This window comes from Haematobia irritans, chromosome 5 (genome assembly GCF_050003625.1).
Source record: "Haematobia irritans isolate KBUSLIRL chromosome 5, ASM5000362v1, whole genome shotgun sequence".
NCBI classification, from domain to species: Eukaryota; Metazoa; Arthropoda; class Insecta; order Diptera; family Muscidae; genus Haematobia; species Haematobia irritans.
The window spans coordinates 114,575,789-114,719,967 of record NC_134401.1 but is presented as its reverse complement, the minus strand read 5'-3'; the positions used below and the strand labels follow the sequence as shown (position 1 = coordinate 114,719,967).

At 32.2% G+C, this 144,179-nt stretch overlaps 9 protein-coding genes and 2 long non-coding RNA genes across 11 annotated transcripts in view; 7 read left to right on the top strand and 4 right to left on the bottom strand.

Moving 5' to 3' along the window:
* Window positions 1-23,946: 23,946 nt before the first annotated feature.
* On the bottom strand, window positions 23,947-25,835 carry Pdrg1 (Pdrg1 prefoldin-like subunit). The gene is made up of 4 exons (XM_075312088.1): window positions 25,725-25,835; window positions 24,508-24,578; window positions 24,252-24,438; window positions 23,947-24,188 (listed from the first exon to the last, which is right to left on the bottom strand). Exons 2-4 carry the CDS (start codon window positions 24,562-24,564, stop codon window positions 24,022-24,024), a joined length of 411 nt encoding a protein of 136 aa, XP_075168203.1. The 5' UTR covers window positions 24,565-24,578; window positions 25,725-25,835; the 3' UTR covers window positions 23,947-24,021.
* LOC142240380 (G patch domain and ankyrin repeat-containing protein 1 homolog) lies at window positions 24,511-25,718 on the bottom strand. The gene has a single exon (XM_075312087.1). The coding sequence runs from the start codon at window positions 25,686-25,688 to the stop codon at window positions 24,651-24,653; it is 1,038 nt and encodes a 345-aa protein (XP_075168202.1). The 5' UTR covers window positions 25,689-25,718; the 3' UTR covers window positions 24,511-24,650.
* A 3,608-nt stretch (window positions 25,836-29,443) lies between the features above and the next one.
* LOC142240996 (uncharacterized) lies at window positions 29,444-31,893 on the top strand. The gene is made up of 6 exons (XR_012723453.1): window positions 29,444-29,771; window positions 29,837-30,168; window positions 30,233-30,564; window positions 30,629-30,949; window positions 31,014-31,334; window positions 31,399-31,893. It is a non-coding gene; the product is annotated as an uncharacterized LOC142240996 (long non-coding RNA).
* A 510-nt stretch (window positions 31,894-32,403) lies between these two features.
* Pal1 (Peptidyl-alpha-hydroxyglycine-alpha-amidating lyase 1) lies at window positions 32,404-45,291 on the top strand. The gene is made up of 6 exons (XM_075309849.1): window positions 32,404-32,764; window positions 38,343-38,559; window positions 38,662-38,902; window positions 39,696-40,198; window positions 40,259-40,762; window positions 44,429-45,291. The coding sequence occupies exons 1-6, from the start codon at window positions 32,675-32,677 to the stop codon at window positions 44,620-44,622; spliced, it is 1,749 nt and encodes a 582-aa protein (XP_075165964.1). The 5' UTR covers window positions 32,404-32,674; the 3' UTR covers window positions 44,623-45,291.
* Window positions 45,292-51,226: 5,935 nt separating this feature from the next.
* ACOX1 (acyl-CoA oxidase 1) lies at window positions 51,227-71,115 on the bottom strand. Its single transcript, XM_075309054.1, has 8 exons — window positions 70,415-71,115; window positions 58,294-58,453; window positions 58,125-58,222; window positions 57,865-58,059; window positions 52,199-53,111; window positions 52,034-52,139; window positions 51,822-51,974; window positions 51,227-51,752 (listed from the first exon to the last, which is right to left on the bottom strand). The coding sequence occupies exons 1-8, from the start codon at window positions 70,536-70,538 to the stop codon at window positions 51,492-51,494; spliced, it is 2,010 nt and encodes a 669-aa protein (XP_075165169.1). The 5' UTR covers window positions 70,539-71,115; the 3' UTR covers window positions 51,227-51,491.
* Window positions 71,116-72,728: 1,613 nt separating this feature from the next.
* On the top strand, window positions 72,729-73,240 carry LOC142241563 (uncharacterized). Its single transcript, XR_012723694.1, has 2 exons — window positions 72,729-72,969; window positions 73,027-73,240. It is a non-coding gene; the product is annotated as an uncharacterized LOC142241563 (long non-coding RNA).
* A 727-nt stretch (window positions 73,241-73,967) lies between these two features.
* LOC142240562 (methyltransferase-like protein 25B) lies at window positions 73,968-76,259 on the top strand. Its single transcript, XM_075312259.1, has 5 exons — window positions 73,968-74,143; window positions 74,199-74,393; window positions 74,454-75,268; window positions 75,652-75,842; window positions 75,903-76,259. Exons 1-5 carry the CDS (start codon window positions 74,054-74,056, stop codon window positions 75,983-75,985), a joined length of 1,374 nt encoding a protein of 457 aa, XP_075168374.1. The 5' UTR covers window positions 73,968-74,053; the 3' UTR covers window positions 75,986-76,259.
* A 1,882-nt stretch (window positions 76,260-78,141) lies between these two features.
* Window positions 78,142-79,881, bottom strand: LOC142238090 (zinc carboxypeptidase). The gene is made up of 2 exons (XM_075309640.1): window positions 79,397-79,881; window positions 78,142-79,340 (listed from the first exon to the last, which is right to left on the bottom strand). The coding sequence occupies exons 1-2, from the start codon at window positions 79,751-79,753 to the stop codon at window positions 78,348-78,350; spliced, it is 1,350 nt and encodes a 449-aa protein (XP_075165755.1). The 5' UTR covers window positions 79,754-79,881; the 3' UTR covers window positions 78,142-78,347.
* Window positions 79,882-83,183: 3,302 nt separating this feature from the next.
* On the top strand, window positions 83,184-96,870 carry LOC142238996 (acyl-coenzyme A oxidase 1-like). The gene is made up of 9 exons (XM_075310759.1): window positions 83,184-83,326; window positions 83,406-83,574; window positions 84,124-84,286; window positions 89,361-89,653; window positions 89,713-90,118; window positions 90,177-90,671; window positions 96,130-96,235; window positions 96,307-96,462; window positions 96,528-96,870. Exons 1-9 carry the CDS (start codon window positions 83,294-83,296, stop codon window positions 96,786-96,788), a joined length of 2,082 nt encoding a protein of 693 aa, XP_075166874.1. The 5' UTR covers window positions 83,184-83,293; the 3' UTR covers window positions 96,789-96,870.
* An 18,935-nt stretch (window positions 96,871-115,805) lies between these two features.
* On the top strand, window positions 115,806-123,357 carry LOC142239283 (acyl-coenzyme A oxidase 1-like). Its single transcript, XM_075311066.1, has 6 exons — window positions 115,806-116,088; window positions 119,112-119,517; window positions 119,585-120,079; window positions 122,585-122,690; window positions 122,761-122,916; window positions 122,977-123,357. The coding sequence occupies exons 1-6, from the start codon at window positions 115,818-115,820 to the stop codon at window positions 123,235-123,237; spliced, it is 1,695 nt and encodes a 564-aa protein (XP_075167181.1). The 5' UTR covers window positions 115,806-115,817; the 3' UTR covers window positions 123,238-123,357.
* Window positions 123,358-136,147: 12,790 nt separating this feature from the next.
* The window catches only part of LOC142238822 (acyl-coenzyme A oxidase 1-like), a 13,133-nt gene continuing 5,101 nt past the window's right edge, over window positions 136,148-144,179 (top strand). The window contains exons 1-3 of the mRNA XM_075310540.1: window positions 136,148-136,293; window positions 140,657-140,949; window positions 141,008-141,413. Coding sequence (XP_075166655.1) covers window positions 136,226-136,293; window positions 140,657-140,949; window positions 141,008-141,413 — 767 coding nt within the window. The 5' untranslated portion in view covers window positions 136,148-136,225. The remainder of the gene's footprint in view (window positions 136,294-140,656; window positions 140,950-141,007; window positions 141,414-144,179) is intronic.

The following is a 144,179-nucleotide window of genomic DNA, read 5'->3' as shown; positions in this document are numbered from 1 at the left end:
CCTATTCAAAGGTGTCATGCAACTATTGGTAGAATCTTTAATGCCCCCAAGCTGTACAACACACCTTCTGTCCATCCGTCTGTTAATCTACTACCACCTACACTTCAAGACCCGTCCGCTCTTTCTAAAACTAAAACTAACGTCATCCCTACTCACTCAGAGACAAGTCACGAACCCAGCAAATCATCCCGTGGCACCTAACCGTTCTCAAGTTCATGCACGAATCCAAGTACTATGACGCAAAGCATGTACAAAGATCCTAAAGGTTGAATTACACACCATGCGTCAATCCGTGCGTTGATGGAAGGGTTGATTTTTTCTGTTTGAGGCAGACTATTCGAGCTTTTGATTTCAAAGACAAATTTCAACTCTTCAATCATCGGACGCATTGTATGCATTGAACGCATGGTATGTAATTCTACCTTAACCCATTATAAGTCGGATAGCCAAACTCTCAACGTCTTCCACCAAAACACCGAATGCAAGTGACCAAGCCAGTCTAATACCTTATCCGTCATCTTACCTATTAGAATGTATTATGTGGTAACGAGATTTTTTTTCAGTATGGTAACCGAAATCATCCAGTGATAGTAAGCCTTTATTCCCAAGCATACGGAATTGTTGGGGGGTATGGTGAAAATGCTTTTGATAAACAGGTTTTCATCGCAACTTCTTATCAAGTTTTCGTTGGGCTGCTTTCTAAAATAGCATAAATAGAAAACCCCAATGGATTGGAATCTGACGAATTGGACAGTCACTGTGTAGATGAAATGATGACCATGATTTTTAGCTTTCTAGGTTTACAATATGTGTGAAGTATTGTAGGCAAGTCCATAGCCTACGAACTAAATGGTTTCTTTTTCCCGGTTCCTAAGCAAAATATTTTTCCGATGGTAAACCGCATTTACGACAAGATCGATCAAAACCATTGGAAAGTGATCATCAGCTGCCATAAGATGAAAGATGGGACATAATTTTGGGTGGCCGTTCGAGGCTAAAGTTTTAAACCATGCGCGCATTTAAGGAACGTACAATTGCTCAAACTGGAAATTTCCTCTTGAGGAAACACGTTACGAGTGTTGCCTTTTTTTTGACAGAATTGGGCAACCCTAGATTTGCAATCTGTCAACTGACAGCTCTATCGTAAAGCTTGACATTTTTAAGGTTATACGTGCTCAGAACGTTTTGATACCAGCAGTATTTGTGTTGTTTATATCAACCTTAAAGATTCATCTCGGCCAAGAAATGGAATTAAATCATGAACATTTTTGTGCGATTATTTTTTACCACTTTCGACGTGGATTAACTCAAAAACAAGGCATCGATGAACTTAATTCAATTTTTGACTATGAGGCTTCGTCAATGACCAGTATTTATCGATGGTATGGTGAATTCAACCGAGGTCGTAGTTCACTGCAAGACGAATATCGTAAAGATCGTCCAAAATCAGATTTTGTTCCGGAAACCATTGATGCTGATATTGTAAGATCATCATGTGACCTATAGTGAAATTGAGACAACCAGCATACATTCAATATTGCATGAAAAATTTCACGTCAAAAGGATTTATTCGCATTATATCCTATACAATTTTTCAATCAGTAAAAAAGTCGAAAAAAATGCTTAAAAATAGGATCGCAGTTCTTCGAAACACTCCTATAACATCATGGCAGTTGATAATTCGTAGATTTACGAGGATGAGCCCGAAAGTAAACAGCAGTCCACTATTCGACACCTGAAGAAGCGGTGGATGCATTCGAAATTCATGTTTTGAAGATACCTCAATCGAGGTGGCAAAAGTGTCTTGAATATTGGTTCAAACTCATCCAAAAATGTGTAGATCTTAATGGGGAATATTTTGAAAAACAACAAAACTATTTTCAAATATAAAGGACATCCCTCTTAATCGTATATTGATCAATTTCGCGAAGTCTCAGCAATTCTTTCAATTTTAATTTTTTCTTCGGAATAATTATTTATAATTATTTTCAGATCTCCAGCCATTTTATTGCCACAAGAGAGAGGATTTCGTTCGTTTCAGATTGTTATCCTGATTGCAAACCCTATGTACGACTCTATTAAATATTCCTTCGTATCCATCTCAGCCTAAACTCGGGATATTCCGTATGCAAGGTGGCTATTTCCAATCACTGGCCAACGGTGATTCCACTCGTTTTTAATTTTCTCATCAATAGTATAATTCCCACCAATTGTCCAAAGAATAGACTATCGTTGACAGGTATATAGTATGTTGGCAATAATTCAATGTCAATTACAATTCAATGGACTCTTCGTCTATTCAATCGTCACTTTTTATCGAAAGATCCCACTCTTTGTTAAGTAACGTTCACGGTAGTCAATTGAAATTTGCCTCAAGTGAAATGTGTGTCCATAATTGATAAATTATTTAAATTTATACTTCCTTCTGCCTCACCCTATACCATTGTGGGCAATCCATTCGCGTGATATGGTTGATCTGGCTGGCTGGCTTGGAACTATGTGCAGTGTTGCCATAAACATCGAGACTTTGTGGCAACTTTTCGAAAATCTCGGTTAAGGTCGAAGTATTTGTTGGGCCGTCTTCAATTAAGTTTGAGGATTTTTCCTAGTGGCATTTTGTCTGGTCAATTCCCCAATATTGGTTTCTCAGATATGGGCTATATATAGCACATATCTGTTGCCGCTATATCTCAAATACTGTACTCACTTTTGATTTTCTAATGTTTGAATTTTTGTCTCAGCCAGTATCTACCACTGGCATTTTGTCTGGTCTGCTCCAAGAATACTTTCCCAGATATGTGCGATCCAATTTCGGGACTATATATAGCCGATATCAGGTGACGCTATATCCCAAATACTGTACATGAGACAGTTGATTTTGTAGTTTCCATTTTTTGGTCCTGCCCAATATAAATTACTGGCATTTTCAGTGGTCAATCTCAATGGACGATCTAATATCGGGGCTATATATAGCCGATATCTGTTGCCGCTATACCTCAAATACTGTACATGACATTTTTGATTTTGTAGTTTCGATTTGTTTGTCTGGGTCAATATCAATTACTGGCGTTTTGTGTAGTCAATTCACCAAGAATGGTTTCTCAGATATGGGCGATCCAATTTCGAGGCTACAACAGGTTAGCTGTTAAGTCTCCGGTCTAACAAAGAAAAACACATTTTTTTGTCAAAATTCGTTTTTATTATTCAACATAGTTCCCTTCAAGAGCGATACAACGATTATAACGACCTTCCAATTTTTTGATACCATTTTGGTAGTACTCCTTCGGTTTTGCCTCAAAATAGGCCTCAGTTTCGGCGATCACCTTCATTGCAGCCAAATTTTTTCCCTGCGAGCATCTTTTTGATGTATGAGAACAAGAAAAAGTCGCTGGGGGCCAGATCTTGAGAATACGGTGGGTGGGGAAGCAATTCGAAGCCCAATTCATGAATTTTTGCCATCGTTCTCAATGACTTGTGGCACGGTGCGTTGTCTTGGTGGAATAACACTTTTTTCTTCTCCATATCGGGTCGTTTTGCCGCGATTTCGACCTTCAAACTATCCAATAACGCCATATAATAGTCACTATTGATGGTTTTTCCCTTCTCAAGATAATCGATAAAAATTATTCCATGCACATTCCAAAAAACAGAGACCATTACTTTGCCAGTGGACTTTTGAGACTGTCCACGCTTCGGAGACGGTTCACCGGTCGCTGTCCACTCAGCCGACTGTCGATTGGACTCAGGAGTGTAGTGATGGAGCCATGTTTCATCCATTGTCACATATCGACGGAAAAACTCGGGTGTATTACGAGTTAGCAGCTGCAAACACCGCTCAGAATCATCAACACGTTGTTGTTTTTGGTCAAATGTGGGCTCGCGCGACATCCATTTTGCACAGAGCTTTCGCATATCCCAATATTCATGAATGATATGACCAACACTTTCCTTTGATATCTTTAAGGCCTCTGCTATCTCGATCAACTTCATTTTACGGTCATTCAAAATAATTTTGTGGATTTTTCCTCCGTGCTCATTTCACCACGCTTGAATTTTGCATACCAATGAATTATTGTTGATCTCCCTGGGGCAGAGTCCGGAAACTCATTATCAAGCCAAGTTTTTGCTTCCACCGTATTTTTCCCTTCAGAAAACAGTATTTTATCAAAACACGAAATTCCTTTTTTTCCATTTTTTTCCATTAATTGACTTACAGACGTCAAATTTTGACACGAATCATTTGAAGGTTGGTACTATATAAAAATAATATGCATTTAATTCTAGCTACGCCATCTATGTGTCAAACCGGGGACTTATCAGCCAACCTGTTATATAGCCGATATCAGGTGACGTTATATCCCAAATACTGTACATGAGACTTTTGATTTTGAATTTTTATACCCTCCACCATAGGATGGGGGTATATTAACTTTGTCATTCCGTTTGTAACACATCGAAATATTGCTCTAAGACCCCATAAAGTATGTATATATTCTGGGTCGTGGTGAAATTCTGAGTCGATCTGAGCATGTCCGTCCTTCCGTCCGTCCGTCTGTTGAAATCACGCTTCCGAACTTCCGAACGAAACAAGCTATCGACTTGAAATTTGGCACAAGTAGTTGTTATTGATGTAGGTCGGATGGTATTGCAAATGGGCCATATCGGTCCACTTTTACGTATAGCCCCCATATAAACGGACCCCCAAATTTGGCTTGCGATTGCTCTAAGAGAAGCAAATTTCATCCGATCCGGCTGAAATTTGGTACATGGTGTTATTAAATGGTCTCTAACAACCATGCAAAAATTGGTCCATATCGGTCCACTTTTACGTATAGCCCCCATATAAACGGACCCCCAAATTTGGCTTGCGATTGCTCTAAGAGAAGCAAATTTCATCCGATCCGGCTGAAATTTGGTACATGGTGTTAATATATGGTCTCTTACTACCATGCAAAAATTGGTCCATATCGGTCCATAATTATATATAGCCCCCATATAAACCGATCCGAAGCCTCTTAGAGGAGCAAAATTCATCCGATCCGGTTGAAATTTGGTACGTGGTGTTAGTATATGGTCTCTAACAACCATGCAAAAATTGATCCATATTGGTCCAAATTATATATAGCCCCCATATAAACCGATCCGGAGCCTCTTAAGGGAGCAAAATTCATACGATCCGGTTGAAATTTGGTACGTGGTGTTAGTATATGGTCTCTAACAACCATGCAAAAATTGGTCCATATCGGTTCATAATTATATATAGCCCCCATATAACCGATCCCCAGATTTGGACTCCGGAGCCTCTTAGAGGAGCAAAATTCATCCGATCCGGTTGAAATTTGGTACGTGGTGTTAGTATATGGTCTCTAACAACCATGCAAAAATTGGTCCATATCGGTCCATAATTATATATAGCCCCCATATAAACCGATCCCCAGATTTGGACTCCGGAGCCTCTTAGAGGAGCAAAATTCATCCGATCCGGTTGAAATTTGGTACGTGGTGTTAGTATATAGTCTCTAAGAACCATTCAAAAATTGGTCCATATCAGTCCATAATTATATATAGCCCCTATATAAACCGATCCTCAGATTTGAACTCCGGAGCCACTTGGACGAGCAAAATTCATCCGATCCAGTTGAAATTTGCAACATGGTGTTAATATATGGCCGCTAATAACCATGCCAAACTTGGGCCGATCCCCAATCACACAAAAATTGGTCCATATCGGTTCACAATCATGCTTGCCATTCGAGCAAAAATAATTTAGCAAAATTTGTCGAAATTTTATTCCTATAGAAAATTTTGTCAAATTTTATTTCTATCGAAAATTTTGGCAAAATTTTATTTCTGTAGAAAATGTTGTCAAAATTTTAATTCTATAGAGAATGTTGTCAAAATTTTAAATCTTTTGAAAATTTAGTAAAAATTTTATTTCTATAGAAAATTTTGTCAAAATGTTATTTCTATAGAAAATTTTGTTAAAATCGTATTTCTATAGAAATTTTGTCCAAATTTTACTTCTATAGAAAATGTTGTCAAAATTTTATTTTGTCAAAATTTTATTTCTATAGAAAATTTTATTTCTATAGAAAATTTTGTCAAACTTAATAATATACGTATTTAATAGGCCATTTAAGTTTAATATATACCACGTATGGACTACGTGGTATATATTACGGTATTAGGAAGTTTTAAGATACCTTGTCATTGGCAAAAGTTACCGCAACCCAAGTAAATCGATTGTGGATGACAGTCTTCAATAGAAGTTTCTACGCAATCCATGGTGGAGGGTACATAAGCTTCGGCCTGGCCGAACTTACGGCCGTATATACTTGTTGATTTTTTGTTCTTGCCAAAGTCTATCACTGGCAAAAAAAAACCAAGAACGGTTTTTCTTATTGGGACGATCCAATACAGGGCCTTTATATTACCGATATCTGGTAATGCTATATCCCAAATATTGTACATGAGACTTTTTATTTTTTGGTCCTGGCCAATATCAATTACTGGCATTTTGTGTGGTCAATTCTCCTGGCATTTTTCGCGTCAATTCACCAAGAATGGTTTCTCAGATATTGTCGATGCAATATCAGGGCTATATACAGCCGATATCTGGTAACGCTAAATTCGTCCCACAAATTTGAATTTTGCTTAGCCAAGACTTTGTGTCGAATTTAACTCGCGAATTTATTTTCACACCCTTCGATTTTTGACCAAGACTTATTGATTGGGTGTTTCATCAAAAGTATTTGGCAACACTGACCACACAACGTCGTGCATATTCGTTACATGTTCTTACTTTTTTCTTCCTCTCTCTATGTCTTCCAAATCAATTATGCTTATTTTATTCTGCAATTTTGCGGGAAACTACTATTCATTCACATCAAGAAACAAACTTTGTGGCGTCGTCGATTACTTGGATCGTTTTCGTTTCGTTTGTTTTTAATTTTTTTTTTGCATTCAATTCTCAAAATTGAAAATTCAAGCTTTGTAAAATGCAAAATTAATTGACATTTGACAGAAGCATAGGAAATGACACGATGCATAATAATACATAAACCGCTGTCACTGCTACCCCTATGTTATGTATGCGAGAGTGGAAGGCTTAAATAAACGAGAATAACAAAATAAAAAGTGATAATACAATCAACGAGAATCTGCTGACTGTGAAATAAATAAATACATACTATGTGGTTATTGGATAAGCAATAAAGATTCCGAGGTAAAATGTACCATATAATAATGGACAGTTTTTTCTACATTTTATGAGGTTTCATTTAGTGATATCCCTTATTGCATGAGGGAATACTAAAAGTCGAGGAAGTTGCTTTCTTCAGCTCATCCATACTGGCCTAGGTTTTAGTTTTTATTCCTTTTCAGTAAAAACTCTCCCTACTAAATATTCTTGGAGGTATCCAGCAAACACTGGATACCTAGATGAGGTGAAAAACTGCTTACCAAGAGAATTTGTGCCAGTAACACCATATGCTTGGCAGTAATGAATTACCAGAACCGAAAGAATAACAGAGTGGATGGCCAAAACTTGCGTGTAAACCACCTCCGATACAAAAGGATCGGCTTCATTCTCTAGTCAGAATCTTATGTAGCAGACATTCGGCATTTGAAGAGGTCATCTATTTGTAATTAATCGGAATATTTCGCTGAGATGAAGGAGATAGGAAGTTTCTCTAAGTGGAAGCTTCTCTAAGTGGTTTCACGCCGTTCGGACTCGACCATAAAAAGGAGGACCTTTGTCATTGTGCTTAACATAGAATCGGGCAGCACTTAGTGATAAGTGAGAAGTTCACCACTGTGGTATCACAATGGACTGAATAGTCTAAATGAGCCTGAAATATCGAGCTGCCACTATGCCTAACCTAACCCACCCTATGGGTGGTTAAAGCTCGTAAGCAGTCGATTTGAAGTTATTCAGGAAATAAAACTCAAGGTGGGAAATAATTAACTGGTGTAGTAGCTAAGGAGGTTAGGAGAGAATGATCCTTTTTGTTCACATACAATTGGGTACTGGTTTTTGTCGAGTTTACCAGTAGGTGATGAGAATAGGAGCGTTAGTTGAGGTAATCGTGAGTTTAGTTCGTTGTCGCTTTTCCCTTCCAGCTTCGGATCTGCAATAGCGCCCGGTTGATTTTTGTATTACGGATGGCCGAAGATCTAAGTGGTAGTGCTGGTCACAAAGATCATAGTCATACCATGGTTGTCGTGCCCGCCTTGCATACCAAGCGTCGTGTGTTCAATCCCAGTTTCGACCAAACACCAAAATGTTTTTCAGCGGTAGATAATGCCCTCTCAGTAATGCTGTTGACATTTCTGTGTGTTTCAAATCTTCTCTAAGTGATTTCACTGCAATGTGGAACGCCGTTCGGACTCGGCTATAAAAAGAGGGTCTCTTGTCATTGAGTTTAACATAGAATTGGGCCGCACTCAGTGATAAGAAAGAAGTTCACCATGTGGTATCACAATGGACTGAATAGTGTAAGTGAGGCTGAAGTATCGGTCTGCCACTAAACCTAACCTAACCTAGTGGTGCCATTGTAGATCCGAATATTTAATTGTACACGAAGATCACAAAGGTTGATTTGTAGATCCAAAGATATGAATGAAGAACTCAGTAGTAGAACTGTAGGCCTGAAAATCTAACCGGTGCAACTGTATACCAATTGATAAAAGGATGGAACTGTAGACCAGAATACCTCAGTGGCGAAACTAGAGAAACCGAGATCTCATTTGGTAAACTGTACACCAAAAGACCTCCGAGAGGTCTTACATACGTCAATCTCAGTAAGGAAACGGTAGACCCGAAAATCTCAGTGGTGTAGCTGTAGACCCGATGACCTCAATGGGGGTACGGAAGTTTAAAATACCTCAGTGAGGTTACTCTAGACGCAATGATGCCAGTGGTGGTACTATAGACGCAGAGATCTCTGAGAGGGGACTGATAAACTATAAACTATATCATTGTTCCACGAACTTTTAAGTCTAACGTAAAGATGAGGCCTAATTTTGTATGTGGTGAATTTTCATGCTTCAGTTAGAGTTCATATTCATGGAGCTCTAAGCGTCGCCCAATGTTTGGGCCCTGTTTCATTTGGGTTTCGGGGTTCATATCGCATATTCACACTGAGTAAAATGGCCAGCTACTAAACTCTACAGATTGTTTTCAAGTCGAGGTTTAATTTGGTTAAAAGCTGAGTAGGATTTTCTAAGCATGGTGTTAACAGGCATGAGAGGGGACTGATAAACTGTATCTTCATTTTTCCACGATCTTTTAAGTCTAACGTAAAGATGAGGCCTAATTTTGTATGTGCTGAATTCTCATGCTTCAGTTAGAGCTCATATTCATGGAGCTCTAAGCGTCGCCCAATGTTTGGGCCCTGTTTCATTTTGGGTTTCGGGGTTCATATCGCATATTCACACTGAATAAAATGGCCAGCTACTAAACTCTACAGCTTGTTCTCAAGTCCAGGTTTAAGTTGGTTAAAAGCTGAGTAGGATTTTCTAAGCATGATGTTAACAGGCATGACCTAGCTCGCATTCGGCTTTTTGTGCTCTCTAATACTAACTTCACATAGAAAAATACATATTTCTAGTTTTTTAGCTCAACTATGTATGTATTCCAATTTTTGAGCTCTTTGGAATATTTTTGGCGTCATTGGTCTGCATTCTCAAGCCGTAGATGTAGATATCACACATGGCCTCGAGCTATTTAGCAACAGGATTGGAGTAATCTTAAAGAATACGACCAGTACTCGAGTACAGCTTTAGAATGCAGACCAATGACACCGAAAATACTCCAAAGTCTTCTTGGAATTTCCAAATACCATACATTACACATTATATTTAACTCCCGTTTTTGCCGTAGTTGTCTAGTTTTGGTACTCAGTCTTCTCGAGTTCGATATCTCCTCGATGTACATAGTTATTCAAATTCCATTTGCAATATTATATACTTTCCCAAACGAGTGTAGTGACAGATGCCCTACGTCGTTTGAAAGGCACATCCAATGAGTATCTTCTTAAGTCCACTGGTTAGCATGCCCGTCTTGCATACACAGGTTCATGGGTTCGAACCCAGTTTCGAAATGCGCAATTCTTCATTTCGAGATCGTACTAAAATGGACTCCCAGCTGCAAATCCGCACTATAATCCGACATGTGAAACATAGACCGCTATGTGCATTACGTACACTCAAAAGCCCGTCCACTGCCCCATACAACTGTGTAGCAATTGCTAACATTTCGATGCTGTTTTAGAGGTTGATTAATCCATAACTACCACTCTGTCATCATAAACTTTCATTGGAATCTTAGGATTTTCACTGTAAAATCCTCAGATAGGGCGCCTTGCTCCTATTCTCGATCCCAGCTCTCGTCGTTCTTAATTCAATCACCGCTATGGCCGCCTCACTACCGACTTATATCTCTTTTCGTCTGATATTTAATATTGTCTCCCAGGCCTTTGTAGACATTGTCCCCATTGTATCACTTAATCCGAGACCGATGAAGATTTTGTGAAATTCTGATTTTAAGCTTCTGCTCCATCAATGTCCTCCAGACTATCGACGCATATTGCAAAATCTGCCTAATAGGGATAGGTTAGGTATAGTGGCAGCCCCATATTTCAGACACACTTAGACTATACAGTCCATTGTGATACCACAGTGGTGAATTTCTCTATTATCACTGAGTGCTGCCCGATTCTATGTTAAACTCAATGGACCACCTGTTTATAGCCGAATCCGAACGGCGTTCCAAATTGCTGTGAGATCACTTAGAGAAGATTTGAAACACTCAGAAATGTCACCAGCTTACAGAGAGGGGATAATCCACCGCTGATATATGATATTGTCTTCAACGTGGACCCAATTGTCTCATATATTTCGAGACATAAAATCCGACGTAGCCATTATAATATTCTCATTTTCTGGAGGTTCTGCTCTATCGATGTCCTGCCGACTATCGACGCATATGTCGAAGCTGATTAATTATGGACAAGACATGGTCTATATTATACAACAGAATTTTATTTCATGTTATTTTCCATAACATTATTTTTTCCAAGCATGAAAAGAACTCAAATCAATTTCTTTGGGTTCATTCTGCTCTGATTTTCACACTATCTAAGCTCCTTCAAATGAAGACTTCTTATACTCTTTTATAAATGCACTCATATATATTTCATAGTATTAATGACTTACTCTTTACTGCTCCTTTCGAAAACAACACTTTTTCACTCATATTGCTATTAAATGACGCATTTCTAAGCACGAACAGGTATACGTCAGTATCCATAGAGGGCGCGCATTTCAACATGAAATGGGAACTTTGTTTGCCTTCCCATATGCGTGTCTGCCATGACTCAATTGCCTGAGTTAATGCAATATACATGGTGGCATGGTTGCTACTTAATGTTATAATATTTATAGTCAAACCGAAAACTAACAGCGAGGTGGTACCAATATGTCTGTTGGTTATCTAAGCGGAATATGGCATTAATGTTGCAAAAGGAAGTAAATTGGTAGAAGAAGAAAATAATAAGCGATGATGAAATTGGAATGAGCTCTGAATGTATATCCTGTGTCCTTTAAGGAAAAGAATATTGCAACAGGAAGAAAAAAAGGAATTCAATTTATCCTACTATAAGAAATAGTACTCAGGAAATTTTAAGAGGTTCTTATGTAAGGACAGAACTATTAAGGACCGACTAATTTATAGGATTTTTTAAGTTGTCCACTTCGCAAAAGGAAATCTGCCCACGAAAATCTCTGAATGGCAGAAGATATTCGCAACATTGGGAAAGAGGTACGAAGGCTTTACAATGGTACACGCTTTAAACAGGACAAGGTATACTGGGATGCTTATCACAGCAGGCTCATAGAATACAATAAAATTAAAAAAAGACGAAACGCAATTCCTAGAAGTTATTTCCATACTCAGACCAACACAATTGTAGGCGGGGTTGACTTAACATGGTGTCAAGCGAAATTTCGGTCGAAATGCCACGGTATAAGCAGCACGCATATATAAAAGGACGATCGGCGGAGATGACTCTATATACTGCTACTGGTAGAGAGCTCTTTCACTTTTAACACGTACACGATAGCTGTATGTATTGACATTGAGGGGGCTTCCAAATCCTTAGACCAGTTCGGTTGAGATCTCTAAAAGATTGGATATCCAATAAACTAAGAAATAGAAGGATAAGCTGTGGATCGAATGATGTGACCACAACGGCCAAGGTAGAGAGAGGAACTCCACAGGGAGGTATACTATCGCCTCTATTGTGGGTAACAACTATACACAACCTACTAAAGATTCCAGCTAATGGGGGATTTGAATCCGTCTGTTATGCACACCATTTTATAAGGGGCCCTAACAGACTCTTCCAGAGGGCAGAAAGTTTCCTGAGGGTGGCATATGACCGGGCAAAGACCCATAGGATTGAATGTTAACCAAGATAAGACAGAATTATGCCTATTCACTAGAAGGGCTAAAAATTACCCAGGATATCGAAACGAGTATTTTGGGTTAGACGATTCCAGTGTCTGATAGAATGAAGTACATAGGAGTAATCAAAGACGGGAACATGAATTGGAAGAGCAACATCATATAGAGAACTTAGACTTTACCAGATAGACTGATAAAATAAAGTAAAGGAGAGGAGAGGAAACTGAATTGGAAGAGAGGACTGAGAAAAACTCCAGATGTTTGGCTCGATGGGCTATAAATGGTGCTTGAATCCAAAGGTGGCGCTCTGGATATATGAGAGAGTAATAAGGCTAATCTTGACATACATATAGATAGTCTGCTAGACATTGATGGAGAGGAAGTGCAACATAGAAATTGTACAACGGGTCCAATGGAAGTGTTGTCTTGGCATAACTGAGGCAATGAAGACCACGTCAACCAGAGTCTTAAAGACGATACCAATAGGGGTTCAGATCGAAAGCGAGGCTGCCATGGCTGCTAATGTGGGGAGAATGGACGGCAACACGAAACATAATGAACCATAAAAGCATAATAAGGGAGACAGTGGGGTGAAATGACGGACGCCACAAAGATCTATGATCGCATACCTGAGGTGAACATAGCTGCTGAGAGTGACTTTCTAATGCCAGTAAAAAAGTCATGGTATAATGGGTGCCCAGAACAGATTCCAGAGGAAAATAACTTATACGCCGTTGAATCGAAGATGGGTTATAGGACGGGACTGGGGGTAGATGCTTAGGACTCAGACACCGACATTCTATTCCGATTACCAGACCACAGCGCAATCCTGCAGAAGTGGGAACCCTAACGGAAAGTATTAAAAGGATGGGAAAGAACGTGAGAACACAGAATGTGAATATTTTCACAGATTGCCAGAGGGCAATGAAGGCATTATCAGACATTATGGTTCTATCGGAAACAAAAAATGATCTAAGAATACTCGGAATGCAGTTTCTAAGATTTTCCAGAAATCAGTAGGCGGTGCGAATTGAGCATAAATGGACCAAATTTGTTTGGGATCTTTGCAATTTTTCCATCGGTCATTCAGCTTCATAACATGCACTACAAGCAACAAATTCTAGATTTCATGTAATGTATAAGATAGTTCCTACTTGTTCATATTCATCTGTGGCCAAGCACTTATATTAAAGAATTTAAATGTTGAACCCAAGTCCCAAGGCAAAATCAGACTTTCCATTTACGATACCAGACAAATTTGAAGATTATGATATTTTCGCATATGAATATTTAGTATCTCCCTCCCTCGCTTTTCGTGGAACCTGAGAAGATATATCCAAGACTGTTCAAAATAAACACGGCATGCCGTCTTTAACCACCCATCTCATCCAAAGGGCAAATCATGAAATCTGTAGTTGGAAGGTTGAATTCCTTTAGTCAGTTCATTTCGGGGTCCAGAGGGTTCAACTAACTCCATATCGGCTATTTCGCAATATTCGCACCTTAGCATTAAAGCAGCTTAAAAGTGGACTGCCAATGATATAAATCTGTCACCTGTCAGACGAGCAGTTTAGAAATGTCAGCAACCTGAAGTTGGTTGCAATACATAGCAGAATAATAGAAAATAAAATAAAAAGTTATATATTTGCAGAAGAGGTATGTGCGTGACGCACGAGGGAAAATATTTACTCGATCATTTTTAAAGACGATACCAGATAGATTGATAAAATAAAGTAAAGGAGCGGAAACTGGATTGGAAGAGAGGACTGAGAAAGCCTCCAGATGTTTGGCACTATGCAAACGAGCGATGGGCTTTAAATGGTGCTTGAATCCATTGGCTATATGAGAGAGTAATAAGGCTAATCTTGACATACATATAGATAGTCTGCTAGACATCGATGGAGAGGAAGTGCAACATAGAAATTTTACAACGCAAAAAAAACTAAGATGAGATCACCATTCTACTTAATGTACTAATAAGTTATTAAAAAATTGGACGTGATTAAAATTGTGAGCAAAAATTTTGAGCTTGAGCGTAAGTTTGTTCGTGAGCTTAACCGCCATTCTGGCTCGGCTATAAACAGCCGAGCTAAACATTGAATCGGACAACACTCAGAGAATTTCACCACTGTGATATCTCAATGGACCGATTAGTTTACGTGAGCCTGAATTATCGGGCTGCCTCTATACCTACCCTACCCATCAATCCCATTATTTCGCGCAGCTTCACGAGAGTTTTTTAAATTAATTTCACGACTCACGTAATGCACGCGTGTCACACCCACATCTCTACTTTGCGAGGTTTGATCCTAGATCTTTTTCTCCAGCAATTACTAATATATAGAATGGTCTTGGTAGAATGGGAGCATAAAGCAGATTCCAGAGGAAAATAACTTATACGCCAATGAATCGAAGATGGGTTATAGGACGGGACTGGGGGTAGATGCTTAGGACTCAGACACCGACATTCTATTCCGATTACCAGATCACAGCGCAATCCTGCAGAAGTGGGTACCCTAACGGAAAGTATTAATAGGCTGGGAAAGAACATGAGAACACAAAATGTGAATATTTTCACAGATTGCCAGAGGGCAATGAAGGCATTAGCAGACATTATGGTTCTATTGGGAACCCTATTGGAATGCAAAAGAAAGATCTAAGAATACTCGGAATGCAGTTTCTAAAATTTGCCAGAAGTCAGTAGGCGGTGCGAATTGAGCATAAATGGTGCCAAGTTTGGAAAAATTGGCAAAATCAGACGTTCCATTTACGATACCAGACAAATTTGAAGAATATGATATTTTCGCATATGAATCTCTGGTATCTCCCTCCCTCGCTTTTCGTGGAACCTAAGAATATATATCCAAGACTGCCGTCTTTAACCACCCATCTCATCCAAAGGGCAAACCATGAAATCTGTAGTTAGAAGGTTGAATTCCTTTAGTCAGCTCATTTCGGGGTCAAGAGGGTTCAACTAACTCCATATCGGCTATTTCGCAATCTTCGCACCTTAGCATTAAAACTGCTTAAAAGTGGACTGCTAATGATATAAATCTGTCACCTGTCAGACGAGCAGTTTGGAAATGTCAGCAAACAGAAGTTGGTTGCAATACATAGCAGAATATAAAATAAAATAAAAATTTATATATTTGCAGAGAGGTATGTGCGTGACGCACGAGGGAAAATATTTACTCGATAATTTTTAAAGACGATACCAGATAGACTGATAAAATATAGTAAAGGAGCGGAAACTGGATTGGAAGAGAGGACTGAGAAAGCCTCCAGATGTTTGGCACTATGCAAACGAGCGATGGGCTTTAAATGGTGCTTGAATCCATTGGCTATATGAGAGAGTAATAAGGCTAATCTTGACATACATATAGATAGTCTGCTAGACATCGATGGAGAGGAAGTGCAACATAGAAATTTTACAACGCAAAAAAAAACTAAGATGAGATCACCATCCTACTTAATGTACTAATAAGTAATTAAAAAATTGGACGTGATTAAAATTGTGAGCAAAAATTTTGAGCTTGAGCGTGAGTTTGTTCGTGAGCTTAACCGCCATTCTGGCTCGGCTATAAACAGCCGAGCTAAACATTGAATCGGACAACACTCAGAGAATTTCACCACTGTGATATCTCAATGGACCGATTAGTTTACGTGAGCCTGAATTATCGGGCTGCCTCTATACCTACCCTACCCATCAATCCCATTATTTCGCGCAGCTTCACGAGAGTTTTTTTTAAATTAATTTCACGACTCACGTGATGCACGCGTGTCACACCCACATCTCTACTTTGCGAGGTTTGATCCTAGATCTTTTTCTCCAGCAATTACTAATATATAGAAAATTAAGGGACGGTTTTAGAATGATCAAAACCGGTGGATAAAAACCGTTCGACTGGTCTATCTTCTTACACCGATTGTCGGTTTTGGTGAAAATCCCACTTTCGGTTGATCGGAAGAACCGGTGCTTTGGAGGCATCAACAACCGACTTTCGGTATTTATTTTTTTCATAATAAAATTGCCAATTTACTGCCAAATTTACGCAAATACATCTGGGTATTTTAATAACCTGCAATGAAAACTCTTCAAAATAGATACAAAGCACATTTGAATTAAAAAATTTGTGTCCAACTTTTAATTAATTATCAAATTATTTTTTAATTGATTTTTTATGACAATAAAACTAGAATTTCCTTTGAAAATTACGTGTTTTTATACCCTCCACCATAGGATGGGGGTATATTAACTTTGTCATTCCGTTTGTAACACATCGAAATATTGCTCTAAGACCCCATAAAGTATATATATTCTGGGTCGTGGTGAAATCTGAGTCGATCTGAGCATGTCCGTCCGTCCGTCCTTCCGTCCGTCCTTCCGTCCGTCCTTCCGTCCGTCCGTCCGTCTGTTGAAATCACGCTAACTTTCGAACGAAACAAGCTATCGACTTGAAACTTGGCACAAGTAGTAGTTATTGATGTAGGTCGGATGGTATTGCAAATGGGCCATATCGGTCCACTTTTATGTATAGCCCCCATATAAACGGACCCCCAAATTTGGCTTGAGATTGCTCTAAGAGAAGCAAATTTCATCTGATCCGGCTGAAATTTGGTACATCGTGTTGGTATATGGTCTCTAACAACCATGCAAAAATTGGTCCACATCGGTCCATAATTATATATAGCCCCCATATAAACCGATCCCCCGATTTGGCTTGCGGAGCCTCTAAGAGAAGCAAATTTCATCCGATCCGGCTGAAATTTGGTACATGGTATTGGTATATGTTCTGTAATGACCATGCAAAAATTGTTTCACATCGGTCCATAATTATATATAGCCCCCATATAACCGATCCCCCGATTTGGCTTGCGGAGCCTCTAAGAGAAGCAAATTTCATCCGCTCTGGCTGAAATTTGGTACATGGTATTGGTATATGTTCTCTAATGACCATGCAAAAATTGGTCCATATCGGTCCATAATTATATATAGCCCCCATATAAACCGATCCCCCGATTTGGCTTGCGGAGCCTCTAAGAAACGAAAATTTCATCCGATCCGGCTGAAATTTGGTACATGGTGTTGGTATATGTTCTCTAATGACCATGCAAAAATTGGTCCATATCGGTCCATAATTATATATAGCCCCCATATAAATCGATTCCCAGATTTGTCCTCCCGAGCCTCTTGGAGGAGAAAAATTCATCCGATCCGGTTGAAATTTGGAACATGGTGTTAGAATGTGGTCTCTAACAAACACGCAAGAATTTGTCCATATCGGTCCATAATTATATATAGCCCCCATATAAACCGTTCCCCAGATTTGATCTCCGAAGCCTCTTGGAGGAGCAAAATTCATCCGATCCGGTTGAAATTTGCAACGTGGTGTTAGTATAAGTCGGCTAATATACATGACAAAATTGGTCCATATCGGTCTATAGTTGTATATATAGCCGATCCCCAATCACACAAAAATTGGTCCATATCGGTGCATATTCATGGTTGCCACTCGAGCCAAAAATAATCTACCAAAATTTTATTTTTATAGAAAACATTGTCAAAATTTTATTTCTATAGAAAAATTTGTCAACATTTTATTTCTATAGAAAATTTTGTCAAAATTTTATTTCTAAAGAAAATTTTTTCAAAATTTTATTTCTATAGAAAATTTTGTCAACATTTTATTTCTATAGAAATTTTTTTCCAAATTTTATTTCTATAGAAAATTTTTTCCAAATTTTACTTTTATAGAAAATGTTGTCAAAATTTTATTTTGTCAAAATTTTATTTCTATAGAAACTTTAAACTTAATTATATACGTATTTAATCGGCCTTTTTTAGTTTAATATATACCACGTATGGACTATGTGGTATATATTACGGTCTTAGGAAGTTTTAAGATACCTTGCCATCGGCAAGTGTTACCGCAATCCAAGTAATTCGATTGTGGATGTCAATCTTCAGTAGAAGTTTCTACGCAATCCATGGTGGAGGGTACATAAGCTTCGGCCTGGCCGAACTTACGGCCGTTTTTTTTTTTTTTTTTTTTTTTTAACGGGTTATGCCGGTTAATTGTATCGAAAAAGGTCCTGATTTTTTAAAACCGAGAAAAAATACCCTGCTTTTTGATCACTCCTGTCGGTTTATCAATGTCTTGTTATTATTTATCGTGTCGACAAAACAGCTGATCCCATTTTTACTAACCGGTAATCTATCCTCCGGTTAAGTATTAATAGGAGAATTAGAATTCTTCTTGTGCAAACAGAAGTAAATTTTTCAAAGCTTAGAGATGCTAACACCCTTACAAATATTCTCAAGGAAGGACCTATTATAAATGTGCTCTCACACAGTAAAAAAATCGTCAACACCAAATACAACTCTGTTCTCTGATTTGAGGTTAGTTCAGTTACATATCACTCCGAAACAGCATGGCAACGTCAAACAAATGCCGCTAACGACAAATACAAACGACCGACCGGCAATATACAAAAAGAGCTTAAGGAAATTTCTCGATTTCAAGGTCGTTTGTTAAGAGACCACAAACCAAACAAGCAACCAACACAATGAACCTTTAAAAAAAGACCGTAGTAAAAAAACAAGACTAGAACGGTGAAGCAATAACAAGAAAACTAGAATTTTGTTACAAGACAAGGACAGTAACTACGTCAGCCCAACAAAAATCTACAAGAACAACAACATTGGAAAATAAACCAAGAAGTTTCCAAAAGAGAATTACACAAAACATATACAGTGGGGTAGGGTTTTATACATACCCACATTCGTAGATACTTTTATGATGGTGTAGAGTGTGTATGGTTGTGTCTTTAACAGGAAGATAAGGTAGATAGAAAGAAGAAAAAAAAAACGATGAACACTTACCTTGGTTGTAATGAAAATTGTTGAGTATATATAGAAAGCAGGATCTATTTCTTGGTATTTTGTGTTAATTTATAAAATCACATTTTTTTATTTTTTATTGTTGCTTAATTCATGTTATTTTTTTTTCTTTTGCATAAAACAAACTTGTTTTGATTATTTCAAGATTTAAGCTTTTCTATGATTTTTTTGTTAATAACACAATTTCATTGCAGTTGAACAATAACAACAAATTCTCTTTGAAAATACATATGCTTTTTTATAATATTTTATTTCTTTTTATTTTTTGATAGATTTTAACGAGGGGGGTTTTGGGGTATTTGGGTGATAAGCCTTCTTTATTCAACACACATTAATTGTAGAGAACACTGTTAACCTCTTTCGCTCACACAAGTCCCTCTCTTACTCTCTTTTTGTTTACTTTTTGCCTTAGTTATGTTGTTGTATTTCTTTGTTGATAAACTGCTTGAAGGGGGGTCTGGTGAGGGAGCAAATGTGCAAATTTCTGTTGTTGTGTTGAAAAGAGAGCTGTTTTATGGATGGTGGGTTTTTTCTAACAGAAGTTTAAGGAAACTTTTAACTATCTTAATATTTTTTGGAATTTTTATTTACATTTATTCTTATGTAATGATTTTTTTATATTGTATTTCGTTGGTATTTAATGACGGCCAATGTTTACAGTTTATTATGATCTTAATCACTTTTTTCGGTTTGCTGAAATTCACCTCTAGTGGGGGGGGGTTTACAAATTGATTGACTGGCTAGGTATTTCGTTAATATTTTTTAATGAACGACGTAAGCGCACGTTTTTCCTTTTGTTTGTATGAGTGTGTATTTTTTACATTTTTCTCTCAATTTACACCATTTTCATTTTGTTATTTTCTTGAACACTTTACACTCATATAAAACCTTAAACACTGTATGGTGAATGGTAGAATTTATTATACGTTGTAATCAATGACTTATAACTTGCTGCATACTTCTTGCAGGTGGTAAAAAAATCCATATATTACCCTACAAATAGGTTTGCACTTTTTGTTTTTGTAATAAATAATAAGCTTCTTTAGTGCCAGGGAATAACCATTACATCCCTACGTTAGGTTTCCACATTACCCAACATTCATTCCTTATACTTCCAAATGCTCTTAAATAAATTCACCTATAACACGTATGTTTAGCCACGCATTTCATATTGGTATTGTTTTTTTTTTTTTACGAGTAGATTGTGAACAACTACGAGGGCTTTGCTCTTTTTAATTCATAAATTTGTGGGCAACGGAATGGAGGGGGCTGGTATTTTGGAGTTTGGCGAAGAACCCAGAAACAATAGCCCCGAAAAAACGTGTTTCATTAGCAACCGAGGTGGAATAAAAACACAGAGCTTAGATTTAAACGTTATTTGGTTTGTTGTCACGACAATTCCAACGAGAAACCTATGAAGAAGGGGGGAATGGTGACTCTTAAAAACGCGCGCGCGATACAAAGACAACCACAACGGCTGTAGCACTTGTCTTTTGCAAAGTTTGACAAACGACTGAAATCCGTAAAATGTTTTCTTAATTTACGCTATGGCAAACAAGACCCCCAACACCCCAGCAACAACTACAAAAACATTGAGATAATGAAGGCAAAAATCACCAAGTCACCACAGTGAGAGAACCAACAAGCCCACATACACATTCATATACATACATATACTGCCTTTATACGAACAAAAACAAATATAGAGGAGACATAGCCAGTTATTTTACTCATACATTTGAGAGCTCAATTCAAGTTTTCTTGTTATTCATTCTTGTTGTTCTTCTACTTTTCTACTTTATAATCTTTATGTCTGTTATTTTGTTATTTCTACCCATGCATTCACAATGCCAGTGAATAAAACTCTGAAAATTGAAAAAAAGAGCACATGTTTCGTGGTCTATGATGGGTCTGCTTTCATAGACAGCTTCGTGTATGTTGCTAACATATCAACAAACAACTATTATTTTGCCCTATGCAAACAAAACGAAATTTGGAGAGTATTTTTGATGTGAACAGTTGTTCATGGTTGATTTAGCGATAGGTGGTTAGTTTTGTTTTTCAAACATATGATCTATATTCAACATAGCATGCTATGGTATTTTTGTTAAACAATCGTTTGTATGCTGATAAGACAGTTTTTCGGCCGGTACTGTTTTCGTGTTGAAAATCAGTTGATTTTTTGGGATTATTTTTTTTAATAATCAAAAATATGTAAGTGAAAAACATTCCTTTAGACAAAATCTATATCAAAAAAGATAGCACGCAACAATTGAGTAAAATTATTTGCATAAAAATTCGAAAATAATTATTTTAACTTCGAAAATGTCAATGCATAACGAAAGCATAATCCCGTCCTATACATACCTCCAATGGAGTTTGTTCTGCTTATTATAAATGGGTGGATAAATAGGTTGCCGTTGTCGATTTCTTGTATATTTTTCGAACAAGAATCACAGAAGGAAAATGCCTAATCAGGATGCAGGTAAAAATTTTGCTAGCGTTTCTAACGGTTAAATTTTTTTTTCGATATTGATTTTTGTTAAAAGTCCCATATGAAGCTCTGAAGTTATCGATTGTTTAAATTTTGCTTTCATTTTCATGCAGCTAATGGTATGCAAATTATATTTTTTATTCGGGATTGATTTATTAAAAATCTTGATATTTTATTACAAATCATTTTTCTTTAATTGGCATGTAAACGTATGGATCGCGCCCACATACACAGCCATAGTGAAAAATTCTTGCAGCCGGCCGATAAAGCAGGGGGCTAATCACGGCATTCGATATCGAGAACTTTTGATCGAAATCTAAATTTTTCGGATCACGGGAGTCGATATCGAGTTTTTTTGATCGACAATTTTTTCGATTGGTAAATTGCAATCGTAAAACATTTTCACTTGTTTTTTAAATTGTTTTCGCCATATAGGAATAGTAAATATATTAGTTTTAGTTCGAATTGTTGCTAATTTGTAGTAAATTTACATATAATGAATATATTTTGAATATTTAGGACTAATGCAACTCCAATAAATGTTAATCAAAAATTGGTCATAGTCGAGTTCGGGAGCGAGCATCCTAGCTTGGCAAAGAACCATATATAAAGTGCACATGCTAGATCGATATTCAAGAGATTGTGATCGACCAAATACCGTACCATTCCGTGACAACATAACGCTTCTGGACCACCTTGTAAGAATAGTGAATTATGAAGTCTCCCACTCGCAAAAAGTTTTAAGACGGCAGACAATTGTAAAGTGATAAAATTGACGTTGACATGCCACCAAAAATTATTTTCCATTTGAACGCCTCCTTCGTCAGCCGAAATCGTCCATTGAGCCTACAAAAGGTGACTTTCCAACAGGGCACACCATTTCAAACCCATGTACTTACACCAATAACAATGTGCACTTTTATTCCTTATTTGTCGCCGAATTATTTTATATTCATCTCATCCTCCAATTAGGAAGGAATTTGGAGGAATGTAAAAAGAGATATGGGTAAGATATAATGCAATACAATTTACTTTTTACTTTGAAACCTCCAAAAACATGTTTTTTTTCTACATTCTATTTTGTGACGCTAACTTAGTTTTGTCATTTCATTTTGCTCTGCTTCGTTTTTTGCTGTTGGCAACGCTTGAGAAATTGCATCAAATTTCGATCGAATGCCGTGATCCAAACTTTTAATCGTATCGACAATTTTTTCGATACGATTATGAATTCGATATCGAATGCCGTGATTAGCCCCCAGTTCGGTGATATTTCTTCTGGAAGAAAATATACACAAACGATAAAAAACCTAACACATTTCGCAAGCAAAAGTACCCAGCGAAAAGTGGATAAGTAGTTGCGGTGGAAAACTGCTTACCAAGAGCATTTGTGTCCCTCCCCTAGTATTACCGTTTGCTTGGAAATAATTACTTTACTTTTCGCATAGGATATCCCGTCGCAAAAGGAATGATGATTTCCATTTAACATAAATTGAACAACTGACCAATTTTGACCTAATTATGTTAATCTCCATGATTATTTGATAATGAGCGATTTGGTAGGGTAGCTATGGGTAAAAACCGGTGTGCAGATCTTGCAGAATTTGTTGTAAGGCGTTTTTGCCATGTATTTTGTTTTTTTTTCCTCTGTATGCCGATAATGCAATTTAAATAAGGATTTCTTATATGGGCAAAAGTAAACAATCAATAACAATACCTTACGGTTAGCAAATATATCAATGATTTCGTAAAGGTAACAGAAATTTTGTAAAGAAAATGTCGGCTTCGTTCTCTGGTACTAACGAAAATTTCGCTAACAAAAGTACCAGAACCATAACTAGTGTGAGGACGATGTTATCGATTGTTTAAATTTCCTACTATAAGAAATACATACATGGCAAAATCGCCTTATTGACTTATGTTAGACGTGTTTTAACAGGCATTAGAAAATTCCTCTCGCTTATTGCAAAGCAATAAGTTCGTTATTTTATCACAGTGAATGGGGTCCCAAAAACAGTGTTACTAACTTATTTGTACGAAATAATATACCGGCCTATATCTAGAAATTATCCATAAATTGCAACATCCTACTTTCAAATGAGCTTGTTTATTAATAAAAACTAATCTTATTGATAACATTTATATATACCAAAATCTACCAATTTACAACATAGGTAAGTTTGCTTTGAGAGCACTGAATTCTTTGTGATCTAAGGGCTTGATATGAGTTCCAGAGTACGGAGAGAAATGTTCTAAATCTCGATGTTTATTAACCAAAACTTTTTGGTCAGACTGTAGAATTTTAATTTCACGTTCAATTTGTTGTTGATCTAAAATAAAAGAAACATTACATTCGAAATTAATCACTACGACATTTCGAATAAAGAACTTGCCTTTCTTTAGTAGTTCAAGAGCTTTTTCTCTGTCCAATTTAACCAACATACTGCCTACGGTAGTCCAAACTTTCTTTTCCGATTTGTCATGAGATTTTTCCAATTCACGTATGGCCTCTCGATTTTGTTGGCGACGTTTGTCCAAAGCAACCAGTTCTTGTTTATTCATTAATACTTGATCGGCCACCTGTAAGTCAATAATAAAAAAAAACAATTAACTTTTTAAATTGAAGAAGAAAATGTATTACATCCTTACCTCTTCGGTAGATTGCAAAATTTCCATGCATTTTTGTTCCGTTGATTTATTGGCCATATTTCTTTTGTTTTCTAATAAAGTACTATGATTAAAACAAGAATATAATGAATAGCTATTGGGCCAACAATGACATCCCTTGGCTGTTAATTTAATGCGTTTCTTATGCGCCTATCCCTTTTCCATTCTCTTATCTTTTCTCTTCGAATATCATTGCGATTTCTGGGCTTCTTTTTGTAATAATCCGAATTGTCACGTTGCACAGCCTTTTTGTCGTATGCTTGGAAATGGGTAACTCTTGGAACTTCCTGTTCTATGCCCAAACCTGTGCGTTTCTTACGAATTACTGTTTTCACAGGATATAGGCGACCACTTTGTGAGGGTCCCAGACCACTTTCTTTGTCCCAGCCTTGTTTTACCATAAGCTGTAGACCTTTATTACGTTCTGGTATATTAAATTTGTCCAGGCGACTGCTTTTTGAGGATTTGACATTGAATTGATGAATAGTTGATGTTAAATGGTCTGCTCTGGTGGTCTCCGAAAATGTTCTTTTGCATGTATCACAAAAGAAAGGTTCTACTTCGTAATACTCGTCCTCTGATGAAGATGCATGCGAGTTGATATTTCGTTTAACTGTCTCCATCAATTTTTCGATATGGAAGTGGCCTTTTTTTCTAGCCAAATCCTTAGCTGTGTTCCCAGCTTTGTCTTTAATGTCACTATCAACACCCATATCCAGTAAATATGATACAGCCTCTGAATTTCCTTCACATGCTGCTATCATTAAGGCGGTCCAACCATAGTTATCGCATACATTAATATCTTGACCACGGAAATCCATTCCTTTTAATTTTTCTACATCATTGTCCATAGCATACCGTTGATATTTGACTACGCTAAACGTCTCCTTTTGTTTCTCACAATTTCGAATAGGCTTTGACAGGGTCGACGTAGGATTTTCTTCTGATTGTCTAAGCACCGTCTCTTCCTTGGTTAGTTCTTCGTAAAATTCTTTAATTTCACCACCATCAACTCCCTGTATTTCATATCTAGCTTGTTTAGAATTGTGGGTTCCATTATTTGTTTGTTCCGTTCCTTCTTTGATAAATCGTTTGAGGGGAATATGTACGGTAGCTAAGGCTCGCCAATTAGGATGAAATTGTTCGCCCAAGTCTTCATTCATATTTACTACAGCATTAAATTTTACTAATTAACTTACAATACTTTCCAATTTACGACGACTTTGCAAAACAAACGATTAAAGTGAACAGCTGGTTAAGGAATTAGTGGATTGTGGTCACGTAATGCAATGACTTGATGGAGCGTTTACATTATAATCTTCTGTGTGCAAGGCGTCTAATGCGTTTTGCAGACTATCAGTTATTCCGGACGACAGTGCTCGTGTTGAACATATTCCATATATTGTGCACATTATAAGTTAAGTCCGAAGGCATAATCGATACTGCTGCATGTTTATGGGATCGATAGCACATTTACCGATTATTAAGTCATCGCCGACAAGTCGTATCGATCCGATACACTATAAGATTCTTTACAAACACCGACATTCCGACCGGAATAACTGGTATTCTGTAAAGCGCATTATGCGCCGTCCAAAAAATATAAGTTATTCCGGTAAAAGAATCTTACAGTGTGGCCAATCGATACGAATTGTCGAATAGATTGTATCGACAAATGTGTTATCGATACCATAAACAAGCAGCATTATCGATTATGTCTTCTGCTGTTTTTTGTTGATTATGTAATGTTTGTTTTTTGTTGAGAACGCGATTTTCTCAAAATGAATTCCAATCTAATTCTTTGAAAAAATGTTTGAATGCGTATTGAATATAAGCATTTTTCCAATGCGTGTGTTTATTGGGTTGTCGTCCACGTAAACTTATAGTGTGGACGGCGCATTAAAAGGTATTTTGGCCGAAACCCACAAAGATTTCACCTACCCGTGGCCTGGAATGTGTGCACTTCCGGAATTTCTCCGTCTTATTATCGCTGCGGGAGTAAAGTCATACTGACTACATGGCAGCCCTGCCAGCATTTCAAAGTTCTATTTCATCATCATCGCTACCACAGACTCGTAAGTGACACTGCAACAATCGCCAACTGTGATAGTATTTTGCCATTACTATTCGCATGAAAGTATTTTGCCATCACTATTGTTACAAGAGTCATATTATATTTTGTGAAACACCAAGCACAACTAGCTTCTTATAATTTATTTAAATAAAACGATAATGAAGTGCTGAAAACATAGTTTTTTCGCTTTAAAGGTGTGTACTATGTTCGGTTTTCGAGTTGAAAATCACTTTATTTTCGCGATTACTTTTCCTGAAATAATCAAAATTATAAATGAAAACAGACATATTCCTGTAAAGTCTTGCCGAAATATAGAGGAACAAGAAATTGCACATCAATTGAGTTAATTTATCTGCTTCATATTGAACTATTTTAATAAAGTAACCGCGAAAATTTCAACGCGAAAAGCGAGCATAGTACTTACCTTAAATTGTGAAAGGTATATTGGTGAACAATTTTTGACTTTCCAAATGGAATAAAGTGATAGTTTTTCAAATATTTTTCCAGGCACGCTGCCTCCAATGGGAATAAAAGCACTGCCTGATAGACGCTACAACATGTAAAGGCCGGTACTCTGTTCGGTTTTCGCGTTGAAACTCCATACAAAACCAAAACATGCGAAAAACTAGCGAAATTTTTTCCATTTGTGGTACTTTGTTTTTTTTTTCGAGTTGAAAAACTGACGTAACTCGCGTAGTCAGTATTTTCATAACATGGCGCCATTTGCAATGTGAATTAAGAAATAATTTATTTATTAAACTGATTTTTGTGAATTTATAACACAAAAGTGGATCTGATTATTATTTAAAAATGTAATCTGATGATTGATAAAACAAAGTATAACATGGAGTTGTATTTCCATAATAAACTAGCAACAATATCTAGCCGCTCCCTACTATATGGTAGAATATAAATAATGTACATATATAACATGAAATTTAAACACAAATGTTAACAAAATAAAAGCATTATTTGGTGAATTATATTTTACAATCGTTTCAATTGTACTGGGCATCGGGATAATAAACACACAACATAATTTAAACAAAAGGAGGCACAGCAATTGATGTTCCAAAACAAGCATTAGCACTTCAACCAACATGTATAGTATCGAGGTAGCAATAAATGGAATCACAAGAATTAATTGCTATGTTCCAAAAAATAAAATGCAGCACTGTAAAATTAGTTTTTTAATTCCAAAGATATTTGTAAAATAACTTCGCCTGCTTCTTCTTTTTCAAATTATTTATTTTGTATGCGTGTGTGTGTAAATCGAGCCACTAGTTGCGTATGTATATGTAATCATTTCGTGACAGTCTGCGATGTTGTCAATACATTTCGACGAAATAAACGCAAAAAAGTCCCAAAATGGCTGTTTTTCCCCATTAAAATATATTGTCAACACTATCATTTTTCAACGCGAAACAATGATTGAGTGGAACTTTTTTCGCACCAACAAACAGAGTACCGGCCTTAACATGTAACTTGCAACTTGTACCTCAACATCAACATTTTATTAATGCATAAAAATATGTTAAATATGATGTGACAGTCGTATAAATGTTATATTTATGAGAATTTATAAATGTTTAATAAAATTAATAAACATCTAAACAATCGTGTTTTACTTGACCACAATGATTCTTTTACAACTATCTTAAAATGCACTTTGTCTGATTGTTTGAAGGGGCTCTTATTGGCGTCGTTCTAAATGTATCCAGAAGGGCACCTAATAATTGCACTCATGCGATATTTTTTGTAGTAACTTGGCGTGGTACAACTTCTCAATAGTGACGGTGCTTTTCCGAGGAGTTTTGGATATCGTATACGACTGTTTTCGACGTAGTGGGGATTCTCAGAAGCGCCCCCAAATTAAAAAAATGTTGGCAGTGAGGATACTGTACCAACGACAGCAGCAGTGGGTCATCAGACTATACAAAAGGCAACTGGGAGGGATTCGAAGAATACAGAGATTGTAGTTTCATTGATCTCAGGAGCCACCGTGGTGCAATGGTTAGCATGCCCGCATTGCATACAGAAAGTCGTGGGTTCGATTCCAGCTTCGACCGAACACCAAAAAGTTTTTCAGCGGTGGATTATCCCACCTCAGTAATGCTGGTGACATTTCTGAGGGTTTCAAAGCTTCTCTAAGTGGTTTCACTACAATGTGGAACGCCGTTCGGACTCGGCTATAAAAAGGAGGTCCCTTGTCATTGAGCTTGTCATTGAGACTATCAGTTATTCCAGACGGAATGTCGGTGTTTGTAAGGAATCTTACAGTGTGTCGGATCGATACGACTTGTCAGCGATGACTAAATAATCGATAAATGTGTTATTGATCCCATAAACATGCAGCAGTATCGATTGTGCCTTCGGACTTAACTTATAATGCGCTTTACAGAGTATCAGTTATTCCGGATGGAATGTCGGTGTTTGTAAAGAATCTTACAGTGTGTCGGGTCGATACGACTTGTCGGCGATGACTAAATAATCGGTAAATGTGTTATCGATCCCATAAACATGCAGCAGTATCGATTATGCCTTCGGACTTAACTTATAATGCGCACAATATATGGGATATGTTCGACACGAGCACTGTCGTCCGGAATAACTGATAGTCTGTAAAGCGCATAATGTGCACAATATATGGGATATGTTCGACACGAGCACTGTCGTCCGGAATAACTGATAGTCTGTAAAGCGCATACAGTGTGTCCAATCTATACGACAATTCGTTGATGACTAAATAATCGGTAAATGTGTTATTGAACCCATAAACATGCAGCAGTATCGATTATGCCTTCGGACTTAACTTATATTGTGACCAATGTGTGGAATCCCAATAAACACAGGATGAGCGTTTTTCAAATGCAACACCTCTTCAGTTTGAGGGTAAATATCATTTTCAACATAAATTCAACTTGACTTGAAAAAGCTCATCTTCAATTCATCTTCAAATTGTTTGCGAATTACAACCAATTTGGCAAAATGTTGACGAAAACTTTGAAAATGTGTTGAAGATAATTGGAGAAAACTTTGACAAAACACTACCCTGAAATGCAACGAAAAAACCACATGGTTTTCAATACTACTTTGGACAACAAAGTTCGTGGAAGAAATACAAAAATGTGGAAATTTTTTAATAATCAATTGAAATTGCTTATAATAATTGGTAAGTAAAACTAAAACACGAAATGAAAACTTGAAGGAAGTCACTAAACTCAAATCTCTTTGCAGACAACTAAAATATTTGGATGCTGATTCTTGGACACATTAAGAGGCTGGCCGATGAAAAATGGTAGTGGCTTATCGAGAAGAGAAAGTTTCCATAAATCAAAGTGCAACCAAAAAAACTTGGTATTTATGCTTTTCCATATCAACAACTACTGGATGATCGCATCATCGGTTTAATTTGTTATTTTGTGCATTGAAATTGCTGGAAATTTATTCCAATTATCTGGCCATCAAGTTCCTGAAAATTGCCAGTATTTTAATAACAACAATTTTGTAACACCAACGTTCTTGAGGAAATCACGAAGTACGTGGTCAGTTGGAAGAAATACAAATTGGTAAGTCAAAATAAAAAGTGAAATGAAAATATAATGGAAATCACAAAACTCGATTGTTTTGCAGAAAACTAAAATCATTGAATGGTATATTCTTGGAAGATGTTGGCCGATGAAAAACCGATGAAGGAAACAACAAAGAAAAGTTTTCAGAAAACTTACAAAGTGCAACCAACTAAAACAAAGTGCAACAATTCCTATATCAAGGACTTCTGGATGAAAATGTGCATCATCGGTTTAATTTGTTATTTTGTGAATTGAAATTGCTGGAAATTTATTCCAATTATCTGGCCATCAAGTTCCTGAAAATTGCCAGTATTTTAATAACAACAATTTTGTAATACCAACGTTCTTGAGGAAATCACGAAGTACCTGGTCAGTTGGAAGAAATACAAATTGGTAAGTCAAAATAAAAAGTGAAATGAAAACATAATGGAAATCACAAAACTCGATTGTTTTGCAGAAAACTAAAATCATTGAATGGTATATTCTTGGAAGATGTTGGCCGATGAAGGAAACAACAAAGAAAAGTTTTCAGAAAACTTACAAAGTGCAACCAACTAAAACAAAGTGCAACAATTCCTATATCAAGAACTTCTGGGTGAAAATGTGCATCATCGGTTTAATTTGTTATTTTGTGAATTGAAATTGCTGGAAATTTATTCCAATTATCTGGTCATCAAGTTCCTGAAAATTGCCAGTATTTTAATAACAACAATTTTGTAACACCAACATTCTTGAGGAAATCACGAAGTACGTGGTCAGTTGGAAGAAATACAAATTGGTAAGTCAAAATAAAAAGTGAAATGAAAACATAATGGAAATCACAAAACTCGATTGTTTTGCAGAAAACTAAAATCATTGAATGGTATATTCTTGGAAGATGTTGGCCGATGAAGGAAACAACAAAGAAAAGTTTTCAGAAAACTTACAAAGTGCAACCAACTAAAACAAAGTGCAACAATTCCTATATCAAGAACTTCTGGGTGAAAATGTGCATCATCGGTTTAATTTGTTATTTTGTGAATTGAAATTGCTGGAAATTTATTCCAATTATCTGGTCATCAAGTTCCTGAAAATTGCCAGTATTTTAATAACAACAATTTTGTAACACCAACATTCTTGAGGAAATCACGAAGTACGTGGTCAGTTGGAAGAAATACAAATTGGTAAGTCAAAATAAAAAGTGAAATGAAAACATAATGGAAATCACAAAACTCGATTGTTTTGCAGAAAACTAAAATCATTGAATGGTATATTCTTGGAAGATGTTGGCCGATGAAAAACCGATGAAGGAAACAACAAAGAAAAGTTTTCAGAAAACTTACAAAGTGCAACCAATTAAAACAAAGTGCAACAATTCCTATATCAAGAACTTCTGGATGAAAATGTGCATTACATCAATTTACCCGTCATCAGTTTGATATTTTGTGATTTCCTCTTGCTGGAATCTATTCTAACACACAAGCCAGCAAGATCCTCGATAGTAATTATTTCAAATTGCCAGCATATTAATGACACCAACATTATGGAGGAAATGGAATTATACATGTAAAAATGTTTAAGATATTTAAAGTTGTATTCATAGTTTTATTTATTAATACGTTTAATAAGATAATTACATTTTGATTGGTATAATATTATTATTTTCATATATTATTAATGTTATTTTTAAGATTATTATATTTGTTAACGAAAAAATAATAAAATTTACAAAATCCCTAGAAATTTAGTATTGACTTTCAGTTAGAACTAGGATTGACTTTCATACAAATTGTGGTTTGAAAGTATTCGCAACAATGCTAGTTTTTTATTTTTCTCACATTGAAAACTGTTTGAGAAATTATTGAGTAGCGATGCATTTAAATTTGAGGATTACAATTGAGAAATTATTGCTATTTTGTTGAATTTTACTGTTGAGGGTAATGTCTGTTTTTTGTTGAGAACGCGATTTTCTCAACAATTTCTCAACTTGAATATTACCCTAATTCTTTGAAAAAATGTTTGAAAAATTATTGAATTTTAGTATTTTTCAAACGTTTGTGTTTATTGGGATATGTTCGATACGACCACTGTCGTCCGGCGCATTACAACAGACATTTCGTCCGGATAAACTTATAGTCTGAACGACACATTAAGAAGATTTTGTACCAAGTGTGAACGTAGTATTATTTTTGATGGCATCACTAAATAGTTTTCTTTCCATACCCTGGATTTTCGAAGCTGTCACAAAAGACATTCATGTCACGACTACGATTGCATTGTGGCAAGATTGTGGCTGTATTTGCAAAAAATTAATATTAAAGTAAATAATGTTCATAAAATCTCTAAATGTGCTGTTGCTAGTGTTTATTAAAAGTTGTTAAAAAGAAAAATATTCCGAAGAGAAATATCTTCTTGGATCTGCAGAAACAAAAGAAGGCCTGGAGAAACAAAAGAAGTTTGGGGTCCATGTAAAATTTGAAGCTTAACATAACACACATCTGCACACTAAAAAAAATACCTGAAAATGTTAAGTGCGTCTCCAGCGTCTCGTTCATTTATTGGAACATTACTTTTTACATTATCCGTGTTAATAGTTTCAGCAGCAACAGATGAGGTAAGCTGTAACAAGTTATTACTGATGCATTCGCAAATATTGCTAAATGGTGCTTAGAAGTTATATTTAAAAAAAATTATTATTATTTTTTTAATTTCTGGAAGTGCCTAATTTGTTATCTGCTACATGAAACCAATCACATATTGTATTTCGAATCTTCCTTGTTTATTGTTGTTAACATATGTTTCCAACGTCTGTCCATTAGCTACTGCAAAATGTACACAGAATGTTTATTTTTTTTGTTTTTTTTTATTGATCTATTTTGTTGTTGTATTGTTTATCTTTTTCTGTGATGATGGCTCTTCAATAGTAATGAATTTTATATTTCCTCAACAGCAGCTACCGGCTGTGTTTTTTTATCAATGGAAATTTAATGGGATAGCTGTTGGCTTCCCTGGAATAATGTGACGATGATGACAATACATACATACATCAATATTTTGATACCATCAACTTTTTGTTTTATCAAATAGCCTATAGGGGTTAATTTAGGCTTTGTGATATATTTAAATTTTGACCCCAGAAAACTTGTTCGAATGTGGCTTAATTTAGATATTGCTATATTTAGCTTTATTATTATGCGTAGGTGTTATTCAGGTTATTGGGATTGTTTTGTATCGATGCGTTAACGTATATTACAATGAATGGGGAGTATTTTATTTTTAGAAATTGGTTGTCAGAATTTCCATTTCCTGTTTATTATGAGGATTACAAGAATGCCGAAAATTAACTGTAAGTTCTTGGAATTATTTGTTGACCTAACGATGAACAATAATAACCAGTTGATATCTCGACAACAAAAAATGTCGTAATAAATTAGGAAGATCAAAAAAAAAAAAAACAACGAAATGATTTATGGTTTGAAACAACATTAAGTTAAAGAACAAGAATAAGTTCTGAATAATGAGGATGGTCTTAACCCTGGAAAGTCATCCTTATTTTTTGTACACTAACGACATCCTTCGTCATTTTGACTACGCTCTATTTCAAGGCACTTTAAATTGCATTATGGGCAAAAAATGAGCACCAAAAATTTATTTAATTTTTGTTCAGTTTACTTTTAATTAATATTAAAATTAAACAAAAATTAATAAAATCTTTCAATTAGAAGAATTAGTTTGACAAAATTTTTTATAGAAATTAAATTTTGACAAAATTTTCTATAGGAATAAAATTATTAAAAAATTTTCTATAGAAATAACATTTTTTAAAAACTATCTATAGAAATAAAATTTTGAAAATATTTTCTATAGAAATAAAATTTTGACATAGAAATAAAATGTTGACAAAATTTTCTATAGAAATAAAATGTTGACAAAATTTTCTATAGAAATAAATTGTTGACTAAATTTTCTATAGACATAACATTTTGACAAAATTTTCTATAGACATAACATTTTGCAAAAATTTTCTATACAAATAAAATTTTTAAAAAAATTCTATAGAAATAAAATTTTGACAAAATTTTCCATAGACAAAAATTTTGACAAAATTTTCTATAGAAATAAAATTTTAAAAAAAAATTCTGTAGAAATAAAATTTGACAAAATTTTCCATAGAAATAAAATTTTGACAAAATTTTCTATAGAAATAAAATTTTGACAAAATTTTCTATAGAAATAAAATTTCGACAAAATTTTCTATAGAAATAAAATTTTCCCTTCGTTTTGTTTTGTTATTGTTGGTTTTGTTCTTTAAGCATTGTTGTTGTTTTTTTATTTCAGCTTAAAACTATACATTGACTAAACTACAAGTGTAGCTTAACCGACAGAGGAAAATAATGTTTGTCAAATTTATTTGGGCAAAGCCCTATAGACTGCAAGATGGTTGGATGGACGCACGTTTCGGAATTACCACATTCCTCATCAGCATCCTCTACTTGTAGCAAAACTATCAACCAATTATCAGAATAAATTCGGGCAGTTCATTAAACCCAACAATGAACCACACTTGAACCTTCCAAAAAAAGGTTTTGTATGATAGCCGGCTTATGCCGAAATAAATTCGAAACAAACATATATCTTTTCCTATGCCACTGTTAAATCATCGATTTGAGTGTAGTTGGCTGGGTTTATTATGAGCATGCTTCCTCTTCTTTTTCCATTCGTTTTGTTTTGTTATTATTGATTTTGTTCTTTAAGCATTGTTGTTGTTTTTTTATTTCAGCTTAAAAGCTGAAATAAAAAAACAAATAAAATTTTGACAAAATTTTCCATAGAAATAAAATTTTGACAAAATTTTCTATAGAAATAAAATTTTGACAAAATTTTCTATAGAAATAAAATTTTGACAAAATTTTCTATAGAAATAAAATTTTGACAAAATTTTCTACAGATATAAAATTTTGACAAAATTTTCAACAGAAATCAAATTTTGACAAAATTTTCGATGGAAATAAAATTTTGACAAATTTTCTCTATAGAAATAAAATTTTCACAAATTTTCTATAGAAATAAAATTTTGACAAAACTGTCTATTTGACAAAATTTTCTATAGAAGTAAAATTTTGACAAAATTTTCTATAGAAATAAAATTAAAAAAAAAAATATTCTATATAAATAAAATTTTGACAAAAGTTTCTATAGAAATAAAATTAAAAAAAAATATATATTCTATATAAATAAAATTTTGACAAAATTTTCTATAGAAATAAAATGTTGACAAAATTTTCTATAAAATAAAATTTTACAAAAATTTTCTATAGAAATAAAATCTTGGGAAAATATTCTATAAAAATAACATTTTGACAAAATTTTCTATAGAAATAAAATTTTACAAAAATTTTCTATAGAAGTAAAATGTTGACAAATTTTTCTATAGAAATAAAACTTTGACAAAATTTCCTATAGAAATAACATTTTGACAAAATTTTCTATAGAAAAAAAATTTTACAAAAATTTTCTATAGAAATAAAATGTTGACAAAAATTTCTATAAAAAAAATTTTCTATAGAAATAAAATGTCGACAAAATTTGCTGTAAAATAAAATTTTACAAAAATTTTCTATAGAAATAAAATTTTGCAAAAATTTTCTATAGAAATAAAAATTTTGACAATATTTTCTATAGAAATAAAATTTTGACAAAATTATCTATAGAAATAAAATTTTGACAAAATTTTCTATAGAAAAAAAAAAAATACAAAAATTTTGTATAGAAATAAAATGTTGACAAAATTTTCTATAAAAATAAAATTTAGACAAAATTTTCTATAGAATAATTTTGTACAAAAATTTTCTATAGAAATAAAATTTTGCAAAAATTTTCTATAGAAATAAAATTTAGACAAAATTTTCTATAGAAATAAAATTTAGACAAAATTTTCTATAGAAATAAAATTTAGACAAAATTTTCTAAAGAAATAAAATTTTGACAAAATTTTCTACAGAAATAAAATTGTGACAAAATTTTTTAATGAAATAAAATTTTGACAAAATTTTCTATAAAATAACTTTTTACAAAGATTTTCTGTAGAAATAAAATTTTGCAAAAATTTTCTATAGAAATAAAATGTTGACAAAATTTTCTGTAGAAATAAAATTTTGACAAAATTTTCTATAAAACTAAAATTTTGAAAAAATTTTCTATAGAAATAAAATGTTGACAAAATTTTCTATAGAAATAAAATGTTGACTAAATTTTCTATAAAATAAAATTTTGACAAAATTTTCTATAGAAATAAAATGTTGACAAAAATTTCTATAAAATAAAATTTTACAATAATTTTCTATAGAAATAAAATGTCGACAAAATTTGCTATAAAATAAAATTTTACAAAAATTTTCTATAGAAATAAAATTTTGCAAAAATTTTCTATAGAAATAAAATGTTGACAAAATTTTCTATAGAAATAAAATTTTCGATAGAAATAAAATTTTGACAAAATTTTCTATAAAATAAAATTTTCTATAAAATAAAATTTTACAAAAATTTTCTATAGAAATAAAATTTTGCAAATATTTTCTATAGAAATAAAATTTGGACAAAATTTTCGATAGAAATGAAATTTTGACAAAATGTCCTATAGAAATAAAAATTTGACAAAATTTTCTATAGAAATAAAATTTTTACAAAATTTTCTATAGAAATAAAATTTATAATGAAATGATTAGTCAAGCTCGAGGTCTTTATGTTTTTATTTATTTATTTATTTGTCGATATTTCGCCTTAATATGTAAGGCATTTTCAAGACAACATTAACAATAGTACAAAAAGCACAAACAAAACTTAAAGTTTATTAATCAACCTGTTCGGCCTCCGTTTGTTTTGTCACAATTTTACAAAAATTTTCTATAGAAATCAAATTTTACAAAAATTTTCTATAGAAATCAAATTTTACAAAAATTTTCTATAGAAATAAAATGTTGACAAAATTTTCTATAGAAATAAAATTTTGACAAAATGTTCTATAGAAATAAAATTTTGACAAAATTTTCTATAGAAATAAAATTTTAACAAAATTTTCTATAAAATAAAATTTTGACTAAATTTTCTATAGAAATAAAATTTTACAAAAATTTTCTATAGAAATAAAATTTTGAAAAAATTTTCTATAGAAATAAAATTTTCTATAGAAATAAAATTTTGACAAAATTTTCTATAAAATAAAATTTTACAAAAATTTTCTATAGAAATAAAATTTTGACAAAATTTTTTATAAAATAAAATTTTACAAACATTTTCTATAAAAATAAAATTTTGACAAAATTTTCTATAAAATAAAATTTTACAAAAATTTTCTATAAAAAAAAAATTTGCAAAAATTTTCTATAGAAATAAAATTTTGAAAAAAAAATCTTTAGAAATAAAATTTTCTATAGGAATGCAATTTTGACAAAATTTTCTATAAATTCCATATCGGGGCGTTTGAATTCAAGACATTTCAATTAAAAAATTAATTGAATCAGTGATTGAATCAGAATTTTTTTGTGTGAACTACATTGTTACATGTGCTGTCTTGTGGCATGTGGTAACGTCTTGTTGAAACCACATGACATGCAAGTCTAGATCTTTCGATTTGGGCAAAAAAGAAAAAACTCTCGATATCATCTGACGATAACTATCACCATTCACAGTTACGTTATGATTGGCCTCATCTTTTTTGAAGTATTACGGTCCTATGATGACACCTGCCCATAAACCGCACTTTTCTGGATGCATTAGTAGCTTTTGCAATACTTCAGGCTGGTCTTCAATCCAAACTCGACAAACCTGCTTATTTATGTACCCATTGAGCCAAAAATGGGCTTCGATGCTGAAAACAATTTTCGATAAGAAACGCACGAGGAACTTTCTTAATATAGCAGGTATTTTAATAAAAAAAATCAATCATTCAATTGTACGTTAATTCATTTGGTAAACCAGAAAGATAATAGCTAAAAAATCACCCTTTACAAACTCCTAATGTGTGAGAAGACTATTAGCATTACAAATCACCGCCTTAGAATATATAGCAATTTGTTTATACGATTGATTGGTAATTGGATGAAAATGTTAAATGTCAATTGTTTATTTGTTCAATAAGTTTTGTCTTATATTTCCATATTCTTTGATTTTTTTTTTTATTTTTATTATTTTAGAAAATCAATTTGCCTCGTTATTATCCCTTGGCTCCAGATGACCAGTTGCTAAATAATGACAAACGATTCATGCAAATTATGCAGGGTAGCGGAGGCAGCAGTGTGAATCTTAACAATGGAGCTGCGGTATCTGTTGGCGATGCAGTGCCATGGCCAGACAAACATAATAAAGTGGAAAAATTTGATATAGAAAAAGAGATAAATAAACTTAACATAAGTAAGTAATTGTAGCCATTAAGAGATTTTTTTCTTTTTTGCGATTAATGTTATGACAATTTTTAATTTTTATCAAATGTTTTTTTTTTTTTTTTTATTACAGCCTATGTTTATCAATCATCATGGCCCCAAATGGATGTTGAATTGGGCTCTGTCACTGCTGTTAGCTTTGATAAGGCCGGTAATGTTGTACTATTTCATCGATGCGATCGTATATGGGATCAAAATACATTCTCCCTTAAAAATGAATTTCTTGAACGTAGAAAAGGTCCAATACGTAATAATACGGTTTTGGCTTTGGAAAGAAATTCAGGAAAATTAGTCTATGGATGGGGTAAAAATTTGTAAGTATAATAGAGGACAATGTAAATATGCATTACGATAGCTGGAGTTTTGCTAAAATTTGCAAGGTGATAATAACTTTCATTATTAGAAGTTAGGATATAGGGTCCACATTGAGTCATCATTCCCTGTGTTTCATTTGCAATGATTTTTTTTTTGTCCATAAAGCTCGAATAATAATTAATTGTAAATACCCTACAGGAAAATGGGTGCGTAAATTGCCAATGCTCCAGTTTCTCGCAATTTTAAAAATGTCATATAAAAAAATTGATTTCAAAATGCATTTATCATAGTAATAAGCATTCGAAACTGTACGAAGTACACATAGCGTACTCTAGTACATATAATGATATTATGGCTTATTTATTAGCCTATCATTACCATTTTTTATGGTGTTTAGAAAGTTAAAAATATTGTCCAAATTGGTTGGGAAAGTAGCTGTTTCGGTTTTCCATATTCTCATCAGTTTCCTTTATTTATTCTACTACATTTCGTTTTTTGGACATGTTGGATTTTTAAAGCTCGTTCTCAGGCATTAGAAGAACGCTTTAGCAATATAGTCTAATAATTGAAATGAGTAAAACGTCCAATAAAGGAAACTGATGAGGATGTGAAAATCCGAAACAGATGTCTTCCCAACCATTTTGGACAACATTTTTAATTTTCCAAAAACTGCAATATGGTTGTATACTGCTCAGAATTGACCGGCAATCGTTTTCTTGGAAAGATTTCACTTTCGATCATTTTCTTGGAAAGATTTTGATTATAATTTTAACTTTCTTATTTTAATTTTAGATTCTATATGCCACACGGTCTTACGATTGATCACGATGACAATGTGTGGGTAACGGATGTAGCATTACATCAAGTCTTTAAATTTGGTCCACAAGGTTCAAATGATAAAGCCCTAATGACATTAGGTGTTGCATTTGCTCCCGGTTCTGGTGAATCGAAATTTTGCAAACCCACATCAGTGGCAGTTCTGCCAAATGGAGATTTCTTTATTGCTGATGGTTATTGCAATGCTCGCATATTAAAATACTCCAAAGATGGTACACGTATATTATCATGGGGACAAAATTCATTCTCAGGAAGATCTTTTAAAGAGGCTCCACAAAATTTTTTCGCCATTCCACATGCCCTGACATTGTTGCCTGAACATGAACTTATCTGTGCAGCAGATCGAGAAAATGGTCGTATACAATGTTTCTTTTGGTCCAATGGAACATTCCATAGTCAATATCATTCACAGCTTATTGGTGATCGTTTATTTAGTATGGATTATACCCCAGCTCAGGGTGAGTTGTGTTTATAATGTTATTTTGCATGGACTAATTTTTTTTCTTCTATATCCACAGGAGGTCAGTTTGTTGTAGTCAATGGTCCTACGGCTGAGATTGGATACAAACCTGATCCCTATAATGAAGTACGTGGCTATATTATGGATTTTAAAACCAAAAAAGTTACTGCAAAATTTGGTCCCAATGATTTGGAATTTTCAAATCCTCATGATGTTGCTGTTACCATCGATGGCAATGAAATCTACGTGGCCGAATTAGATCCCAAAAGGATACATAAATTTTTACACAAATCATTGGTAAAATCTATACCCATTTCGGCGGCTAAACCAAAAGCCAATATTGAAGGAGACTACAAAGTACAGCGTTCAAATACAACTCAGGTATCATCAGCTGCTGGCCTGGCTGCTGATGCCATCGTGGATGATGGTTCATTTTCGATTACTTCAAAACCACCACATCACAAGCCAAGTGCTACAGCCATATTAGTGGCATCACTTATGCTTCTATTTGCATTTCTCACATTTGGTTTGGCCCTCTTGATAGCCCGAAGGAGGCGAAGAGGTAATGCAGCTGGTTTAAGTGTAGGCCAACCTAGTGAATTGGTCTATCGTAAATTAGTTGCCTCTGCTCAAAATATTTCCGATGATTCTCCTTAGAGTAAATGTGTATTATGAGCCTCATAAGTGTATTTCTATACGGTTGCTATTTTGTATTTATTATAAATGTGTGCGTTCTTTTTTTCTTTGTGATTATTGTTTTTACGAAGGCTGCTACTTAAGCTAATTTGCTAAAAGAATTTTATTCCATGAATGCTATGGAACATTTTTGTGTATGTTTTCCATAAATTCCTCATATCCAAGTATTGTTTTAATTCCACATATGTATACAATTTTTATTATATTTTCAATGTTTTGTTTTTTGGTCATCACGAATTAAAATTATGTTTTTTGTCATTTTGTCCTTGCGATTTTGTTTTTTTTTTACCATTATGTTTGTTTGTCTTACAAAATTTTTGTTACCATTTAAGTACCTAACAATCACAATCTACAAAACACTCTAGTAGTCATTTAGTCACTCTTTTTCCGTTAATGTCCTCATAATTTGTGTGTGCTATTCTTTAGTTGATAACATTTACATACTTTTGTATTGATTTATACATCACTTAGCTGATACAATATTATTGTAATTAAGTTATACAATCAAATCTCATTTTTTATATATTTTACAATAAATTTACTTTTCCGATTATTTGTCAATGTTTTTTTTTTTAGAATTCATTAATTTGTGTTTTTTTGTTTGTTTATATTTGTCATCCTGCACTTGCATCATAATTTGGTCTAGCAATTTTATATCCCCTTATGTGGTTAGGTTAGATAGAGTGCAAAAATAATCAACCAAATTTTGAAGAACATTTTACCACAAATATTGTCAAAATGTTATTTCTATAGAAAATTTTTGCAAAATTTTATTTCTATAAAAAATTTTGTCAAAATTTTATTTCTATAGAAAATTTTATTAAAATTTTATTTCTATAGAAAATTTTGTCAATATTTTATTTCAATAGAAAAAATTGTCAAAATTTTATTTCTATAAAAAAATTGGTCAAAATTTTATTTCTATAGAAAATTTTGTCAAAATTTAATTTCTATAGAAAAATTTTTCAAAATTCTATTTCTTTAGAAAATTTTGACAAAATTTTATTTCTATAGAAAATTTTGTCAAAATTTTATTTTTATAGAAAATTTTGTTACATTTTATTTCTATAGACAATTTTGTCAAAATGTTATTTCTATAAAAAATTTTGTTAAAATTTTATTTCTATAGAAAATTTTGTCAAAATATTATTTCTATAGAAAATTGTGTCAAAAATGTATGTCTATAGAAAATAGCGTCAAAAATTTATGTCTATAGAAAATTGAGTCAACATTTTATATCTATAGAAAGTTTTATCAAAATTTTATTTCTATAGAAAATTTTTTCAATTTTTTATACCCTTCACCACTACTGTGGTACAGGGTATAATAAGTTTGTGCATTTGTATGTAACGCCAAGAAGGAAAAGTCTGAGACCCATCGTTTAGTATACCGATCGTCTTAGAATTAAATTCTGTATCGATTTAGCAGTTTTAGTCCGATTGTCCTAAAATTTGGTATGGGGTCCTGTTTCTGCTCAAAGACGATCCCTATTGATTTTGGAAAAAATCGGTTCAGATTTAGATATAGCTGCCATATATATTTTTCACCGATCTGGTCATAATTGGCGTGTATATCAACCGATCTTCCTCAAATTCCGTACATCCCAATATTTTATGAGTCTCGAAAAACTTGCAAAGTATCATCCAAATCGGTTCACATTTAGATATAGCTCCCATATATAGCTTTCGCCCGATTCACACTCATATGACCACAGAGGCCAATCTTTTACTCCGATTTAATTGAAATTTTGCACAGGGAGTAGAATGAGCATTGTAGCTATGCGTGCCAAATTTGATTGAAATCGGTTCAGATTTAGATATAGCTCCCATATATAGCTTTTGCCCGATTTACACTCATATGACCACAGAGGCTAATTTTTTGCTCCGATTTAGTTGAAATTTTGCACAGGGAGTAGAATTAGCATTGTTGCTATGCGTGCCAAATTTGGTTGAAATCGGTTCAGATTTAGATATAGCTTCCATATATATGTTTTTCTGATTTCGACAAAAATGGTCAAAATACCAACATTTTCCTTGTAAAATCGCCACTGCTTAGTCGAATAGTTGAAAAAATTACCCTAATTTTCTTAAACTTCTAATACATATATATCGAGCGATAAATCATAAATAAACTTTTGCGAAATTTCCTTAAAATTGCTTCAGATTTATGTTTCCCATATTTTTTTACTAACATTGTGTTCCACCCTAGTGCATTAGCCGACTTAAATTTTAAGTCTATAGATTTTGTAGAAGTCTATCAAATTCTGTCCAGATCGAGTGATATTTAAATGTATGTATTTGGGACAAACCTTTATATATAGTCCCCAACACATCTGACAGATGTGATATGGTATCGAAAATTTAGATCTTCAAACTGGTGCAGGGTATAATATAGTCGGCCCCGCCCGACTTTAGACTTTCCTTACTTGTTTTATAGTATATTTTGTCAAAATTTTATTTCTATAGAAAATTTTGTCAAACTTTTATTTCTATAGAAAATTTTGTCAAACTTTGATTTCTATAGAAAATGTTGTCAAATTTTATTTCTTTACAGAATTCTTTACAGAATTTTGTCAAAATTTTATTTCTATAGAAAATTTTGTCAAAATTTTATTTCTTTAGAAAAATTTGTCAAAATTTTATTTCTTTAGAAAATTTTGACAAAATTGTATTTCTATAGAAAATTTTGTCAACATTTTATTTTTATAGAATATTTTGTTAACATTTTATTTCTATAGAAATATTTGGCAAAATTTAAGTTTTATAGAAAATGTTGTCAAAATTTTATTTCTATAGAAAATTTTGTCAAAATTTTATTTCTATAGAAAATTTTGTCAAAATTTTATTTCTATAAAAAATTTTGTCAAAAAAATTTTTTTGATAGAAAATTTTGTCAACATTTTATTTCTTTACAGAATTTTGTCAAAATTTTATTTCTATAGAAAATTTTGTCAAAATTTTATTTCTATAGAAAATTTTGTCAAAATTTTATTTCTATAGAAAAATTTGTCAAAATTTTATTTCTTTAGAAAATTTTGACAAAATTGTATTTCTATAGAAAATGTTGTCAACATTTTATTTTTATAGAAAATTTTGTTAACATTTTATTTCTTTAGAAATTTTTGGCAAAATTTAAGTTTTATAGAAAATGTTGTCAAAATTTTATTTCTATAGAAAATTTTGTCAAAATTTTATTTCTATAGAAAATTTTGCAAAAAAAAATTTTTTTGATAGAAAATTTTGTCAACATTTTATTTCTATAGAAAATTTTGTCAACATTTTATTTCTATAGAAAATTTTGTCAAAATTTTATTTCTAAGGAAATTTTGTCAAAATAGTATTTCTATAGGAAATTCCAACGCTTGTCGTGTATACTATACTTTTAGCTTTTATTTCTTTCATTTTTTTTTTAATTAAAAATTTGTCGATTTAACACACTATGAAAATAAGGTATCGATTGATATGTCCTTATATATAAATATTCCATAAATTAAATTGTATCAAAAATCAATTTCCACTTTTCCCTAATACAGGTTGCATGCCATTCGGAAAAAACAATCGTCGACATGCCTGGGATTTTCCTGCAAAACATGATGGCTTCAAATTAGGTGGATTGCTGATGGAACGTAATAAACGTAGTGGATTCGAAAAACTTGATCAAACGGCTAGCGATGAAGATGAATCGGAGACAGCTACGAATACACTTAATAGTGCACAATTTGCCTAGAGCTTTGAAGAACGAAACGAACTAACCAATCGATGTACAGAATTTAATATAGATATAGGGGAAAAACAACAGGTTCTAGAACAAAAAATATGCAATTGTACCGAATAGATGACAGAATTTACAAAATTTATTTTTTTTCTATTTTAAGAGCTTGCTATTATAGTCTTTATATATTATTTGTATACATTTATTTATTATTATCTTTGTATATTATTGTAAGAAATGGGATTTAGTATAAAGACATAAGGGAAAAACAAACATATTTTTATTAGGAAGTATTTTTATGAAATATGGTAGTCTGGTTATGGACCAATTTGAAAAGATTAGACATCAGGCATCAGGGTTCTCATAAAAACTATGATTTTTCATTTCTTTCAGACCCGAAAACTTCCAATTTGCCAAATACAATGTCCAGTTTACTTTAAAAAAGAGTCGTTTTAAAACTAAATAACTATGCGAATATGTTAATAATTTAGTTTAAAAAAATACAATGTCTAGTGATCTCTAAATGTGTAAATAGCAATTAAATGATATACAATTAAATTGATTCGTTCCTATTTATTAAGTTCGTATTTCAATCAATTATTATCAATTATGTTTTTTTAATTTATTTTTTTAAATTATTGAGGAAAAAATAGAAAATAAAGTCACATATATATGTATACAATATTAGGCAATATTTAATTTATTATGGGGTTTTAAAGCAATTCATATTTTTCACAAGTCCATATGGAAGATGATGTTTTAATCCAATGGAACAGTTGAGGATTAATTTTTATACCAACTACCATAGAATGGTAATGGTAGTATGTTAAGTTTGCTATTCAGTTTGTAGCACATCGAAATATCGATTTCCGATTATATAAAGATTCATGTTTTTTGTCTGCAAGCAGGTAAACTTGGAAGATGAGTTATATCGGTTTTGATATAACCCCATATAAAGCGATCCCGGATTTGGCGTTCTAAAAATGTTCGCCTGTCGAAATCTCGCTGCAGACTTAATTGATGGAGCTATAGTTCTGAAATTTGAAACAAATTCATTTTTTGTCTACAACCAAGTAAAGTTCGGAGATGGGCTAACATTTTGGCGAGCTAATGATGTCCGTCTGGCAGTCTGTCTGTTGAAATCACGCTACAGTCTTCAATTATGGAACTATTGTTCTGAAATTTAGCACATATTCGTTGTTTGTGCGCAAGCAGGTAAAGTTCGGATATGGGCTATATTCGGTCCAGATTTTGATATAAATCGCTTTGCGTTTTGGCGATCTAATGATCTCCATCAGGCAGTCTGTCTGTTGAAATCACGCTAAGCCTTCAATTATGGAGCTCTTGTTCTAAAATTGGCACAGATTCGTTTTGTTTTTGTATGCAAGCAGGTCAAGTTCGAAGATGGGCTATATTGGTCGAGGTTTTAATTTAACCCCCATATAAACTGATCCCAGATTTGGCGATCTAAAAATGTCCGTTTGTGAAATTTGAAATAAAATCTTTAGTTTTATTTTGTCTGCAAGCAGATCAACTTCGAAAGTAGGCTATATCGGTCTAGGTTTTAATGGCGATCTTATGATGTCCATCTGATCTGATGTCTGCTGAAATCACGCCACATACTTCAATAATGGAGCTCTCATTTTGAAATTTGTAACAAGCAAGTCACAAGTCAAGTTCGAAGATGGCCTAACAAGTTGGCTGATAAGTTCCCGGTCTAACAAAGAAAAACACATTTTTTTGTCAAAATTCGTTTTTATTATTCAACATAGTTCCCTTCAAGAGCGATACAACGATCATAACGACCTTCCAATTTTTTGATACCATTTTGGTAGTACTCCTTCGGTTTTTCCTCAAAATAGGTCTCAGTTTCGGCGATCACCTCGTCATTGCAGCCAAATTTTTTCCCTGCGAGCATCCTTTGGAGGTCTGAGAACAAGAAAAAGTCGCAGGGGGCAGATCTGGAGAATACGGTGGGTGGGGAAGCAATTCGAAGCCCAATTCATGAATTTTTGCCATCGTTCTCAATGACTTGTGGCACGGTGCGTTGTCTTGGTGGAACAACACTTTTTTCTTCTTCATATGGGGCCGTTTTGACGCGATTTCGACATTCAAACGCTCCAATAACGCCATATAATAGTCACTGTTGATGGTTTTTCCCTTCTCAAGATAATCGATAAAAATTATTCCACGCACAGGGGCCATTACTTTGCCAGCGGACTTTTGAGTCTTTCCACGCTTCGGAGACGGTTCATCGGTCGCTATCCACTCAGCCGACTGTCGTTTGGACTCAGGAGTGTAGTGATGAAGCCATGTTTCATCCATTGTCACATATCGACAGAAAAACTCGGGTGTGTTACGAGTTAACAGCTGCAAACACCGCTCAGAATCATCAACACGTTGTTGTTTTTGGTAAAATGTGAGCTCGCGCGGCACCCATTTTGCACAGAGCTTCCGCATATATTGATGAATGATATGACCAACACGTTCCTTTGATATCTTTAAGGCCTCTGCTATCTCGATCAACTTCATTTTAAGGTCATTCAAAATAATTTTGTGGATTTTTTTGATGTTTTCGTCGGTAACCACCTCTTTCGGGCGTCCACTGCGTTCACCGTCCTCCGTGCTCATTTCACCACGCTTGAATTTTGCATACCAATCAATTATTGTTGATTTCCCTGGGGCAGAGTCCGGAAACTCATTATCAAGCCTAGTTTTTGCTTCCACCGTATTTTTCTCACAAACCAATTGACTTACAGACGTCAAATCTTGACACGAATCATTTGAAGGTTGATACTATATAAAAATAATATGCATTTAATACTAGCGACGCCATCTATGTGACAGACCGGGGACTTATCAGCCAACCTGTTATGTCGGTCTAGGTTTTGATGTAACCCCCATACAAACCGACTTCCGATTTGGTTTCTTGAGAATCTAGACATCGCGATTTATATGAAATGGTAAATCTACAAGTTTTCTAGGTCCGGAAATAGGTGTCCTGAATAAGGTGTGTATCGGTTCATGTTATAGTATAGCCCCCATCATATAGACCTATTTGACTTCTTGGTCTTCTAACAACATATTTTGGTATGGACCCATATAAACGGACATCCCTGTTTGGTTTCTTGAGCATTTGGATATCGAAATTTCATCCGATTTTGGGCTTCTAGACACCACAAGTTTTATTCGATTTGTCTTATATTGGAAATCTAGAGTTAATCTAGGTCCTTGGTTTTCTGGAACAGTTTTCTTTGTTGTAACAGTTTTTAATGCAATTTCATCCATTTTGTTCTATGCTTTGGTACTTCAATTGGTGTCCAGATCTAGGATTTCTGCTGTGGTGAGTCGGGTGGGTTTAGCTGGGCAAGTGAAAAGGTGACGCGTGTCATGTGGCCCTTGGTTACAGATGGGACACACGTCAGCTACGCTGCTATCAATTACTGATAAGTAGGAATTGAGGCGGCTGCACTTGTCTGATCTTAATTATGCTAAAACCACCGTGGGAGGTCTCTTTCCTCCGGTGCGATGGGCGGTGGTCGGACTCTGAGAACAGGATTAACCTTGTAGCTTCTCACCGCTTCAGCTATAGTATCCTCATGAATCCTGTTCAGACCTGTCTGCTATGGTGCCTGATCTAGAGGCTCACTTTTGTAACGCTGGATCTCGCGCTCTAGAAGGTGAAGATCAACCCTTACATTTCTGGGAGGAGGTTGCCTATCCACAAGATGGTGATTTGAATGACAACTTCGATAGCAGCCCAAGAGGTACTGCTTTGACAACATGTAATTGTGTCAACGCATCGGGATGATCTTGGTCTCCGCATAAAGGCGATCCAGGAGTGTACTGCGAAGACATCCTGTTGCAGTTCTAATGGCAGCGTCCTGACACGTTTGGATGTTATTTCACTGCGTGTCGCTTGTTTGAGGTGTCCACACTGGCACTGCATAGTTTACCACTGACCGGTCAAATGCCTTATAAGTAGTCAACAAGGTTTCTTTGAACGCACCCCAAGTGCTGCCGGCAAGCGACTTGAGGACCTTGTTGCTACCGCGGAGCTTGTTACAAATTGCAGTGTCATGGGCAGACGATTTAAACAGGCTGTCGAATGTTACCCCGAGTATCTTGGGGTAGTTAGCTGTCGGAATTATTTCGCCATCGACTCTAATACTCAAGTGCCTACGTACTTCCACCGTCCTTGTAGTGAACAATGTGGCTAAGGATTTGGTGGCGGATATCCTCAAATTCCTATCAGTGGTAAGATCAGCAATGCAGACGATTAAACGATCGCATATGTCATCAACAATGGGCACGGATGTCATGATTGTACAGTCGTCCGCATATGATACAATCTCGACGCCGTCATGAGGGTGTGGAATCGAGGACAGGTAGTGATTAAACAGTGCCGGAGATATCACCCCACCCTGGAGAACTCCCTGTTTAACTCTACGGGATTTCGACTTCTTATCCCTGAATTCCACGTACGACTGGCGTCCGCACATATAATTCAGCACCCAACGCTTCGTTCCTGCCAGTAGGGACGTATTCTCGAGGTCCTCCAATAATGTGGCATGGTTGACCGTATCGAATGATTTCGATAGGGCAAGCGCCACCAGGACCGTCCTATGACACAGCTTGGGCTGATTAAGTCCATTATTAATATGTGTCGAAATGGCACACAAGGCTGTCGTCGTACTGTGTACCTTACGGAATCCATGTTGATGGTGGGCAGCTGGAAAATTCTCCACAAAGCTGGGGAGGAGTAGTGTCTCAAGTGTCTTGGCTACTGGCGAGAGAAGGGATATCGGTCTGTACGATTCACCTTTACTCGAATCTTTGCCTGGCTTCAGTAGTGGAATCATCCTGCCCATCTTCCAGACATCGGGTATAATGAGTGATTCCAAGGACAAATTGAGGAGTTTGGTCAGGTACTCAACTCCCAGTATTCCCAGATGCTTCAGCATTAGCATTGAAATTCCGTCGGGGCCCAGCGCCTTGGATGGTTTCGCGCTGTTGATGACATAGATAACATCGGCTGTGGTAAATTGTGGTGTGTCATCAGCTCGGAGACCACGTATTCGACGAGTGGTTCTCCTTTTTGCTCTGTTACTTTCGGGATGCTCGACAAACTGTCGGTTGAAGTATTTAGCGCCTCTCTTCGGAGCAGTCACAGTCACGTCGCCAAAGGTGACTGAAGCGGGGTTCGAGAGGGCTCTCACTGTTGACCACAATTTACCTGTTCCTGTGCCTAGGTAACATTGTTTCAGGTGCTCTAATCATGTGTTCCGCTTGTGCTCGTCGACTTACTAATCTCTAGATTCAGTTCCCTGATTCTAGGATCACCAGGGTTAGCAGGACGGCGTTCATCACGCTCGTCTGCGAGTCCCGCCGCTTTGGCTGGGAAGTTGGGCCTCACTTGGGCAATTCGACCAACTGGAATGAAGCGAGCGGCTGCTACGTTGATGATGTCCCGGAACGCCCTCTGGGCAACATGAACACGAGAGGGGGACGGGAGCTTACTGAAGCGGCGATCTATGCATTCTCTGAAGCCTTCCAAGTTGACTTTCTTTTGGTTTATAAACATCCGCCTTTCAGAGGCTATGAAATCGGAGGGTCGGTTAATGGTGAGAATTATGGGGAGGTGGTCTGAACCCAATGAAATGACGGGTTGGCAGGAAACGTCATCTATCAGACCAATGTTTGTTTTGCCCTTTTTTACATCAGCTTGTATCCTATGACTAGGATGGGATGTGTCCAATTTTGATCCGATTTGTCTGTAATTGAAAATCTAGAGGTATTCCAGATTGAGCATTCATTGATAAGAGAAAAGTTCACCATTTTTGGTATCGCAATGGACTTAATAGGTGAACCTAAAATATCGAGCTGTCACAATACCTAACCTAACTATCAGCAGACCGCAGTGACATTTGATCTTTCGACCAATCGTGCTCAAGACCGATATTATTAATTGTCACGTAGTATTTGGTTTGTATTCTTAAATTGTTAATCCCCCTACAGCATTTGTGGCCGTTATTGTTAAAATTACATTCATAGGTTCCTGTTTCGCTTTCCCTAGGTTTTCAACTTTGGTCAAATTCGCCTGACTGGTACCTCCAAGCGTTTCAATTAACCCATGACCGATGATACATTGAGATGGCAATACATTTTTCTCTATCAAATTATTATCGCTGAATTTTCGTAAATTGCATCGAAGTGGTCTTTTTTACATGATTCACACTACCATCAAAATCGCTTATACTACAATACATTTTGACACCTTCACGTTCTGGAGATTCTTTAGCAATTCAGCCCAGAAATCTGCAACCGGCTTCTCCGGTCAAACGGCTTCTTCTCTGAATGCGTCTTTTTTTAAGAGTTGACACTTTTATACCACTTTCTTTTGTGCTATTAAATGCCATACGTTTTCCAACATTGTGTCATATAAGCCTGAAAATATTCAAAACAATTTCAAAACAACATAATAGGTTAACAGGCTTTTCCCCTGAATAGTTTATTTCAAGGTTTACTTCTCGATGAAATGAAGATAAAATCTTTGTTCATATTTGCACCTTTGAAATTAAATTATATTACGCCACTTTCCAAAAAATTTATCTGCCACTTTTTAAAATTAAAATCAATTTATTCACAACTTTTACAAAATATTTTAGTTATTGTTTATGTGTGTGTTTGTGTGCGCGTATAAAAATTACATGTATGTTGTAGTTTTATTCAATAAAAATTAGTATATATGTAATAACAACAACCATTAGAATAATTTACAAGTTACAAATACAATCAACGAATACATATTTACATTAATTACATACATACATACATAATACTTATGTATTACCATATAAATGGAATTGCAAAAAAACGGACATTTACAAATTTGCCCTCATAAAAGGTTTCAAATACTTATGGAATGACTGATTGACGGGTTCCTGATTCAATGGACTCTTTTTAGCCTCTTCGAATATTTTCTCATAGACATTACCGTCATAAACGCCCAGAGCTGAATCTAAAATACGATCATGAATACCAAAAGCATCGACCATAGCCACAGCATTAGGTCTTAGGCGTTTCAGACAACTTTGTAAGCGTAATTCCAATTGACTAACATCGTTATCGGTGAGGTTAATGAACTAAAAATAAAAAAAAATCATTGAAGAATTCATGGATATATCTAAGAAATATCGAGAGGCAAAACTTACTCTTAAGAAATCTCCCAGGCGATTCAAGCAAGCATCCACCAAGTACAGTTCCAACACCACCTTTAAAACATCACCCAAGGCTTTTGAAACTTGAGATGATAGATTGTTCAATTCATAGAGGGCAGAGGAGGCCAAGAAAGCACGACCATGGAGCTAAAAATAAATGACCACTATAATAAAATCTCGGATTAGAAATTAGCCATTGGACTTACATCAGCTGCTTGGGTCAATTCAATACCACACATATTAGCACAAACTTCAGGACCATGACCTTGCTTGCGGCGCTCTTCCATACGTTCATAGGCTATGCGTACTTTACTAAAAAATAATAGGGAAGTTAATTACACCAATTTGATTTCAGTTTAAGTTCAACTTACTTTGCAGCAACAAATTGGAAAGCCTTTACTATGGACTCTAAGGACCCATCAAAACTACGGAATTCCTTATTTTTGACCGCGTCATTAATATATGCAACTGTCGGTACTAATTTGGTACCTTGTAGAGCTTGTCCGTAAACCTTAACCAAATAACGAGCCGTCTGTAATAACATCACAGTATTTTCTCCCTCATAGGTACACACCGCAGTGGCCATACCATAGAGTGTGGGGAAATTGGAACAATCCATAAAACCATGACCACCACAAGACAATCGACATACTTCAATACCAGCTGCTGAATCAGAACTACATATGGCCTTCAAACAACATGATAAGGCATGCATTTCAGGTAATCGATCAAGAGCTCCCTTTTCAATTTCATCCGAAATATTATTGTACATATTCCAAATATTTTCACCATTTGCCTTAAACACGATGGCCTTGGCAATAATAGGGAATACCTTCAATTGTTGTGTGGTATGTTCCATGATTTGTGGTTCCGGCTCTTTGGGATCAATAGGACTTTGGCGACGTACAGCAGAATAACGGCAAGCGATTGTTGATGCTTTCGCAAGGGCCATGGCAGCATCGCGAATTAAGGCGACACGCACAAACATCATAGTGCCATAGGTGAGCACACTCGCTTTTGGTGGGACATAGGTTCCATCGGGCAAAACTTGTTGATTCTTCATTAACATATGATTCAAAGGTATGCGCACGTTTTTGAATCCCAAATAACCTTGATTGACAGATTTCATACTGAGTTTTGATCCAATTTCGCCGATATCAATACCGGGCATTGGCATGTGGGTTTCTTCATCACGTACTTGAACAATAAATGGAGCCAAACCGCGGAATTCTCCCTTGGTATAGAGTTGAGCAACGACGACAGCATAATTGGCAGTGTGACCCACTAAAAGAAAGTGGAAATATTTGAAAATTGGAAATAGGACTAAGGTCAAGCAATCCTATTCATAGACTATCACTTCTCATTCCCTAACTTTCCATTAATAAGACTAGCTCACTCCATCCGATACAAGCAATGAATCTTGCTGCTGTGTTTTGCACAGAAATGATAATGGCTACATGTGGATATTCCTTCATAGAAGTAGGATAAAAGTCTCCAATTTTGCACTGCCTCTGATAGACGCGGTCAGAGAGATGTAAATGGATGGCTTTACCTCGTTCAGAAAGTACCCTCCCTGCGCTGGCATTAGTTGCCAATGAGTTTTACCGGGCGCTAGTGGGAGAAAAGTTCACAGCATTTTGCAAATGCTATTTCGGTGAGTTGAGGTATAACCAGAGATAAGTAAGATAGTCGATGAGCACAAGCGGAACATATGGTTAGAAAACTGAACCTTGGGCAGGGAAATGCGATCTCAGTCACCTCCGGCGACGTGACGGTGACTGATCCGAAGAAATGTGCGAGATGTTTTAACCATCAGTTTGTCGAGCATCCCGAGAGATATAGAGCGAAAATTACTGCCAATCGTTGCATTCGGGGTCTCCGAGCCTGCGATACACCACAATTTACCACAGCCGAAGTTACCAATTCCAATACTAAAGCATGTGGGAATACTGGGATCTGAGTACTTGACTAAACTTCTCAATTTGTCCTTGGAAAATAGGTAGGACAGGGTTGAACCGTACAGAACGATTTCCCTTCTCTCGCCTGAAGCCAATAGCCTGTGAAGAATTTTCTATGCACAGGGATGATGCGATCGCAGACACCTTCGGCGACGTGATGGAGACTGATCCGAAGAGATGTGCGAAATTTTTCAACTGGCAGTTTGCCGGGCATCCCGAGAGTTATAGAGCGAAAAGTAGTCAATCGTCGCATTCGTGGTCTCCGCGCCTGCAAATGCTGAATCATCTGGGAATACTGGGAGGTGAGTACATTACCAGACTCCTCAATTTATCCTTGGAAAATAGGTAGTTGAACCGTACAGACCGATTTCCCTTCTCTGGCCAGAGTTTTCCGAGCCTAGGCACAGGGATGATGCGATCTCAGTCACATTCGGCGACGTGATGGAGACAGATCCGAAGAGATGTGCGAAATTTTTCAACTGGCAGTTTGTAGAGCATCCCGAGAGTTATAGACCGAAAGTGGTGACAAAGAAATGAAAGATTCCTGATATTGATCACCTGAAGTTCCTTGACAGTCGCCCGCATAAGTTATCATGTGATGACCAATTCCACGGCGGCGGGTTCTTTGCACCGGATTCACCCGATGGATAGAATTCACCGGCCAGCGGCTGCCACATCACTGTCCGTGTTGTTTCGTTCGTATTGTAGTGTTGGAGAAGGTGCATCCCGGGGAGCCTTCTCCTCTTGCTTTTGGTCCGATCCGGGATAGAGGAGAACCCCGGACCATGGTACTGTGCAGTTTGCCGAAACCAAATTCACCATCGGTGCTTGGAATGGGTGCACTTCCGGAACTGATCCGGCTTAACATCGCTACTGGTGTATAGTCATACTGACTACGTGGCAGGATGCTGTGCCAACGACAGCAGCAGTGGGTCATCAGTCTATGCGACCTCCCCGACATCTCCCGCACACCAATATTCTTCGCCGCAGCATCTGACACCTAATATTGTTGTACCAGTTCCGGAAAATGCATAATGTTTTCAATTTAATTGCAACGGGCTCCGTGATAAGATTAACGAGATCGTAGACTTTATTAATCGGAAAAGGATGAGGGTCGCGGCGATCCAGGAAACTAAGCCGAATACCACCTGCAGCCTACGTCATTGTGAAGGATACAATGTGCTACGCACAATAAATGGAGATGATGGGCTGGCTTTCATATTACACCGTTCCTTGCAGTACATACCAATCCCGCTTGTGCCAGACACTAGTGATCCGTATATGGAATGTATGGGGGTAGCAGTCAAGTCTGGGGCTGCCGAGATAGAGCTATGCAATGTGTATATACCGCCGGTTGCTCCAGGTTATAGCCCAAGCTTTGAGTGACTGTTGTGCGGGCATAACCGATTGGTTCTATGAGACTTTAATGACCACCATGAACTTTGGCATTCTCCCCTATGTAATGAGCAGAGAGGCATAGCTTTGGCAGAGCAGATAGATGGCTCCACATTTTGCTCGGTGAACGAAGAGGCCCCCACGAGAATTATGGGTGATTGCATCAGTTCGCCAGATATATCTTTAACGTCACCTGGCCTAACTTCCTAGCCGAAGCGGCGGGACTCGCAGACTGCTGATCCTAGGTCGACGAGCACAAGCGGAACACTTGGTTAGAGCACCTGAAGCAATGTAACCTAGATACAGGAACAGGTAAATTGTGGTCAACAGTGAGAGCCCTCTCGAATCCGGCTACTAGGGATGATGGTATCTCAGTCACCTTTGCTGACGTGACAGTGACTGATCCGAAGAGGTGCGCCTCATTAACCGACTGTTTGTCGAGAGTGATAGAGCAAAAAGGAAAGCCATTCGTCGCATCCATGGTCTCCGATGACACACCACAATTTATCATAGCCGATGTTACCGAAGTCATCAACAGCGCGAAACCATCCAAAGCGCTGGCCCCTGACGGAATCTCTATGCTAATGCTGAAGCATCTGGGAATACTGGAAGTTGAGTACTTGACCAGACTCTTCAATTTGTTCTTAGAATCGCTCATTATACCCGATGTCTGGAAAATGGGTAGGGTGATTCTACTACTGAAACCAGGCAAAGACTTGAGCAAGGGTCAATCGTACATACCGATTTCCTTTCTCTCGCCAGTAGCCAAGACAATTGAGGCACTACTCCTTCCCAGCCTTGTGGAGAATTTTCCAGCTGCCAATCATCAACATGGATTCCGCAAAGTACACAGTACGACAACGGCTTTGCAGGCCATTTCAGCATTTATATATAGGGGACTCAATCAGTCCAAGCCGTGTCACAGGACTGTCCTCGTGGCGCTTGACCTATCGAAGGCATTCGATACTGTCAACCTCGCCAGACTTTTTGAGGACATCGAGAACACGTCCCTACCGGCTGGAACCAAGCGTTGGGTTACTAATTATCTGTGTGGACGCCAGTCGTATGTGGAATTTAGGGATTGGAAATCAAGACCCCGTAGAGTGAAACAGGGAGTTCCCCAGGGTGGGGTGATATCTCCGGCACTGTTCAACCTCTACCTATCCCTCTTATTTCACACCCTGCAAACGGCGTCGAGATTGTATCATACGCAGACGATTGCACAATCTTGGCATCTGAGCCCAATCGCTAATCTTACCAGTTATTTCACTGCGAGAAACTTGAGGATATCCCCCACCAAATTCTCTGCCACACTATTCACTACATGGGCTGCAGAAGTACGCAGGCAGTTGAATATTAGTGTCGATGGCGAAATGATTCCGACCACAAATTATCCCAAGATTCTTGGGGTCGACAGCCTTTTCAGGTCGTCTGCCCATGCCACTGCAATTTGTAATAAGCTCCGTGGTAGAAACAAGGTCCTCAAGTCACTTGCTGGCAGTACTTGGGGTGCGGACAAAGAAACCGCAGACTAGTGATACGCAGTGGAATAACATACAAACCTGCCAGAACGCTGCCCTTAGAACTGCGACTGGGTGTCTCCGCAGCACACCCCTGGATCACCTTTATGTGGAGACAAAGATCACCCCTGTGCGAAGACACAACTACATGTTGTCAAAGCAGTATCTGCTGGATTGTTATCGCAGCAATCATCCAAATCACCATCTCATGGATACACAACCACCACCCAGGAACGTAAGGGTTGCTATACATCATCAACAGCGCGAGATCCAGCGTTAAAAAGAGAGCCTCTAGATGAAACAGTGTACCATGCAGGTATGAGCAGGATTCATGAGGATACTGTAGCTGAAGCGGTGAGAAGCTACAAGGTTAATCCTGTTCTCGGAGTCCGACCACCGCCCATAACATAAAAATGGATGAAATCACAATAAACTGTTACAGCAACAACAGCATCATGTGATGACAGAGAACGCTGAAAAATACCTAGGAATTCCCCTGGGTAAAAATTCCTAGGACTACGACAAAGCTGAAGTTCTCGAGGCAAATAGACTATGCTGCTAAGAAAGCAACGCAGATAACGTAAAAACTCAGCATACTGTTTTGCGGTAGCGAGATAGCACGCTGAGACACGCAAATAAGGCACAAACTCTTCGGACATATGGCCGCTCTACGAGTAACCTCCGCATATCGCATTGTATTTGCTACAGCGGTACCGATCGCAGTTAGCATTACCTCAATAGACGTTCAAGTTGAAGAAAGGACGAACATTTTTGATCCAAAGATGGATAAAAGACTTAACACAAACACGTTAGAGGAAATAAAACGTAAGACTATGCAATAGTGGCAAAATCAATGGAACTGCCATATATACGGCAGGTGGACAGCAAGGCTTATATCCGATATAGATAAGTGGACGAACGGATGTCACGAGGACATGAGCTTTTACATAACACAGATGCTATCTAGACACGGATACTTTCGAATATATTCGCATAAGATGGACAAATGTCATAGTCCATATTGCCTTTACGAAGAGGGGAATGTCATCGTTTTTACCCATCCTCTTCCCTCCCAAAGATCAAATTACTTTTATCAATACTGAATGACTAAAAATCTTGCTCACACAAGGGAAAGTAGTACCTTGTAAATTTGGTAATACTTACATCCACCAGGCCACCATTTATACGATGTGATTGTTGGAGAATTCAAAACGAACTCTTGTGTTTTAGCATCATAATCAGCTCTAGTCTCTAGGCCACGTAAAAATGTTCCATGACCCAATTCCGTTTGGGCATATGTACCAATAATCGAACAATCCCATGCTTTTGGTAACCATTCCACTTGTTGATCCACAGTACCTTAAATGAAAAAAAAAACCTACAATGAATTCACAATAATTTATATGATTTTTATAGTAAATTACCTTGACCCATAATTGTGGGAACAAACATTACAAAATGCAAAGACATGGGATTGCCTTCCTTAAGCAAGGCTGTACCCAAAGAACCACCTAAAAGAGCACTGAAATAGAGAATAAAAATATTAGTTCAAATAATTTACGAAAGGATTTGAGTCCAATGAAAAAGACGTACTTGTAAGTTTCTACATTGTCTTCACCACTATTACGAATTTCACGAATTTTTTCTGCTATCCGTACGGCCTTACGAACACTGTGCTCATAGAGCTCTTTGTGCGACATATATGAAATGGGTAAGTCATCTTTTAATTCAGGATCATTTAGAAAATTATTTTCTGAAAATAATACAAAAAATAAATTTATTCATTAAAATTAAATAACAAAGAAGACCTTAGAAAAGATTTCCATAGTCGATTATAGAGCATACTTAGGCCGACGAGGTTTCGCGAGGTTCCCGAGATAGCGAAGGTCATATATTGTACGAAATTGTGGCGCTATCTGCTTGTTGGGCACTGCGTTGAAAGTTCCAATTGGAGAAAAGACCTTCGGGCCTACAATGCCCATACTAAAACCCTTCTCTCATTGATAAAGGTCTTATAGTAAAAATGAGCCTAAAATTGCAGGCTGCCACTATTCTTAATCCTAATCTAACCGTAGTCCTTAGAACCTATAGTTCTCATACTAGGAACTTTATGGAATCTATATTCCATACCGAAACATTCGTTTGGGCCTACAGCACCCATACCAAGACCCTAAGGCCTACAGTTCCTATAGAGCCAACAGTTGCCATGCTAAGACCTTCGAGTATATACTACCCATACATAGACCTCCTTTTCATACTGAGTTTTGGGCCCACAGTACCCATACTTAGTGAGATTTACATGTCTGCAGGTCCCACTCGGAAACATTTTGTACTGTATGTACCCAAAAATAGATTTTTCCAAAATGGATCCTTTGGGCCCACAGTACACATTCTGAGACATTCATGTCTAAAGTTCAAAGACAAAGACATACAATTCCTTAGACCTACAGCTTTCAACCGTCGACCTACTGATCGACAGTTTTATTTATACAGACAATTTTCTCAAAATTTTATATCTATAGAAAATTTTCTCAATATTTTATTTTTATAGAAAATTTTCTCAAAATTTTATTTCTATAGAAGATTTTCTCAAAATTTAATTTCTATAGAAAATTTTCTCAAAATTTTATTTCTATAGAAAATTTTTTCAAATTGTTATTTCTATAGAAAATTTTCTCAAAATTTTATTTCTATAGAAAATTTTGTCAAAATTTTATTTTTATAGAAAATTTTCTCAAAATTTTATTTCTACAGAAAAATTTTCTCAAAATTTCATTTCTATAGAAAATTTTCTCAAAATTTTATTTCTGTAGAAAATCTACCTTCGTGTCTACAGTTCATGCCTACAGTAACTATATTTAGACATTCGGCTCTGCAGATCCCATAGGACCAAGGTTTCAGTTCGCATACACACAAAAAAAATTTTTTCTGATTCAATCACGAAATTAATGGATCCAATTTATTTTTTAATTGAAATGTCTTCAATCACAGAAATGATAGTATCAATTAAAAAATTAATTGACAGTCAATTAAAAAATTAATTGACCCAATTAAATATTTAATTGATACTATTAATTTGTGTGATTGATTTTTATTTCAATCCAAAAATCAATTAAATTTTTAATTGAATATTTTTTAAAACTCAATTAAGATTTTAATTGGAAAAATTTTTGTGAAATTTTTTTCTGTATACTGATATCTATAATTCTCACATCACGACTTTTGGGCTGCCACTACCAATACTGAGGTATTCGCATCTAAAGTTCAAAGTCTTAGAAATAGAATTTCCCAAACTGAGACCTTAGGCCCTACATGTTCCATATTGCGAGCTTCAGCCTATAGTTCCAATATTGAGATCTTCGGAACTACAGTTCAGACAAAGTTATATGAGTAGTAGCTCTGATACCTACCGGAAGCTATTACCAACCACCAAAGAAATCGAAGTTATTATCGAACCTGAGACTGTAATATCAACCAATTCTAGCTACACGAAGCCATTTAAAAACCAACCGACACCCGATCAACTGCCAACTGAAGAGTATATTAACTTCCGATACCCTATCTCCATCATTCACAATCCAAAGTTCTCATCAAATACCGCTCATCTGGAAACTAACCCTCACTTAATCAAAAGCGACCCTACGATTTCATCAATTCCCATTGTTTGGTCGCATCAAATGGAGTATACTCTATACCTCTAGTGGCAATTCAACATAAATGTGCCTAACATACATTATGACCACTTTAATTATAATTAGAGTACCCAAAAACATAATTAGACTCAACGTATTAACCTTGCTATTGAGAAAAATCCAGATTTTTTATTGTCCATTTTAGTTTATCTACTAAACTATTACCTAGCATGGCTAATTTAATAACGTGTAAGTGTTTACTTTAATAGGGCTAGACTTTATCTATACAAAGGGCAATATAAACATGAAAGAAAACGTTTTAGTTTTATTGTTTAAAGGCCGCTTGATTTTACTCGATGGGAATTTATGCTGACTCATGAACAACCTGAATACCTAGTTAATCAGAATGAAAATGCAATTTGAAAAAAATATATTTACATTAATATGTACTACAAGTAAATATGTATATTAATAATATTCATATATTTGCCTGTATAGAAGTTTAAACAAGTAATTGATATAAAACATATACAAGTTATAATGGAACTTAAACTTTGTCCAGGCGATTGTGGCGATTATGATTATCATACTTCAAGATTTATAAACTTATCAAATTATGGAATTTATAACTTAGAACGTCAGTATATTTAAATAAAAAAATACAAAATATGATCACAAGTTCGGCAGGGCCGAATCGTATGAACCCTACATCATAGATAGCATACAAGAAATTCTTCAAGAGGGTTGTAGATTGAAGTAATATATTTTTCAAAAAAGATAAATATTTTTCACTTTAGAAATAAAATTTTGACAAAATTTTCTATAGAAAAAATATTGACAAAATTTTCTAACGACATAAAATTTTGATAAAATTTACTATATAAATAAAAATTTAACAAAATTTTCTACAGAAATAACATTTTGACAAAATTTTCTACAGAACTAACATTTTGACAAAATTTTCTATAGAAATAAAATTTTGACAAAATTTTCTATAGAAATACAATTTTGACAAAATTTTCTATAGAAATAAAATTTTGACAAAATTTTCTATTGAAATAAAATTTTGAGAAAAAAATTTATAGAAATAAAATTTTGATAAAATATTCTATAGAAATAAAATTTTGACAAAATTTTCTATAGAAATAAAATTTTGACAACATTTTCTATAGAAATAAAATTTTGACAAAATTTTCTATAGATATAAAATTTTGACAAAATTTTCTATAGAAATAAAATTTTGACAAAATTTTCTATAGAAATAAAATTTTGACAAAAATTTTCTATAGAAATAAATTTTTGACAAAATCTTCTATAGAAATAAAATTTTGACAAAATTTTCTATTGAAATAAAATTTTGACAAAATCTTCTATAGAAATAAAATTTTGACAAAATCTTCTATAGAAATAAAATTTTGAAAAAATTTTCTATTGAAATAAAATTTTGGCAAAAGTTTTTATAGAAATAAAATTTTGACAAAATCTTCTATAGAAATAAAATTTTGACAAAATGTTCTATAGAAATAAAATTTTGACAAAATTTTCTATAGAAATAAAATTTTGCAAAATTTTCTATAGAAATAAAATTTTGACCAATTTTTTTAGAAATAAAATTTTGACAAAATCTTCTATAAAAATAAAATTTTGATGAAATTTTCTATAGAAATAAAATTTTGACAAAATTTTCTATAGAAATAAAGTTTTGACAAACTTTTCTATAGAAATAAAATTTTGACAAAATTTTCGATAGCAATAAAATTTTGACAAAATTTTCTAAAGAAATACAATTTATAATATTTTCTATAGAAATAAAATTTTTGAAAAATTTTTTTATAAAAATAAAATTTTGACAAAATTTTTTAAAGAAATAAAATTTTGACAAAGTTTTCTATAGAATAAAATTTTGACAAAATTTTCTATAGAAATAAAATTTTGACAAAATTTTCTATAGAAATAAAATTTTGACAAAATTTTCTATAGAAATAAAATTTTGACAAAATGTTCTATAGAAATAAAATTTTGACAAAATTTTCTATTGAAATAAAATTTTGACAAAATTTTCTATACAAATAAAATTTTGACAAAATTTTCTATAAAAAAAATTTTGATGAAATTTTCTATAGATAAATCGTAAAAAGAGAATGAAATTTTTATAAATTATATTTGTGTACTAATTTTAATTTTAGCGAGTCTAGATTTAATGTTAGTAACCTCCCTAAAAATGTCTTTATTTTAAATTTTCTATAGAAATAAAATTTTGACAAAATATTCTATAGAAATAAAATTTTGACAAAATTTTCTATAGAAATAAAATTTTGACAAAATTTTCTATAGAAATAAAATTGTGACAAAAATTTTCTATAGAAATAAAATTTTGACAGTCTTTAATAGAACATTGTACACAATCTATGATATAGGATACATAAGATTCACCCTGGCCCAACTTTCGGCCGTGTATACTTGTTGAGTTTAAACATTAACCAATTTAATCGCTTTAACAGTGGCAAATTGGTGGCACATTATGTTTCTTAACATATTCGCTTCCATTACCTACCAAGAAAATTTTAAGATAAGATTGCTACATTTAAGTACTTTATTTAGATGGTTTTTAGCTGTTTAAACAAATCTATAACAAGAGCTAAAGTTATCAATGAAACTAACGTGTGATCAATGATTTAATGTGTTTTTCTGCACGTATACGAAAAATTTTGCAATTTTTTTTAAAGCATAAAAAATTTAGGTAAAGGATTTTAACTATGACCTCACCGAGGAGCCCACTAATTATTTATTCTTTTTAATCATTGTTGTTGTTTTTTCGATTTCAGTTTAAAACCATGCATTGACTAAACTACAAATGTAGCTTAACCAACAAACAAAATGTTGACAAAATTTTCTATGACAAAATTTTCGAAATATTGGAAAAAATTTAAAATAAAACACTATAAAAAACTAAGATTTTATTTTGTTTTATTACAACATGACCTCATGCCTTACAAACTCTACAAATACTAAAAGGTCAACCATACAACAACTACAAGAAATAAAACAACATTTTCTATAAAAATAAAATTTTGACATCATTTTCTATAGAAATAAAATGTTGACAAAATTTTCTAAAGAAATAAAATTTTGACAAAATTTTCTATAGAAATAAAATTTTGACAAAATTTTCTATAGAAAAAAAATTTACATTTTCCACAGAAATAAAATGTTGACCAACTTTTCTATAGAAATAAAACTATCGATATATATTTTTTTTGTTTGGTAGGTTTTTTGGTAAAATTTTCTCCAAATTTGGTAGGTTAATTTTGGCTCCAGTAGCAACCGTAGTCTGGACCCGGAAGTTACGGAAGACTCGTACTACTTCCTTTGGTATCCTTTAGAAGAAACAAGATACTAGGCGTAGCTTAAGGAGCATACTAGCCTTAATCAAGTACTCTGGCTGGATGTTCTATGCTTTTTAAAGGAAGACGGGCAGATGGAAGTTCTCGAGCGACTTTAAAGTTGACCATTACAAGAGAAAGAAGTTGAGAAAATTACATCGAAACAATAGTAGTTATGTGGACTTCAATTCAATTCAAGAATTGATGCCATCCTCTACAACCTAATAAAATCTTCTGGAGCATGATGTTAATTTTTTTCGAGACAAAAATGTTCCATATACCCGTAAAAAGTAACATTAACATTCTCTGCTTGTCCATGTGTGTAAAAATCTAGATTTTAAAATCATATCAGAGGCTTAGTTTCATTGGATTTTCTTGCATTCTTAGATGATTCCTCTAGAACTCAAACAAAAATGGTTCTTATAAATCCCAAATGTGGTTTATTCCCCATACGTAAGGGTAGGGAATCCCTACCATTCGAATGTTTTACCAAATCCACTAGAAATTTTATATATCAAGTTACCTGCTACACGGACGAAAAATACTGTTTTTTATATGTTTGGGTGTAAAAATTCTCAAAAACTCAAATGTCTTAACACAATATTTTCAAGTGCAAGCATATAATGTTCATAAACTAGTATAACATGTTTGGGACATATATGTTAATATGTTAGGTTAGGTTAGGAACCCTGAACATATAGAAATAGCCAATAAACATATATGTGTTTAGAAAGAGAGACCTACAGAGTATGCTGCAAGTAAAAGAATGGAAGTAATCAATTGGCGCCTTAAAAGTATATATACACAAAGAAAATTTCATTAACATTTTTTACCCAATGTATGCCTAAGTTGAAACATAGTATGTTTGAACAATACTAACAATATTTTGTTTGGACCAATCCTGAAAATATATATGCTTGAAGCAAAATGTGTTTGGGGCATACTTTTTTTTTATTCAAAATATTATTGCATTACATGTTACAGAAGCGATTTTTTTTGAGGTTACGGCGTGGGATTTTTCAAGAAAACTATTATACTCGATTCACAGTGGGAACTATTTAAGATTCAGTCTGGTCGAACTTACGACCTTATACATGTGTTTCTATTAGTGTAATTAAAATATGGAAACCAATGGTTTCCTGCTTTACCCCGTGTGCTTTGTCGTGAAAAACCACAACAAACAAGCATTGCTTATTCATATAAGGTCTGGTAATAATTTTGGATGCTTTTTGTTGTGAATGTGCAATTTAATGCATAAATTACCATGTCCATAAAGTTCAATGATCTTTTTGTTTATTTCTGTTATATGCATCTGGACTATACAGTTAATTATGCAGTATTGTGTATACAAAATAATTTATTTGAATAGTTTTGGTTTTCTTCACATTGCTTTTGTGGTCAACATGCACGAATAAAAATAAATCACTTCATTTCATTTTCAATAATTTAAAAACATAGCTACATTAATAACAACAGCAAATATGCTGATCGATGCATTTAATGATATCAGCATAAAACAATAGATACATTCTATTGATATATCTTTATAATTAAAATTCTTATTTATGTACAATTTTAAAAGAAAGCAAGAAGAATTTTAAACTGGTTTGTGATTTGTGATCTAGCAATTTTCAGAAAATAGTGTGTAGTTACCCTGAGTGCGCGTAAAACGAGTTTTGCACTTCATAGACGAATACTGGGATTCTACGTCGTCGAAAATACTACCAAAAAACTACAAAATAAAAAACAATCTTCTTTAGAAATTTTATTTTTATAGAACATTTGGTCAAAATTTTATTTCTATAGAAAATTTTGTCAACATTTTATTTCTATAGAAAATTTTGCCAACATTTTATTTCTATAGAAAATTTTTCCAAAATTTTATTTCTATAGAAAATTTTGTCAACATTTTATTTCTATAGAAAATTTTGCCAAAATTTTATTTCTATAGAAAATTTGGTCCAAATTTTATTTCTATAGAAAATTTTGCCAAAATTTTATTTCTATAGAAAATTTTGTCAACATTTTATTTCTATAAAAAATTTTGCCAACATTTTATTTCTATAGAAAATTTGGCAAAATTGTATTTCTATAGAAAATTTTGCTAATATTTTATTTCTATAGAAAATGTTATTTCTATAGAAAATTTTGTCAACATTTTATTTCTGTAGAAAATGTTGCCAAACTTTATTTCTATAGAAAATGTTGCCAACATTTTATTTCTATAGAAAATTTGGCACAATTGTATTTCTATAGAAAATTTTGTCAACATTTTATTTCTATAGAAAATTTTGCCAACATTTTATTTCTATAGAAAATGTTGTCAACATTTTATTTCTATAGAAAATTTTGCAAACATTTTATTTCTATAGAAAATTTTGTCAACATTTTATTTCTATAGAAAATTTTGTCAACATTTTATTTCTATAGAAAATTTTCCCAAAAGTTTATTTCTATAGAAAATTTGGTCAAAATTTTATTTCTATAGAACTTTTGTCAACATTTTATTTCCATAGAAAATTTTGGCAAAAGTTTATTTCTATAGAAAATTTGGTCAAAATTTTATTTCTATAGAAAATTTTGCCAAAATTTTATTTCTATAGAAAATTTTATCAACATTTTATTTCTATAGAAAATTTTGCCACCATTTTATTTCTATAGAAAATTTTGCCAAAATTTTATTTTTATAGAAAATTTTATTTCTATAGCAAATTTTGCCAAAATGTTATTTCTATAGAAAATTTTGCCAACATTTTATTTCTATAGAAAATTTTGCAAATATTTTATTTCTATAGAAAATTTTGCCAAAATTGTATTTCTATCGAAAATTTTCCCAACATTTTAGTTCTATAGAAAATTTTGTCAAAATTTTAATTCTATAGAAAATTTTTCCAAAATTTTATTTCTATAGAAAATTTTGACAAAATTTTATTTCTATAGAAAATTTTGACAAAATTTTATTTCTGTAGAAAATGTTGCCAATTCCTTTTTCTATAGAAAATGTTACCAATTTTTTTTCTATAGAAAGTTTTGTCAAAATTTTATTTCTTTAGAAAATTTTGCCAAAATTGTAGTACTTTCGAAAGTGTTGTCAACATTTTATTTCTATAGAAAATTTTGCCAACATTTTATTTCTATAGAAAATTTGTCAAAATTGTATTTCTATAGAAAATTTTGCCAAAATTATGTTTCTATAGAAAATTTTCTCAACATTTTATTTCTATAGAAAATTTTGACAAAATTTTTTTTATAGAAAATTTTGCCAAAATTTTATTTCTGCAGAAAATTTTACAAAATTTTATTTCTATAAAAAATTTTGTCAAAATTTTATTTCTATAGAAAATTTTGCCAAAATTATGTTTCTATAGAAAATCTTGTCAATATTTTATTTCTATAGAAAATTTTGTCAACATTTTATATCTATAGAAAATTTTACTTCTGTAGAAAATTTTGCCAAAACTTTTATTTCTATAGACAATTTTGCCAAAATGTTATTTCTGTAGAAAATTTTGCCAAAACTTTTATTTCTATAGAAAATTTTGTCAAAATTTTATTTCTATAGAAAATTTTGTCAAAATTTTATTTCTATAGATAATTTTGTCAAAATTTTATTTTTATAGAAAATTGTGTCAAAATTTTATTTCTATAGAAAATTTTGTCAAAATTTTATTTCTATAGAAAATTTGGCAAAATTTTATTTTTATAAAAAATGTTGGCAAAAAATTTTATTTCTATAGCAAATTTTGCCAAAATGTTATTTCTATAGAAAATTTTGCCAACATTTTATTTCTATAGAAAATTTGGCAAAATTTTATTTCTGTAGAAAATGTTGCCAATTTTTTTTATAGAAAATGTTGCCAATTTTTTTCCTATAGAAAGTTTTGTCAAAATTTTATTTCTATAGAACATTTTGCCAAAATTTTGTTTCTGTAGAAAACTTTATCAACATTTTATTTCTAGAGAAAATTTTGCCAAAATTTTATTTCTATAGAAAATTTTGCCAAAATTTTATTTCTGTAGAAAATTTTATCAAAATTTTATTTCTATAGAAAATTTTGCAAATATTTTATTTCTATAGAAAATTTTGCAAATATTTTATTTCTATAGAAAATTTTGCCAAAATTGTATTTCTATCGAAAATTTTCCCAACATTTTAGTTCTACTTTTATTTCTATAGACAATTTTGCCAAAATGTTATTTCTGTAGAAAATTTTGCCAACATTTTATTTCTATAGAAAATTTGTCAAAATTGTATTTCTATAGAAAATTTTGCCAAAATTATGTTTCTATAGAAAATTTTCTCAACATTTTATTTCTATAGAAAATTTTGACAAAATTTTATTTTTATAGAAAATTTTGCCAAAATTTTATTTCTGCAGAAAATTTTACCAAAATTTTATTTCTATAAAAAATTTTGTCAAAATTTTATTTCTATAGAAAATTTTGCCAAAATTATGTTTCTATAGAAAATCTTGTCAATATTTTATTTCAATAGAAAATTTTGTCAACATTTTATATCTATAGAAAATTTTATTTCTGTAGAAAATTTTGCCAAAACTTTTATTTCTATAGACAATTTTGCCAAAATGTTATTTCTGTAGAAAATTTTGCCAAAACTTTTATTTCTATAGAAAATGTTGTCAAAATTTTATTTCTATAGAAAATTTTGTCAAAATTTTATTTCTATAGATAATTTTGTCAAAATTTTATTTCTATAGAAAATTGTGTCAAAATTTTATTTCTATAGAAAATTTTGTCAAAATTTTATTTCTATAGAAAATTTGGCAAAATTTTATTTTTATAAAAAATGTTGGCAAAATTTTATTTCTATAGAAAATTTTGTCAAAATTGTATTTCTATAGAAAATTTTGCCAAAATTATGTTTCTACAGAAAATTTTGCCAAACATTTTATTTTTATAGAAAATTTTGCCAACATTTTATTTCTATAGAAAATTTTGCCAAAATTTTATTTCTATAGAAAATTTTGTCAAAATTTTACTTCTTTAGAAACGTTTGTCGAAATTGTATTTCTATAGAAAATTTTGTCATAATTTTATTTCTATAACAAATTTTTAGAGAGGAATATTTTGCAAAATCTACCAAAACATCAAGAGTTCTACGAAACAGTAAAAAATCTACCATTTTTGGTAGAATTCTACAAACCGTGTATGTAAGTCGAGTCAATTGAAGATTACAAAGGTCGAACATACCATGGAACTGCGAAGCGGATGAGTTAGCAAGGCCATGAACTACCTTACATATTCTAGCGGAACTATAATATGCCACTGGCTACCTATAACAGCGTTAACAGAATTGTTTCATCAAAATCCGCTAGATTTACCCTTCTAAAAAAACGGAAAACACTAAATATTGTCTGTGTCAAAAACCAAGACAGGAATGTTGTTAATGTTTGGATTGAGCTTTGAAATACGCAAAAACCTTATTTGTAATAGGTTTTTATTTAATGTGGAATCATAACGGACTGAATAATCAAAGAAAATAAAGAGTAGTTATCTTTAGCGAACGTAGGTAGATTCATTAACCATTGCCCAGTATTTGTTTATATTCAAATTAATTTTATTAATGACATAGGCGTAGCTAAAAGGGCTTTATGGGCATGCCATTTCCTCCTACCAAATATCAAAATGCGATGATATATCCTTGAAGTACATATTCTATGTTCTTCCTATTTATACGAATTTTACTTTTTCTCTTTTTTAAGCTGTCTTAAAAATGAGCACACATTGTAGCTTTTACCCCTTAGGAGAACATTGTTAGCAATGCCAATGTTTAACTGACAATAAAAATAAAAATTCAAAATAAAATTATTTTATACAAAAAAAATTTAGGAAAATTTTGCTTAGTCATATTCAGCGAGTGTAATTTTTTTATTCATTTTCATCGTTTATTATTATTGAAAATAGAATTAAAAATTAATAAATCATCCATGTAAAAAGTTTTTTTCCCAAATTTTGAAAAGTTTGCATTGTACTTTCATTATGAAAGGAAGTCATTTGCTTTAAATTGTTCCGATTTTGAAAAAGTCAAAAAGTTTATAATCTGATGACTAAATAATTTAATAAAATTCATAAAAAACAAGTTTTTGAATTTCGAACTAATCATAATTATAAAACTATTTTTATTAATCTATCATTTGCACTGTTTGAAATTAATTTCACTTGGCTTTCTACTGGTTTAAAAATATAAAAACAAAACGCCATATTTCCGGACCAATTAAAATATCAAAGTTCAACTTTTATTCAGGAGTCGATAATCATTACGAAGCTTATTTAGTCACAAGTATTCAATAGAATTTGTATGGGTGTTGTTTTCATAAATCGCAATAATTTCTACATAGATTCTTAAGGCAAATGGCAATAAAATAGGCGATTATACAATGAAGAAATTCCGGTCAAGTACAAATGGACAACAACAAATTCAATTTGAAAAATTAGAAGCGTCAATGACATTACATTTATATTAAAAAATATATATAATTGAATATTTATTTAATTATTTTTTTATTTTATTTCCCCCATTTAAACAATACATAGCCTTTAAATGGCCGAATTGGCGAATTGGTTTAATTTTGTTATGAAAATATAATTGTTTTGTTCATTTCATTTCCAGTTTACAAAAGAAGTCCCCAAGCCATAAAGGAATTTTACACAATGAACCATTACAGCATTATTACTCACCCAAATCTTTGATTTGTTCATATTTTTTGGGACCACCTTTCCACCATACTGTAAACTCTTCAGGATTAAATGTGGCAGTGTTCCTTTCTTTCTGCAAATCTGGATTTATTTTAGAACCACTCATGGCGACTGTTTATTTTATACTTTTTCTTATATCAATGTCCAGTTTTTGATTGCAGTTTCACAACTTTTTTCGAATTTGCACACGATGGCTAGAATTGGCTTCACTAAGCGTTGATGCAATGCAATTATTGACTCGCACCGTTTAATGTATTGAAATGGTTAGGGGGGGACGGATATAAATATCACGAAAGCCGTCTAACTAGTACTGTGGCTAAATACAATCTAAACGCTTTAGCAGCAATGAGGTTCGATGTTAATACAAAAAATGATTTCAGATTATCTGGCAGTTGTGAACAATTACACCAGACCTTTGACTGGAGCACATATACACCACCAATCCATGTCTATTATCAATATCATTGACGAGAGGGAACACTTCAAAATTTGGTCTTATCAGTGTTTAGTGTTCTATTTTCTTTTATTCTTTTTTATTATCACTCGTTCACTCCAATTCCTTTTTTATGATCATAACTAAATAACATATCATTCGTCAAAGCCAAATGGAGTTTTATAATGAAATAGATGGAGCAAACTGTTTAATAGTTGTCGTTGTAGTGCAGTACAAACTGGAATTAAATGCGAAAGTAATGGATTCAATAGAACAATGTCGAAACAGCTGCTAAATGAATAATCAAAACAAAATTATAAAAACAGTTCAAAGTATTTTCAGAGCCGCACAGTGAACATTGACGGCGTTGATACTTCATTTTTTTTTCAAGAAAACACCATAAGTTGCAATTGTTCTTATATGGCATTCTCAACTCATGTTTTGGGGTTTGAATTGTTTTCCCTTTATAAACATTTCAAAACGAGTCGTTATCCCCATACAAATATCAAGTTGAAAACACAAGTTTTCATCCAAAACTCGTAAATTTTATAATGTAAACGCCCCTAATTTGGAATATGATGTGACTAGACATTCTCTTTTCAAAATATATGTCAAATTATTAAAATAAATAAATAAAATAAACATAGAAGACACGACTAAACAAAAGCTTTGAAGAACAAAGGGATGTGAAAATAACTTAAAAAATTTTTTTGCCTTTCCGATCGCGGTATTTCTTTAACAAACGGTGCGTATATTTGAATTTAGAATAAACGGGAATTTAGAGATTCCTAGGCAACCGTCAAGCTAAAACATCTCAACTCGAAGTGAAATGTTTTAGGAAAACGAGTCAGTGGGGACATAGCATTACCCAACATAGGTTATGCGCTTTACAGACTATCAGTTATTCCGGACGGAATGTCGATGTTTGTAAAAAATCTTACAGTGTGTCGGATCGATACGACTTGTCGGCGATGACTAAATAATCGGTAAATGTATTATCGATCCCATAAACATGCAGCAGTATCGATTATGCCTTCGGACTTAACTTATAATTTGCACAATATATGGGATATGTTCGACACGAGAACTGTCGTCCGGAATAACTGATATTCTGTAATGCGCTTTACAGACTATAAGTTTACCGATTATTTAGTCATCGGCGACAAGTCGTATCGATCCGACAAATTGTAAGATTCTTTACAAACACCTACATTCCGTCCGGAATAACTGGAAATATCAGGCTCATTTGGACTATTCTGCCCATTGTGTTACCGCAGTGTTGAAATTATCTCTTATCATTGAGTGCTTTACTGCTTTTTACAGCCGAATCCGAACGTCTTTTCACATTGCGGTGAAACCACTTAGGGAAGCTTTGGAAGCATTACTGAGAGGGGATAACCCACCGCTGAAAACTTGTTGGTGTTAGGTCGAAACATGTCCGCTTTGCATACATTCGACCCTATATATGCAAGGCGGGCATGCTAACCATGGCGCCACGATGGCCAACATAAATACTTCTCCAATTTGTGGAAACTCAAACTGATATGGAATGCAACAAAGTAAAGGGATATATTTGTAATTATTTTTTAAATGTAATTTTTATAAGCAAACATGTTGGAGATAGCATTAAATTTTAGAATCAGTTTAGAATTGTTCAAATTGGCTACCTTCAAATCGAACTATTTCCTTCAAAAGTACAACAAAGCCATCACACGATGCACGAAATCGGATCTGTGGTCTTCCGTCTAATTCGTCTTGGTATTCTATAGTGTCAAACTTGCTCTCCATAATGCGTGAGGCGCAATAGCCCACCGGATTGGGATCCAGAGATTCTGGTAGCCTAGAACTTCAATACTGTATTAATAACCCTGCCAGCATTTCAAAGTTCCATTTCAACCTCATCGTTACCACAGACTCGTAAATGTCACTTCAACCATCATGAAAAGGTACATCAAAAAGTACATGCAAGTAATTTGCCATCCCTACTGTTAAAAAAGCCATTTTTTTGTGAAACGCCAAGCGCAACCAGCTTGTTATATTTTAATTAAATAAAAACGAAAATAAAGTTCTGAAAACATAGATTATACGCTTAAAATTGTGAAAGGTATATTGGTGAACAATTTGGTGATTTTCCAAATGGAATAAAGTGATTGTTTTTCAGATATTTTACAGACACGCTGCCTCCATGGAATAAAAACACTGGTTGATAGACGCAGCAACATGTAACTCGCTACTTGTAACTCAACATCATCATTAATGCCAAAAATTATGTTAAATGTAATGTGATAGTGGTATAAATGTTATATTTTTAAGAATTTGTAAATCTTTAATCAAATTAATAAATATCTAAACAAACGTGTTTTACTCGACCACAATGATACTTTTACAACTATCTTAAAATGCACTTTTTCTGATTGTTTGGAGGGTCCCTTATTGGCGTCGTTCTAAATTGATCTATAAAGGCACCTAATAATTGCACTCATGCGAAACATTTTTGTAGTAACTTGGCGTGGTACAACTTCTCAATAGTGACGGCGCTTTCCCGACGAGTTTTTGATGTCGTATATGATTGTTATCGACGTAGTGGGGATTCTCAAAAGAGTCCCCAAATTCAAAAAATGTTGGCAGGGAAGTGGCATTTATTTTGATCCCCGATCGATGAATATGAGCTAGGAGCGACCCTCGATCGTTAAAGCGGCCCTCACCATTACTATCGTTGGCTATTGAGATTCTGGCGGCCAATAAAATGTGTACAATTTCAATTTGTTCACTACTCAATTTAGAATTGTTTCTAATAGGAGAGAACCAAGATGGTTGCAATACGTATCAGCCACCTTGCACATATTCAATGAAAATAATTACATGATTCCAAAAAGAGATATTGGTACTGAAGCCACATTTGCGCAAGGCAGTATAGTTGATTTTGAAAGAGATTTTGTTGTCAACTGATACCAGCCCATTCCAAATCTATTGAATTCAGTCGAGAACAGTGTGAACGCATGTCCGAAGTCGCTAATTTTTTGTCCTACCTGCAATCCCTACAAGAAAACCTGTTAGCGCCCCATTATATGTGTGACATGTACGAAGGGAGATTCAAAACAAAACAACAAAAATATGGAAAAACTGGTGCAATTCAAGAGGAACAAAGCAGGTTTATGGAAGCTTTAAAAATATATTTCTGAGCAAATATGGAAATAAAAACTACACTCCAAGTTAATTTGGACAGTAGTCTTCAAATTATTAGAGAATATGATTGGTTAATCAATGCTTATGTTTTGGTAAATTACACACACTATTTGTTTATTACGATTAACTATTAATATTTGATTATAGGATTTCTATGTAGACAATCATTGGGAGAAATTACCTAAGGCGTGGACATTGCATTTCGAAAATTTGCCACCAGAACAACTGTGTTATCTATTGGACGATGGTAGTTCTTCGTCGAAATGTACTTGGCCTTTGAGCATCTTGGCTTTGAAAGCAGCCATGCAGAAGCTTTGCATAGAACGACGAAGATCTAATTCAGTAAGTTGGCCGAATATCGATTAGTTTATGTACTTAGTTTATGTACAATTGCCTTCGCAGGTTCCTCTTCCTAGTAGTTCAATTTTAAATCATCCTAAGTTGAAGCATATCTTTAATAAAGGTGTCAAACCCAAGAAACGCCACGAAATAGAAACAATGGCATCGTTATGCCAAAACATAAGTGAAGATATACCAGTGGATTTTATTGTAGATTTCGGGGCTGGCTTGGGTCACCTAGCTAGAACTTTAGCCTATGGTTATAATATTAAAATGTGCTGCCTAGAAATGCAAACAAAATTGAATCAACAAGCTTGTGAAATGGATAACCATATGGATAAATTGAAAAGCAAATATGCTAATGACATTTTGAGCCAGAAACCCGAACATGTGGATCTTTGTTTAACGGCCGATATGAGTCCGGAAGATTTTCTTAATACCATCGAAACTGCCTTGAGAATTAGCAGTAAGCAATATCGGTTCGGTATTATAGGTCTACATCCATGTGGAGATTTAGGACCTATTCTGATGCGAATGTTTCTGAAATGTGATCAAGCGAAATTTCTCAATTTTGTTGGATGCTGTTATATGAAAATGACAACACAAGATGCGCCATCACCGTCCAATGTTTATGGATATCCCATGAGTGAATATCTGAGGGAAAAGCCTACACTCTCAAAACTATCATACGAAGCCCGAGAAATATCTTGTCATGCTATTGAGTTATATAACGAAAGACTATCACTAAAGGATTATGAATATCTAAAGGTCCACTCATTCAGAGCAGCTACAGAAAGAATGATTCGTAAATATTATCCAAAATATAGCCGCACAAGAATGAACAATGTTAAATATGTGCCGGGAATGAATTTTGCTGAGTAGGTATTTTTAAATGGTTCTATAAAATTTATGATAGTTGTAAGAATTTGGAAATTAATTTGGATATCTTATTAGATTTTTTATCGCTATGGGAATTATCTAGCCATACATTTGAAGTTTAATGACCCAAGTCTGGAAATATGAGATTCTTGTCCTTCTGCAAAAGCCGACTTTTGGGCTTTGGTCATCATTGAAAAGGCAATTTTTGATGTTAGGACATATTAATAATGAATTTTCTATATTACAAAAATAGTTTATACAATTTAGACCAACATACTTGATTAATTTTAGCCCATTTGGCATTTCCAAATCCTACATGAAAACGAGCCAGAATATTTATGTAATATGCGTTTACTAATCAAGCCAATCTATTTTGTTCCAGGTATTTCTATAAAGCTGTCAAAGGTTTGCCGTGTGAAAAACTTCCTTCCCAAAACTTGGAAACATCCAGCACCGAGAATGATTTACGTAATTGGAAAAATATTGTAATATTTTATACATTGCGATTATTTTTTGCTCCGCTCATAGAGAGTGTTATACTCTATGATCGTATGTTGTACCTGATGGAAAACGGTATGATAAAGCTTTGATAAGCATGATACTGAGATTAACATACATATAATTAATTTACAGATTGCCAGGTCCAGATAAATGCCATATTTGATCCACGTTTATCACCAAGAAATCATATAACCACTGCCATGAAATTAAGATGACAACAATGGATGTTTATTAGCATGACTGTGTGTATTGTTTGAAAAGAGTCTTCGAATACAAAAGCCAAGAGCAGAGACGTGGTAGATAGCGTAGGAGTCCCAACTATATTCTCCAAATTTTTATATCGAGATTGTTATGTATAATAATTCATTAAAATGTGTGCGTACATTTTGTTTAAAATGCCTTTTATCGCGAACTAAAATCCGGCCTACGAGCCCAAAATAATCGATTAAAATTTGGAGAAAATTTTACCAAAAAGCTACCAAACAAAAATATCTTTTATTTCTATCGAAAATTTTGTCAAAATTTTTATTTCTATAGAAAATGTTATTTCTATGAAAAATTTTGTCAATTTTTTGACAAAATTTTATTTCTAAAGAAAATTTATTCAAAATTGTATTTCTTAGAAAATTTCGTCAAAATTTTCTTTCTAAGCAAATGTTGTCCAAATTTTATTTCTATAAAAAATTTTATCAAAATTTTATTTCTATAGAAAAATTTGTCAACATTTTTATTTCTATAAAAATTTTGTCAAAATTTTATTCCTATAGAAAATTTTGTCAACATTTTTATTTCTTTAGGAAAATTTGTCAAAATTTTATTTTTATAGAAAATTTTGTCAAAAGTTTCATTTCTATAGAACATTTTGTCAAAATTTTATTTTTAAAGAAAATTTTGTCAAAATCTTTATTTCTATAGAAAGTTTTGTCAAAATTTTATTTCTATAGAAAATTTTGTCAAAATTTTATTTCTATAGAAAATTTTGTCAAAATTTTATTTCTATAGAAAATTTTGTCAAAATTTTTATTTCTATAGAACATTTTCTCAAAATGTTATTCCTATAGAAAATTTTGTCAACATTTTTATTTCTATAGAACATTTTCTCAAAACTTTATTCCTATAGAAAATTTTGTCAAAATGTTTATTTCTATATGACATTTTGTCAACATTTTTATTTCTTTAGGAAAATTTGTCAAAATTTTATTTCTATAGAACATTTTGTCAAAATTTTATTTCTATAGAAATTTTTGTTAAAATTTTATAGCTATAAAAAATTTTGTCAAAATTTTATTTCTATAGAACATTTTGTCAAAATTGTATTTCTATCGAAAATTTTGTCAAAATTGTATTTCTATCGAAAATTTTGTCAAAATTGTATTTCTATCGAAAATTTTGTCAAAATTGTGTTTCTAAAGAAAATTTTGTCAAAATTGTATTTCTAAAGAAAATTTTGTGAAAGTTTTATTTCGTGGAAAATGTTGTCTAAATTTTATGTCGTGAAAAATTTTGTCAAAATTTTATTTCTATAGAAAATTTTGTCAAAATTTTATTTCTATAGAAAATTTTGTCAAAATTTTATTTCTATAGAAAATGTTGTCAAAATTTTATTTCTATAGAAAATTTTGTCAAAATTGTATTTCTATCGAAAATTTTGTCAAAATTGTATTTCTATCGAAAATTTTGTCAAAATTTTATTTTGTAGAAAATTTTGTCAAAATTTTATTTTGTAGAAAATTTTGTCAAAATTTTATTTCGTAGAAAATTTTGTCAAAATTTTATTTCGTAGAAAATTTTGTCAAAATTTTATGTCGTAGAAAATTTTGTAAAATTTTTATTTCTATAGAAAATTTTGGCAAATTTTTAATTTCTGTAGGAAATGTTGGCAAAATTGTATTTCTATAGAAAATTGTATAAAAATTTTATTTCTATAGAAAATTTCGTTAAAATTTTATTTCTATGAATTTTTTTTTTTAATGTTATTTCTATAGAAAATTTTGTCAAAATTTTATTTCTATAGAAAATTTTCTTTCTATGGAAAATTTTGTCAAAATTTTTCTTTCTATAGAAAATTTTGTTAAAATTTTTATTGCTATAGAAAACTTTGTTACAATTTTTATTTCTATAGAAAATTTTGTTAAAATTTTTATATCTATAGAAAATTTTGTTAAAATTTTTATTTCTATAGAAAATTTTGTTAAAATTTTTATTTCTAAAGAAAATTTTGTCAAAATTTACATCTATAGAAAATTTTGGAAAAAAAAAATATTTCTATAGAAAAATGTGTCAAATTTTTTTTGTCAAAACCATTTTTGGTAGATTTTTACCAACTGTGCCTACGTCCCTGATTTATAAGATATAATAACATTGTTATCACCATTGTTATCACCATTTGTGTATTTTATACAAAATTAAATGCAATGTGTGAGATAATCATAACAATAAAAAAATTATATATAAACAAAATTGATTAAATCGACGAATCCAAGATGAAAGTAAATGGGCAGTTATAATGCAGCAAAATTACTTTAATCATTTTCCACCAAAAGAATCATCGCCTTTATTTTGCTTTGTTTTCTCTTTCTACTTGAAATATCCTTTAGCAGCAGCTCCCTCAACTATCGTTTTAATGGCAGCAAATGCCTCTTGTGATGTGGGTAGAATTTCCTCAGCTGGCAGTATAAACATATCCTGACTATCGGGCGGACCACGCAATTCAAAGGTATAGGCTATGGGAATTTTTTGATAGGCATAAGCCCAATCCATACTACCACCACTTGATGGATAAATTGTTTCAATAATGCTGCCACTAACATAATCCTTGCCGGTCAACGATTTAATTGCCTCCGTGGCTTTTTGACCCAATTCCTTTAAATCCTCATAATTGGCCACATGCTCCTTGGTGTAACCAAATGGAAACATAATCATTTGCGAATAAGAATGTAATGCTAAATAAGCCTTAATCTGCTCCTTTGCCACATTCTCTTCAATGAATTTAATGACACGTTGTGTTTCAATTTCTGACGCGGCCGAGGGTCCGGCGAAATCATAACGACTTGGATCACTACTACTGCCAGTAGAGTTCCAATGATCTGGATAATTGCGATTTAAATCAACACCACGATTTATGCCAAATAATTGACGATTCTTACGCCACATACGATCATGTTCGAATGTATATTTATAGCCATCTGGATTTATGCTGGGAAAGATAATCCAATTGTAGCTTTTGGCTAAATTAATCACACTCTCATCGCTGGAGGTCAATAATTGGTTAATAATATAATTTGCTGCAGCAGGAGCAATCCATTCTCGGGCATGTATACCGGCTTCTATGAACACGGCTTTGTTCGAGGGATTATGGGAGATTTTAACTCCTTTAATGGGAACTCCTTGGGTGCTGGTACCCATATCAAGTAAACTCACAACATTGGGATATTTCTTCACCAAGGATTCCAGCCATTCATAAATGGTTTCCAAATGGTAATAATGATACCAATCAAATTTATTAAGATCTGTACCCACCGGCAAAACAGATGCATAATTCTTATCAATTTTCTCTTGGAAGTTGTAGGTCTGCAATAAAAGGGAATTCAAGAAACATATCCTCAACTAATTTCCATTTATCTTACCAAAATACGATGTTGTACTTTATAATGTTCCAAAAGATCTGCCAAATCTGCAACTTTATGCGATGCCACAAGTATCGATAATTTTTGGCCCACTTCACGGGCATGACCTATAAAAATCATGCTATCGCTTTGTTCTTCCACCTTTTTGAAGATGTCCACATGTTCTTCAGTAGCCAATTCCACATTGTAGATGCGATAGTTATCATAGCGTGCTAGATTCTTAAACGGTTCCACACAACGGTCATCTTTGGTGCAGAACGAAGCTCCGGTGGTAACTGACTTTGCCTCAGACATGGTTAGAAGTGAAATGAGTAGAGTTAAAAATCTAAATTTATTCCATCGGTTGTCGGCACTCATTTTCTCTTTCTTTTTGGCAAAAACATTAAACAAATTCTAAAAAGCAATCAGCCACAAATGGCCGCACAAAGAGTACAGTGAAATATTCTTTCCAGTTGTGTGTGCGTTTGAGAAAAAGCTATAGACCCAGTAGGAAATATTTTGGTGGTGATTTTCTTTAAAAGCTGGGAAAGATTTTGTTATTAATACGTAAGGAAAGAAATTTGACAAAAGTTTCTATAGATATAAAAATTTTAACAAAATTTTGACAACATTTTCTATAGAAATAAAATTTTGACAAAATTTTCTATAGAAATAAAATGTTGATAAAATTTTCTATGCAAATAAAATTTTCTATAGAAATAAAATTTTGACAAAATTTTCAATAGAAATAAAATTTTGACAGAAGTTCCTTTGGATATAAAAGTTTTAACAAAATTTTCTATAAATATAAAAATTTTGACAAAATTTTCTATAGAAATAAAATTTTAACAAAACTTTCTATAGAAATAAAATTTTGATAAAATTTTCTATAGAAATGAAATTTTAACAAAACTTTCTATAGAAATAAAATTTTGACTAAATTTTCTATAGATAGAACATTTTGACAAAATTTTCTATAGAAATGAAATTTTAACAAAATTTTCTATAGAAATAACATTTTGACAAAAGTTTCTATAGATATAAAAATTTTAACAAAATTTTCTACAGAATTAAAATTTTGACAAAATTTTCTATAGAAATAAAATGTTGATAAAATTTTCTATAGAAATAAAATTTTGACAAATTTTTCAATAGAAATAAAATTTTGACAGAATTTTTTATAGAAATCGAATTTTGACAAAATTCTCAATAGAAATAAAATTTTGACCAAATTTTCTATAGACGGAAAATTTTGACCAAATTTTCTATAGACAGAAAATTTTGACAAAATTTTCTATAGAAATGAAATTTTAACAAACTTTTCTATAGAAATAAAATTTTTGACAAAATTTTCTATAGAAATAAAATTTTGACAAAATTTTCCATAGAAATACAATTTTGACAAAATTTTCCATAGAAATAAAATTTTGACAAAATTTTCTACAGAAATAAAATTTTTGACAAAATTTTCTATAGAAATAAAATTTTGATAAAATTTTTACAAAATTTGCTATAGAGATAAAATTTTGACAAATTTTCTATAGAAATAAAATTTAACAAAATTTTCTACAGAAATAAAATTTAACAAAATTTTCTACAGAAATAAAATTTTTACAAACTTTTCTATACAAATAAAATTTTGACAAAATTTTCTATGGAAATAAAATTTTGACAAAATTTTCCATAGAAATAAAATTTTGCCAAAATTTTCTACAGAAATAAAATTTTGATAAAAGTTTCTATAGATACAGAAATAAAATTTTTACAAACTTTTCTATACAAATAAAATTTTGACAAAATTTTCCATGGAAATAAAATTTTGACAAAATTTTCCATAGAAATAAAATTTTGCCAAAATTTTCTACAGAAATAAAATTTTGATAAAAGTTTCTATAGATATAAAACTTTTGACAAAATTTTCTGTAGAAATGAAATTTTGCAAACATTGCCTATAGAAATAAAATTTTGTCAAAATTTCCTATAGAAATAAAATTTTGACAAAATTTTCGATAGAAATGAAATTTTAACAAAATATTCTATAGAAATAAAATTTTTGACAAAATTTTCTATAGAAATAAAATTTTGATAAAATTTCCCATAGAAATAAAATTTTTACAAAATTTTCGATAGAAAAAAAATTTTCGCTAATTTTCTATAGAAATAAAGTTTTGACAAAATTTTCTATAGAAATAAAATTTTGATAAAAATTTCTATAGAAATAAAATTTTGACAAAATTTTCTATAAAAATAAAATGTTGGCAAAATTTTCTATAAAAATAAAATTTTTACAAAATTTGCTATAGAAATAAAATTTTGACAAATTTTCTATAGAAATAAAATTTTTGAAAAAATTTTCTATAGAAATAAAATTTTTGAAAAAATTTTCTATAGAAATAATATTTTGGCAAATATTTCTATAGAAATAAAATTTTGCCAACATTTTCTATAGAAATAAAACTTTGACAAAAATTTTCTATAGAAATAAAATTTTGACAACATTTTCCATAGAAATAAAATTTTAGCAAAATTTTCTATATATATAAAATTTTTAACTGCTTTCTTACATATCAAGACAAAATGGTGCTTCAACATAAAGGAATTAACATTTTAAAAATACCTTCTTTAGATAACATAATTAGAGTATATAATTTCATTTCTCGTACCAACACAATTATATAATATGTAAAATCAAATTTTCACTGTTTCCCTTTATATTTTATCAAAATGTTTAGCTGATAGCCTTTGTAGCTAATGCTATTTCTTCTTTTTCTTTATACTTGCCTTATATTTATATAAGCTAAGTTAAATTTAATAAATAAAATAAATAATAAAATTTTCTTTAGAAATGAAATTTTAACAAACTTTTCTATAGAAATAACATTTTTGACAAAATTTTGACAAATTTTCCATAGAAATAAAATTTTGACAACATTTTCCATAGAAATAAAATTTTAGCAAAATTTTCTATAAAAATAAAATTTTGACAAAAGTTTTCATAGATCTAAAATTTAAAAAAAAAATTCTATAGATATAAAATTTTTAACTAAATTTTCTATAGATATAAAAATTTTGACAAAATTTTCTATAGAAATAAAATTTTGACAAAATTTTCTATAGAAATGAAATTTTGAAAAAATTTTCTATAGCAATAAAATTTTGACAAAATTTTCTATAGAAATGAAATTTTGACAAAATTTTCTATAGAAATAAAATTTTTTAAAAAATTTTCTAAAGAAATAAAATTGTTGACAAAATTTTCTATAGAAATAAAATTTTGACAAAATTTTCCATAGATATAACATTTTGACAAAATTTTCCATAGAAATAAAATTTTGACAAAATTTTCCATAGAAATAAAATTTTGACAAAAGTTTCTATAGATATAAAAATTTCAACAAAATTTTCTATAAATATAAAAATTTTGACAAAAAAAGGAGGTCCCTTGTCATTGAGCTTAACATGGAATCGGGCAGCACTCAGTGATAAAAGAGAAGTTCACCACTGTGGTATCACAATGGACTGAATAGTCTAAGTGAGCCTGATACATCGGGCTGCCACATAACTTAACCTAACCTACATACGATCAACCAAATATGTAACAGCTGATACTGATTGATATGATTTGCAGACTTTTTTCTATGAGTGTAGATATATTTGGAATTTAAATACTCATAGGCTGTAGCTCATAGCACTCAGCCTTTACCTATCTCAACGCTATCAAAACTAATGAGAAAGCAAAAAAGCTTTTCAGCCAAGAGATTGAAAGAGAAATTAATTAAGCGATTCTCAGCAAAATAAGTAAATGTCTGGTTTAGTTTGTGGTCATCTAGATTGTAGACAGTATACTCCGATGGAATATTGGATGAATTCTCTTGAAAACTCAAATAATTCCATTCAGTTTATAATCTACTTTTCACTATGAGAGTACAAAGAATAGTCTGCCAGTTAGCAGTAAGAATTAAAAGAAAATTTCTACGATCAATTCAGGTGTTCAGCTATTAAATTTACTTTATTTGAATTTCACTTCTAGAGGAGGCAAGCAGGCATATTCGCAAGAGAGATGGCCACCAATAGCATTATTCCCAAAACAATTAATCCCGATATTGAGAAGGAACGACAAAATGCCTCATTCAATGTTGAAGATTTTGCAGTCTGGTGGCATGGGGGTCATGATAAATTAAAATTAAAGAGATATGTGGGTAAGTGTTAGATTAAGTATCAAAGAGTGAACTTTGTAATGTGTATACACTCAAGCAAATGAGTATTTGAAAATGGCCAAAGGCAGCAATTGTGATGGGTTAAAAAGAAGAAAGATCTCAGTATCAAATAGGCCATGATACAAGTATTGAAGCTATTGCCAGTGTAATAACATCAAAATCCAAGTGCAGTGAAACCTCTTTAACTTGGACACTCAGAAAACCGGGGATGTTTGCTATATTAACACATTACAATAAACTTCTAATAAAGGGAAACCTCCCAAATGTGAACAAAATGTAGGTGACCGTGGGCGTTCAGAGGTTTCTCAGAGGTTTCACTGTACATTGAACTGCCAGGATAGGGTTGCCCAATAAGGGTAAAAATAAGAAAGCACAGAAAGTACATAAACTTATAGAAAAACAATTTGCTAAAAACCGCAGTCGTTGTCTGCTTTTTATATTGTTGCACTTTATGGTCTAGCGATTATGATCTTCGAATATTGACGTTTCTCACCTTCTTTGTATGTGCTTTTTTTTCTTTCAAAATTTTAGAATCATCAATATTTGCTGACATGAAAGATGAAAGTATGTTCAAAACTTTAAATTTGTCCCACGAAGATTTCTACACGGAAGCTATTAAGGATGCTGTAAGATTGGCGAGAAAATTACGCAATTTGCAGAAAGAATTAAATCCCGGTGGCAACGATATATGGCCGTAAGTATTTCCGCTTTTCATAAAGGATAGACTCGTTGTATGGTCTGTACAGAAAACATAGACCAAGAACATGAATATACGTCTCTTGACAATTCACAGCGCTGTGGTTTGTCTGCACTCCGCAGATGTCACTGTTTCGTCTGCAAATGAGTGATTTTTCTACCCTCCACCATAGGATGGTGGGGGATGTTAATTTTGTCATTCAGTTTGTAGCACATCGAAATATTGCTCTAAGACCCCATAAAGTATATATATATTCTGGGCCTAACTTCCGAACGAAATAAGCTATCGACTTAAAACTTGGCACAAGTAGTTGTTATTGATGTAGGTCGGATGGTATTGCAAATGGGTCATAACGAACCACTTTTACGTATAGTCCCCACATAAACCGACCCCTAGATTTGGCTTGCGGATCCTCTTGGAGGAGCAAAATTCATCCGATCCGGTTGAAATTTGGTACGTGATGTACGTATATGGTCTCTAACAACCATGCAAAAATTGGCCCATATCGGTCCATAATTATATATAGCTCCATATTAACCGATCCCCAGACTTGAGCTTCGGAACCTCTTGGAGGAGCAAAATTCATCCGATTCGGTTGAAATTTGGTATGTGGTGTACGTATATGGTCTCTAACAACCATGCAAAAATTGGTCCATATCGGTCCATAATTATATATAGCTCCATATAAACCGATCCCAAGACTTGAGCTTCGGAACCTCTTGGAGGAGCAAAATTCATCCGATTCGGTTGACATTTGGTACATTGCGCTACTATATATGGCCGCTAACAGCCATACAAAAGTTGGTCCATATCGGTAGATAATTTTATAAAAATTATATTTCTATAGAAAATGTTGTCAAAATTTTATTTCTATAGAAAATTTTGTCAATATCATTGTGAATTGACAAAAGACGTCTATAAATTTCTTAGTCTATGGTGATATTTTCTCAATTCACAATAACAGTTTATTGTGAATAAATTTTACACTAATGACCGGTACTTAGTTCGGTTTTTGCATTGAAAATCAGTTTGAATGATCAACTCTGTCGTATTTTATATTGCATCTCCATTTCGAAGTCCATAGTCAATTATGATAAGATAAAATGGGTTCATAAGCTTTTCTGTTTATCTTTCTCCAAGAATCTTCACGATCTGGTTTTTGATTTATTCATTTTTGCCAACCAAAAACAAATGTTTATCAATGATAAATGATGTGACACTTACCTTATTCTTCAAATTTTGGAATTTACTGCAACTGGGGATCATGTTAAGGATGTACACTAGGAGTGTACCTCAATGCGATTCATCAACTTTGTGGGCTGCCCATCGAGCCCAATTTCTGTTGAGATCTTGACCGTCTTATTTTCGTAGAATACTTCCTCTAGGCTGATGACCATAACGTTGCCCGTTCTTAGGGAGACCTGCCCAAATATATAGATCGCCACCTAGAGCTGATTCAGAACCTAGCTCAGCTGGGAAACACAAGCTAGAAACAAATTGTGAAGTTCTTTAAGGATACGAAATTCTTAGGAGGCGACAAGAGACTGGACATTATTTTCTACCTCTATGGAGAATACTCATTTCTATTTAATGGAATCTTATGTAAGCATGTTAGTAAAAACAGACAGCTATCATACCTAATGTCACATATCTAACCTACGGTCACCCGTGTTTAATTTTCCTAAGATTTTCGAATCCATACCATTCAGCAGGTTCTAATCTTCAGCTCAGCTAGAAAACAAGAACCAGAAACAAGTTGGTATACGGAGATCTTAGAATAAGAACTATGTCACTGCTTCGATATAAAACCCGCCCCCTGGAGGTGATTCAGATCCTAGCTCAGCTTCGTTCTTAGGATCCTACGATAGAATGTACAACAAGTCGAATATTAGTATTGGTGTATGTTAGCCGGCAAAAGACAGTGTAACCTGGACACTATTTTCTACCTTACCTAATATTGTGCGAATAACAGACAGCTACCAAACCTACCAAAGCTTCTCTAAGTGGTTTCACTGCAATGTGGAACGCCGTTCGGACTCGGCTATAAAAAGGAGATCCCTTGTCATTGAGCTTAACATGGAATCGGGCAGCACTCAGTGATAAGAGAGAAGTTCACCAATGTGGTATCACAATGGACTGAATAGTCTAAGTGTGCCTGATACATCGGGCTGCTACCTAACCTAACCGCCACATAACCCACCTTGAAGGTTTCATGGGTATTCCGGAAATCAAAACTTCTCCTTTGTGAACGAAGTTAAAAGATCTCAGTTTGATTTACGGAATTTTGTCAATATTCTGCCATGGACTAAGGGCTAGAGTTGCGAATCTTCGCTGAACCAACCTTGATGGTTCCTTGATAGTGTATCCATCCAAGGTTTAAGCGGGTTTAATTTGCGAATCTTACCCATTCGTTGTACAAACCCTGGTGTTTCCATGGGAATTTCAGACGAATGGCTCAGATCTTACCTAGTAAAATGAATGGGAGTTCCACCCCGGACTTAGGGTTCGAGTTGCGAATCTTAGCCTTTCTCTGAACCAATCTCCGATTTGATTTGCGAATATTAGCCTTTGGGTTAGATCTTAGGCTTTAGATATACAAACCTTGATTGTTCGATGGGAATTTCAGAGGAAAGGCTCAGATTTTATCCAGTGAAATACATATGTTATGGAAGTTCCGTTTCAGACTAAGGGTTCGGGTTGGTAATTTTAGCTTTTCGCTGAACCAACAGTGGTGGTGGATCTATCTTGGGGTTAACCGAGTTTGATTTTCGAATCTTAGCCTTTCACTGTGCAAACCTTGATGCGTCCATGGAAATTTCAGTCATATGGCTAAGATTTTACCGAGTGCAATGCATATGTTTTGGAAGTTCCACCTCGGACTAAGGTTTATAGTTTCGAATCGTAGTCTTTCGCTGAGCTCCTCCTTTTTAAACGAAGTAAATAGAGCTGAAGCTCTGGTGTGAGATCAAGTGCGTAAAATTCACACAGTGGATAATGTAGTCAGAACACTGAAATTTTAATCAGGTAATGTCCGCTTTAACCAGGATGTCATTTTGGGACTCAGTTCGGATAAGGAGGATATGTTCTTAATTTACAGATAGGGTAGAGGCGGAGGGATCTCTCCCGGTACGAGATCTGGAACATCCTCAAATGATGAATATGCATAATCCTCTATTGCTATATCGATGTGCCTCTTTCCCTCGATTTTGGGTTTGGAGCTCTGTTAGGACAAGGAGCTTTTGTTCTTAATTTGCAGGAGGAGTAGAATAATCCTCTATAGCTATACTAGTGTCTGTCTTCCCCTTGATTTTCTGTGTGGTTTTTGCCGAACCCTCCTTGGTGCAAGGGTTAGCATGACCGCCTTGCATACACAGGGTCGCGAGTTCAAGCCCAGCTTCGACCAAACACCAAACATTTTTTTTCAACGGTGGATTATCCCCTCTCAGTAATGCTACTGACATTTCTGAGTGTTTCAAAGCTTTTCTAAGTGAAGGATCCCCTGTGGTGAAATGGTTAGCATGCCCGCCTTGCATACACAGGATAGGGGGTTCAAACCCAGTTTCGGCCAAACACCAAAAAGTTTTTCAGCAGGTGGATTATCCCACCTCATGAAATGCTGGTGACATTTCTGAGTGTTTCAAAGAATCTGTGGTGATTTCTCTGCAATGTGGACAGCCGTTCGGACTCGGCTAGAAAGAGGAGGACCCTTGTCATTGATGGTGTATCAAACCTAGGGATTGATTTGCTTTAGCTTTTCGCTTTATCAACCTCAAAGGTTTCATGTTTTTTCCTATTTTTCCCTTCAGCCGGAGCTTATATTCAAAGTCGTCCTTTGTGAACGAAGTTAAAAGATCTCGGTTCGATTTATAAAATTTTTTGGAAGTTCCGTCTCGAAACAAGGATTCGAGTTGCGAATCTTAGCTTTTCGTTGTATAAACCCTTATGGTACGATGGAAATTTCTGAGGAATGGCTTAACAATGATGGTGGATCTAACCAGGCTTGATTTGCGAATCTTACCCTTTCGCTATACAAACCTTGTTGGTTCCACAGGAAGTTCAGAGGAACATGACATGGACAGGACATCCCTGAATATTGTCTCTTCAGCCGGTGCTAATACTCAAAGTCATCCTTTGTGGGCGAAGTAAACAGATCTCCGATCGGACTACGGATTCGCGTTGCAAATCTGAGTCCTTATTTGAACCAACCTTAAGGGTTCATTGATGATGGATCTAACCTATTTTTACCTTATTGGTAAAAACCTTGGGAATCTCAGGCGAATGTCTCAGGTCTTACCCAGCGAAATGCTTCTTCTCTGCAGCAGGTGCTATGATCCATCTAAGCGATCCGCATTTTACTTATGAAATTTTATGCAAATTCCGCCTGGAACTTAAGATGGGTGAGGCTCTGCTATGAGATCAAGTGCATGACTATACAGAGTGGACAGTTTAGTCGGAATTTTGAAATATTATTCAGGCCACTCCCGCTAAAACCAGGATATTGGTTTGGATCTCAGTTGAGGCAAGACGCATAGGTTCTTATTTTACAGAGTGTGCAGAATTGGCGGAATCTCTCCCGGTGCAAGTAGTGGAACATGCTCAAAATGCATACTCTCTCCCATTCCGAGGACAGTAATATCCTCAAATAATGGGAGCCACCGCGTTGTAATGGTTAGCATGCCCGCCTTGCATAAAAAGGACAATGAGCTCCTCCGAATCCCTCTCAGTAATGATGATGACATTTCTGAGTGTTTCAAATCTTCCCTAAGTGGTTTCAACGCAATGTGAAACAACATTCGGATTCGGCTATAAAAAGGAGGTAATTTAGAAAAACAGAGAGAGAATTGCAACACTGTGGTATCACAATGGATTGAATAGTCTAAGTGAGGCTGAAAAAACTGCTAGTATACCTAACCCAACCATCCTCAAATTATAAATATGCACAATCCTCAATAGAGAGTAAGATCACAGAGTTGAATGCTTGTGACCTGACCATAGTGAACATAGACCCATAAATGACAAAATTTTAAATATTTTATCAAATTTAATACCTATCATTTGTATTCTCTTTCAGTACTCTTTTCAGTGGTCCCCAACTGTGGGGTGCACTTCCTGCAGGAAACCCTTTCACCGTTCATCTTTCTATATCAGTCGATGCCATAAGAAATTTGGGTACCGACGAACAATTTGAAAAATTTGGTAAACCTGCTGAAAATTTTGAGATAATGGTGGCATATGCGCAAACCGAATTGGGACATGGAACATTTTTAAGGGGATTAGAGACCAGAGCGGATTTTGATCCCAAAACAGATGAGTTTATTTTGAATACGCCCACTTTGACGGCATATAAATTTTGGCCAGGAGGATGTAAGATTAAATTATACCAGAGAAGAGACCATAGCCAAATTTCTGTATTCTTTTTTCAGTGGGTCATTCATCAACTCATTGCATAGCTATGGCAAATTTATATATTCACAATAAACCAAAGGGTGTGGCCACATTTATTGTACCTCTACGTGATCCAGAGACGTATATGCCTTTGCCAGGCATAGAACTTGGCGATATTGGTAAGAAATTCGGATTCTATGGTGTTAACAATGGCTATTTGGGTATGAAAAATGTTCGTATACCAAGGACTAATATGTTAATGCGTCATGTCCAAGTTCATCCTGATGGTACCTTCGAGCAGAGTCCAGCAGCGGCATTGAGTTATTTTTCCATGGTGTTTGGTCGATGCTGGATAGCTCATAATCATACCAATATGTTAGCCGCGGCTGCTGTAATTGCCACACGTTATTCGTCAGTGAGAAGACAATCGCCCATAAATCCCAAGTAGGTTTTTGTTTGGCCTAATAATTTGGTATCAAAATTATTAATTTGCTCTTTGCAGAGAACCTGAAGTTCAAATTATGGATCATGTTACCCAACAAATGAAACTATTTCCCGAAATAGCCACTGCAATGGCGGGAAAATTGGCAGCGGAAAAACTGCGCAAGATATATAATCAAACAGCTGAAGATATTAAGCGTGGTCAATTCGGAGGACTTTCTGAAATTCATGCTTTGTCATGTGCCATGAAGGCAATATGTACCGCTGATTCAGCAGCCGGTGTAGATCGTTTGCGTTTGGCTTGTGGAGGTCATGGTTATTTGGCTTCATCAAATATGAGTAATCTGTATACCACAGCTACGGCTGGTTGCACCTACGAGGGAGATAATACCATACTACTACTGCAAGTTGGCCGATTCTTAATGAAATCTGGTCAACAGGCGTTGGCGGGTAAGCCTTTGGCTCCAACGGCTTTGTATTTGCAAAAGCCACCAATGGAAAAGTGGACGGGATCTTGGGAAAACATTGTCCAGGGATTGGAGAGTGCCGCAGCAAAGTAAGTTGAGTAAATTAAGGGTCATGGAATTAATCCCCGTTTAGACCAAAAAAAAATTTTGTTGACGGTTATCTATCTCCTCTCAGTAATGCTAGTGTTATATCTACGTGTTTTAAAAAGGGGTTCCCTGCCATTGAATAGAATAGAATTTGGCAGCACTCATTGATAACAGAGAATTTCACCACCTGTGGCAACACTATGGATTGAATAGTCGATTTTGAGTCCTGTATCCCTCACAATCATTTGGGCGTAAATATAACGAGGGGAAAAGTAGTGTAACACCAAGGCAACATATTTTTCGCGAATCGAAAACGCTCTAAGTAAGGCAAAAATAACGGATTGCCGCCTATACTAACCCATAAGGCGTTTATAGTTGAGATAGGATCTCAATGCAAAAATTGATCGAGACGAAAGTGGACATTGGTTACCGACTTTGCGATATTTCGAATGGACGCAGACTTCTAAGATATTGTATGTTTCGGTAGTCGAAAATATTGTAACGGACGTTCTTCTTGTTTCGGAGTAATATCGAGCCAGTACTGAATATCAGAACTATAGAGATATAAAAGTGAAAGGACCCTGGTGAAAACTTTTTGTGCTGACCGTCAGTTCACGAATTCTGAAAAGAGATTGAAGCCGCCGATAATTAACAGCCAATTTTTCATATCCGAAACCAATGCTTTCGTTCGACTAGAATGCCCAAAACAGCTGAATTTATAAAGGAAATCAGCTGTTTTTGGCATTTCAGTCGAACGAAAGCGTTCGTTTCGGATATGAGAAATTGGCTGTAAATCTATTCTGATTCAGTGTGTAAATATGACCATAGCGATAGACGGTAGGAGAACGCTTGTTTACGTATATTTATTATCCGCGACGGAATACCGTGGCGGCTAGCGGCTAATTAACTCTAACTCTTTGGCGGAAAATGGATAGTGTTGCCATCGCTTGTCAAATTTGGGAAGTCACCACTAGGCATTATTGTTGCATGGCCACATGGAAATTCTTTTATCTTCAAATAACTCAACAAAGAACATGACCTTCAATATTAAAAAATCATGCTTTATTGACATCAAAAATATTCAGAAACAAGCAAAGAGAACATTTTTGCCGACAAGCTTATTGTATTTGCTCGTCGCCGAAAAAAGTCTTCGCCTACCGCCTATCGCTATGGTTATGTTTACACACTTACGGGAAGGTCCAAATACGCTACGGAATACCGTCCCAGCTAGCGCCTTGTCGTCCAAATAAAATCTATTTGGATTCATTGGCGCAATATGGGATAATGTTGCCATTGATCCCATTGAACCAAAAACATTCGCTACAACAAAATTTCTAAACTTTCGGCAAAAATCCAGGATTGAGTACATTGCTCGTTTTCTGAATTTATTAAATCACAAATTCTAGAAAATGGGTAATTACTAAAGACAGGCAAGTGTGAATCTAGCAACTGGGATTACCTTCTCTCTCATCAGCATCACTGCTTCCAACCCTGGTGGATAATTTCCCAGCTGCTCAATATCTGCACAAATACCTTAAATTGGTAAACAACCACTTTGCATGACATCACAGAAGCATATATCAACGGAAGGCAGAACGGGTTTCGTGGCTTCGTAATTGGAATTCAGAGCTAAAAAGATATAACACATAGAGTGTGATAGGGAGCCACCGTGGTGCAATGGTTAACATGCCCGCCTTGCATACACAAGGTCGTGGGTTCGATTCCTGCTACGACCGGACACCAAAAAATTTTTCAGCGGTGGATTATCCCACCTCCTTAATGTTGGTGGTATTTCTGAGGGTTTCAAAGCTTCTCTAAGTGGTTTCCCTGGAATGTGGAACGCCGTTCGGACTCGGCTATAAAAAGAAGGTCCCTTGTCATTGAGCTTAACATGGAATCGGGCAGCACTCAGTGATAAGAGAGAAGTTCACCACTGTGGTATCACAATGGACTGAATAGTCTAAGTGAGCCTGATACATCGGGCTGCCACATAACCTAACCTAACCTAGAGTGTGATAGCCCAGGCATCGTTCAACCTGTACCTGTGGTATATTCCACTTCCTCCTGTCGGGGATGTCTTCTTAGAGATTACAGCTGAAATCGATAAAATATTAAGGATTGATAACCTACATTCAGGTTAATTACGACTAATTTTCATTTATAGAGCACAAGATACGCTCAAGTAACGCTGGTTTCAAAAAAGAGCAGCATTCCAGACAGGTCTTAAAAGGATTCATGCGGATACTGTACATGAAGCGGTGGGAAGCTATATGGTTAATTCTGTTCTCACAGTGCGATCTGCGGAAAGAGAACCCCACAGCAGACTAGAAGGCTAGTTGTGAACTCCTAACCCCTTGAACTCCTTGTGCTGTAGAGCAAATGACCCAAAAAATGCCACCTCTGAGAAGTCACCTTCTGAAAGAGTCCCGGCCATCCTTAGGAAGTGATAAGCAAAACATCAATCGATCGTTCACACCGGAGTTGAGGGAATATCGGCCACATTGGGGGCGGCGCATATGGAAGCGGTTTATAAGGCTATATCTTACTACCCCTGAGCCACCGTGGTGCAATGGTTAGCATGCCCGCCTTGCATACACAAGGTCGTGAGTTCGATTCCTGCTTCGACTGAACACCAAAAAGTTTTTCAGCGGTGGATTATCCCCCCTCAGTAATGCTGGTGACATTTCTGAGGGTTTCAAAGCTTCTCTAAGTGGTTTCACTACAATGTGGAACGCCGTTCGGACTCGGCTATAAAAAGGAGGTCCCTTGTCATTGAGCTTAACATGGAATCGGGCAGCACTCAGTGATAAGAGAGTTCACCAATGTGGTAGCACAATGGACTGAATAGTATAAGTGAGCCTGATACATCGGGCTGCCACCTAACCTAACCTAACCTACTACCCCTGTAGTGTTTATTGGGGAGGGGGAAGATACAACCGTCTGCGACGATGAGGGACGGTTGTTTACAGAGTGCAGTGCGGTGTCAAATCATTCAGTGATCGAATCCGGTTGACCGTTTTATCTTTTTACACCGCTTGTCGGTATTTATCGAAAATGCCTTTTCGGTGGACCGGTAGAACCGGTGTTTTATAAGGCTTCAAGAACTGGATTTCGGTTTTTGTGGTTTGAATATAAAATTTATAATTTAAGAAATAAGTGGCAATTTACGGTCGACCGGTTTATGAAAATAGTCCGGTTTTTTTAGAACCAAGGAAAACCCGACTTAAAAAATCGGTATTTTTTATCACTCTAAAGCAATCCCAAGTACGATCTTTATACCCTTCACCACTACTGTGGTACAGGGTATAATAAGTCTGTGCATTTGTATGTAATGCCAAGAAGGAAAAGTCTGAGACCCATCGTTTAGTATACCGACTGCCTTAGAATTAAATTTTGAGTCAATATAGCGATGTCCGTCTGTCTGTCTGGAAAAGTCTGAGACCCATCGTTTAGTATACCGATAGTCTTAGAATTAAATTTTGAGTCGATTTAGCGATGTCCGTCTGTCTGTCTGTTCATGTATTTTTGTGTGCAAAGTACAGGTCGCAGTTTAAGTCCGATCGTGGTTTTTTGGGACAGAGACAATCGCTATTGATTTTGGAAAAAATCGGTTCAGATTTAGATATAGCTGCCATATATATCTATCCCTGATCTGGTCATAGTTGGCGTGTTTATCAACCGATTTTCTTCAAATTCCGTAGATCCGAATATTTTATGAGTCTCAAAAAATTTGCAAAATATCAGCCAAATTGGTTCAGATTTAGATATGGCTCCCATATATATCTTTCCTCCGATTTAGACTCATATGACCACAGAGGCCAAAGTTTACTACCGATTTTCGTGAAATATTGCATAGAGAACAGTATTGATATTTGATTTAAGTTCAGATTTAGATATAGCTCCCTTTCGTCCGATTTGCACTTATATGGCCTCAAAAGCCACAGTTTTGCCCTGATTTGCTTCAAATTTTGCACCAGGAGTATGTTTGATGGCATCGTTATGTGTTGGTTGAAATCGGTTCAGATTTAGATATAGCTCCCATATATATCTTTCATCCGATTTGCACTTATATGGCCTCAAACGCCAGGGTTTTGCCGTGATTTGCTTCAAATTTTGCAGGAGAGGTACGTTTTATAGTATCGTTAATTGTACCAAATTTGGTAGAATCGGTTCAGATTTAGATATAGCTCTCATATATATCTTTCGCCCTATTTACACTCATATGACAACGGAGGCCAAAGTTATACTCCCAATTACGTGAAATTTTGCAGAGATTGCAGAATTATTATTCTAATTATGCATGTCAAATTTGGTCAAAATCGGTTCAGATTTAGATATAGCTCCCATATATATCTTTCGTCCGATTTGCACTTATATGACCTCAAAAGCCAGAGTTTTGCCCTGACTTGCTTCAAATGTTGCACCAGGAGTATGTTTAATAGTATCGGTAAGTGTACCAAATTTGGTTGAAATCGGTTCAGATTTAGATATAGCTCTCATATATATCTTTCATCCGATTTGCACTTATATGGCCTCAAACGCCAGGGTTTTGCCGTGATTTGCTTTAAATTTTGCACAAGAGGTACGTTTTATAGTATCGTTAATTGTGCCAAATTTGGTAGAAATCGGTTCAGATTTAGATATAGCTCCCATATATAGCTTTCGTCCGATTTACACTCATATGACCACAGAGGCCAATTTTTTGCTCCGATTTAGTTGAAATTTTGCACAGGGAGTACAATTAGCATTGTAGCTATGCGTGCCAAATTTGGTTGAAATCGGTTCAGATTTAGATATATCTCCCATATATAGCTTTCGCCCGATTTACACTCATATGACCACAGAGGCCAATTTTTAACTCCGATTGAGTCGAAATTTTACACAGGGAGTAGAACAGCATTGTTGCTATGCGTGCCAAATTTGGTTGAAATCGGTTCAGATTTAAATATATTTCCCAGATATATGTTTTTCTGATTTCGACAAAAATTGTCAAAATACAACATTTTCCTGGTAAAATCGCCACTGCTTAGTCGAAAAGTTGTAAAAATGACTCTAATATATCGAGCGATAAATCATAAATAAACTTTTGCGAAGTTTCCTTAAAATTGCTTCAGATTTAAATGTTTCCCATATTTTTTTACATTGTGTTCCACCCTAGTGCATTAGCCGACTTAAATTTTGGGTCTATAGATTTTGTAGAAGTCTATCAAATTCTGTCCAGATCGAGTGATATTTAAATGTATGTATTAGGGACAAACCTTTATATATAGCCCCCAACACATTTGACGGATGTGATATGGTATCAAAAATGTAGATCTACAAAGTGGTGCAGGGTATAATATAGTCGGCCCCGCCCGACTTTAGACTTTACTTACTTGTTTTTTTTTAGAAAATAGTTGGTCATATTTTTGCATAAATTACTAATATTTCGTTCATATTATCTTTTATCCTAAAATATAGTAAAGCTCGTTTAGCTTTGGAAAATATATCTGCTCGTCTACAGGCTGGTCAATCCCAGGGAGAAGCTGCCAATAATACAGGTGTTGAATTGGTACAAGCAGCTGAGGTATGAAATGAATGAGTTCTCAGATAAAAAATGTAAACTAATATTTCATTTCATTTTACCTTATATATCAGCTTTATGGTCGTTGTTTCATTGCCAACACATTCCTTGACGAAGTTACTGGATCTACATCGAAGAATAGAAATTCAGCTATGAATAAGGTTTTGGAAAATATTTTGGAATTGTATTTGGTGAATTTGGCTTTGATAAATATGAGTGAAATTATGAGGGTAAGATAATAGATAAGGACAAAAAATAATAAAATATTTATTAAATTAAATTATTCCCTTTGCAGGTTATACAACTTTCCGATAGTGATTTACGTTCTTTACAAGCACGCTTAGAGGATGCCTTAAAAACTATGCGACCTAATGCTATAGCTATTTGTGATGGTTTCGATTTTCATGATCGAAATCTTTTATCCACTTTAGGTTCCTATGATGGCAATGTCTATGAACGTATCTTTGAAGAAGCCAAAAATAGTCCTTTGAATAAGGAACCTGTACCAAAAGTTTTTCACACACACTTGAAGCCATTCATGAAGTCCAAAGTTTAAATATGTCTTTTAAGAATATTAATATTCCAATAATATTCCAGTTAATGTTTAATAAAGTTTTTGTTTTGTTATTCTGTTGAAACAGTCTTTTCGTATTTTATCAATTGATATCGCTGGAGACGCATATCTCCAGTGCTAACAATCACACTGTGTCATACCATATGGTGTTGTGATATTTTACCAACAAAAAAGTATATACGGCCGTAAGGTCGGCCAGGCCGAATCTTATGTACCCTCCACCATGGATTGCGTAGAAGACTGTCATCCACAATCGAATTTCTTGGTTTGCGGTAACACTTGCCGATGGCAAGGTACCTTAAAATTTCTTAACACCGTCTTCTTAGTTGTAAGTTAGTCCATACGGGTATATATTAAACGGCCGATTAAATACATACGTTCACATCTTGGCAGATTTATATAGGGAAGTCTACAAATAATTACGAACCGATATGAACTTTTACGCGGTAATTAGAGAGCCAGAATTGTGATATGGGGGTCGCTTTTTATGGACGTTATACACAATTTTGAACACGGTTGTCACAGTTGATAGAATTCCGTCACAAATGGCAGATTTTTTACTGTTTGGTAGATTGGTAGAATTCCTGACTTTTTGGTAGATTTTGCAAAATATTTCTCTCCAACTAGGAGGTAGGTACTTCATAAATTTTCTATAGAAATAAAAGTTTGACAAAATTTTCTATACAAATACAATTTTGACAATATTTTCCATACAAGTAAAAGTTTGACAAAATGTTCTATAGAAAAAAAATTTTGAACAAATTTTCTATAGAAATAAAATTTTGACCAAATTTTCGATAGAAATAAAATTTGGACAACATTTTCTATAGAACTAAAATTTTGGCAAATTTTCCTATAGAAATAAAATGTTGAAAAATTTTTCTATAAAAAATAAAGAAATAAATTGACAAAACTTTCTATAGATCTAAAATTTTGACAATATTTTCTGTAGAACTAAAATTTTGACAAAATTTTCTATAGAACTAAAATTTTGACAAAATTTTCCATAGAAATAAAATTTCCTATAGAAATAGAATTTTGACAAAATTTCCTATGGAAAAAATGACGAAATTATGTCAAAACCTTCTATAGAACTAAAATTTTGACAAAATATTCTGTAGAACAAAAATTTTGACAAAATTTTTAATAAAAATAAAGTTTTGCCAAAATTTTATATAAATATAAATTTTGAAAAAATTTTCTATAGAAATAAAATTTAGACAAAATTTTCTATAGAAATAAAATTTTGACAAGATTTTCTATAGAAATAAACTTGTCTATAGAAATAAAATGTTGACAAATTTATCTATAGAAATAAAATATTGACAAAATTTTCTATAGAAATAAAATTTGGACAAAATTTTCTATAGAAATAAAATTTGGACAAAATTTCTATAGAAATAAAAATTAGATAAAATTTTCTATAGATATAAAATTTTGACAAAATTTTCTATAGAAATAAATGTTGACAAATGTAAATGTTGACAAATTTATCTATAGAAATAAAATGTTGACAAAATTTTCTATAGAAATAAAATTTTGACAAAATTTTCTATAGAAATAAAATTTGGACAAAATTTTTTAAGAAATAAAGTGTTGACACATTTTCCTATAGAAATACAAATTTGACAAAATTTTCTATAGAAATAAAATTTTGACAAAATTGTCTATAGAAATAAAATATTGACAAATAAAATAAAATTTTGAAAAAATTTTCTATAGAAATAAAATTTTGACAAAATTTTCTATAGAAATAAACTTGTCTATAGAAATAAAATTTTGACAAAATCGTCTATAGAAATAAAATTTTGACAAAACTTTTTATAGAAATAAAATTTTGACAAAATTTTCCATAGAAATAAAATATTGACAAATAAAATAAAATTTTGAAAAAATTTTCTATAGAAATAAAATTTTGAACAAATTTTCTATAGAAATAAAATTTTTACCAAATTTTCGATACAAATAAAATTTTGACAAAATTTTCTATAGAACTAAAATTTTGGCAAAATTTCCTATAGAAATAAAAATTTGACAAATTTTTCTATAAAAAATAAAGACATTTTGACAAAACTTTCTATAGACCTAAAATTTTTAAAAATTTTCTATAGAAATAAAATTTCCTATAGAAATAAAATTTTGACAAAATTTTCTATAGAAAAAGATGACGAAATTATGTCAAAACCTTCTATAGAACTAAAATTTTGATAAAATATTCTGTAGAATAAACATTTTGACAACATTTTTAATAAAAAGAATGTTTTGACAAAATTTTATATAAATACAAATTTTGAAAAAAAATTTCTATAGAAATAAAAATTAGATAAAATTTTCTATAGAAATAAACTTGTCTATAGAAATAAAATGTTGACAAATTTATCTATAGAAATAATATGTTGACAAAATTTTCTATAGAAATAAATTTTGACAAAATTTTCTATAGAAATAAAATTTGGACAAAATTTTTTAAGAAATAAAGTGTTGACAAATTTTTCTATAGAAATTCAATTTTGACAAAATTTTCTATAGAAATAAAATTTCGACAAAATTGTCTATAGAAATAAAATTTTGACAAAATTGTCTATAGAAATAAAATGTTGACAAAATTTTCTATAGAAATAAAATTTTGAAAAATTTATCTATAGAAATAAAATTTTGTCAAAATTTTCTATAGAAATAAAATTTTGACAAAATTTTCTATAGACATTAAATTCGAACAAAATTTTATATAGAAATAAAATTTTGACAACATTTTCCACAAAAAAAAGTTTGATAAAATTTTTCTATAAAAAAAAAATAACGAAATTTTGACAAAACTTTCTACAGAGCTAAAATTTTGACAAAATTTGCTGTAGAACTAAAATTTTGACAAAATTTTCTATAGAAATAAAATTTGTGCAAAATTTTCTATAGAAAAAATGACGAAATTTTGTCAAAACCTTCTACAGAACTAAAATTTTGACAAAATATCCTGTAGGACTAAAATTTTGACAAAATTTTTAATAAAAATAAATTTTTGACAAAATTTTCTATATAAATAAAATATTGATGAAATTTTCTATAGACATTAACCTTTGAGAAACTATTCTATAGAAATAAAATTTTGACAAAATTTTCTATAGAAATAAAATTTTGACAAAATTTTCTATAGATATAAATTTTGAAGTTTAGATAAATTCACATTTGGCGACATGGTGGCCAAGAAAAATTGAAAATAAAACGCTATGTGGGTAAGTAAGATGATAGTGCGAGACAAGAATGAATTATATTGTGAGATAAAATAAATAATGTTTTTCTACACAAAAAAAAAACGAATATTTTTTGTTTTCAATCACGAATTAATTGATCCAATTAATTTTTAATTGAACTGTCTTCAATCACAGAAATGGTAGTATCAATCACCAAAGTCAATTAAAAAAATTAATTGATCCAATGATTCAAAAAATTAATTGATACAACTAATATTTTTGGTTGATTTTTGTTTCAAATAAAAAATTTGTTTTTTAACTCAATTAAAATTTGAATTTGAAAAATTTTCGTGATATTTTTTTCTGTGACAAATTGACAAAATTTTCTCCAGAAATAAAATTTTGACAAAATTTTCTCCAGAAATAAAATTTTGACAAAATAAAATTTTGACAAAATTTTCTATAGATATAAATTTTGAAAAAAAAATTCTAAGAAATAAAAGTTTGACAATTTTCTATAGAAATAAAAGTTTGACAAAATTTTCTATACAAATACAATTTTGACAATATTTTCCATACAAGTAAAAGTTTGACAAAATGTTCTATAGAAATAAAATTTTGAACAAATTTTCTATAGAAATAAAATTTTGACCAAATTTTCGATAGAAATAAAATTTGAACAACATTTTCTATAGAACTAAAATTTTGGCAAATTTTCCTATAGAAATAAAATGTTGAAAAATTTTTCTATAAAAAATAAAGAAATAAATTGACAAAACTTTCTATAGATCTAAAATTTTGACAATATTTTCTGTAGAACTAAAATTTTGACAAAATTTTCTATAGAACTAAAATTTTGACAAAATTTTCCATAGAAATAAAATTTCCTATAGAAATAGAATTTTGACAAAATTTCCTATGGAAAAAATGACGAAATTATGTCAAAACCTTCTATAGAACTAAAATTTTGACAAAATATTCTGTAGAACAAAAATTTTGACAAAATTTTTAATAAAAATAAAGTTTTGCCAAAATTTTATATAAATATAAATTTTGAAAAAATTTTCTATAGAAATAAAATTTAGACAAAATTTTCTATAGAAATAAAATTTTGACAAGATTTTCTATAGAAATAAACTTGTCTATAGAAATAAAATGTTGACAAATTTATCTATAGAAATAAAATATTGACAAAATTTTCTATAGAAATAAAATTTGGACAAAATTTTCTATAGAAATAAAATTTGGACAAAATTTCTATAGAAATAAAAATTAGATAAAATTTTCTATAGATATAAAATTTTGACAAAATTTTCTATAGAAATAAATGTTGACAAATGTAAATGTTGACAAATTTATCTATAGAAATAAAATGTTGACAAAATTTTCTATAGAAATAAAATTTTGACAAAATTTTCTATAGAAATAAAATTTGGACAAAATTTTTTAAGAAATAAAGTGTTGACACATTTTCCTATAGAAATACAAATTTGACAAAATTTTCTATAGAAATAAAATTTTGACAAAATTGTCTATAGAAATAAAATTTTGACAAAATTTTCTATAGAAATAAACTTGTCTATAGAAATAAAATTTTGACAAAATCGTCTATAGAAATAAAATTTTGACAAAACTTTTTATAGAAATAAAATTTTGACAAAATTTTCCATAGAAATAAAATATTGACAAATAAAATAAAATTTTGAAAAAATTTTCTATAGAAATAAAATTTTGAACAAATTTTCTATAGAAATAAAATTTTTACCAAATTTTCGATACAAATAAAATTTTGACAAAATTTTCTATAGAACTAAAATTTTGGCAAAATTTCCTATAGAAATAAAAATTTGACAAATTTTTCTATAAAAAATAAAGACATTTTGACAAAACTTTCTATAGACCTAAAATTTTTAAAAATTTTCTATAGAAATAAAATTTCCTATAGAAATAAAATTTTGACAAAATTTTCTATAGAAAAAGATGACGAAATTATGTCAAAACCTTCTATAGAACTAAAATTTTGATAAAATATTCTGTAGAATAAACATTTTGACAACATTTTTAATAAAAAGAATGTTTTGACAAAATTTTATATAAATACAAATTTTGAAAAAAAATTTCTATAGAAATAAAAATTAGATAAAATTTTCTATAGAAATAAACTTGTCTATAGAAATAAAATGTTGACAAATTTATCTATAGAAATAATATGTTGACAAAATTTTCTATAGAAATAAATTTTGACAAAATTTTCTATAGAAATAAAATTTTCTATAGAAATAAAATTTTGACAAAATTTTCTATAGACATTAAATTCGAACAAAATTTTATATAGAAATAAAATTTTGACAACATTTTCCACAAAAAAAAGTTTGATAAAATTTTTCTATAAAAAAAAAATTTTGACAAAACTTTCTACAGAGCTAAAATTTTGACAAAATTTGCTGTAGAACTAAAATTTTGACAAAATTTTCTATAGAAATAAAATTTGTGCAAAATTTTCTATAGAAATAAAATTTGTGCAAAATTTCCTATAGAAAAAATGACGAAATTTTGTCAAAACCTTCTATAGAACTAAAATTTTGACAAAATATCCTGTAGAACTAAAATTTTGACAAAATTTTTAATAAAAATAAATTTTTGACAAAATTTTCTAAATAAATAAAATGTTGAAAAAATTGTCGATAGAAATAAAATTTAGACAAAATTTTCTATATAAATAAAATATTGATGAAATTTTCTATAGACATTAACCTTTGAGAAACTATTCTATAGAAATAAAATTTTGACAAAATTTTCTATAGATATAAATTTTGAAGTTTAGATAAATTCACATTTGGCGACATGGTGGCCAAGAAAAATTGAAAATAAAACGCTATGTGGGTAAGTAAGATGATAGTGCGAGACAAGAATGAATTATATTGTGAGATAAAATAAATAATGTTTTTATACACAAAAAACGAATATTTTTTGTTTTCAATCACGAATTAATTGATCCAATTAATTTTTAATTGAACTGTCTTCAATCACAGAAATGGTAGTATCAATCAGTCAATTAAAAAAATTAATTGATCCAATGATTCAAAAAATTAATTGATACAACTAATTTTTTTGGTTGATTTTTGTTTCAAATAAAAAATTTTGTTTTTTAACTCAATTAAAATTTGAATTTGAAAAATTTTCGTGATATTTTTTTCTGTGACAAATTGACAAAATTTTCTCTAGAAATAAAATTTTGGCAACATTTTCTATAGATATAAATTTTGAAAAAAAATCTAAGAAATAAAAGTTTGAAAAAATTTTCTATAGAACTAAAAGTTTCTATAGAACTAAAATTTCGACAAAATTTTCTATAGAAATAAAATTTCGATAAAATTTTCTATAGAAATAACATTGTGACAAAATTTTCTATAGAACTGAAATTTTGACAGAATTTTCTAAAAAATAAAATTTTGATAAAATTTTCTATATAAATAAAATGTTGAGAACTTTTTCTATAGAAATAAAATTTTGACAAAATTTCCTATATATAAGATTTCTTTGTTTGGTAGTTTTTTGGCAATATTTTCTCCAAATATTGGTAGATTATTTATTGGTCGAGTGGCTACTGTGCATGTTGATCATTTTGTCATAGTGGAACTTCATAAGCAAAAAGGAAAAGGCATTATCCAAATTGAAAAAAAAAAATACGTTTTGCTTTAAAAAAGCTGATTTAGTACAGTTTCAAAACAGCTTTTTATCATTCCTGGTACATAGACGGATTATAAAATCATGAAAATGCGATGAAAACACTTTTGTGAACAAATCTAAATGTTGGCGATTACAAAAATTCGACATTTGATCCCACGTAAAATATATTAATTATTATCTTGCTCAAGCATAGTTGACCTTAAACTTTAATTTAATAGCTAATATTAAGCCCTAGTTTATATTTCTAATAAATAAACACAGAAATATTTTGCACAGCTGGAGTGTTTTTGAAAAATTCAATATGTTATTCAAACATAAATTCACAATTTTCAGGTATTTAGTTGAAGTTTAGATCTAGATAAATTCACTGTAAGCTCTTAATCGACGGAATGAGTCTGATACCACAAACAATTAATCCAGATATCCGAAAAGAGAGAATCAATGCAACATTTAATATTGAAGATTTTGCCATTTGGTGGCATGGTGGCCAAGAAAAATTGAAAATAAAACGCTACGTGGGTAAGTAAGATGATAGTGCGAGACAAGAATGAACTATATTGTGAGATAAAATAATAATAATTTGTTTTGCCAAGACTCAAATCATACTATTCCAAATTCAAAGAGAGCCAAACCCCATTTTCTAACTATGAAAGCTAACTGGCCCAATTTTAAGGAACTATGTGCTAAATATGAACGAAAGCATATACATATCTCCAATATTAACAAGGAGGCGGCGAATATAAAGAAAATCATAGTTGAGGCAGCTAATAATTCAATTCCCCAAGTTCACCCTCGAGGTCACCATAAAGTACCTTGGTGGAACAAGGAACTTGAATCTCTCAAGAAAGAGAAAAACAGACTTTGGTATTGCTTTAGGAGAAACATGTCTTCAGATAATTTATTGAATTATAAGAAAGCTAATTCAAAACTAAAAAGAGCAATCAAAAATTCAAAACGCCAATCAATTTATAACTTTACATCAAGAATAACACCGACCACTAATCCCCAAACGATCTGGGACAATATTCGGAAATTTACTGGTTACAAAACCAGCCATTCCATACACTGCACCGTGGAGCCACCGTGGTGCAATGGTTAGCATGCCCGCCTTGCATACACAAGGTCGTGGGTTCGATTCCTGCTTCGACCGAACACCAAAAAGTTTTTCAGCGGAGGATTATCCCACCTCAGTAATGCTGGTGACATTTCTGAGGGTTTCAAAACTTCTCAAAGTGGTTTCACTGTAATGTGGAATGCCTTTCGGACTCGGCTATAAAAAGGAGGTCCCTTGTCATTGAGCTTAACATGGAATCGGGCAGCACTCAATGATAAGAGAGAAGTTCACCAATGTGGTATCACAATGGACTGAATAGTCTAAGTGAGCCCGATACATCGGGCTGCCACCTAACCTAACCTAACCATACACTGCATTGCTTCCCATACTGACCCTCTGAACAATCTTACGGAAGCCCTTGATATCGCAAACGAATTTGCGCGATTTTGGTCCGAGAACTCCACAGATTCCAAATTCTCCCAGGCTTTTCAGCAATCGAAACAGAATATGTTACAATACAAGGTTACCTACACTCCTAGCCCTCAAGCAATGATAATGGAGGATAATTTTAACGAAAATGAACTTTGTTCAGTTTTGAAAAAAGCTAAAGATAAAACTCCTGGTCTAGACAGGATTTCATACCCCATGCTGAAGAACTTACCCAACTCTATGAAGGATCGAATGCTTAAATTTTTATACCCTTCACCACTACTGTGGTACAGGGTATAATAAGTTTGTGCATTTGTATGTAACGCCAAGAAGGAGTAATCATAGACCAACCTTTTAGTATACGGATCGGCTTAGAATTAAATTCTGAGTCGATTTAGCGATGTCCGTCTGTCTGTCTGTCCGTCTGTCCGTCTGTCTGTCTGTCTGTCTGTCTGTTGATGTATTTTTGTGTGCAAAGTACACCTCGCAGTTTTAGTCCGATTGTCCTAAAATTTGGTATAGGGTCCTGTTTCGGCTCAAAGACGATCCCCATTGATTTCGGTTCAGATTTAGATATAGCTGCCATATATGTTTTTCACCGATCTGGTCATAATTGGCGTGTATATCAACCGATCTTCCTCAAATTCCGTACATCCGAATATTTTATGAGTTTCGAAAAACTTGCAAAATATCAGCAAAATCGGTTCAGATTTAGATATAGCTCCCATATATAGCTTTCGCCCGATTTACACTCATTTCCCCACAGAGGCCAATTTTTTGCTCCGATTTAATTGAAATTTTGCATAGAGAGTAGAATTATCGTTGTAACTATGCGTGCCAAATTTGCTTGAAATCGGTTCAGATTTGGATATATCTCCCATATAAAGCTTTCGCCCGATTTACACTCATATGACCACAGAGGCCAATTTTTAACTCCGATTTAGTTGAAATTTTGCACAGGGAGTAGAATTAGCATTGTAGCTATGCGTGCCAAATTTGGTTGAAATCGGTTCAGATTTAGATATAGCTCCCATATATATGTTTTTCTGATTTCGACAAAAATGGTCAAAATACCAACATTTTCCTTGTAAAATCGCCACTGCTTAGTCGAAAAGTTGTAAAAATTACTCTAATTTTCCTAAACTTCTAATACATATATATCGAGCGATAAATCATAAATAAACTTTTTCGAAGTTTCCTTAAAATTGCTTCAGATTTAAACGTTTCCCATATTTTTTTACTAACATTGTGTTCCACCCTAGTGCATTAGCCGACTTAAATTTTGAGTCTATAGATTTTGTAGAAGTCTATCAAATTCTTCCAGATCGAGTGATATTTAAATGTATGTATTTGGGACAAACCTTTATATATAGCCCCCAACACATTTGACGGATGTGATATGGTATCGAAAATTTAGATCTACAAAGTGGTGCAGGGTATAATATAGTCGGCCCCGCCCGACTTTAGACTTTCCTTACTGGTTTAACAATAAACCGATCCCCCGATTTGGCTTGCTGATCCCGATTTGGCTTGCTGATCCGGCTGAAATTTGGTACATGGTGTTAGTATATGGTCTCTAACAACCACGCAACATCGGTCCATAATTATATATAGCCCAAATATAATCCGATCACCAGATTTGACCTCCGGAGCCTCGTGGAAGAGCAAAATTCAACCGATTCGATTGAAATTTGGTACGTGGTGTTAATATATGGCCTCAAACACCCATGCAAAAATTGGTCGAAATCGGTCCATATCGGTCCCCCATATAAACCGATCCCCAGATTTGACCTTCGGAGCCCGTTGGAAGAGCAAAATTCATCCGATTCGGTTTAAATTTGGTACGTGATGTTAGTATATGATATTTAACAACCATGCCAATAGTGGTCCATATCAGTCCATAATCATATATAGCCCCCATATAAACCGATCCTGAGATTTGGAGTCAGTTGAAATTTGGTACATTGTGCTAGTATATGGCCGTTAACAACCATGCCTAACTAGGTCCATATCGGTCTATAATTATATAGAGCCCTCAGATAAATAGATCCACAATCACACAAAAATTGGTCCATATCAAGTTCATAATTGTATATAGCCCACATATAAGCGACCCCCATATTTCAATTCTGGCTCTCTACGTACCGTGCAAAAGTCTATATCGATTCGTAATTATTTGTAGACTTACCTATACATACCTTTTTTGTCTAATGTTAAGAAGTTTTAAGATACCACAACCCAATTAATTCGATTGTGGATGATAGTCTTTCGTAGAAGTTTCTACGCAATCCATGGTGGAGGTTATATAAGATTCGGCCTGGCCGAACTTACGGCCGTATATATACTTGTTTCTACTAGTGTATGCCCTAAGGTGAAACATAATAATATAATACAAACAATATTTTGTTTGGACCAATCTTGAAAATATATATGCTTGAAGAAAAATGTGTTTGGAGTATATGTTACAGAAGCGAGTTTTTTAGGGTGCAATCAAATCAATGGAAATTTGGTTCAGATCGTTTGATAATTATTTATGGACACGTCTTTTTACGCAGTGTTATTTTGGATGGGGGGAGAAAACAAAATTTTTGCCGCAGAAATGGTGTTTTCTCGCCAAACATAACACGGTCGTCGAAACATTTTACATGCCCACCGTCCAAAAATAACATTTTCCTCTAGGAGGTCATCATATTCATTCTCTGAGATCTAACATAGACTCGTATGGCCTAACTTACAATTTAGTAGACAATGTAAAGAAGTCTTGCCATCGGCAATAATTTTAATTTTTCCATTTATTTTAGAATCTTCTGTGTTTGCTGATATGGAAGGAGAGAGCATGTTTAAAACATTGAATTTATCTCATGATGATCTATTTTCCGAAGCTGTAAAAGATGCTGTAAGGCTTGCAAAGAAATTGCGTAAATTACAGAATCAATTAAATCCAGGTGGCACCGATATCTTTCCGTAAGTCCAAAGAATATCAATACGAATTTAAATTAAAATTTGAATTAAATAAAACATAATTAATGTAATGTATTTTAATTAAGTTTACTTAATTTGTTTAATTAATTTGTTAAACGTTGGCAACCAGTATACGAAGTCTATTTTACAGTGTACACAAATAAAAAATTGATTTCTGTTTTAACCGCGAAATTAAGTGAAATTTCTTCTTAAATCTGTCTAGGTTAGGTTAGGTGGCAGCCCGATGTATCAGGCTCACTTAGACTATTCAGTCCATTGTGATACCACATTGGTGAACTTCTCTCTTATCACTGAGTGCTGCCCGATTCCATGTTAAGCTCAATGACAAGGGACCTCCTTTTTATAGCCGAGTCCGAACGGCGATCAACATTGTAGTGAAACCACTTAGAGAAGCTTTGAAACCCTCAGAAATGTCACCAGCATTACTGAGGTGGGATAATCCACCGCTGAAAAACTTTTTGGTGTTCGGTCGTAGCAGGAATCGAACCCACGACCTTGTGTATGCAAGGCGGGCATGCTAACCATTGCACCACGGTGGCTCCCTAAATCTGTCTAAGAATTACTCAGACAGAAAAATTATACTTGACTCAAAATTTAATTTTTTAAACTTTCAATTAAAACTTTTTCTAATTAATTTTTTAATTGATTAATTGATTAAGTTTTCAGTTTCAATATACATTTTTTTTTAATTTGAAATATTTTTGTTATATTTTGTCTGCATATTAATTTCTATATTTGCTTATTTTTTAAGTGAAATTAATCCACTTAATTTCTTCAATTACGAAAACTATGCTATATCTGCCACAGAATTAATCAGACGGAAAAAGTATTTTTGAGTAAAACAATAATTATTTTTTGCACACTATGAATGAATTTTTAATTGATTCAATGAAAACTTTAATTAATTGTCATCGAAGAACTCAATTAAATTGGAATCCAATATTTTTTTTTAATTGATTCAATTGAAAAACGAACCCACAAATATTTTTTTTCTGATTCAATCGCGAAATTAATTGATCCAATTAATTATACCCTGCCCCATAGGGGTATACTAACTTTGTCATTCCGTTTGTAACACATCGAAATAATCCTCTACGACCCCATAAAGTATATATATTCTTGGTCGTGGTGAAATTCTGAGTCGATCTAACATGTCCCTCCGTCCGTCTGTTGAAATCACGCTAACTTCCGAACGAAACAAGCTATCGACTTGAAACTTGGCACAAGTAGTTGTTATTGATGTAGGTTGGATGTTATTGCAAATGGGCCATATCGGACCACTTTTACGTATAGCCCCCATATAAACCGACGCTCAGATTTGGCTTGCGGAGCCTCTTGGAGGAGCAAAATTCATCCGATCCCGTTGAAATTTGGTACATGGTGTTAGTATATGGTCTGTAACAACCATACAAAAATTGGTCTACATCGGTCCTTATATATAGGCCCCAAATAAACCGATCCCCAGATTTGGTTTGCGGAGCCTCTAAGAGAAGCAAAATTCATCCGATCCAGCTGAAATTTGGTTCATGGTGTTACTATATGGTATTTAATAACCATGCAAAAATTGGTCCATATCGGTCCATAATTATATATAGCCTCCATATAAACCGATCCCTAGATTTGGCTTGCGGAGCCTCTAAGAGAAGCAAATTTCATCCGATCCGGCTGAAATTTTGTACATGGTGTAAGTACATGGTCTTTAACAACTATGCAAAAATTGGTTCACATCGGTCCATAATTATATGTAGCACCCATCTAAACCGATCCCCAGATTTGACCTCCGGAGCCCCTTGGAAGAGCAAAGTTCACCCGATCCTGATGAAATTTGGTACGTGGTGTTAGTATATGATCTCTAACAACCATGCAGGAATTGGTCCATACCGGTCTTTATTATATGTAACCCCCATTTAACCCGATCCCCACATTAGACCTCCGGAGCTCTTGGAGGAACAAAATTCATCCGATCCGGTTGAAATTTGGTACGTGGTGAAATTTGGTACATTGCGCTAGTGTATGGTCCATATCGATCTATAGTCATAAGCGTAGGAAGGCCTCTGGGGAGGGGGCTTAGACCCCCCCCCCAGCAAAATTTTAGCCCCCCCAGAATTTGAAAACCTATTTACGATTTTACATTTTTATAAAAATTAAACAAGTATATACTCGTACAACGCACAAAGTTGCACTAAAGACTTTCATGCACAATCGAATTACTTGGGTTGTGGTAGAAGTCTGATATTTATGAAATAAAGCTGTGGTTGAACTTATGATTTAGTTGAATAAAAAATAGTAATTGATATTAAAACTATTCTTTCATAAATTAATATCTTAATAATGCTGCAAAAAAGCGTCGGCAAAAAAGAAGTGAAAATGTTCTTTTTGGGTCTGGAAGTGGTACAAAATTGGCGGAGAAGCGATGAACGAATGTCCGCCGTTTCAACAACCGTTGCAATGAATTTGCATCACTTCTTAAGGTGTGATCCGAATTCAGTGTTTTGAATGTGAATTAAAAATTTTGTGATATTTTCCCAAATAAATAATTTTTACACTTTTTTATGATTTTTAATGCATTCTAACGCTTGTTTGAAACGTTTTCCCTTGAATATTTTCAAATATTATCGATTTTTATACCCTGCTCCACACTGTGGAACAGGGTATTACAAGTTAGTGCATATGTTTGCAACACCCAGAAGTAGACGAGATAGACACATGGTGTCTTTGGCAAAAATGCTCAGGGTGGGCTCTTGAGTCGATATAGTCATGTCCGTCTGTCCGTCTGTCCGTGAACACATTTTTGTAATCAAAGTCTAGGTCGCAGTTTTAGTCCAATCGACTTCAAATTTGGCACAAGTATGTGTTTTGGCTCAGAATAGATCCCTATTGATTTTGGAAGAAATCGGTTCAGATTTAGATATAGCTCCCATATATATATTTCGCCCGATATGGACTTATATGGCCCCAGAAGCCAGAGTTTTACCCTAATTTGCTTAAAATTTTGCACAAGAAGAACAATTAGTACTATAGTCAAGTGTGCCAAATTTTATTGAAATCGGTTCAGATTTAGATATAGCTTCCATATATATCTTTCGCCCGATATGGACTAATACGGTTCCATAAGCCAGAGTTTTACCCCAATTTGGTTGAAATTTTGCATAGGGAGTAGAATTATAATTGTAGCTATGCGTGCCAAATTTGGTTGAAATCGGTTCAGATTTAGATATATCTCCCATTTATAGTTTTCGCCCGATTTATATTCATATGACCACAGAGGCCAATTTTTTGCTCCGATTTAGTTGAAATTTTGCACAGGGAGTAGAATTAGCATTGTAGCTATGCGTGCCAAATTTGGTTGAAATCGGTTCATATTTAGATATATCTCCCATATATAGTTTTCGCCCGATTTACACTCATATGACCACAGAGGCCAATTTTTAACTCCGATTTAGTTGAAATTTTACACAGCGAGTAGAATTAGCATTGTTGCTATGCGTGCCAAATGTAGTTGAAATCGGTTCAGATTTAGATATAGCGCCCATATATATGTTTTTCTGATTTCGACAAAAATGGTCAAAATACCAACATTTTCCTTGTAAAATCGCCACTGCTAAGTCGAAAAGTTGTAAAAATGACTCTAATTTTCCTAAACTTCTAATACATATATATCGAGCGATAAATCATAAATAAACTTTTGCGAAGTTTCCTCAAAACTGCTTCAGATTTAAAAGTTTCCACACTGTGGAGCAGGGTATAAATATGGAGCACTAACATTCTGTTCCACCCTAGTGCATTAGCCGACTTAAATTTTGAGTCTATAGATTTTGTAGAAGTATATCAAATTCCGTCCAGATCGAGTGATATTTAAATGTATGTATTTGGGACAAACCTTTATATATAGCCCCCAACACATTTGACGGATGTGATATGGTATCGAAAATTTAGATCTACAAAGTGGTGCAGGGTATAATATAGTCGGTACCGCCCGACTTTAGACTTTCCTTACTTGTTCTATAATGGATTTAGCATTTTTGTGGCAAAATTTGAATAATTTGTACCATTTTATTTATTCTTACCTTTTTTTTAAACTATTTGAAAAAAGAAAACAAAAAATTACGCATTAAAATATAAAAAAAAAATGAAGTAAAAAAAACTTCCTGTGTAGTTAAAATAGTTAACTTATTTGTGAAGACATTTTTGGAGGTGCTTTTAAAGTTGTGCCTTTAGAACAACTCCCAATTTATTGCTGGGAAAAGTGTGGAACTACCCTACGGGAAATGGATCAACCTCAGAACTGGTACAGGACTAGTCCCTGGTGTGTGTGGACCAGTCCCAGTTCTGATCAAAACGTATGGAAGGGACCGTCCACTTTAACATGGGTTTGTCATTGACGGAGTAAACTTACATTTTAGGACGCGTCTTGGACTCACCCCAAAGGACACGTCCTGGGACAATTTAGCAGGAGCAACCCATAAACAGGACCTCAGGAACCAGTCTCGGGCAAACACTTAGAAATCTCTTTCAATGTGGGCTCCTAATCGAACCCGAAATGAAAAAAAAACTTTTGAAATACGTCGAACAAAAGGTTATTCTGATAATTTTATTTCACTAAATGTGAAAATTGCAACTAACTGGAGCACAGGTACCAGTTCTGTAATAGATCCGTCAGTGGCAATTTGCACCAATTTCCCCGTAGGGTACTTTTAGTTGCTTTATTATAAATTGATTGTCGAGTTATTTTGATGTCTATTTTTTATTCAATTTTATGAAATAAAACATTAGTTGAACCTATAAGTTCAGTATATAAAGTTTTAGCTAGGGGGGCTATAGCCCCCCCTAGGAAAAACGATCTCCCGTTTTTACTTCTTGGGCTTATAGAAACCGCAGTTTTTATTCAATTTACCTGAAATTGGAAATCTAGAGGTATTGTAGGACCACAAATACGTGTGACAAAAATTGTGAGTATCGGCCCATGTTTTGGTATGGTCCCCATATAAAGGGTGATTTGTTAAGAGCTTGATAACTTTTTTTTTTTAAAAAACGCATAAAAATCTCATCGGTTCTTTATTTGAAACGTTAGATTGGTCCATGACATTTACTTTTTGAAGATAATTTCATTTAAATGTTGACCGCGGCTGCGTCTTAGGTGGTCCATTCGGAAAGTCCAATTTTGGGCAACTTTTTCGAGCATTTCGGCCGGAATAGCCCGAATTTCTTCGGAAATGTTGTCTTCCAAAGCTGGAATAGTTGCTGGCTTATTTCTGTAGACTTTAGACTTGACGTAGCCCCACAAAAAATAGTCTAAAGGCGTCAAATCGCATGATCTTGGTGGCCAACTTACCGGTCCATTTCTTGAGATGAATTGTTCTCCGAAGTTTTCCCTCAAAATGGCCATAGAATCGCGAGCTGTGTGGCATGTAGCGCCATCTTGTTGAAACCACATGTCAACCAAGTTCAGTTCTTCCATTTTTGGCAACAAACAGTTTGTTAGCATCGAACGATAGCGATCGCCATTCACCGTAACGTTGCGTCCAACAGCATCTTTGAAAAAATACGGTCCAATGATTCCACCAGCGTACAAACCACACCAAACAGTGCATTTTTCGGGATGCATGGGCAGTTCTTGAACGGCTTCTGGTTGCTCTTCACTCCAAATGCGGCAATTTTGCTTATTTACGTAGCCATTCAACCAGAAATGAGCCTCATCGCTGAACAAAATTTGTCGATAAAAAAGCGGATTTTCTGCCAACTTTTCTAGGGCCCATTCACTGAAAATTCGACGTTGTGGCAGATCGTAAGTCTATTCATGATGAAATGTCAAAGCATACTGAGCATCTTTCTCTTTGACACCATGTCTGAAATCCCACGTGATCTGTCAAATACTAATGCATGAAAATCCTAACCTCAAAAGAATCACCCTTTATATATACCGATCTCCCGATTTTACTTCTTGGGCTTATAGAAACCGCAGTTTTTGTTCAATTTACCTGAAATTGGAAATCTAGAGGTATTGTAGGACCACAAATACGTGTGCCAAAAATTGTGAGTATCGACCCATGTTTTGGTATGGTCCCCATATAAAACGATCTCCCGATTTGGGGTCTTGGGCTTATAGAAACCGTAGTTTTTATCCAATTTGTCTGAAATTGGAAATCTAGAGGTATTTTAGCACCATAAAGAGGTGTGCCGAAAATGGTGAGTATCGGTCCATATTTTGGTATAGCCCCCATATAGACCGATTTCCCGATTTTACTTCTTGGGCTTATAGAAACCGCAGTTTTTATTCAATTTACCTGAAATTGGAAATCTAGAGGTATTGTAGGACCACAAATACGTGTGCCAAAAATTGTGAGTATCGGTCCATATTTTGGTATGGTCCCCATATAAAACGATCTCCCGATTTGGGGTCTTGGGCTTATAGAAACCGTAGTTTTTATCCAATTTGTCTGAAATTGGAAATCTAGAGGTATTTTAGCACCATAAAGAGGTGTGCCGAAAATGGTGAGTATCGGTCCATATTTTGGTATAGCCCCCATATAGACCGATTTCCCGATTTTACTTCTTGGGCTTCTAGAATCCGTACTTTATATACAATTTGCCTGAAATTGGAAATTTATAGGTATTTTAGGACCATAAAGAGGTGTGCCACAAATGGTGAGTATCGGTCCATGTTTTGGTATAACCCCATATAGACCTATATCCCGATTTTACTTCTTAGGCTTCTAGAATCTGAGGTTTTTATCCAATTTGCCTGAAATTGGAAATCTAGAGGTATTTTCGGCCCATAAGGAAGTGTGCCGAAAACGGTGAGTATCGGTCCATATTTTAGTATAGCCCCCATAAGAACGATCTCCCGATTTAACTCCTTGGGTTTCTAGAAACCGTAGTTTTTATCCGATTTGCCTGAAATTGTAAATATTCTGGTATTTTAGACTCACAAAAACGTGTATCGGATTAAGTTTTTATCGGTCCATTTGGTAATGCCTCCATATAGACCGACTTCACTTCTTGAGAAAATTGCTTGAAACTCAATGTAAAATTTCCAGATTTTACTTCTCGGGTGAAAATCTACAGATTTAAGATTTCAAATCAAGACGTTATTTTATAATTTTCTTGCACTCTTACAAGAGATGTTAATGATTCCTCTAAAACTCAAACAAAAATGGTTCTTATAAATCCAGAATCTGATATAGTCCTCATAGGTGAAATCTTTAAATTTATCTTCGGGAAGTGTCCCCAAGTCCTCAAGCCCTCCTGAAATTTCAAAGGAAACCCTAATATTTGGTTCATGGTGGTGGGTATTTAAGGTTCGGCCCGGCCGAACTTACTGCTGTATATACTTGTTTTTACTAACATTGTGTTCCACCCTAGTGCATTAGCCGACTTAAATTTTGAGTCTATAGATTTTGTAGAAGTCTAGCAAATTCTGTCCAGATCGATTGATATTTAAATGTATGTATATGGGACAAACCTTTATATATAGCCCCCAACACATTTGACGGATGTGATATGTTATCGAAAATTTAGATCTACAAAGTGGTGAAGGGTATAATATAGTCGGCCCCGCCCGACTTTAGACTTTCCTTACTTGTTTTCAATTGGAAATATTGTTATTATATGTTTTCTGTGCAGTAATTCCTATTTTCCTATTTTTTCAGTGGTTTTTTTGATGCCCATATGTGGGGAGCAATGCCAGCTGGAAATCCTTTCATTGCTCACATATCATTAACAATGAATGCCATACGTAATATGGGTACTAAGGAACAAATTGAAAAAATTGGCAAACGTGTCGAAAATTTTGAAATTATTATGGCATATAGTCAAACTGAACTTGGACATGGCACTTATTTAAGGGGTTTGGAGACACGAGCAGATTTCGATCAAAAAACAGATGAGTTTGTGTTGAATACACCAACGATTACCGCATACAAATTTTGGCCCGGAGGATGTAAGCGAAACAAAGAATTTTTATCATAAAGATAATCGTAAGACATATATTTGTGGTAAAAATTATTTAACACTTAAATGCACAAGATCACCGATTCCTCCGAAAAAAATCGGTGATCTTGTGCATTTTTTTCAAAAAGAGCAAAAAATATGTTTTTTTTTGAAAAAAATAGCGGTTGTATTATAAAAAATACAATGCGCATTAAACTAACTTTTTATTTACAAATAACCAATTTGATTTTAATAGATTTAATAGAATAGAACATTTTCGGTTACAAGGACAAAAAATGTTTCCTACTTTCCCATACATTCCCAAAAAAAATTTCCCTACAATATTTAAACAAAATTTACAAAACAAAAATGGTTCTATGTGCTTTATTATCTTATAATTGACAAAATTTTCTATAGAAAAAGAAATAAAATTTTGACAAAATTTTCTATAGAAATAAAATTTTGGAAAAGATTTCTATAAACAAAGTTTTTTTAGAAACTTTTCTATAGAAATAAAATTTTGAAAAAAAAATCTATAGAAATACAATTTTGACAAAATTTTCTATAGAAATACAGTTTTAACAAAATTTTCTACAGAAAAAAAATTTACAAAATTTTCTATAGAAATAGAATTTTGACAAAATTTTCTATAGACATAAAATTTTGAAAAAATTTTCTATAGACATAAAATTTTGACAAAATTTTCTATAGACATAAAATTTTGACAAAATTTTCTATAGAAATAAAATTTTGACAAAATTTTCTATAGAAATAAAATTTTGACAAAATTTTCTATAGAAATAAAATTTTGACAAAATTTTCTATAGAAATACATTTTTGACAAAATTTTCTACAGAAATAAAATTTTGACAAAATTCTATATAGAAATAAAATGTTGACAAAATTTTCTACAGAAATAAGATTTTGACAAAATTCTATACAGAAATAAAATTTTGACAAAATTTTCTATAGAAATAAAATTTTGACAAAGTTTTCTACAGAAATAAAATTTTGACAAAATTTTCGTTAGAAATACAGTTTTGACAAAATTTTCTATAGAAAAAAAAAATTGACGAAATTTTCTATAGAAATAGAATTTTGATAAAATTTTCTATAGACATAAAATTTTGACAAAATTTTCTATAGACATAAATTTTTGAGAAAATTTTCTATAGAAATAAAATTTTGCAAAATTTTCCATAGAAATAAAATTTGGAAAAAAAATTTATAGAAATAAAATTTTGACAAAATTTTCTATAGAAATAACATTTTGACAACATTTTCTATAGAAATATAATTTTGACAAAATTTTTTATAGAAATAAAATTTTAACAAATTTTTCTATAGAAATAAAATTTTGACAAAATTTTCTATAGAAATAAAATTTGGAAAACAATTTTATAGAAATAAAATTTTGACAAAATTTTCTATAGAAATAACATTTTGACAAAATTATCTATAGAAATAAAATTTTGACAAAATTTTTTATAGAAATTAAATTTTGACAAATTTTTCTATAGAAATAAAATTTTGACAAAATTTTTATAGAAATAAAAGTTTGACAAAATTTTCTATAGAAATAAAATTTTGACAAAATTTTCTATAGAAATAAAATTTTGACAAAATTTTTATAGAAATAAAATTTTGACAAAATTTTCTATAGAAATAAAATTTTGACAAAATTTTCTATAGAAATAAAATGTTGACAAAAATTTCTATAGAAATAAAATTTTGACAAAATTTTCTAAAGAAATAAAATTTTGAAAACTTTTCTATAGTTATAAAATTTTGACAAAATTTTCTATAGAAATAAAATTTTGACACAATTTTCTATAGAAATAACATTATGACAAACTCTTCTATAGAAATAAAATTTAGACAAAATTTTCTATAGAAATAAAATTTTGACAAAAATTTTTATAGAAATAAAATTTTGACAAAATTCTATATAGAAATAAAATTTTGACAAAATTTTCTATAGAAAAAAATTGACGAAATTTTCTATAGAAATAGAATTTTGACAAAATTTTTTGTAGAAATACAATTTTGATAAAATTTTCTATAGACATAAAATTTTGAAAAATTTTGCTATAGAAATAAAAATTTTGACAATTTTTTTCTATAGAAATAAAATTTTGTCAAAATTTTCTATAGACATAAAATTTTGACAAAATTTTCTATAGAAATATTTTTTTGGTAGATTTGTGGTAAGATTTTCTTAAAATTTTGGCAGATTTTTTTGGCACGAGTGGTAACCGTAGTTGTCGCACATTGTTAAAGATCAAGCCTTGCCGGCTTCTAATTTCCTCCTCTAGAGCCACCAAAATGTAAAAAAAATACAAATTGCGTTGAGCGAAAAAGTTCCTACAAGACGCAAAATATTAGAAAAAACCGAAATGTAGGGAACTTCCCCTACTTCTGGCAACACTGGAATAGAGATATTTATACACTACAGAGATTTTATACCAATAATACTTTTGTCTCTGGTAAATATTATTTAAATTTCAATTTGTAGTTTTTTGAATTTTTGGTCAAAATTTGATTATAAAGTTTGACTGCAGATTACTCAGTAGTGCCATAAATTTTCCGGAAATTTTTTTTTGGAAATAGCGCTGTTTTGTATGCAACACATTTGATATCGTAGAATTCGGTCAAAATTTTAAGACGTAAGAATTTTTTTTCTGGTTGTATCTTAAAAGATACAGTGGGCATTAAGAGGTTACATGTATTTTTTTATCATTTTAAATATTTTTTATTATTATACAAAAATGAAATGGAAAGTATGACTTTTTATCTCTCAAAATAGAGTATTCATGACAACATATTTTAGCTGTCAGACGAGCGGTTAAGAAATGATGGCAACCAGAAATTGGTTTGCAATTCATATCAGCCAGCAGGTACATGTACTAATGTACGTTAAATGTACTTTGTACATAATTGCTGATAAATTCATTTTAATACAAAAACAATATAAAAATTATATTATTATTTATCTGTATCTTTTCATATAAATTTTCCTCCCCTTTGTTATAGTGGGACATGCCAGTAACTATAGTATTGTTATGGCAAATTTATATATTAATAAAGAACAAAAAGGCGTGGCCCTATTTATCGTACCATTGCGCGACGAAGAGACTCATGTTCCCTTACCGGGCATCGATGTTGGAGATGTGGGTAAAAGATTTGGATTTTACGGTGTTAATAATGGATATTTGGGAATGAAAAATGTTCGTATACCCCGTATGAATATGCTAATGCGTTATGCCCAAGTTCATCGCGATGGAACTTATGTAGAAACCCCTACAACTGGATTGAATTATTTACCCCTGGTATTTGGACGTTGTTGGTTATCCAAAGCTCATACCATGATATTGACAAAAGCCGCAACAATTGCTACACGTTATTCGGCCGTTAGGAAACAATCACCTATAAATCCTAAGTAGCCTAATAAGCCTAAGGAGTAAAAAAGAAGTTGTTTTCAATTTTCCTTTTTTTTACCATTCCAGAGACCCAGAGGTGCAAATTATGGATCATGTTACCCAACAAATGAAAGTATTTCCCGAAATAGCTACAGCTGTAGCCAACAAATTGGCAGCGGAACAATTATTCTATCTTTATAGGCGAACCGTTGAAGAGATAAACCATGATCGTTTTGAAGGACTTCCCGAAATCCATGCTTTGTCGTGTGCTCTAAAGGTATTGTGTACTGCTGATTCGGCCTCCGGTATAGATCGTTTACGTTTGGCTTGTGGTGGTCATGGCTACTTGGCATCCTCAAATATGAGCAACTTGTTTACAACCTCCACTGCGGGTTGTACTTATGATGGTGAAAATACCGTACTGCTCTTGCAAGTCGGTCGATTTTTGATGAAATCCATCCAACAAGCTGAAGCCGGTAAACCAGTGGCTATTAGCGCAAAGTATGTGTGTGAAACTGCTGCCCAAGAATGGACTGGTTCATGGGAGAATATTATTCAAATATTACAGGGTGCAGCTGGAAAGTAAGTTTTTCATAGATTTTAAAGAGTGGTGCCGCAATAGGTATCCATGACGAAATTATTATAGTTTGTTGGTATAACAAGCCAACATAGAATAAAATCTCGAGGGGCTACACATATTTCTTTGTTTTGCACGAAGCGACCATATTAGTTAGAGTTTCCACGTAATAGGTACTTACGAGTTTGATGGTATAACAATTTTCCAAGCATATATCTATATTGCAAAAACTAAAACGCGTTCGGCACAGAGACCAGTGTTGACACTCGAGCCAAAAATAATCTACCAATATTTGGAGAAATTTTAAACTTTTAAACAAAAAATTTTATTTTGCAAAATTTTTATTCATATAGAGCATTGTGACATATCATTTCTATAGAAAATTTTGTCAAAAATTTTATTTATATAGAAAATTTTGTCGAAAATTTTATTTCTATAGAAAAATTTGTCAAAATTTTATTTCTATAGAAAAATTTTTCAAAATTTTATTTCTATAGAAAATTTTGTCAAAATTTTATTTCTATAGAAAATTTTGTCAAAATTTTATTTCTATAGAAAATTTTGTCAAAATTTTATTTCTATAGAAAATTTTGTTAAAAACTTATTTCTATAGAAAATTTTGTTAAAAAGTTATGTCTATAGAAAATTTTGTTAACATTTTATTTCTATATAAAATTTTGTCAAAATTTTATTTCTATAGAAAATTTTGTTAAAAATTTATTTCTATAGAAAATTTTGTCAAAATTTTATTTCTATAGAAAACTTTGTGAAAATTTTATTTCTATAGAAAATTTTGTCAAAATTTTATTTCTATAGAAAATTTTGTCAAAATTTTATTTCTATAGAAAATTTTGTCAAAATTTTATTTCTATAGAAAATTTTGTTAAAAACTTATTTCTATAGAAAATTTTGTTAAAATTTTATTTCTATAGAAAATTTTGTTTATATTTTATAGAAAAATACTATTTTAATATATTTAAATTTACAATTAACCTTAATCTGCTTTGTCCATAAAGCTCGAATAATAATTAATTGTAAATAAAAATATCATGCATTTGGGCGTTAATCGTCTGTTTCGGTATCAGGCTAACATGAAAAAGTAAATATATTTCTACTATGAGCCCACTGTGCAAAAACTAATAGTGGTGTTGTAATAGGCACCCATGACAAAATTATAGTTCGTACCAAGCCAGTATGAAAAAGAATCCCGAGGTGCTAAACATGTCCATTTGTTTTGCTCGAAGGGACACCTCCTATATAAATTAGAGTGTCTTCCTAATATATATAAAAATCTTCCATGCTTCTATATATTAAAAAAAACTAAGATGCTAGCGGTATAGAGACTAATTTCACCCGAAAAGGCGTGAGCTTATTCAAGCCAGAATCAAATCGTAATAGGTACTTACGAGTTTGGAGGTATAACAATCTTCCTTGCATATACATATATTTTTACTATGAGTGCACTTTTTCAATATATTTTCACTATGAGCATACTGTGCAAAACCTAAAAATGGTGTTGTAATAGGTACCCATTACAAAATTACATTTCGTTGGTATATCAAGTAAGCATGAAATAAAATCCTGAGAGTGCAAACATAACAGTATGTTTTTCTCGAAGGGACATCTACTATATTAGAGTACCTTCGTAATAGGTCCCAGGTACATTTATATTTTATTACAACGGGGTCCACTGTACAACCGAAAACAGGGTGCGGTATAGAGACCAGGTTCATGCGAAAAGAATTGAAGCTTAGCTGCGTGTGGTATAGAGACTGGGCTCATTCGAAAGGGTTTGGGCTTAGCTTTCATTGATCCTACTTTACTTAACTATCGAGTAAAGTCGTTCAGAGAGAATTCTATATGCGTGGTAATCTGCAAAGAGGTACCAAGTCCGTTTATTTATTACATGTAGAAAAAACAGAGTACGATTTTAATATGTCTTCATTATAGTTTTCCGGCATGGTTAATCATATTAAATAAAATGCCGCCGTAATAGGTATAGTGAATGGCAAATACTGAGCAGAGAAGAGATTGAGCTCAGCATTATTCGGGCAGTTAAGTAATAGGTACCTGTTATATTGGTGGTAGAATATATTGCAATGCAAAGAAGTCCCAATTATGTTTATGTAAATATTAGGTGTGTTTTATTTCACATTTTTAAAGGTACTCATTATGAATTTCCGGTATGGATAATCATTTTAAATAAAGTGTCGTCTTAATAGGTACCTATTAGTTCAGTGGCAAACCCTATGTTATCAACTGAGCTAAGATATTTGTGTCTGTTTGTTTGATAGTTAAGTGGAACAGGCATTTGTACCTTAGACTGAGCAGCTAATTTTAAAGTCCAATAAATTGAGCTTTTTAATGAATTGTCGAGAGGAAAATAACCCTTAAACCTTCCGGAGGGAAACCTTTTTTAGTCGTAATAGGTACCAATTAGATTGGTTTACACAACAAACTAATTTCCTTAGTGGAGAGCACCTTTAATATACGATTTTATTACTTTATAGTAAAGCTCGTCGTGCCATGGAGAATTTTACGGAACGCATTAAGGCTGGCCAAACCCTGGGCGAAGCTTTTAATAATACTGGCATTGAATTAACCCAAGCAGCGGAGGTAAGCATATAGAGTATGACCATAGTCAAGGGATTTTCAAATCACATTTATCAACCATTTTATTCTTTAGCTCTATGGTCGTTGTTTTATAGCCTCGACATTCTTCGAGGAAGTTACTGGTCCTAGCTCTAAGTCCAGACACCCACATTTGAATGCAGTTTTAAAAACTCTTTTGGAATTATATCTCGTGAATTTAGTTTTGGGTCATATGAATGAAATTTTGAGAGTACGTAAAACAAAAATTGTTCATACTAAAAATTATTGAATTATATTATAAATTTCCCAGATTTTCGAAGTTTCCGATAAACAATTACGCTCCCTACATACGCGCCTGGAGGATGCTTTAGCAGCTATACGTCCGAACGCAGTAGCTATTTGTGATGGCTTCGATTTTCATGATAGAAATCTTCTATCCACTTTGGGTGCTTACGATGGCAATGTGTATGAACGCATATTCGAGGAGGCTAAAAACTGTCCACTAAATAAAGAACCTGTACCAAAAGTTTTCCATACACATTTGAAGCCATTTATGAAATCAAATTTGTAAAATTGTTCCTAATATAAATGATCCATAATTGGGTGATTCTTTTTTTACTTAAAATTTTCCAAGAAATATTGTAAAAAATTCATTTCTAGAAGAAATTTTATTAAAATTTAATTTTTTTCATTCGTTTTGTTTTGTTGCTGTTGTTGTTTTTTTTCTTTAATCATTGTTGTTGTTTTTGATTTCAGTTTAAAACCCTGCATTGACTAAACTACAAGTGTAGCTTAACCAACAGAGGAAAAGAATGTTTGTCAAATTTATTTGGGCAAAGCCCTATAGACTGCAAGATAGTTGGATGGACGCACGTTTCGGAATTACCACATTCCTCATCAGCATCCTCTACTTGCAGCAAAAGCTGAAATCAAAAACAACACCAAAATTTCATTTCTATAGAAAATTTCATTTCTATAAGAAATTTTCTGAAAATTTCCTTTCTATATGAAATTTTCTCAAAATTTAATTTCTATAGGAAATTTTCTCAAAATGTTATTTCTTTAGGAAATTTTGTCAAAATTTCATTTCTATAGGAATTCTTGTCAAACTTTCTTTCCTATAGGAAATTTTGTCAACATTTCTTTTCTATAGGAAATTTTGTCAAAATTTAATTTCTATACGAAATTTGGTCAAAATTTCATTTCTACACGAAATTTGGTCAAAATTTTATTTTTACAGGAATTTTTGTCAAAATTGCATTTTTACAGGAATTTTTGTCAAAATTTTTACAGAATTTTTTGTCAAAATTTCATTTCTATAGGAAATTTTGTCAAAATTAAAGTTCTATAGAAAATTTTGTCAACATTTCATTTCTTTAGGAAATTTTTGTCAAAATTTCATTTCTATAGGAAATTTTGTCAACGTTTCATTTCTATACGAAATTGTCGTGACTCGCGAAAATTTTCGTGACTCACGCTGACGACAACGGCGTGAGTGTGCGTGAGCGTGATTAACCTACCAAATGTCGTGCGTGAGCGTGAGTCACGAAAATATTATCTTCGTGAGTGTACGTGAGTAACGAATTTCGGAAAAACACGCTCACGAAAATAATCCCGCTTACGAACATAAACCACTGTTCACCACTGTGGTATCACAATGGACTGAATAGTCTAAGTGAGCCTGATACATCGGGCTGCCACATAACCTAACCTAACCTAACGAACATAAAATGCTTACGAGTTGAATTCATTTATAATTTTGGTGACATCCTAGGTGGTAAAAGTTTTATAACGCACTCGATTTTAACCATAGTCATGGTTTCAGTCAGGTTCTATAGGTAAATCACTCTAAAAATTATTCGTGAGTCACGACATTTTTCGTGAGTCACGACATTTTTTGCGAGTCACGACATTTAAAAGATTTTCGTGCGTGAGTGTGCGTGAGTACAAATTTTCTTTTCGAGAGCGTGAGTCCTACCAAAAAATATCGTGCGTGAGTGTGCGTGAATATGATTTCTCTGCCGTGAGTGTGCGTGAGCAAAATATTACTCACGTGCACACCTCTAGTCAAAATTTCATTTCTATACGAAATTTGGTCAAAATTTCATTTTTACAAGTATTTTTGTCAAAATTTCATTTTTAAATCAATTTTTGTCAACATTTCATTTTTATACGAAATTTGGTCAAAATTTCATTTTTACAGAAGTTTTCGTCAAAATTTCAGTTCTATAGGAAATAATGTTTCATTTCAATTGGAAATTGTTCCAAATTTCTATGAGAAATTTTGTCAGAATTTCTTTTCTATAGGAAATTTTTGACAAAATTTCATTTGTATAGTAATTTTTTTCAAAATTTCATTTCTGTAGGAAATTTTGTAAAAATTTCATTTCTTTAGGAAATTTTTGTCAAAATTTAATTTCTATAGAAAATGTTGTCAACATTTCATTTCTATATGAAATTTTGTCAACATTTCATTTCTATAAGAAATTTTGTCAAAATTTCTTTTCTATACGAAATTGGTCAAAATTTCATTTCTATACGAAATTTAGTCAAAATTTCATTTCTATACGAAATTTGGTCAAAATTTCATTTTTACAGGAATTTTTGTCAACATTTCATTTTTACAGGAATTTTTGTCAAAATTTCATTTTTAAAGGAATTTTTGTCAAAATTTCATTTCTATATGAAATTTGGTCAAAATTTCATTTCTATAGGAAATTTTGTCAAAATTTAATTTCTATAAGAAATTTTGTCAACATTTCATTCCTTTAGGAAATTTTTGTCAAAATTTCATTTCTATAGGAAATTTTGTCAACATTTCATTTCTATAGGAAATTTTGTCAAAATTTAATTTTTATACGAAATTTGGTCAAAATTTCATTTCTATACGAAATTTGGTCAAAATTTCATTTTTACAGGAATTTTTGTCAAAATTTCATTTTTACAGGAATTTTTGTCAAAATTTCATTTTTAAAGGAATTTTTGTCAAAATTTCATTTCTATACGAAATTTGGTCAAAATTTCATTTTTACAGAAATTTTTGTCAAAATTTCATTTCTATAGGAAATTTTGTCAAAATTTAATTTCTATAGGAAATTTTGTCAACATTTCATTTCTTTAGGAAATTTTTGTCAAAATTTCATTTCTATAGGAAATTTTGTCAACGTTTCATTTCTATAGGAAATTATGTCAACATTTCATTTTTATACGAAATTTGGTCAAAATTTCATTTTTACAGGAATTTTTGTCAACATTTCATTTTTACAGGAATTTTTGTCAAAATTTCATTTTTAAAGGAATTTTTGTCAAAATTTCATTTTTACAGAAATTTTTGTCAAAATTTCATTTCTATAGGAAATTTTGTCAAAATTTAATTTCTATAAGAAATTTTGTCAACATTTCATTCCTTTAGGAAATTTTTGTCAAAATTTCATTTCTATAGGAAATTTTTGTCAAAATTTCATTTCTATAGGAAATTTTGTCGACGTTTCATTTCTATAGGTAATTTTGTCAACATTTCATTTCTATAGGAAATTTTGTCAACATTTCATTTCTATAGGAAATTTTGTCAAAATTTAATTTTTATACGAAATTTGGTCAAAATTTCATTTCTATACGAAATTTGGTCAACATTTCATTTTTACAGGAATTTTTGTCAAAATTTCATTTTTACTGGAATTTTTGTCAAAATTCCATTTTTAAAGTATTTTTTGTCAAAATTTCTTTTCGATACGAAATTTGGTCAAAATTTCATTTTTACAGAAAGTTTTGTCAAAATTTCATTTCTATAGGAAATTTTGTCAAAATTTAATTTCTATAGGAAATTATGTTTCATTTCAATAGGAAATTGTTCCAAATTTCTATGAGAAATTTTGGTAAAATTTCATTTCTATAGGAAATTTTTGACAAAATTTCATATTTATTGTAAATATTGTCAAAATTTCATTTCTTTAGGAAATTTTTGTGAAAATTTCATTTCTATAGGAAATTTGGTCAAAATTTCATTTTTACAGAAATTTTTGTCAAAATTTCATGTGTTACAGAAATGTTTGTCAAAATTTCATTTCTATAGGAAATTTTGTCAAAATTTAATTTCTATAGGAAATTTTGTCAAAATTTCATTTCCATAGGAAATTTTGTCAAAATTTCATTTCTATAGAAAATTTTGATTTGACTTAAAAATGGGTATCATAACATGAAAGCATTTTTTTGGGGTAAGGTCAACTTGACTTTAATTATTCAGTAAAATTGTTTAAAATTAATGAAATTGTCTTTAAATTTGTTGTGTTTTTGCATCTTGACTACAAAGCAAAAAATCGTTCAAAAATAGGACATGGTTTTCAACACTTTATTTTAAAGACGTTTTTTACTTGAAACATAACATAATTGCTGCTGGAAGTCTAGTCTGAATTTGGAAAATAAAGTTGTCGTTAACTCGTTTTTAAAGGACTTTGATAGCATATGAAGAAAAAAAAAAACTGAAAAAAACGAAAAAATAAAATCTGCTTCCTAGAAGCAAGTACATAAAACCCAAATTTAAAAGAGAATTGTGTCTTAAAAGTATCTTTACTTGTATTCTCCGCTTCTTTGGCTCGGAATCAATACCAAAATTGTTAAAGTAAAGACAAAATCTTTGGAACAGGGCATGCTTTTTTTTCAGTGTAGTAACTCTTTATTAGTTAGTTAGTTTATTATTATTAAATGATTTACAGTTAATCGTTCGATAGGCTTTTAAGTTGGCGTGGCAGGGGTTGACACCCAACGATTGGTGAAAATATTAACAATACGACTATTAAAAATTTGTTACAATGTTTCCGATTTTTGTATTCTTTTCGAATAAGACAAATCACAAGTACAGTGAAACCTCTTAAAAGTGGACTCCCAAGCTCACATATGGGATGTGTCCACTTATGAGATATTAATACCATAGTAATGTGATATTATAGCTAACGTCTCATGGAAGTCGTTAGCTTTTGAGAGGTGTCCGTTTTTCATAGTGTCCATATTAGAGAGGTTTCACTGTAATTTAATAGCCTCCACTCATCTTTAGCTTTATCGTATTTATTTGTGTTGATGTTTTTATTAAAAACTAGCGTAACCCGGCCCGCTTCGCTGCGCCTTCCGAAGCATATTTTTGTTAACTTCGTCTACCATAAACTTCAATCTGAAAACAAATTCGAAAAGATTTGAACTCTTTTAAAGAGTAGGGTCAGGGGAAGTCTGGCACGAAAACTGAAGTACTGATTAATCACTCCATTGTTTCCACACACGTTTCCCGTACATTTCAAAAAAATCTGACTACTTGCTTTTTCGTTTATGCAGATGTAAAACGGACCGGCTTAACAAACGTCGGGTAGGGGATGTTCCCTTTCAATCAATCCTTTTTTTATTGTTCTGTATTAATATCGTTGGACAATATTCTACACTTCCTGTGAACTTCAAGCATGGTTTGTAGAGGGGAGGGATACTTTTCCTCAATATACCGTCCAATAAATCGGAAGAAGTAAAAGTACTTAAAAATTGACCATATTAACATTTGTTAAAGTGTTGGACACGGAGAACATGACTTTCCCAAACATATACCGGAAAATGAAGCACTGTCTGTGTTGCCTGTCAATTTCATGTAAATTTAAGTTTTTTACTAAAAAAAAGTCTGGCAGAAGCCTGTGGAAAAATCATAAAATTATGTACCGAGTTTCCATTTATCGACAATCCTCTACTTTCCATTTTCAAAAAATCGGGCAAACGGGAATCCACCTCCTTCGCTCCTCCCCGACAAGATATCGTAAATTCACGTACCCAATATTCATTTTACAAAGTACCCAACTTCACTATTCCCCTTCCCCAACCAGACATTGAAAAATCCCTACCCTGTATAAATTTAATCATCTTCTCCCAATTTCAAGTAAATCGGAGAAGGTTAGATTTTGCTCTATTTTTTGTATAGGGATGTCACTTTTTCTGCAAATTCCAAGATAATCTGTAAACTTTGCTTCGATTTGGGGGCAAGGAGAAGGTTCCCGTACAAATACCCAAAAATCAAGTACACCATATTGATTTCATAAACAGTAAACAAATGAGACTGGTATAAAAATAATATAGCGTATATTGTGTAGAGATCCCAGAAAATCTCAAGTAAATTAGAAGTCCGATTTTTAATCGGCAGGGCTAGGGGATGCCTCTCTTCCCTTCCGAATATTACAAAATCAGATATCCATTATAATAATATAACAAATCCCACCTCCTCTGTAAATTTCAAGTAAATTGGAAAAGTTTAATTGTTTAACGGTATGTGCTTGAGGAGAAATGAGATCTCCCTGTGTCCTTTTATTTTTCCCCGACCAAATATTAAAATATTATATACCTCATATAAATTTCATAATCTCCCCCAAGTTCTCCGTAAAATTGCAATAAGTCGACAGATTTTAGTTTTTTCACTGTACTTTAATAAAAGTCCGACAAAGGGGAGCCTCCCCTCCTCGACCAAATATCGAAAAATAAAGTAGCTGTTCTTTGCCTAGACGCCCCTTCAACCTCCCCTGAAAATTTCAAGCAAATCGGATAATTTTGTTCCAATTTTCAAAAAGTCGGGCAAGGTGGAGGTCCCCCATTCCCGCCCAAATATTAAAAACTCAAGTACCCCGTAATATATTCATAACCTCACGGCATGTTCTCTGTAAATCTCAAGAAAATCAGATATTTTTTTTACTGTATTTTAAACAAAAATCGTATAAAGGGGTGGTCCAACTCCGCGACCAATTATCGAAAAATAAAGTAGCGGATATTTGTCTAGACATCACACCTAACCTTCCTTGGAAATTTCACCCAAATCGAAGAACTTTGGCCCAATTTTGAAAATGTCGGGCAAGGGGAATGTCCCCCTCCCCCACCACATATCAAAAAATGAGGTACCCTATTTTCACCCTCTACGTTCTCCGAACATTTTTTATTTGAAAAAATAAAATAATTTTATAACAAAAGCAACTGCGATTAATTTAAATTATAAAATAAATAATATTGCTAAATAAATTAAATTGCTATGGAAATGAAATTTTGAGAAAATTTCTTATAGAAATGAAATTGTGAGAAAATTTTCAATAAAAATTAAATTCGACTATAAACCTCACAGAGACCGAGACCTTTCCAACGAATGCAAAACTGTGGAAATCGATTCGGGCGTTCTAGAGTTATAGCGTCAAGAAGGAAAACCCGACTTATTTTTATATATTAGAGATTAATTGTTAACTTTTTACTTTTATTCCAGCATAATATTATCAAACAAAAAAATCCGAATATTGCAATATATTCGTTGTTTTCAAATTATTTATCTAAATGGGGGATTTTTAATTTGATTTCGTTTTTTCTGGTGTAAATTCATTCCAATGACGCATATAGCTCATGAATATGTAATTGGGTTTATATGGGCTGTAGGCCGTCAAATTTATTTCTATGTACGGCTCAGACTTTGGTTGGAGTATGCACGTTACTCTATGACGTTAGTAAAATCCTACATCAATGAAATTTTGACAAAATTTCCTACAGAATTGACGTATTAACACCAATTCTCTAAAGAATTTGAATTGTTAGAAATTTTCGTTTAGAAATTAAATTTTGAGAAAATTTACCTATAGAAATGAAATTTTGACAAAATTCCTTTAAAAATGAAATTTTGAGAAAATTTCCTATAGAAATGAAATTGTGACAACATTTCTTATAGAAATGAAGTTTTGACAAAATTTTCTATAGAAATGAAATTTTGACAAAATTTTCTTTGAAATGAAATTTTAACAAAATTTCCTATAGAAATGAAATTTTGACAAAATGAAATGAAATATTGACAAAATTTCCTATTGAAATTAAATTATGAGAAAATTTCCTATAGGAATAAAATGTTGACAAAATTTCCTATATTTTCTATGCAATTTTAACAAAATTTCCTGTAGAAATAAAGTTTTGACAAAGTTTCCTATAAAAATAAAGTTTTGACAAAGTTTCTTATAGAAATGAAATTGTGAGAAAATTTCCAATAAAAATTAAATTCTGAGAAAATTTCCTTCAGAAATGAAATTTTGACAAAATTTCCTATAGAAATCAAATTTTGACAAAATTTCCTATAGAAATGAAATATTGACAAAATTTTCTATTGAAATTAAATTATGAGAAAATTTCCTATAGAAATGAAATTTTGAGAAAATTTCTTATAGAAATGAAATACTGACAAAATTTCCTATATTTTCTATGCAATTTTGAGAAAATTTCCTATACAAATAAAATTTTGACTAAATTTCCTATAGAAATGAAATTTTGAGAAAATTTCCTGTAAAAATAAAGTTTTGACAGAGTTTCCTATTGAAATGAAATGTTGACAAAATTTCTTATAGAAATGAAATTATGAGAACATTTCCAATAAAAATTAAATTCGGAGAAAATTTCCTTCAGAAATGAAATTTTGAGAAAATTTCCTTCAGAAATTAAATTTTGACAAAATTTCCTATAGAAATGAAATTTTGACAAAATTTCCTATAGAAATGAAATTTTGACAAAATTTCCTATAGAAATGTAATTTTGTTAAAATTTTTTATAGAATAAAATTTCGACACAAAAATTTTACAAAATTTCCTATACGAATAATTGAAATCGTACTGCTTAACGTTTTTACAAACACCATACATGTGCAATTCATATAATTACGGCATTGGTTATGATTATGCGAACATTATGTGTGTAGATAATTCCAATGATTATAGTTCAATAACTTTGTAATTCCAATAAGATTCTAACACCAGGAAGGTATACAATTTATTAGTGTATATTGAAATTAAAAAAAAAAATTGAGAAATATGAAACATCGACACCACTACAGATGGCTGGTTTCATTTTTTTTATGTGTAAAACTGTATAGGCAAAATCATAGTCGATTTCTTCCGTTTTTATTTTATTTACATTTTTATTGATATTAAACCATATTGTTTCTGGTTTAAAGGTAAAGGCTAGCTGAATGTTGTATTTATGGATATTTTTAATGTAATAAATTACCAGTTTTTGAGTTTGATTTGAGAAGTTGATCAAGAAAGTCGTTCATTAATCTTTGTGCAAAATGAATGATAGTGTTATTCCGAAAATTGTTAATCCCGATTTACAAAATGAAAGGTTTAAGGCTTCATTCAAAATAGAAGATTTTGCCGAGCTATGGCATGGTGGTGCAGATAAATTGAAATTTAAAAGATTTTTAGGTAAGTTCTTAGCACGATTGCCACAGTTGGTAGAATTCTAGCAAATATATAGTAAAATTTATTTGATAAAATTTTTTATAGAAATAAAATTTTGCTAAAATTTTCTATAGAAATAAAATTTAGATCAAATTTTCATTAGAAATAAAATTTTGACAAAATTGTCTATAGAAAATTTTGACAAAATGTTCTATAGAAATAAACAAGTAAGGAAAGTCTAAAGTCGGGCGGGGCAGACTATATTATACCCTGCACCACTTTGTAGATCTAAATTTTCGATACCATGTCACATCCGTCAAATGTGTTGGGGGCTATATATAAAGGTTTGTCCCAAATACATACATTTAAGTATCACTCGATCTGGACAGAATTTGATAGACTTCTACAAAATCTATAGACTCAAAAATTTAAGTCGGCTAATGCACTAGGGTGGAACACAATGTTAGTAAAAAACATGGGAAACACTTAAATCTGAATCAATTTTAAGGAAAATTCGCAAAAGTTTATTTATGATTTATCGCTCGATATATATGTATTAGAAGTTTAGGAAAATAAGAGTCATTTTTACAACTTTCCGACTAAGCAGTGGCGATTTTACAAGGAAACTATTGGTATTTTGACCATTTTTGTCGAAATCAGAAAAACATATATATGGGAGCTATATCTAAATCTGAACCGATTTCAACCAAATTTGGCACGCATAGCAACAATGCTAATTCTACTCCCTGTGCAAAATTTCAACTAAATTGGAGTTAAAAATTGGCCTCTGTGGTCATATGAGTGTAAATCGGGCGAAAGCTATATATGGGAGCTATATCTAAATCTGAACCGATTTCAACCAAATTTGGCACGCATAGCTACAATGCTAATTATACTCCCTGTGCAAAATTTCAACTAAATCGGAGTTAAAAATTGGCCTCTGTGGTCATATGAGTGTAAATCGGGCGAAAGCTATATATGGGAGATTTATCTAAATCTGAACCGATTTCAACCAAATTTGGCACGCATAGCTACAATGCTAATTCTACTCCCTGTGCAAAATTTCAACTAAATCGGACCACAAAATTGGCCTCTGTGGTCATATGAGTGTAAATCGGTCGAAAGCTATATATTGGAGCTATATCTAAATCTGAACCGATTTCAACCAAATTTGGCACGCATAGCAACAATGCTAATTCTACTCCCTGTGCAAAATTTCAACTAAATTGGAGTTAAAAATTGGCCTCTGTGGTCATATGAGTGTAAATCGGGCGAAAGCTATATATGGGAGCTATATCTAAATCTGAACCGATTTCAACCAAATTTGGCACGCATAGCAACAATGCTAATTATACTCCCTGTGCAAAATTTCAACTAAATCGGAGTTAAAAATTGGCCTCTGTGGTCATATGAGTGTAAATCGGGCGAAAGCTATATATGGGAGATTTATCTAAATCTGAACCGATTTCAACCAAATTTGGCACGCATAGCTACAATGCTAATTCTACTCCCTGTGCAAAATTTCAACTAAATCGGACCACAAAATTGGCTTCTGTGGTCATATGAGTGTAAATCGGTCGAAAGCTATATATTGGAGCTATATCTAAATCTGAACCGATTTCAACCAAATTTGGCACGCATAGCAACAATGCTAATTCTACTCCCTGTGCAAAATTTCAACTAAATCGGAGTTAAAAATTGGCCTCTGTGGTCATATGAGTGTAAATCGGGCGAAAGCTATATATGGGAGATATATCTAAATCTGAACCGATTTCAACCAAATTTGGCACGCATAGCTACAATGCTAATTCTACTCCCTGTGCAAAATTTCAACTAAATCGGACCAAAAAATTGGCCTCTGTGGTCATATGAGTGTAAATCGGGCGAAAGCTATATATGGGAGCTATATCTAAATCATAACCGATTTCAACCAAATTTGGCACGCATGGCTACAATGCTAATTCTACTCCCTGTGCAAAATTTCAACCAAATTGGGCTAAAACTCTGGCTTCTGGGACCGTATTAGTTCATATCGGGCAAAAGATATATATGGGAGCTATATCTAAATCTGGACCGATTTCAATAAAATTTGGCACATTTGACTATAGTACTAACTGTTCTTCTCGTGTAAAATTTTAAGCAAATTAGGGTAAAACTCTGGCTTCTGGAGCCATATAAGTCCATATCGGGCGAAATATATATATATATATATATATATATATATATATATATATATATATATATATATATATATATATATATATATATATATATATATATATATATATATATATATATATATATATATATATATATATATATATATATATATATATATATATATATATATATATATATATATATGGGAGCTATATCTAAATCTGAACCGATTTCTTCCAAAATCAATAGGGATCTATGCTGAGCCAAAACAAATACCTGTGCTAAATTTGAAGTCGATTGGGCTAAAACTGCGACCTAGACTTTGATTACAAAAATGTGTTCACGGACAGACGGACATGCCTATATCGACTCAGGAGCCCACCCTGAGCATTTTTGCCAAAGACACCATGTGTCTATCTCGTTTCCTTCTGGGTGTTGCAAACATATGCACTAACTTATAATACCCTGTTCCACAGTGTGGAGCAGGTTATAAAAATAGAAATAAAATTTTGACAAAAATTTCTATAGAAATAAAATTTTGACAAAATTTTCTATAGAAATAAAATTTTGACAACATTTTTTATAGAAATAAAATTTTGACAAAATATTCTATAGAAATAACATTTTGAAAAAATTTTCTATACAAATAAAATTTTGATAATTTTTTTGTGGAAATATAATTTTGATAAAATTTTCTGTAGAAATAAAATTTTGCTAAAATTTTCTATAGAAATAAAATTTAGCTGAAATTTTCATTAGAAATAAGATTTTGACAAAATTTTCTATAGAAATAAAATTTTGCAAAAATTTTCTATAAAAATAAAATTTAGATCAAATTTTCATTAGAAATAAAATTTTGACAACAATTTCTATAGAAATAAAATTTGACAAAATTTTCTATAGAAATACAATTTTGATAAAATTTTCTATAGAAATAAAATTTTGACAAAATATTCTATAGAAATAAAATCTGACAACATTTTCTATAGAAATAAAATTTTGACAAAATATTGTATAGAAATACAATTTTGAAAAAAATTTCTATGCAAATAAAATTTTGATAAAACTTCCTACAAAAATAAAATTATGATAAATTTTTTGTCGAAATTTTCTATAGAAATCAAATTTTGGCCATCGATAAACCCGATCATTTTCATAAACTGGTCAATTTGGAAGGGCTTCTGCTCGGGGAATTTTGTTTATCCTAGATTTCGTTCCAGAGGAAAATATTTTTTTTGTGTGTAGTTATATTTTAAAAGTTTTACGATATTTATTAAATATTCGCATCATTTTTTTACTAAATTTGCAATCTATTCAAATAAATCCAAATGCTTAGCCTGAATAGGTTTGGTGAATTCATACTGAAATTTAAAAAAATATATAGTATTTAAATTTTATTTACGTCTGAGAAGTAACACAAAAACATCTGTGGAATGAATAATTCACCTCCGGTGTTTCCAACGTACAATTTATTTGTATTATGTGGTATTGAATTGTTTTCTTAGTTTCTGTGTAAACATAATTTTAAAAAATAAAATATTTGATTTTAAAATGTTAAAATAACTCTCTCTCTGCTCGAGGTGTTTAATATAAATATTGAAATAAAATATAATTTAGATATATTAAAATCAGAATGTCAGAGAGATTGTCTAGGTTTATTAACAAACAAAAATGGTAATGCTTAAGCAAAAGTGGAATGCTGTCTTAGAGATTCAGTAATGAAAGGCTGAAAAAAATTTTAGAACTTCGACAACAAAGACGTTTGAAAACATTCCTTCACCGAAATAGATATAACTTTTCGAAAATATGAATGATCGCATTGTCACTAGTGAGATTGAGAAATGTGTTAATTCCGATTTAAAAGAAGAACGCAAAAGTGCTTCATTTAAAGTAGAAGATTTTGCAGAATGGTGGCATGGTGGAGCAAAGAAATTGAAATTCAAAAGATTTTTGGGTATGTCGATTTATGGACTTTGCCTGCATCTAGCTATTTTTGTTCATTTTTATTTCTTGCAAAGCTTTTTATTATAAATAAATAATTACAAATTTATTTAATTTCATAAATAATTACAAATTTATTTAATTTCTATTGCAGTTTCCTATATTCTCGAGAATGATGCAAGCAATGACGCCTTTCGTTTGCATCACTTAGCTCATGATGAACAATATACGGCAGGTATTAAATCTTGTATGAGGGTAGCCTCAAAACTAAGAAAATTACAAGATGTACTAAATCCAGGAGGATCGGATATTTGGCCGTAAGTAAAACGCAATTATTTATTAATAACCATAAATAAAATTAATTAAAATTTCAACATATAAAAGTTTATCATATTAACTCTTTAAAATTTTTTTGCCATCTGATAAAATAGTCAAGGTTTACGAAGCAAAAACAAGAAAACGAAATAATCAAAATCAATACCGTAAAATTCAGAATCCAGCTGCAAAGTCTCTTGTAGGGATTTGACAAATTTCTGTTTTTATTCTACCCATTTTTGTTGTCTTTCGATGGGTTTTGCTAAAATCTTCATTGAATTGGTCATTAGAGGGTTAAGAGGTTAGCAATGCTTTCTTTTACGGCTCGTATTCCTTGATTAATATTTATAGTTGGAAATATATTGATTAATGATCGTGGATTCATGCAGTACAAAAATTTTTACCAATGCCTACAAACATCAAAATTTAGTACTCATCTACATGAAGTGGCACATATCACCCGATATAGGTATAGTGGCAGTCCGGTATTTCAGGCTCACTTAGACTATTCAGTCCATTATGAAAGATCTGGCATTTACTGCCTAATATTTCTCTATTGTAATCACGGTAGAATTCTACCAAAAATGGTAGATTTTTTATTGATTGGTAGATTGGAAGAATTCTTGATGTTTTGGTAGATTCTGTAAAATATTCCTTTTCAACTAAGAGAAATAAACTTTCAACAAAATTTTCTATAGAAATAAAATTTTAAGAAAATGTTCTATAGAAATAATTTTTCTATAGAAATTTTGCAAAAAATTTCCATAGAAATAACAATTTGCAAAAATTTTCTATAAAAATAAATGTTGTAAAAATTTCTGAAATAAAATTTTGACAAAATTTTCGTAAGAAATGACATTTTCCCAAATTTTCTACAAAATTTTCTATAGCAATACAACGTTGACAAAATATTCTATAGAAATAAAATTCTAGCAAAATTTTTTATGGAACTAAAATTTTTACAAAATTTCCTATAGAAATAAAATTTTGACAAAATTTCCTATAGAAATAAAATTTTGGCAACATTTTCTATAAAAATAAAATTTTGGCATAAGTTTTTATAGAAATAAAATTTTGACAAAAAAAAAAAAATTCTATAGAAATAAAATTTTGACAAAAAAAATTCTATAGAAATAACAATTTGCAAAAGTTTTCTATAGAAATAATTTTTTTATATTTCATGTTAGCCTGATACCGAAACAGGCAATTGAAATTTTTAAATGTTGTAAAAAATTCTGAAATAAAATTTTGACAAAATTTTCTATAGAAACAAAATTTTGCAAAAAAATTCTATTGAAATAAAATTTGTTTTGTTTGTTATTGTTGGCTTGTGTTGGCTTCTCTTCAATCGTTATTGTTGTTTTTTTTTTTTTTTTTTTTTTGATCTCAGCTTAAAGCCATGCATTGACTAAACTACAAGTGTAGCTTAACCAACAGAGGAAAAGTATGCTTGTCAAATTTATTTTGGCAAAGCCCTATAGACTGCAAGATGGTTGGATGTACAGCTGTTTCGGAATTACCACATTCCTCATCAGCATCCTCTACTTGCAGCAAAACTATCAACCAATTATCAGAATAAATTCGGGTAATTCACTCAACCCGACGTGAACTACTTTTGGCAATATTTTCTTTAGAAATGACATTTTCCCACATTTTCTACAAAAATTTTCTATAACAATACAATGTTGACAAAATTTTCTATAGAAATAAAATTTTAGCAAAATTTTCTACGAAAATAAAATTTTTACAAAATTTCCTATAAAAATAAAATTTTGAAAAAAATTTTCTATAAAAATAAAATTTTGGCCAATTTTTTTATAGAAATAAAATTTTGAAAAAATTTTCTTTAGAAATAACATTTTGCCAAATTTTCTATAAAAAACATTTCGCCAAATTTTCTATATAATTAATATTTTGACAAAATTTTTCTATAGATTTAAATTTTGACTAAATTTTCTATAGAATTAATGTTTTGAAAAAAATTTTCTATAGAATTAAATTTAAATTTTAACAATATTTTCTATAGAGATAAAATGTTGACAAAATTTTCTATAGAAATAAAATTTTTAAATAAATTTTTAAAATTTTTTTTTATAGAATACATAGAGTTATAATTTTAATAAATAAAATTTTTTTCTATAGAATTAAAATTGTGACAAAATTTTCTATAGAATTCAAATTTTGACTAAATTTTCTATAGATTTAAAGATTTGAAAAATTTGTCTATAGAATTAAAATTTTGACAAAATTTTCTATAGAATTAAAATTTTAACAATATTTTCTATAGAAATACAATTTTGACAAAATTTTCTATAGAAATACGATTTTGAAAAAAAAATTTCTTTAGAAATAAAATTTTGATAACATTTGCTATAGAAATAAAATTTTTAAAAATTTTTCTATAGAGTACATAGAATTAAAATTTTAATAATAGTTGCTATAGAAATAAAATTTTGACAAAATTTTCTATAGAAATACAATTTTGACAAAAATTTCTATTGAAATAAAATTTTGAAAATTTTTCTATAGAATTAAAATTATGCCAAATTTTCTATAGAATTTAAATTTTAACAACATTTTCTATAGAATTAATATTTTGACAACATTTTTCTATAGAATTAATATTTTGACAAAATTTTCTATAGAATTAAAGGTTTGAAAATTTTTTCTATAGAATTAAAGTTTTGACAAAATTTTCAATAGAATTAAAATTTTGACAAAATTTTCTATAGAAATACAATTTTGAAAAAAATTTCTATAGAAATACAACTTTGAAAAAAATTTCTATAGAAATAAAATTTTGCAAACATTTGCTATAGAAATAAAATTTTTAAAAATTTTTCTATAGAATACATAGAATTAAAATATTGACAAAATTTTCTATAGAAATACAATTTTGACAAAACAAAAATTTCTATAGAAATAAAATTTGGCAAAATTTTCTATAGAAATAAAATTTTGACAAAAATTTCTCTTGAAATAACATTTTGCAAAATGTTTCTGTAGAAATAAAATTTTTACAAAATTTTCTATAGAAATAAAATTTTGACAAAAATTTCTATTGAAATAAAATTTTGACAATTTTTTCTATAGAATTAAAATTGTGACAAAATTTTCTATAGAATTAAATTTTTAACAAAATTTTCTATAGAATTAAATTTTTAACAAAATTTTTATTAGAGATTTAAAATTTTGGAAAATTTTTCTATAGATTTAAAATGTTAGCAAAAGTTTCTATAGAAATAAAATTTTGACAAAATTTGAAAAAATTTCCTATAGAAATAAAATTTTGCCAACATTAGAATTAAAATTTTGACTAAATTTTCTATAGAATTAAAGTTTTGAAAATTTTTGCTATAGAATTAAAATTTTGAAAAAATTTTCTATAGAATTAAAATTATAACAATATTTTTTATAGATATAAAATTTTGACAAAATTTTCTATAGAAATACAATTTTGAAAAAAATTTCTATAGAAATAAAATTTTGCAAACATTTGCTATAGAAATAAAATTTTTAAAAATTTTTCTGTAGAATACATAGAATTAAAATTTTAATAATATTTTCTATAGAAATACAATTTTGACAAAAAAATTTCTATTGAAATAAAATTTTGACAAAATTTGAAAAAAAAAATCCTATAGAAACAAAATTTTGCCAACATTTGCTATAAAAATAAAATATTGACAAAAAATTCTATAGAAATAAAATTTTGCAAAATGTTTCTATAGAATTAACATTTTAAAAAATTTTTCTATAGAAATAAAATTTTGACAAAGTTTTCTATAGAAATAAATATTTGACAAAATTTTCTATAGAAAGAAATTTTACAAAAGTTCATGGCACCAATGCTATCCTTTTTTTATCTTAAGAGGTCAAACAGTGAACCTCCGTTAAAGCCTATTATCCATGTATACTTTTATCGCCTAAAAGTATGCAATAACTATTTCCTATAGTAGATCATTCGGGTTAATTTTCTGATTCTGATGATTGTGTGCCACCTTTTATTGCGAGTGACACTTTTTGTGCCACTTGTTAAAATTTCTCAATGGTTTAATGCTGGATTCAAGGTTTATTGATAGTTTCGAGAATTCAATCCTTCAGCCAGACTTTTAAGGAAGAATAAGGATAGGTTATAGGATGGAAATCTTTATCAGCTCAATTTCAGTCAAAATATTGCCTCAATAATTTCATTACGTTCAGGGTTCTTAAAGGGGTTTTAAACCGTTTGAAGTTTTGTTATTCTGTTTTAGTTTGTCCGTCAATAGTTGGTAATTGACCACCTATGGCTTAGCCGTCTGATTTGCGGGAAAATAAAATATTAAACACATCTAATGTTGATATTTCCTCTTGATTTTATTACAGCGACTTATTTATGGATTTTCGTTTATGGGGTGCTACACCAAGAGCCCATCCATTTTCAGTACATTTTGCCATAGCCATCGATAGTATTCGTAAGCAGGGTACCGACGAACAATTCGAAAAATTTGGTAAGCGTGCTGCAAACTTGGAAATATTTCTTGCCTTTGCCCAAACCGAATTGGGTCATGGAACATATTTGCGAGGATTGGAGACAAGAGCAGATTTTGATCGAGCGACAGATGAGTTCATCTTGAATACACCAACAATATCATCATACAAATGGTGGCCAGGAGGATGTAAGTAAACGTTAAGAATTTTGTTTAGTGACTAACTTTGTAGAGTAATTCTTTGCAGTGGGACATACAGCTAATTATGCTGTAGTGGTAGCCAATCTCTATATTGACAATGAGGTTAAGGATGTAGTGCAATTTGTTGTACAAATACGAGATGAAAATACTCATAGGCCTTTGCCTGGTATCGAAGTTGGTGATATTGGCAAGAAAATGGGATTCCCCGCTGTTAACAATGGTTATTTGGTAATGAAAAATGTTCGCATTCCACGTAGCAATATGCTAATGCGTAATACCAAAGTTCATCGAGATGGAAGCTTTGTGAAGAGTCCTACCACGGCTTTGACATTTTTCCCCATGGTTATTGGAAGATGTGTGGTAATTGATAGTGGTGTCGCATTATTGTCAATGGCGGTTACTATTGCCACAAGATATTCGGCTGTGCGAAGACAAGGACCAATGAATGCGAAGTAAGTAAAGTGCACGAAATCGTTCTTTTTGCAATGACAAAAATGCAAAAATTTATTTCTGTAGAAAATTTTGTCAAAATTTTATTTCTATAGAAAATTTTGTCAAAATTTTATTTCTATAGAAAATTTTGTCAACAATTTATTTCTATAGAAAATTTTGTCAAAATTTTATTTCCATAGAAAATTCTGTTAAAATTTATATTTCTATAGAAAATTTTGTCAAAATGTTATTTCTATAGAAAATTTTGTTAAAATTTTATTTCTATAGAAAATTTTGTCAAAATTTTATTTCTATAGAAAATTTTGTCAAAAATTTATATCTGTATAGAATTTTGTCAAAATTTTATTTCTATAGAAAATTTTGTCAAAATTTTATTTCTATAGAAAATTTTGTCAAAATTTTATTTCTATAGAAAATTTTGTCAAAATTTTATTTCTATATAGGTTAGGTTAGGTTAGGTTATGTGGCAGCCCGATGTATCAGGCTCACTTAGACTATTCAGTCCATTGTGATACCACAGTGGTGAACTTCTCTCTTATCACTGAGTGCTGCCCGATTCCATGTTAAGCTCAATGACAAGGGACCTCCTTTTTATAGCCGAGTCCGAACGGCGTTCCACATTGCAGTGAAACCACTTAGAGAAGCTTTGTAACCCTCAGAAATGTCACCAGCATTACTGAGGTGGGATAATCCACCGCTGAAAAACTTTTTGGTGTTCGGTCGTAGCAGGAATCGAACCCACGACCTTGTGTATGCAAGGCGGACATGCTAACCATTGCACCACGGTGGCTCCCTTATTTCTATATAGAATTTTGTCAAAATTTTATTTCTATATAGAATTTTTATCAACATTTTATTTCTATACAAAAGTTTGTCAAAATTTTATTTCTATAGAAAATGTTGTGAAAATTTTATCAACATTTTATTCTTATATAGAATTTTGTCAACAATTTGTTCCTATAGAAAATTTTGTCAGAAATAAAATTTTGTAGAAAATTTTGTCAACATTTTATTCTTATATGGAATTTTGTCAAAATTTTATTTCTATAGAAAATGTTGTCAACATTTTATTTCTATAGAAAATGTTTGTCAAAATTTTATTTCTATACAAAAGTTTGTCAAAATTTTGTTTCTATAGAAAAGGTGGTGAAAGTTTTATCAAAATTTTATTCTTATATGGAATTTTGTCAAAAATTTGTTCCTATAGAAAATTTTTGTCAAAATTTTATTTCTATAAAAAATTTTGTCAAAATTTTATTTCTATAGAAAATGTTGGGAAAATTTTATTTCCATAGAAAATTTTCTCAAAATAGAAAGTTTAAATTAGAAATTTCTATCATCATTTTATTTCTATCAAAATTTTATTTTTATAGAAAATTTTGTTCTAATTTTATTTCTATGGAAAATTTTGTCAAAATTTTATTTGTGTAGAAAATTTTGTCAAATTTAATTTCTATAGAAAATTTTGTCAAAATTTTATTTCTATCGAAAATTTTGTCAAACTTTTATTTCTAAAGAAAATTTTGCCAATATTTTATTTCTATAGAAAATTCTGTCAAAATTTTATTTCTATAGAAAATTCTGTCAAAATTTTATTTCTATAAAAAATTTTGTCAAAATTTTATTTCTATAAAAAATTGTGTCAAAATTTTATTTCTATAGAAAATTTTGTCAAAATTTTATTTCTATAGAAAATTCTGTCAAAATTTTATTTCTATAGAAATTTTGTCAAAATTTTATTTCTATAGAAAATGTTGTGAAAATTTTATTTCTATAGAAAATTTTGTCAAAATTTTATTTCTGTATAGAATTTTGTCAAAATTTTATTTCTGTAGAAAATTTTGTCAAAATTTTATTTCTGTAGAAAATTTAGTCAAAATTTTATTTCTATAGAAACTATTGTCAACATTTTATTTTTGTAGGAAATTTTGTCAAAATTTTATTTCTATAGAAAATTTTGTCAAAATTTTGTTTCTATAGCTAATTTTGTCAAAATTTTAGTGCTATAGACAATTTTGTCAAAATTTTATTTCTGTAGAAAATTTTGCCAAAATGTTATTTCTATAGAAAATTTTGTCAAAATTTTAGTGCTATAGGAAATTTTGTCAAAATTTTATTTCTGTAGAAAATTTTGTCAAAATTTTATTTCTATAGAAATTTTGTCAAAATTTTATTTCTTTAGAAATTTTTGTCAACATTTTATTTCTATAGAAAATGTTGTGAAAATTTTATTTCTATAGAAAATTTTCTCAAAATAGAAAGTTCTTTCAAATTAGAAATTTCTGTCAAAATTTTATTTCTAAAGAAAATTTTGTCAAAAATATATTTCTATAGAAAATTTTGTCAACATTTTATTTCTATAGAAATTTTTGCCAAAATTTTATTTCTATAGAAAATTTTGTCAACATTTTATTTTCATTCGTTTTGTTTTGTTATTGTTGGTTTTGTTCTTTAAGCATTGTTGTTGTTTTTATTGCAGCATAAAACCATACATTGACTAAACTACAAGTGTAGCTTAACCAACAGAGGAAAAGAATGTTTGTCAAATTTATTTAATAGTTTTGCTGCAAGTAGAGGATGCTGATGAGGAATATGGTAATTCCGAAACGTGCGTCCATCCAACCATCTTGCAGTCTATAGGGCTTTGCCCAAATAAATTTGACAAACATTATTTTCCTCTGTTGGTTAAGCTACACTTGTAGTTTAGTCAATGTATGGTTTTAAGCTGCAATAAAAACAACAACAATGCTTAAAGAACAAAACCA

Coding starts and splice junctions, on each gene's coding strand:
- Pdrg1 (XM_075312088.1), bottom strand. CDS start 24,564: ATGGCCAATAAATCAACGGAACAAAAATGCATGGAAATTTTGCAATCT. Junction 24,439..24,507: donor TTTTGCAATCTACCGAAGAG/GTAAGGATGTAA, acceptor ATTGACTTACAG/GTGGCCGATCAAGTATTAAT. Junction 24,189..24,251: donor TCTTGAACTACTAAAGAAAG/GCAAGTTCTTTA, acceptor CTTTTATTTTAG/ATCAACAACAAATTGAACGT.
- LOC142240380 (XM_075312087.1), bottom strand. CDS start 25,688: ATGAATGAAGACTTGGGCGAACAATTTCATCCTAATTGGCGAGCCTTA.
- Pal1 (XM_075309849.1), top strand. CDS start 32,675: ATGTTAAGTGCGTCTCCAGCGTCTCGTTCATTTATTGGAACATTACTT. Junction 32,765..38,342: donor TTTCAGCAGCAACAGATGAG/GTAAGCTGTAAC, acceptor TTATTATTTTAG/AAAATCAATTTGCCTCGTTA. Junction 38,903..39,695: donor TATGGATGGGGTAAAAATTT/GTAAGTATAATA, acceptor TTTTAATTTTAG/ATTCTATATGCCACACGGTC.
- ACOX1 (XM_075309054.1), bottom strand. CDS start 70,538: ATGAGTGGTTCTAAAATAAATCCAGATTTGCAGAAAGAAAGGAACACT. Junction 53,112..57,864: donor TAAATGGTGGCCTGGTGGAT/GTAAGTATTACC, acceptor ACTTTCTTTTAG/TGGGTCACACTGCCAATTAT. Junction 51,753..51,821: donor GCCTGGGAGATTTCTTAAGA/GTAAGTTTTGCC, acceptor TTTTATTTTTAG/TTCATTAACCTCACCGATAA.
- LOC142240562 (XM_075312259.1), top strand. CDS start 74,054: ATGGAAATAAAAACTACACTCCAAGTTAATTTGGACAGTAGTCTTCAA. Junction 74,144..74,198: donor TAATCAATGCTTATGTTTTG/GTAAATTACACA, acceptor ATTTGATTATAG/GATTTCTATGTAGACAATCA. Junction 74,394..74,453: donor AACGACGAAGATCTAATTCA/GTAAGTTGGCCG, acceptor TTGCCTTCGCAG/GTTCCTCTTCCTAGTAGTTC.
- LOC142238090 (XM_075309640.1), bottom strand. CDS start 79,753: ATGAGTGCCGACAACCGATGGAATAAATTTAGATTTTTAACTCTACTC. Junction 79,341..79,396: donor AAGTACAACATCGTATTTTG/GTAAGATAAATG, acceptor CTTTTATTGCAG/ACCTACAACTTCCAAGAGAA.
- LOC142238996 (XM_075310759.1), top strand. CDS start 83,294: ATGAGAGTACAAAGAATAGTCTGCCAGTTAGCA. Junction 83,575..84,123: donor AAAATTAAAGAGATATGTGG/GTAAGTGTTAGA, acceptor TCAAAATTTTAG/AATCATCAATATTTGCTGAC. Junction 90,119..90,176: donor CAATCGCCCATAAATCCCAA/GTAGGTTTTTGT, acceptor TGCTCTTTGCAG/AGAACCTGAAGTTCAAATTA.
- LOC142239283 (XM_075311066.1), top strand. CDS start 115,818: ATGTGGGGAGCAATGCCAGCTGGAAATCCTTTCATTGCTCACATATCA. Junction 119,518..119,584: donor CAATCACCTATAAATCCTAA/GTAGCCTAATAA, acceptor TTACCATTCCAG/AGACCCAGAGGTGCAAATTA. Junction 120,080..122,584: donor TTACAGGGTGCAGCTGGAAA/GTAAGTTTTTCA, acceptor ATTACTTTATAG/TAAAGCTCGTCGTGCCATGG.